This window comes from Aethalodelphis obliquidens, unplaced genomic scaffold (assembly GCF_003676395.1).
Source record: "Aethalodelphis obliquidens isolate GAN/ISIS:26980383/991018 unplaced genomic scaffold, ASM367639v1 scaffold34, whole genome shotgun sequence".
Lineage (NCBI taxonomy): Eukaryota > Metazoa > Chordata > Mammalia > Artiodactyla > Delphinidae > Aethalodelphis > Aethalodelphis obliquidens.
Genome location: NW_020837978.1, coordinates 14,290,589 through 14,434,767, shown reverse-complemented (window position 1 = coordinate 14,434,767; position 144,179 = coordinate 14,290,589). Strand labels below are relative to the sequence as shown.

The 144,179-nt window shown below is 39.4% G+C and overlaps 1 long non-coding RNA gene and 1 pseudogene across 1 annotated transcript; one reads left to right on the top strand and one right to left on the bottom strand.

The window, feature by feature from the left end:
- Positions 1–8,150: 8,150 nt before the first annotated feature.
- On the top strand, positions 8,151–9,423 carry LOC113631790 (dnaJ homolog subfamily A member 1 pseudogene; annotated as a pseudogene).
- Positions 9,424–49,684: 40,261 nt separating this feature from the next.
- LOC113631789 (uncharacterized) lies at positions 49,685–107,659 on the bottom strand. The gene is made up of 3 exons (XR_003437569.1): positions 107,618–107,659; positions 106,009–106,137; positions 49,685–49,906 (listed from the first exon to the last, which is right to left on the bottom strand). It is a non-coding gene; the product is annotated as an uncharacterized LOC113631789 (long non-coding RNA).
- Positions 107,660–144,179: the final 36,520 nt, after the last annotated feature.

Sequence of the window (144,179 nt, the reverse complement as noted above, 5' to 3'; positions counted from 1 at the left end):
TTGTATGTATGTACCACATTTTGCTTATCTGTTCATTTACTGATAAAAGCTTGTGCTGCTTCCACCTTTTGGCAATTGTGAATAATGCTGCTCCGAACATGGGTGTACAAGTATCTGTTCAAGTCCCTGCTTTTGATGTTCTGGGTACATGTCTAGGATGAAATTTCTAGATCATATGGTATTTCTATGTTTAATTGTTTGAGGAACCTGCTGCCTGTTGTAAATAAAGTTTTATTGGAACACAGCCATGCTCATTTGTCTACGTGTTGCCTATGGTTACTTTCAGGCTACAATGGTAGAGTTGAGTGGTTATAACAGAGAGCACATGGCCCACAAAGTCTGAAATACTTACTTTCTTGCCCTTTACAGAAAAAGTTTGCCAACACCTGCATTGTATCTCCAGGCACTTATAAAAATACAGATGCCTGGGCACTCTCAGACACTTTGAATCAGAATCTCCAGGGGAGGGAACTACAAAGCTATATTTTATATATTCTTTCAAAATGATTCTGAGACAGCTAGTCTCTGAGTCAGCACTTGGGGACCCCTGAACTAAAAGGACCTCCAGAAACTGGTAAAAAAAAAAAATCCAATTGCCCTAAATGTTAGCTACTATAGTATTCACTGAATCTCAGCATTTAATAAACTCCTAATGCATACCTAATCCTTGAAAGCATGTATATTGAGGATTCAGCACAAGCTAAGCTTGATTTAAAACTTGTGTCTGGGGCTCCCCTGGTGGCACAGTGGTTAAGAATCCACCTGCCAATGCAGGGGACATGGGTTCGAGCCCTGGTCCGGGAAGATCCCACATGCCGCAGAGCAACTAAGCCCTGTGCCACAACTACTGAGCCTGTGCTCTTGAGCCCGCGAGCCACAACTACCGAGCCCACGTGCAATAGCTACTGAAGCCCGCGCACCTAGAGCCCACAGCAAGAGAAGCCACCGCAAAGAGAAGCCCGCACAGTGCAACGAAGAATAGCTCCGGCTCGCCGCAACTAGAGAAAGCCCGTGCACAGCAACAAAGACCCAACGCAGTCAAAAATAAAATAAATAAAATTTTTTTTTTAAATCTCAAATAAAGGGAAACTTTATTAAAAAAAAAGACTTGTGTCTGAAAGATGAACAGTCTGGGAATTGAAGTGAACCTGATTTTAGACAGATGTATTATAACACATACAAGAGGACGTATTTTAATGGCCTCCCTCTTATTGATCCATGTAATCAGTGAGCAGAATTTCTTCGTCTCAGTAGTCTGTCATATCTCTTTAACTCAGCATCTCTAAACCTCTGACCTATTGACAGCTTTTCTACTTTTTAGTCTGTGCTGTTTTGTTTTGCTCTGCATTTTCTGAGTCAGCTCATCAATTTCACTCTCCTGTCTGGGGATCTCGTGTCTCTCTGTCCATGTTAACATTGGTGTGTGTTCATTTTTGAGATTAAAGAGGTGAAGCCCTAGCTATGCTTTTCTCTCCTTTCAGATGTTCTTTTTCAATTCTTTGCATGAATCCACAGAAAACATTCACACCATTGTGGCCTTGTGAGCCAAATCACACTCAAACCAGACATCACAGTTATAGCACACACCATATCCCACTGAAGCAAATATAATTTAATGATAATCTCTTTGGATTATAAAAGTAAATATTCTAGCACAATCAAAGTCACTCTTATCTCAGGCAATATTCATTATGAATTAATAGTACGAACTAAGAATTTAGATTTTCTTAAGATATCATTAAATAAATGGACTGGAGCTATAATTGATTAGGGCTAAAATCTTGGCAGCAGCATATAACCAAAACCAGTAACAATTATATGAAAAATGCACTTTAATATGCATTTAGTCAAGTTAACAAATCCCTATTAGGCACTGAAGAAGCAGAAATGAACAAAGCATAGTTCAGTGATCCTCAGCCTTATTGAGAACAATTAGAATGTTAGGATTTTTGACAACATACTAAAGGAGCTGAAGCTCATCCACCATACACGTGGTCATCCTTCATAATTATGTAGATGTTTGAGTACATCTATGAACTTCCCTGGCCGTGACTTCGTTTATTATCCTACAGAAATACATGTTCCAGAAATCAAGCCATCTTTCTTGATTTCCACTTGGTGTTGTACTCTATTACCTAATACACCCAGCTGCACCCACTCTGCACTGATTTATATCAGCTAAATCCTCACCCATCAGACCGTACTAAACAGTATGGACCCTCAAAGACAGCAAATATTTTATATCCTTATTAAATGTTGATGGTACAGTTATAAACAGTTTAAATATTTAATAGAAAAAAAGCAAAGTCAGTGTTTAACCTTTTTTTCCCTTCATGACTGAGGCTCATTTTCTTGCACTTCATTTACTATTCTAAAACCCTCAAATGCTTCTCTAGTGCTATAGACTGTTTCCAGTGGCCCTGATTTCCTGCACTTTTAAAAATCTTCTCATTCATTCTCAGGTTAGCTGTTATCTGTCTTTCTTTTTGGATACAGTGATATACTGGAAAATCCACGGGCTTTGAGGTCAACAGACCTGGTTCCAAACTGAGCTCACCACTAATTAGTTGTATAATCCTGTGCAACTTTATTAAATTCTCTGAGCCTCAGTTTCCTCACCCATAAAATGTGAGTATTAAAACTTCATTTGAGAGGGGTCTTTTTAAGATTTAAAAATTAGAATTTAAGGTGTAAAATGCAACATTATGCATAAGGACGTCCTCAAAAAAAAGCAACTATTTCCATTCTTTTTACTAGTCTTGCTCAAATTACATTAGTCTCCCCTCTAATCTTTCTATTCATATCCTGCTGCCTTCTGCATGTAACCCTATTTCAAACCAGTATCAACACTGCTACAGGTGTGGCTTTTCTACAATATGATTCTTCTTCATTTCCTACCCTGCTGAAAGTCATTCAACAGCTCACTAACACTTTATCACAAACTCCACTTGGAGTTCACTAACACTTTATCACAAACTCCACTTGGAGTTCCCTGCAAGGGACTGTATTAGCTTCCTACTGCTGCTGTAACAAATTACCAAGAATTTAGTAGCTTGAAAAACACAGATTTATTACCTCATAGTTATGAAAGTCAGAAGCCTAAAATCAAGGTGTTGGTAGGGCTTCACTCCTTCTGGTGGCTCTTTGGGAAAATCTGATATCTTGCCTTTTTGAGCTTCTCAAGTCCATCTGCATTCCTTGGCTCCTGGCCCCTTTCTCCAGCTTCAAAGCCAGCAGTGTAGCATTTTCATATCTCTCTCTGACTCTGACCTCCTTTCTGTCTCCCTCTTCCACTTTAAAGAATCCTTGTGATTTATCCGATTTATCTGATATACAGATTTATCTGTATAATCCAAGAAAACCTCCTTATTTTAAAGTCAGCTGACTAGTAAACTTAATTTCACCTGCAACTTTAATTTCCCCATGCTATGCAATATAACATGTCCACAAGTTCCAGGGGTTAAGATGTGGCCACCTTTGGGAGTGGCGGGGGGGACATTATTCTGCCTACAAGGGCCATGTTTTTCCTTTGCCCCTATGCCTTCACACATGCTGTTCCATCATATTATTAATGCTCTTCCCCTGCTTTTCCATCTGAGTCAATCTCCTTCCATTGAGACTCAATACAAGTATCAACTCATTCCATAGGCTCTCATAACCCTAGCCCTATCTGTATTATATTCCTCATTTCTATGCTTATCTAACACTCTACTTATTACTCAATAATAGCTCTACTATTGAAGTTATAACTATTGATTTATATACATCAAAATTCTGTATGGTCAGGGCCTGGGTCGTTGTTCCTGAATACCAGTCCTTAGCAGGGTATGAAAACTAAAATAGGTGCACATAAAGTGTCTGATGAAAGAGTAAATGCACCTTTGGGAGAATAAAAAGTATATAGCTGTTGCTGTTATTTTTTTTTAATTTATTTATTTTGGCTGCGTTGGGTCTTCATGGCTGCATGTGGTCTTTCTCTAGTTGTGGTGAGCAGGGGCTACTCTGCATTGCAGTGAGTGGGCTTCTCATTGCAGTGGCTTCACTTGTTGCGGAGCACAGGCTCTAGGTGCGTGGGCTTCAGTAGTTGTGGCACGGGGGCTCAGTAGTTGTGGCTCATGGGCTCTAGAGTACAGGCTCAGTAGTTGTGGTGCACGGGCTTAGTTGTTCCGTGGCATGAGGGATCCTCCCGGACCAGGGCTCGAACCCGTGTCCCCTGCTTTAGCAGGCAGTTCTTAACCATTGCACCACCAGGGAAGTCCTGCTGCTGTTATTTTGTCCTTTGGTTTTATCAGTTTCTTTGTGTGTTTTTGCTTATTTCCTGAGTTTTACCTGAATTATATTTCAGTTCAAGACATCAAATGTGTGACTACAGTGAAAATGTGAGTCTAAAATAGAAATTAAAGTCCCTATAATTCTCAACACTAGCTTCACCTTGAAAATCACCTGAGAAGCTTCAAAAATAACTGATGGGGCTTCCCTGGTGGTGCAGTGGTTGAGAGTCCGCCTGCCGATGCAGGGGACACGGGTCCGTGCCCCGGTCCGGGAGGATCCCACATGCCGTGGAGTGGCTGGGCCCATGAGCCATGGCTGCTGAGCCTGCGCGTCCGGAGCCTGTGCTCCGCAACGAGAGAGGCCGCAATAGTGAGAGGCCCACGTACCGTAAAAAATAAAAAATAAAAAAATAACTGATGACTTCAACCTAGCCCCAGAGGTTCTGACATAATTCTGTAGTAAGACCTGAGCACTGGGATTTTTAAATCTCTCAGGAGGTTCCATCATGCAGCTAAGGCATGAAGATTTGTAGCAATCCTGTGTCAGGCAAGTCTATTGGTACCATTTTTCCAACAGCATTTGTTCATTTCATGTCTGTGTCACATTTTGGTAATTCTCACAAGAGTTCAAACTTTTTCATTATTATTGTATTTGTTATGGTGATCTGTGATCGGCAATCTTTGATGTAACGATTGCAAAAAGATTATGACTCATTGAAAGTTCAGATGAAACTTAGCATTTTTTAGCAATAGAGTAGTATTTAATTAATGTATGTATTTTTTTAGATATAATGCTATTGCACACTTAATAGACTACAGTATAGTGTAAACATAATTTTTATATGCACTGGAAGACCAAAAAATTCATATGACTCACCTTATTGTGATACTTGCTTTATTGTGGTGATCTGAAACTGAACCTGCAATTTTTCCAAGGTATGCCTGTATTCACTGATATGCTGTTTGAAAAGAAGAAACACTCTGTGAATTTGAGTTGTATTCCCTTTTCTGATAAATTCTGTACATTCTCTTGAAGAAAAAATAGAAGCAAGGTTTTATGGGTTCCTATTAAGTGGCTTTGTGCTGTGAAGTAGAAACCATCTCAGACTCCGAGGAGCTGGATCTCCTGTTGTTGCATGACCGGCTCATTAAACTTTAGTACTTGGGCCCCGGCTTCCTATCCCGGGCTTAACCCGGGAGAATATTGGGACTCACCAAGAAGAAAGGCAAGTTCCCACCTATGGAAACTCTTTGAGGCTGTACAAGGGCAATACCTAATTCATGAGGCCTTCAGAGCCCAGACTTTTGCCAATCATCTATTTTTTTGCCAATCTGTTTGTTACCAAACTAAAAGCATCTATAATGATTTCTGGGAGAAAAAATACTAAATAAAACTCAAAATGGTTGAATGCACTATATCTTGCTGAAAGGAAGTTGTCATATGCAATCAGTGTATCACACATCAATGAACATTTCATAACGTCTCCTTTCCCTCCCAACCCCAAATGTTAGTGTAGCAGACTACACACATGGGGTAGAAAACTGTTTTTAAAGTTCACACCTGCTTTGTACATTTAAAGGCTTAGAGCAGGTTTAAGAGCATAGTACTTTAGATGTGGTTTATAATATTTGCTAAGATACTATTACTGCTTTCTTTGCTTCTTATACTAAAAAGAAAGTAACTTGAAAATATTTTTAAATATAGAATACAAATCTATTTTTCCAACTATAAATATATATAGGGAGAGAAAATTGCATAAAATAGAATATCTACTTTATTATATAAATTATCTATTTCTGGGTAACAAATTTCTGCAAACTTAGAGACTGAAAACAATACGTATCATTTTGTCATGTGTTCTGTGGATCACAAGTGCAAGCACAACTTAACTGGGTCCTCAGCTCTGGGCCCCAGAAGGTTGTAATCAAGGTGTCAGCTGGAGCTATCGTCTCATCTGGAAGCTGGACTGGGGAAGAATCCACTTCCAAGCTCACTCAGGCTGTTGGCAGAATTCATTTCCTTACAATAGGACCAAGGGCCCAGGATTCTAATTGTTTGTCAACTGGAAGTCACCCTCAGCTCCTAAAAGCTTCCCCCAGCTTCTTGCTACATGGACCACCCCCCCCCCCCAGTATGGCTGCCAACTTCTTTAAATCCAGTGAGAAAGAGAGAGTCTCAAGAGCTAGTCTACCAGCAAGACAGTATTTTATACTATAACGGGAGTGACATCTATTACCTTTGCCATATTCTATCAGTTAGAAGCAAGTCACAGCTTCCACTCACACTCAAGGGGAGTTGATTACACAAGGATGTGATCATTAGGGGGTCATCCAAGTGTGTGTCTGCTACCCTCCTTTTGCCACAGCATGACCTGTGGTAGTACGCAATGAAGATTAGCTAACTCATTCTACCTATCCAAGATAATGATTCTAAGTAGAGCTTCTCATACCAAGGTTTCCTGAGACTGGGGACATTTCTAAGACATTTATGGGAACTAAGGGGGTGTAACTAAAGGGTAGACTTAGAATTCTGTTTGCCCTTTGCTAATAAAGGTAAAAACAGTACATTAGTTATGAGATATCTGGACATGCTTCAGTAAACTCCTTTTGCATAGTCCCAAGCTAAGTGGGAGATTTTGGGGTCTTATTTTAAGAATTCAGTAAAAACATTTACACAGTATTCAAGATGGCTAATTAACTCAAAGACCACCTGGTAGGATAAAACCTTGACATAAGGTAGAGCTCTGATTTCAGCTATGTTGTGTTAAACAGGCCAGGCATTCTGTGAATACACACTGATTTCAAATGAATCAAGACACTGCATTAGGGTCCCATGGGGGATGAGTGACTTGCACACAGTCACACTGTGAGTAGCTTAGGGTTTTATCTTCACATATTATATGGCAAGAACATTGCCTTTCTGTCATAGCTCTTTCCCTCCTCAATTCCTTACACTGATATATAGATATATACACACATATACCCCATTTGATCTTAAAAATAAACTTTCAGCTCCATTTGAGATATGGCGAAACTGAACTTCATGAAGGTGAAATAATATTCCAAACACTATAAACTGTATCTGATGAAGCCTAAATACAGATTCAAATTTGTCAGATTTAAGCACTGACTTAAAGTAGTGCTCTCTCCATTACACCACGCAAACTTCCCATAGTAGTACAACAAGCTACTTAAAAATTGTCTCTCCAAACATTCATAAAAACTGTTGTAAACATAAAAACAATTACTGCCATTTTCAAGCTTTCTACTGCCAGAGTGAAAGAGAGTATTGGCATGTACCAGTCCTTGGATACTATGGGTATCTTAAACATGCAGTCACTTACCGGATACCAGCACCACTTCACAAAGAAAATGATCTAATGCAATGCCCCAACACAGAGAGCTGGAAAATTTCACTGGCTACTTACAGACAAAAAGAGGAAGTTAGAAGAAAACATACATTTGTCAAGTATTCCATAGCCAGTTTCTTTAGGGACTTTAAGTTATTATTCAGGTTATGAGATGAATGTGTGTGACCCCAAAATTCATGTGTTAAAATCCTAACTTCCAAAGTGATGGCATTGGGAGGCAGGGTCTTTGGGAAGTAATTAGGTTTAAGTTTAGATGAGGTCATGAGGGTAGGATCCTCATGATGGGATTAGTGCCCTTAAAAGAAGAGACTGGAGAGAACGCTCGGTGAAAAGGCGGAGGAGTGGCGGCTGCCCAAGCTGCGCACGGCAACGCGCTCCTTCCCGCTCCCCCACACCGGCATCGGCCCTCTCATCGACTGTAAGAAAGGGTGAAAGAAACCACTTATTATGATGTTTTGGGGGTCAAACCCAATGCCACCCAAGAAGAGCTGAAAAAGGCTTACAGGAAACTGGCCTTGAAGTAACACCCTGATAAGAATCCAAATGAAGGAGAGAAGTTTAAACAGATTTCTCAAGCTTATGAAGTGCTCTCTGATGCAAAGAAAAGGGAATTATATGACAAAGGAGGAGAGCAGGCAATTAAAGAAGGTGGAGCAGGTGGCGGTTTTGGCTCCCCCATGGACATCTTCGATATGTTTTTTGGAGGAGGAGGCAGGATGCAGAGAGAAAGGAGAGGTAAAAATGTTGTGCATCAACTCACAGTAACCTTAGAAGATTTATATAATGGTGCAACAAGAAAACTAGCTCTGCAAAAGAATGTGATTTGTGACAAATGTGAAGGCCGAGGTGGTAAGAAAGGAGCAGTACAGTGCTGTCCCAATTGCCGAGGTACTGGAATGCAAATAAGAATTCATCAGATAGGACCTGGAATGGTTCCGCAGATTCAGTCTGTCTGCATGGAGTGCCAGGGCCATGGGGAGCGGATCAGTCCTAAAGATAGATGTAAAAGCTGCAATGGAAGGAAGACAGTTCAAGAGAAGAAAATTCTAGAAGTTCATATTGACAAAGGCATGAAAGATGGCCAGAAGATAACATTCCATGGTGAAGGAGACCAAGAACCAGGACTGGAGCCAGGAGATATTATCATCGTTTTAGATCAGAAGGACCATGCTGTTTTTACTCGACGAGGAGAAGACCTTCTCATGTGTATGGACATACAGCTGGTTGAGGCATTGTGTGGCTTCCAAAAGCCAATATCTACTCTTGACAACCGCACCACAGTCATCACTTCTCATCCAGGTCAGATTGTCAAGCATGGAGATATCTAGTGTGTGCTAAATGAAGGCATGCCAATTTATCATAGACCATATAAAAAGGGTCGCCTAATCATTGAATTTAAGGTAAACTTTCCTGAGAATGGCTTTCTCTCCCCGGATAAACTCTCTTTGCTGGAAAAACTCCTACCTGAGAGGAAGGAAGTAGAAGAGACTGATGAAATGGACCAGGTAGAACTAGTGGACTTTGATCCAAATCAGGAAAGACGGCGCCACTACAATGGAGAAGCATATGAGGATGATGAACATCATCTCCGGGGTGGTGTTCAGTGTCAGACCTCCTAATGGGGCCAGTGAATAACACTCACTGCTGGCATTTTATTTGCAGTAGTGATTGAGTGAAGGACTATAATCATAACATGCTCACTACTTGCTATTGTTTGTTTTAATATTCAATTATAGTAGTGTTTTAAAAGTTAAATGAAGAATAAACTCGAATATAAAAGCTCTGACTTTGCCCTGTATGTATGATGACTTCAGTGTGCAAGGTAAGTTTAATACTTGTAAAAACTACTTTAAAAATTTTCCCCTAGCAGTTGTTAGGCCATATTTTGTAATTGATTTCAGCTATGTACATGGAATAGCTTAGACTGAAATACCAGGTATATGTATTGGCTTCAGTGTATGACCCTTAATTGTTAAGCTATGAAGTTAAAATTGTATTTAACTGGCAGTCAGACGAAGAATTTGTAGAGAAGTGTTGGTCTGTATAGTGGTATTAAGTGGGATTCATTGTGATGCCTCTGCATTTATTCTATTGCCTCAACTGTTACTTGAAGATGGCATGCTATATAATTTAGCCTGTGGTATCAGTGATAGAAATGACACCTTTCTAAAGAAGGGGTTTATCATATAACATGCTGCTTCTTGAGGGCTTGCGCTTGTAGGATTGCATTCCCTTCTGCTGCGCCATCTTTTTTTAATATATCTAGCTATTGGTCCTGGTTACTTTTTTTTTTCTTCCTTCTCTGTGGACCACAGTAAGCCTTAGTTTAGAGTAGTCACTTCTGGAGCAGGGTAACTTAGAAGTTAGAGTGATGAGAAGTACTTTGCATGTATGAGTTAGGAAGGTGTTTTGCAGGTATGTTACAGGCTTACTTTAAACCATTTAACTTATGCTCCAAAGTAACTGTAATTTAATGTTAGTAGAATAGCAAATTATGAATAGCTTTAATTGTATGTTTAAAGTCATATGTTCACAAGCTTAAATCTGGATATCAGAACTTAAGCAATTCTTGAAATGTATGAATGTCTCCTTAATATACTGATTCAAAAGCAAAAAAAAAAGAAGAGACTGGAGAGCTCTCTCTCAATCTCTTTTCCCTCTCCCTCTCTTCTCTATGAGGATGCAGCAAGAAGGCAGTCATCTGAAAGCCAGGAAGAGAACCCTCACTAGAACTTGACCATGCTGCCCCCTGATCTTGGACTTCCCAGCCTCCAGAACTGTGAGAAATAAATGTTGTTTAAGCCACACAATCTATGCTATTTTTTTTATAGCAGCCTGAATTAACTAAGACAATTCCTTTTTCCATACAATATTCCTGAGAAGCAGGTGGTTTTCTTCCATTTACCAGTGATGAAACTAAAGGCCAGAAGAGTTTAAAAATTTTTATAAGTAATGGGCTGTAGAGATGGATTCCAACCGAAGTCTATGTGACACCAAGATCTGTGTATATTCTATCATACCAGGTTGTCTTCTTTCTACTTTACTACTAACAGTGTGACTATTGGCCAATCACTTGCCTGCCATGAAACTCTAGTTAGACAATCCCTTAGCTCCCTTCCCTTGAATTGTGAGCTTCCATGATTCTGACTCACAGTAACTAGTTAAAAGCATCATAGTGAGTGACGTCAGCAAGATGGTGGAGTAAGAGACCCCAGCCTACATCTCCCCACAAGGATCAACATTTAGACAGATATTTACAAACAAAACATACTTGGAGAGCTCTGGAGTCTACTTAAGACACTTCAAAAACATAATGAAACAAAAAACTTGAGACACTTCAAAAACATATTGAAACAAAAAACTTTCCCGCACAAAAAGGGAAGGAAAATAGTTTCATTTTTACCTGCATCATCCCATCCCCCAACCTGGCCTTGCTCAGTGCCAAGAAGAAACTCCCTGGCTACAAAGAGTTCCCCTCACAGGGAAAGAAAGAGTAGGGTGAACAATCAGCTTCCCCAGCTTTTTGGGGCAACCCAAGAAGACCCTGCCTTGGGATCAAACAAAAATGAAACCACAACATACCAAAACTTACGGGTTGCAGCAAAAGCAGTGCTGAGAGGGACATTTATAGGGATAAATGCCTACATTAAGATAAAAGAAAGATCTCAAATAAACAACCTCACTTTATACCTTAAGGAACTAGAAAAAGAACAAACTGAGCTGAAAGTTAGCAGAAGGAAGGAGATAACAAAAATCAGAGCAGAAATAAATGAAACAAAGAATAGAAAAATAATAGAAAAGATCAATGAAACTAAGAGTTGGGTTTTTGAAAAGATAAACAAAACTGACAAAACTTTAGTTGCACTTACCAAGAAAAAGAGAGCAACAACTCAAATAAATAAAATTACAAATGAAAAAGGAAGCATTACAACTGATACAACAGAAATAGAAAGGATCATAAGAGACTACTATGAACAATTACATACCAACAAATTGGACAACCTTGAAGAAATAGATAAATTCCTAGAAACATAACCTACCAAGTCTTAATCATGAAAAAACAGAAAATCTGATCAGACCAATAACAAGTAAGGATATTGAATCAGTAACCAAAACTTCTCAACAAACAAAAGCCCAGGACCAAAAGGCTTCATGGATAAATTCTACGAAACTCTTTCCCAAAAAATTGAAGAGAAAGTTAACACTTCCAAAGTCATTTTACAAGGCCAGCATTACCCTGATACCAAAGCCAGATAAGGATACTACAAGAAAAGAAAACTACAGGCCAACATCCCTGATAAATACAGACGCAAAAATTCTCAACAAAATACTAGGAAACCAAATTCAAGAGCTCATTAAAAGGATAATACAGCACAATCAACTGGGATTTATCCCTGGGGGGCAAAGATGTTTCAGTATACGCAAATCAGTAAATGTGATACACCATATTACTAGAATGAGAGACAAAAATCATATGACCATCTGAATAGATGCAGAAAAGGCATTTGACAAAATACAACATCCTTTCATGATAAATATTCCCAACACATTGGGTATAGAAGGAATGTACCTCAACATAATAAAGGCCATATACAAAAAACCCATAGCTAACATCATACTCAATGGTGAAAAGTTGAACGCTTTCCCTCTAAGATCAGGAACAAAACAAGGCTGCCTGTGCTAACCACTTCTATTCAATATAATACTGAAAGTCCTAGTCAGAACAATCAAGCAAGAAAAAGAAATAAAAGGCATCCAAATCAAAAAGAAAGGATTAAAATTATCTGTTTGTTGATTACATAATCTTGTATAAAGAAAATTCTAAAGACTCCACAACATAAACAAAACAAAAACCTGCCATACCTAATAAACGTCGTAAAGTTTCAGGATACAAAATGAACATACAAAAATCAATGGATTCTATACACTGACAATGAACTATCTGAAAAGAAATAAAGGAAATAATCCCATTTTACAACAGCATCAAAAATAATAAAATGCTTAGGAATAAATTTAAACATGGAAATGTAAGATCTATACACAGGAAACCATAAGACGTTGAAGAAAGAAACTGAAGAAGACAAAAACACATTGAAAGATAACTCATATTCATGGACTGGAAGAGTTAATATCATTTAAATGTCCATACTACCCAAAGTAATCTACAGATTACATACAACTTCTATCAAAATTCCAATGCCATATTTCACAGAAATAGAAAAAAAAATGCTAAATTTCACATGGAACAAAAAAGACCCCAAATGGCTAAAGCAATCTTTGAGAAAGAACAAAGTTGGAAGCATCACACTTTCTGATTTCAAACTGAAGTACAAAGCAATATTAATCAAAACAGTATCGTACTGGCCTCAAAATAGACATATAGACCAATGGAACAGAATTGAGAGCCCAGAAATAAATACATGCATATATGTTCAACCAATATTTGACAAGGTATGCAAGAATAATACTCAATAAGGAAAAAATAGTTTCTTCAATAAATGGTGCTGAGAAAACTGGATATCCACATTCAAAACAATGAAATTGGACCCTTCTCTTACACCACTCACAAAAATTAACTTGAAATGGATTAAGGATGTAAAACTCCTAGAAGAAACATAAGATGAAAAGCTCCTCAAGGGCTTCCCTGGTGGCTCAGTGATTGAGAGTCCACCTGCCGATGCAGGGGACGCTGGTTCATGCCCCGGTCCGGGAGGATCCCACGTGCCACGGAGCGGCTGGGCCCGTGAGCCATGGCTGCTGAGCCTGAGCGTCCAGAGCCTGTGCTCCGCAACGGGAGAGGCCACAGTAGTGAGAGGCCCGCGTACCGCAAAAAGAAAAAAAAAAAGCTCCTCGACATCGTTCTTAGTAATGCTTTTTTTGGATATGACACCAAAAACACAAGCAATAAAAGTGAAAATTAACAAGTGGGACTACATCAAACTTAGAAGCTCCTGTACACCAAAAGGCAATCAACAAAATGAAAAGGCAACCTGAAAAATGGCAGAAAATACTTGCAAACCATATATACATCTGGTAAAGGGCTAAGATCCAAAATATAAGGAATTCATACAACTCAGTAGCAAAAAAAAAAAAAAAAACCTGCTTTAAAAAATGGGCAGAGGACTTGAATAGACATTTTTCCAAAGAAGACATACAAATGGCCAACAAGTACATGAAAAGGTACATGATTAACCATCAGGGAAATGCAAATCAATACCACAGTGAGATACACCACATACCTGTTAGATTGGCTATTATCAAAAGGACAAGTGGTAACAAATGCTGGCCAGGATGAGGAGAAAATGAAATCCTGGTGCACTGTTGGTAGGAGAGTAAATTGGTACAGCCACTGTGGAAAACATTATGGAGTTTCCTCAAAAAATTAAAAATAGAACTACCATGTGATCCAGCAATCCCACTTTGGGTATATACCCAAAGAAGATGAAATCAGGATTTCTAAGAGATATCTGCACTCCCATTTTCACTGCAGTATTATTTACAATAGCTAAGACATGGAAACAACCTGTGTCCTCTGATAGATGAATGGATAAGGACGATGTGATACACACACACACACACACACACACACACACAGAGGAATATTATTCAGCAATAAAAAGAAGGAAATCCTGCCATTTGCAACAACATGGATGGACCTTGAGAGCATTATGCTACGTGAGATAAGGCAGACAGAGAAAGCCAAATATTGTATGATCTCAGTTATAAATAGAACATAAAAACATTAAATGCACGGAAACAAAGAGTAGAATGATGGTTGCCAGGCGTTTAGGGATGAGGGAAATGGGAAATGTTGGTCAAAGGGTACAAACTTTCAGTTATAAGATGAATAAGCTCTGGGGATCTAATACATGGTGACTATAGTTAACAAAACTGTATTGTGTGCTCGAAAGTTGCTGTGAGAGTACAGCTTTAGTGTTCTCGTCATAACAACAAGTTGTAATTATATGAGGTAAAGGATGCATCAACTAAGTTTACTGTGATAAACATTCACAAAATATACGTCTCAAACCATCACATTGTACACCTTAAACTTACACAATGTTATATGTCAATTTTATCTCAATGAAGCCTAAAATACAATAAAAGTGTCATAGTAATTGAAGCAAGAAAAAAGAACCTCTTTTTCTCTTTCTTTTTAAACTAGAAAAAAAACTACATAACTTTTAAAATATATAAAAAGAAAGTTAAATTAGTTTCCTAGGGCTTCTATAACAAATTAACACAAATTGGGTCACTCAAAAAAACAGAAATTTATTCTCTCATCTCTTGAAGCTAGAGGTCCAAAACCAAGGTGGTGGCCAGGTTCACTCCTTCTAGAGGCTGTAAAGGAAGATATGTCTGTGCCTCTGCATAGCTTCTAGTGGTTGCTGGCAATTCTTGGCATTCTTTGACTTATAGATGCATCACTCCAATCTCTGCCTCTGTCTTTATGTTGTTCTTCCTGTGTGTCTGTGTCCGAATTTCCCTCTGCTTGTAAGGACATCAGTCATTGGACTAGGGCCCATCCTAATCCAGTATGACCTCATTTTAACTTGCTGACATCCACAAAGATGATTTAGAAGTAAGGTCACATTCACAAGTACTGGGATTAGGACTTGAACATATCTTTTGGGGCAACAGAATTCAACCCATAACAGGGAGAAACTACTTACCATGTACTCCTGGACCCTAAAGCCAGAGTTAAGTGAGTCAGAGTCAGGTGAAAGGTTAAGGTAGGACACCATTAGGGATGTAGGGTGGTGCAGAGATCCTGGGAGAGAATGATGAGTCAGCACAGGGAATCATGAATAGTTGCAGAGCATGCTTTCCAAGGCAAGAGTTTTTAATTTTAGGTAAAACTGGGTTGGTTCCCTATCTCCTAAGAAGAGGACAAGGAACTAGAGGTAACAGAAAAAGGAGAGAGAGGTAGAGGAAGGCAGTTATATTAAGGAAACAAAAATTAAAGTTAGACTGACGATTTAAAGGAAATAAGAGGCCAAAGCTTCATAAGCATTAAGTATAAATATTCAAAGCAAAAATAAGTCAATAATGCTATGCCAAACAGTTCACATAGAAAATCAAAACTGCATCACTTAGTAAAAATGTGAATATAGTTTTAATGAGTCACTGAATAAATACATTCTCATGAATTACTCCCATTTTTGAGCACACTATTTGCTGGAAAATCAGTCTCAAGATAATTGTACACAAACAGAAGGGGCCAAGGAAAAACCCCAGGCACTAACTCTCTAAAACTGTGGAAACTATAAATGAGTAAAACTTTGTTCTTGGGATTACTTATACTTGTAATGACTGCTTTATTCAGTCTTTGGTCTCCCTTCATTTCCCTTTGATGTCTCCACAAATCAGTGACAGCTACAGCATTTCTGCTGAGGCAGCACTTTTCCCCCAAGTGATCTCATAATATCTGAGAGAATATTTGGAACTTCATACACTCCTTGATATGCAAAAAAAGACCTTATTTTTAAGTGCCTCAAGCCAAGACAAGGATTGCATAAATCATGTGACACAGAATAGAGAGGACAAATAAAATACTCTATAGGATTAAAGTATAAATATTTGTGCCGGAAAATATTACCATTGATCTTTGGAATCTTGAGAACAAAGATTTAACCGTATATTTACTTGAATCCTTGACACTGTATTTTCTACACTAAGTAAAGCAGCATGAAAGAAAACCATCAGCAATAGCAGAATAAAATGAAAGGCAAAGAGGGAAATGGACATTTGCTCCCTTCAGGATGAAAATAAAAAGTAGAGATTTGTTAAATGAATTCAGAATGTGCAATTCTCTGTTCCATTAAAGTCTTTATTATCTTCTCTTCCTCTTTCCTTCTGACCAAAAGTCTTTACACCATCTTTACAACTGGTTATGTGAGACAATGGATCTGAGGAGTACAAAGCAGAAAGTAAACGAAGTATAGTAAACGAAGGATAGAGGCTTTTGTGGATGCTTTCAAATGGCATTTGGATTCATAATTGGTTTCTTTTCTAAATATAGAAATATAATCATTCCTCTGTCTTGTAAGACAACTATTATCTCACTGATCACAAAACTGAAACTAGTTACCACTTTGAAAAACCCTGAAACGGGCTAAAATAAGGTAGAAGGCAATGGGGTAGCTTTTCCAAAGACACATCATACATAAATTGCTGTACTATTAAAAAATCATGGTGACACCTTTTCCTCCTCAATTGAAAAAAAAGTTTCTTTGACTACTAGAGAGAATATACAATATGCACTCTACTTGTAAGATTTTCAGATCCCTAAAAATACTACTCATTAGAGCAAAGCATTTTTCCCATTATGTCAGGAGTTCAGGCTCACATCAATAGACAAATTTGTGTTGTTTTACCTGGATACTGGAATAGCTCCAAGCAAAAGCAACCATCATACTGGTACATTACTCTTCCCCCCTAAAATTTAGCTGTGAATAAGATGCTTCAGAACTTCCATCAGGACATTCCATGATACAGTCTTAAAATGAACAAATTTTTGCAATAACATGAATAATTTTTGTAAACAAGACGGCAGCAAGCCTGGGGAGATGAGTGAACCTGTTCCTCTGGACCTAATTGCTTGGCTGCAATCTCATTTTCCATCACACTTTATTTAACTTTTCTTTACTTATATCACATAAATTAACTCAGCAGCCATGCAGAATAATTTTGCTTCATTTAGACCTAAATTAATGAGCGTGATCACAAAGCCATGTGTACAATTTCAATGAAGATACACTATAATTATTCTATTGTACGGGTTAGCATTTCAGCCGTGTATTAATGTATTTTGAATGCATAATATATGATGCTCTTGTGGTCTTCTGCCATAACACTCTACTGAAAAACGTCCTCCAGTTAAGAATTCTAAAATAAATTATTAAACACAAAGGAAGGAAAAAGAAAGGGGGAAAAATCTGGAAGAAAAAAGAAATGACAAAGGGAGAAGTACGCTCCCAGGAATTCATTTCCTCATATAAATTTTATTTCCACATCGCTTCATTAAGTAATGCATTAAGTTGTGCAACAATAGATCATATTTTTTTCTCAGCATTTAAGTGAGGGGCTTTGCAGATAGGGAACTCTGGGCATTTGAGCATATGTAAGAAATGGAGAACAGAAATCACAAAAGAACACAGGCACTTATGTCTGCAGTCAGTCATGAGTTATGCCAGTATCAGCTTGAGACCATGAATTATTTTTGCCCACGCCATACAGTTCATGGAGCCGTACTCAGGAAACATTACACCCTTAGGGCAGGCAATTATATGTTTTTAGGATTAATCCCAAACAAGACAACGTTTCAGAAGTAGACACATTCTCTTTTAAAGAGCTTTTAGTTATAAAAAGTCATTTTTTCTTCCCGACCCTTAACGCCTTCTAACCCCCCTCCTTTTCCCCTACTTTATAAAAGGTATAAAATACTGCATCCACCTGCTAACACTCACAGACCAATAACTTTAATTTTTGGCACTTATTTACAGGCTGAATAGACCCATCCACACCTGCTTTCCCCTTAATTAGCTGGCTATCTAAAGGCTGCAGATTGGAGGCTGCCAGCTTCCTCAACTAGAGGAAGATCATTTAGTGGCTGATGTAAGAGAACAGGAGGTGGGGAAAGGAGGAAAAAGGATCTTTCTTTTTTTTTTTTAACATCTTTATTGGCGTATAATTGCTTTACAACGGTGTGTTAGTTTCTGCTTTATAACAAAGTGAATCAGTTATACATATATCCCCATAACTCTTGCATCTCCCTGCCACCCACCCTCCCTATCCCACCCCTCTAGGTGGTCACAAAACACCGAGCTGATCTCCCTATGCTATGTGGCTGCTTCCCACTAGCTATCTATTTTACGTTTCGTAGTGTATATATGTCCATGCCACTCTCTCACTTCGTCCCAGCTTACCCATCCCCCTCCCTGTATCCTCAAGTCCATTCTCTAGTAGGTCTGTGCTTTATTCCTGTCTTGCCCCTAGGTTCTTCATGACCTTTTTTTTGTTTTTTTTTTAGATTCCATATATATGTGTTACCATACAGTATTTGTTTTTCTCTTTCTGACTTACTTCACTCTGTATGACAGACTCTAAGTCCATCTATCTCATTACAAATAACTCAATTTCATTTCTTTTTATGCCTGAGTAATATTCCATTCCATATATGTGCCACAGCTTCTTTATCCACCCAGCTGTTGATGGACACTTAGGTTGCTTCCATGTCCTGGCTATTGTAAATAGAGCTGCAATGAACATTTTGGTACATGACTCTTTGAATTATCGTTTTCTCAGGGCATATGTCCAGTAGTGGGATTCCTGGGTCATATGTTAGTTCTATTTTTAGATTTTTAAGAAAGCTCCATACTGTTCTCCATACTGCCTGTATGAATTTACATTCCCACCAACAGTGGAAGAGGGTTCCCTTTTCTCCACATCCTCTCCAGCATTTACTGTTTGTAGATGTTTTGATGATGGCCATTCTGACCGGTGTGAAATGATACCTCATTGTAGTTTTGATCTGCATTTCCCTAATGATTAATGATGTTGAGTATCCTTTCATGTGTTTGTTGGCAATCTGTATATCTGCTTTGGAGAAATGTCTATTTAGGTCTTCTGCCCATTTTTGGATTAGATTGTTTGTTTTTTTGGTATTGAGCTGCATGAGCTTCTAGTATATTTTGGAGATTAATCCTTTGTCAGTTGCTTCGTTTGCAAATATTTTCTCCCATTCTGAGGATTGTCTTTTCATCTTGTTTATGGTTTCCTTTGCTGTGCAAAAGCTTCTAAGTTTCATTAGGTGCCATTTGTTTATTTTTGTTTTTATTTCCATTTCTCTAGGAGGTGGGTCAAATAGGATCTTGCTGTGATTTATGTCATAGAGTGTTCTGCCTATGTTTTCCTCTAAGAGTTTGATAGTGTCTGGCCTTACATTTAGGTCTTTAATCCATTTTGAGTTTATTTTTGTGTATGGTGTTAGGGAGTGTTTTAATTTCATTCTTTTACATGTAGCTGTCCAGTTTTCCCAGCACCACTTATTGAAGAGGCTGTCTTTTCTCCACTGTATATTCTTCCCTCCTTTATCAAAGATAAGGTGACCATATGTGTGTGGGTTTATCTCTGGGCTTTCTATCCTGATCTATATTTCTGTTTTTGTGCCACTACCATACTGTCTTGATTACTGTAGCTTTGTAGTATAGTCTGAAGTCAGGGAGCCTGATTCCTCCAGCTCCGTTTTTCGTTTCAAGATTGCTTTGGCTATTCGGGGTCTTTTGTGTTTCCATACAAATTGTGAAATTTTTGGCTCTAGTTCTGTGAAAAATGCCACTGATAGTTTCATAGGGATTGCATTGAATCTGTAGATTGCTTTGCGTAGTAGACTCATATTCACAAAATTGATTCTTCCAATCCAAGAACATGGTATATCTCTCCATCTGTTTGTGTCATCTTTAATTCGTTCATCAGTGTCTTATAATTTTCTGCAGATAGGTCTTTTGTCTCCTTAGGTAGGTTTATTCCTAGATATTTTATTCTTTTTGTTGCAGTGGTAAATGGGAGTGTTTTCTGAATTTCACTTTCAGATTTTTCATCATTAGTGTATAGGAATGCCAGAGATTTCTGTGCATTAATTTTGTATCCTGCTACTTTACCAAATTCATTGATTAGCTCTAGTAGTTTTCTGGTAGCATCTTGAGGATTCTCTATGTATAGTATCATGTCATCTGCAAACAGTGACAGCTTTACTTCTTCTTTTCTGATTTGGATTCCTTTTATTTCTTTTTCTTCTATGATTGCTGTGGCTAAAACTTCCAAAACTATGTTGAATAATACTGGTGAGAGTGGGCAACCTTGTCTTCTCCCTGATCTTAGTGGAAATGCTTTCAGTTTTTCACCACTGAGGACGATGTTGGCTGTGGGTTTGTCATATATGGCCTTTATTATGTTGGGGAAAGTTCCCTCTAAGCCTACTTTCTGGAGAGTTTTTATGATAAATGGGTGTTGAATTTTGTCGAAAGCTTTCTCTGCATCTATTGAGATGATCATATGGTTTTTCCCCTTCAATTTGTTAATATGGTGTATCACATTGATTTGCGTATATTGAAGAATCCTTGCATTCCTGGGATAAACCCCACTTGATCTTGGTGTAAGATCCGTTTATCTGTTGTTGGATTCTGTTTGCTAGTATTGTGTTGAGGATTTTTGCATCTATGTTCATCAGTGATATTGGCCTGTAGTTTTCTTCCTTTGTGACATCTTTGTCTGGTTTTGGTATCAGGGTGATGGTGGCCTTGTAGAATGAGTTCGGGAGTGTTCGTCCCTCTGCTATATTTGAGAAGAGTTTGAGAAGGATAGGTATTAGCTCTTCTCTAAATGTTTGACAGAATTCGCCTGTGAAGCCATCTGGTCCTGGGCTTTCGTTTATTGGAAGATTTTTAATCACAGTTTCAATTTCAGTGCTTGTGATTGGTCTGTTCATATTTTCTCTTTCTTCCTGGTTCAGTCTCGGAAACTTGTGCCTTTCTAAGAATTTGTCCCTTTCTTCCAGGTTGTCCATTTTATTGGCATATAGTTGCTTGTAGTAATCTCTCATGATCCTTGGTATTTCTGCAGTGTCAGTTGTTACTTCTCCTTTTTCATTTCTAATTCTATTGATTTCAGTCTTCTCCTGTATTTTCTTGATGAGTCTGGCTAGTGGTTTATTAATTTTGTTTATCTTCTCAAAGGACCAGCTTTTAGTTTTATTGATCTTTGTTATTGTTTCCTTCATTTCTCTTTTATTGATTTCTGATCTGATCTTCATGATTTCTTTCCTTCTGCTACCTTTGGGGTTTCTTTGTTCTTCTTTCTCCAATTGCTTTAGGTGTAAGGTTAGGTGGTTTATTTGAGATGTTTCTTGTTTCTTAAGGTAGGATTGTATTGCTATAAACTTCCCTCTTAGAACTGCTTTTGCTGCAACCAATAGGTTTTGCGTCGTTGCATTTTCATTGTCATTTGTTTCTAAGCATTTTTTGAGTTCCTCTTTCATTTCTTCAGTGATCTCTTGGTTATTAAGTAGTGTACTGTTTAGTCTCCATGTGTTTGTATTTTTTACGATTTTTTCCTGCAATTGATATCTAGTCTCATAGCTCTGTGGTCGGAAAAGATACTTGATATGATTCAATTGTCTTAAATGTACCAAGGCTTGATTTGTGACCCAAGATATGATCTATCCTGGAGAATGTTCCATGAGCACTTGAGAAGAATTTGTATTCTGTGGTTTTTGGATGGAATGTCATACAAATATCAATTAAGTCCATCTTGTTTAATGTATTATTTAAAGCTTGTGTTTCCTTATTTATTTTCATTTTGGATGATCTGTCCATTGGTGAAAGTGGGGTGTTAAAGTCCCCTACTATGATTGTGTTACTGTCGATATCCCCTTTCATGGCTGTTAGTATTTGCCTTATGTATTGAGGTGCTCCTATGTTGGGTGCATAAATATTTACAATTGTTATATCTTCTTCTTGGATTGATCCCTTGATCATTATGTAATGTCCTTCTTTGTCGCTTATAATAGTCTTTGTTTTAAAGTCTATTTTGGCAGATAGGAGAATTGCTACTCCAGTTTTCTTTTGATTTCCATTTGCATGGAGTATCTTTTTCCATCCCCTCACTTTCAGTCTCTATGTGTCCATAGGTCTGAAGTGGGGGTTTTGTAGAGAGCATATATACGGGTCTTGTTTTTGTATCCATTCAGCCAGTCTATGTCTTTTGGTTGGAGCATTTAATCCATTTACATTTAAGGTAATTTTCAGTATGTATGTTTCTATTACCATTTTCTTAATTGTTTTGGGTTTGTTATTGTATGTCTTTTCCTTCTCTTGTGTTTCCTGCCTAGAGAAGTTCCTTTAGCATTTGTTGTAGCATTGGTTTTGTGGTGCTGAATTCTCTTAGCTTTTGCTTGTCTGTAAGGTTTTTAATTTCTCCGTCAAATGTGAATGAGATCCTTGCTGGGTAGAGTAATCTTGGTTGTAGGTTTTTCTCCTTCATCACTTTAAGTATGTTCTGCCACTCCATTCTGGCTTGCAGAGTTTCTGCTGAAAAGATCAGCTGTTAACCTTATGGGGATTCCCTTGTGTGTTATCTGTTGTTTTTCCCTTGCTGCTTTTAATATTTTTTTCTTTGTATTTAATTTTTGATAGTTTGATTAATATGTGTCTTGTCATGTTTCTCCTTGGATTTATCCTGTATGGGACTCTCTGTGCTTCCTCGACTTGATTAACTATTTCCTTTCCCATATTAGGGAAGTTTTCAACTATAATCTCTTCAAATAGTTTCTCAGTCCCTTTCTTTTTCTCTTCTTCTTCTGGGAACCCTGTAATTCGAATGTTGGTGCGTTTAATGTTGTCCCAGAGGTCTCTGAGACTGTCCTCAGCTCTTTTCATTGTTTTTTCTTTATTCTGCTCTGCAGTAGTTATTTCCACTCTTTTACCTTCCAGGTCACTTATCCATTCTTCTGCCTCAGTTATTCTGCTATTGATCCCTTTTAGAGTAGTTTTAATTTCATTTATTGTGTTGTTCATTGTTGCTTGTTTCCTCTTTAGCTCTTCTAGTTCCTTGTTAAATGTTTCTTGCATTTTCTCTATGCTATTTCCAAGATGTTGGATCATCTTTACTATGATTATTCTGAATTCTTTTTCAGGTAGACTGCCTATTTCCTCTTCATTTGTTTGGTCTGGTGGGTTTTTGCCTTGCTCCTTCATCTTCTGTGTGTTTCTCTGTCTTCTCATTTTGCTTAACTTACTGTGTTTGGGGTCTCCTTTTCTCAGGCTGCAGGTTCATAGTTCCCATTGTTTTTGGTGTCTGCTCCCAGTGGCTAAGGTTGGTTCAGTGGGTTGTGTAGGCTTCCTGGTGCAGGGGACTAGTGCCTGTATTCTGGTGGATGATGCTGGATCTTATCTTTCTGGTGTGCAGGTCCACATCTGGTGGTGTGTTTTGGGGTGTCTGTGGCCTTATTATGATTTTAGGCAGCCTCTCTGCTAATGGATGGGGTTGTGTTTCTGTCTTGCTAGTTGTTTGGCATAGGGTGTCCAGCACTGTAGCCTGCTGGTCGTTGAGTGGAGCTGGGTCTTGGCATTGAGATGGATATCTCTGGGAGATTTTCGCCATTTGATATTACGTGGAGCTGGGAGGTGTCTTGTGGACCAGTGTCCTGAACTTGGCTCTCCCACCTCAGATGCACAGCCCTGACGCCTGGCTGGAGCACCAAGAGCCTGTCATCCACACGGCTTTCTCACTCCAACAGCCAGTCACCCTTCAGACCACATCCACACTGCTCCCCAGTGCCCCTGCCCCCAGCACGGGACACCTGGGGGAAACTTTCCCCTTGCCCCTCAATGCAAACTTGGCTGCCCCCCCAGCGCCTGCAAACCGTCCTAAGGATCTTTCTTTTAGAGAAACCAGAGAGGGAAACATTAGTGCAAAAGGGGTAATCATTCATGAAGAATAAGGGAGTAAATATACATATATATATATTATTACATATATTATTATATATACAGAATATATATTATGATATATATATATTTTTTTTTTTAAGCAACTTGAAGCCAGAAAAATAAACAGCAGCCCTTACTTAGCAGTGATACAATCACTTCTACTTAAGAACATCTGAAATCTTCCATGGTATCGAACTTTCTTCCAAATTTATTACCTAAGACAGCACCCTATATATCCTGGAAGAGGTGAAGAAAGTGACCCCTAATAGAGGAAAAATAACTCAGTTGGGGTGAGAAACCCTCAGGGCTCTAGACTTCACTCTGCCACTGACCCATCACTAGAATTTGGATAAGACGCATAACTAGGTTGCCTCAGGGTCCTCATGTGTAACGTGTGGGAATGAATATGATGGTCTCTATTCTTCCTTGACTTGAATATCCTGCTATTATTTCAGCCCCTCTCTTCAACGGAACTACCACTGAAGCTACCCAGAGAGGCAGGGGAAAAACATAAAATAATAGTGTATTGTAAAACTTCGTCACTTTTCACATGACTGGAATGTTTGAAAACTTTCAAACCAAAACAGGTGAATTTTAGAACTTAGAGGAAAATTTAATGATGAACTACTTCAACTTTCTCACAGTACAGATGAGAAAACCAAGGCCTACAGTGATTTCTCCCGGCATCACAGAGCACAGTTAAGACTAGAAATCAAGTTCATCTGCCTACCTGCACAAATAACTGGTGATTTGGTAGTGAAAAAAAATCTGACCGTACACATGTGTCCTTAAGTTTGCACCAAAATAAAACTGCAGTCATTAGAAGAGCATGCTGCATGCTAAAATTTAGGTACAAGTTTATCTTTCCATCACATAGTTTACAATCTTTTATATATGCAGTGGGTGCTCAATATAAATTTGGTGTAAATAAAAATATACTCTCCAAAGGCCCTTCCAGATTCGTACTAGACCAGCATACCTGTATGCTCCAGATATTCTGCAAGCATAGGTTCCATTTCCCTCAAGTTAATTATCAAACTCCTCACCATGACCTAGAAGGCCTTGTTGAGCTGACCACTGCCTCACTTCTGCAGCTTTATCTCTACCTGTTGCTCACCCCCAGAAAACTGTATCTTTCAATCATATTGACCTATTTGCAGTTTCACAGGCACAACCCATTCTCTCTCATTTCTCCACTTCCCCTCACATGTTCACCTGCACTCATTTCCTATTCATCTTTCAAGTTCTGTATTTTACATCACTTCTTCCAAAAAGCCTTATATTTGACCCTCCTATGACCAAGTTAGTTGACACTACCAAGTTAGTGGATGCTGGTGCTTACTTCCACCTAGTAATTACTTCACTATATTGTACTTGCATTTCATTCATCTGTCTCTGCCACCATACAGTAAGCTTGTTAAGAGAAGGAATTTTCTTCTTTTCCATCAAATGCCCCACAGTGCTTAGCACTGTGATAGATGCTCAAAAAATATTTGTCAAATAAATTAATATCAAGACAGCTGAAATTATTATTACTATGAATTCCTTTGTTCATGGGTATTTAAAGAACTGAACATGTGTCCTTACAATTTCCATAACAAAGTGTTAAAAGTCTTTTCCTTTATACTCATCGACCCATTGACCTTCCCAGGATCCTTCGAGCATCCTCAAATTTATGAGATTTACTAACTGAGGTATGAATGCAGGGCTGTTGGCTAGGATCACTCAACCACTGAATATTTTCTATTGCATTTCAGTCTTGTATAATAGTCAGTTCCAATTTTCCCCGGAGTGTACTGAAGAGAGTGCTTAGGAGCTAAATTCTGGAGCCCGACTACCTGAATTGAGTCTGTGCTGTGCCACTTAATGTAACCTCAAGCAAGTTGCTTCACCTCTCACTATGTCTCAATTTCTTCATCTGTAAAATAAGATAATAATATCAGTACCTACTTCACAGAGCCACTGGTGTTAAATTAGTTAATATTTGTAAAAATCTTACCACAAGAGGAATTGTTCAAATGCTTTCTTAACATTTTTGTGATGATAATGATCATCATTATCCCTAAGCATTTTATACAAGTTACCTCATTTAATCTTCACAACAATTTAATGAAGGAGTTATCATCTCAATTACAAATTAATACATGAAAATTTGTAAAGTCTGAACTATTGGATGTTGCAAAAGTTGTATCTGTAAACGTCAAGATTCTACTATATATCTTTTCCCCACCTCACCTCTACCCTCTAAAGATAACTGCTCCTCAAACATCTTTATTCTATTAAAGTTAATATGATTCTCTGAGTTACCCACAAACACAAAGCCTTGGAATTATCTTCAATATACCTCTCAGCCCAACATGCAGCCAATTCTCTTCTTTAATATCTCTTGCTTCCCTCTCACCTTTTCAACCCTACTTCTGCCCTCTTCACTCAGGTCCTCATCATCTCAAAATTAGATGGCTGCACATTTAATAACTCTTCGTTTTAGTTTTAAAAGCACATCAATTTCATAGAAATAGAGCTCTACCTTCAGGTATGAAATTTTTTTAAAAAATTAATCCAATAAAAGTCAACCACAAACTTCTCCTGATTTTTGCATCTCCTCTGCAAACCCAATCAAAAAAAGTAAAATAAACCAGAAAAAAAACACTCCATTCCAATGATTCCTACATCAACCACATCACACAGAAAGAGCTTCTGAAATAACCCAATTTGTCTGATTGGGAATGTAAACTCCACATCAAGTTGACTTCACACTTTCCTAGTAACTTATTTGTGCTTCGTTTTTTAGGATAGTTAAGCAAGAGGAGATGCTTACTTAGTGAAACGAATTAACTTCTCTTCTACAATTTGGTTTCCACTGTACTGATAGCTTTTTTAAGACCAATTATGCTCTGAGATATCAATAAACCTCTTTTCTCTGCAGCTCTTATAAATAAACAAATGAAAAGGAAGATCTATCTCAAGTCTCATTAAGGGTTTGTCAGTCTTCAGTTGGCTACGACTAACCTCCAGTTAGATTTTTCTGATTCTTGTGACCTCTTGGTCATGATAAACTAAGAAAGGAAAACAGTTCTATGGCTCATAAGGTGGAGAGGGTTCTGAAGGGCAATCCAGGGACTCATCTCTGTGAGCTCACAACTCTAGGGCAGCCACAAAGTTTAAATTACCATCATAGCCTGACTGGATGTCCAATCTAGTAGACCAAATCCTATTTTATCTTCTTGGGAAGCATCTCAGAGCCAGAGATGTATTTCTATACTGTTCCCTGGATCAAACAGTACATCTCATGCACAGAGAACATACCCAATGTCTGCAGGCACTCAGTCTACAATTCAAACAGTACCTGTTTACTTTGTTAATTGTAAAATAAAGTGCACATTTTTAGAGGTGAGCGTCTCACTGAGGGTCTTTCTTGGGCCAACCCCTACCATGGCTGAATTCAGAGAATAATGATTCCTTTAGTTAATAACGACACCTTGAATCCACATAACTTCTCTCCACTCTAGACTCAAGATACTTTTTTACAGCTACAGTGTTATTTATACTCAGACTATTATCTGTGATCCAAGAGTAAACTGTGAAAACTTTGAAACCATGGAGTTAATCAAAACCATTTTCCCCAGATTTGAGCTTTAGGGTAAAGGAGAGAAAAGGAATAGAAATTTGATAGGAAATAAAAATGGACATATCTTAGTATTTAAAGAAATCCTTTAAAATATATAAAGATATTTTATTTGAAGATATATGTTTCCTATAAAATTACTGCATTTGGTACAGTGACATATTAAAATTTTAAGATAGTAGAATCACATAATAATTATAAAGTGATTATTGAAATTACTCAGCCTTTCTAAGTTAAGCCAATATTTAAGACATAGAGAAAATCCTACCAGAAGAAATTAATTGCCTAATTTTAAAGAAAGAGAGAGAAGAAAAGTGAAAAAGAGTAAGATGTCTGGGTTTCTGGACTTAGTGTTAACCATTTATAATGTTTCATTTTCATTGAATTTTCTAAGAAAAAAAAAAGACAGGGAATCTTCCTGAATACTCCTTTTTGCCATGAATGTTCTTTAAAATCATCTCTTATTCTGAACTGTCACCCTCAGAGGTCTCTGAGTCTTCTAATGTTCTCTTCTTTACATCTCCACAGTCTTTTGAAAACTGATGATTCTAAGACAAGAGTCTTTCAAAGTGTCCCAATATGTGATATTTCTAAATGCAGACAAATTGCTTTCATGTTGCAAAAGATGAAATAAAAACCAGACTCAAGCAAGCAGGAGACTCAAGACTGGGTGGTGCAGAGCACTTGTTGCAGAAAGCCCTGGCTTGATAAACTCTCAGGCGATCCCTTGACTAAAGGCCTGAATGTGTGTTTTATTCTGTAACAAGACAATGAAACCTTTTGTTTCAAATCTAGTCAAATATGGTAGCAACCTATTTCTCCACTTCTCCTTTTGAAAAGGATACTACTACAGACTGTTCCGGATCTCTTCTGTTAGCCCTATATGAATCCACTGTGCACTTTTCTCCACTGTGTGTCCTGGGAGGCTGACCTGGACGGACCACTCCATCAGCAAGCTTCTCACACTCTGGCTGCTGGTTGGGTTCCCTGGGGAGAACCCATTAGAGTAGACAGGAAATCAGAGGGTAGACAGATATCAATGCAGACTATTCCATGAGCAAGCTTCTTACACTCTCTAACAGGAGAACCCATTAGTGTAGACAGGAAATCAGAAAGAGGAAAAGCTGAAGGTCAGGTACGCATTCACCCAGCTTTCTCTCTGCTGTCACCACAGGATGGATTAGTCCCTAGACTGAAGGTCACAGCTCCTGTCAAGCAGCCCTCTCCACCTACTTCTCTCCCTTTCAGGGCTCTGAGAACCCCTCTAGTCATTCTGGACTGTACCTTGTGGTTTGTCTACAATCTGAACACACTGTTGTAAATCGTCCCCTTATTAAACTCTATTCAAATTACCCAATATCCTGCCAGGACCTTAACTGACACAGATTGTATTCAACTCCCACTCTGAGAACAAATCAAGAGGATGAAGCCATAGCTACAGATCTCAAGTCAAGAAAAGGAAATCCACAGAGAAGATACAGCATCCTAGCTTGCGAAAAATAGTGCTGATCTCTGAAAGCTAGAAAGTGTCCAATTCATCTTTAAATGCTGTACTGCACTGTCTACCTTTAAAACAGAATGAACATATAATGTTTCCTAACAAATAAAGCACAAAATAATTCTGAAAAAATGTCTTTAAAAGTAATTTAGTAGGATTTAAATTCTAGGTAGCAAAATATAAAATACTTATCCTAATAATGGTTTTTATAATTCTAGAGTATTTTTCCCATCGAGTACTATAGTACTTTAAAATATTTCCAGGGGAAACAGAAGAGAAATCTTGAAGTTTTTCCTCCCTCCTTGCCCATTAGTTTTTTTAAAGCTTTTCTGTTTCTAAATAGGTAGACATTTTTAACCTCATTTGAGAACTGGGAAAGCTGAGGCATGGAGAGATGGCACAGCTCACCAGTATTGGGAATAAACTTCCATCAAAGGTCATCCAACTCGTCTTAGAATTCATAACTCTCAGCCTACCTGCTGAAAACATATGAATATCATGACTCAAAGATAATATCAAGTAGTTCCTGCTAGAAGTAATCCTCTGACCCACAGCGCTGATACACTTATTTCACACACACATTTTAATAGTCCATTTGGTCCCAATCCAAGACAGAGCCCAGAGCTATAGCCCTAAATGAATTCCCCTACACTTTTCATTTCTTCTAGGGAATTGGACTAATTATAGTGACTACTTTGGAGAGAGCAATAGTTTGAAAACATTGCCTGAGGGATACAAAAGTTGTTTTATTTCATAATTAGGCATTTCTGTCCCAGGGGCATTCTGTAGTCATGGTTTGAAATAACAGCCATTATTTTATTACAATTTTCTATTTTTTGCACATAAAAATATTTAGAACATGTTTTTAGCTGAGTTTTATTAGTCATAATGCCAGGAAGAGCCTGGTGTTGTGGATGATGAAATTATCTTTGAGGGCTTCCCTTTAGTGTTATTTCTTCCTTATAGTCTCAGTGTTTGGTACTAGAACTGAAATTTAAAGTGGAAATTGAATATTCTATCTGCTTGGGGAAGTGACCTGTACATGAGGATAAAGTGAACCCCACCCCTCTGTCTTCCCAATTCCTTAACCTTAATCAGCACTGTTTCTTCTTTGCCACATGTACAGCTACTTATGCCTTGGGTAATGCTATATTAAGAAGAACTAGAAACATGGAATTGATTCAGTAGGCACAGAAGTAGCAATTTAAAAACAACTGACATTAAATAATGCCCTCATCAGGCAACTGGATTAAATTTCCCTCTTGGGAGATCTAATAACCACAAGGTTGTGTGCATGTACTGGCACACACATATATGTAGAAAACAGAATAATGAAGTCATGGAAACAGAAAGGATTGTCTAATATATCTAGGTAATTCTTTAATACAAAACAGGAGTCACCTCTATAATACCCATCAAGTTTTTGCAGAAATTCTTCTAGGGACAAGGCATAAGTTACCTTACAACACACACCACACTCGTATTCTATGAGAATATTATTCTTTATGTAACGACAAAATCTTGTTTCCCCTTCACTTCTGTACACTGATACCAGTTCTTCTCTTTGGGGATAAATAGCAAAATCCTAAACTTTCTAATACATTATAGCCTTACAAGTGTCTGAAAAATAATTATCAAGTCATTCATAGTGAAGAATATCATTTTTTGCTAGCCAGTACCCTTCCTTCTTCTTACCCTTCTTCTGGCAACAGCATCTAGTTTTCCTTTAGTGCCACACCTTCCTCACTCTTAATCCATGTGGTTTTTTGCAGGGGTTGGAGCTACACACTTCTGGAATGGGCAATAAACATATACAAATTTCCTGTCCCAATGGTCAGTTTATAACTGGGCATTTGACAAAAACTAAATCAATGAGACCCAATTCCACTTATTTTTTTTACAGAACCTTTGAGAAAGAAAAGCTCTCTTTTTGCTTTGGGTTGTTAGTTTTAAAACGATGCAAACTCAAAGTTTCAGGCACCACCTCATGGAGAGGGTTTTCGCCTGAGAAGGAAGCCAAATAAATCAGAGCCAAAGATAGAGGAAAGAGATCAGACGACATGGTTTGAAACCTGGATATCAGCTGAACTCTATGCCAGGCCTAGTCCCGACCTTTTCAGTTATTTACATAAGTCAATCCATTTTACTTTTTGCATAAGTCAGTATGAGTCATCTCTAACCAAAAGAGTTCTGAGTAATATAGAGCTTTTCTGGATTTTATTCTTTCTAAGCACATCGCAGTTCCTCCAACTATTCTTTAAATGACATGTCTTCCTAGCTTCTCACCAACTCAATAAACTCACTGCTTGTGTTCCAGTGAGAATGAGTTTCATAAACTCTTACCCAGAACTAAACCCAAATTATGAGATGTTTACCATTAACTGATCTGAATATGATAACTATCACCTCAACTCAATATTACATGAATAATATTGTGATGGTTAATTTTCTATGTCAATTTGGCTAGGATATGATACCCAGTTGTCTGGTTAAACACCAATCTAGGTGTTGCTGTGAAGGGTAGACTTTGAGTAAAGCAGATTACCCTCCAAAATGTGGGTAAGCCTCATCCAATCCACTGAAGGCCTTAAAGAAAAGATGGAGGTCCCCATAAAATAAAGGAATTCTGACTCCAGACTGCCTTCACACTCAAAACTGCAACACTGTCTCCTGCCAGAATTTCTAGCTTGCCTGATTTCAGACTTACCAGCCATCCACCAATTAATGCATGTATGTCTATGTGTCTATGTGTGTCTGTGTGTGTGTCTGTCTGTGTATACTACTGGTTCTGTTTTCTTCTACTCTGCTGATTCAAATAAGGATATAATACTCTTTCCTTATGTAGAGCTTTCAGACAATAAAGACACTCAATCCTTTTACTTGCATGAAGACTCCCATCTTGTAATTGCTCAATTCATTGTTTTAAACTAAGCTCTTTATACTTTATATGTAGGCCTACTTTCCATCAATTGAGATTCTTTTCTTAAAGATTCCTTCATCTAGCACATTCATTAAGGTTCCCAGATTGGGACCTACACACATTTGGTAAGAAGGCTTTGATCTCTTCATTCTAGTAATTAGAAAAATGTTCATTAAACTATACCTTATATTGGAGCCCTGCTGCACACAACTCAAGGCTCCCATCAATCAGTATCCTAGTGTATGAGCTCTTTAACCAGTTGTTAATCCACCTAACAGGATTATCACCCAGCCCAAACTTCTCCTTCTTGCCTGCAAGAATATAAAAGTTTCCAATGCATGCCCTGTGGAAATAAAATAGCCTATGTTCACAGAACTCTTTCCATCTTTGAATCTAATAACCTATGTAAAAATAGTTACTTTGACATAAATTGTTTGTGGACTCATTCTGGTTTTAAATGGTCAGTTTTTCTTTTGTGAAGAGTCCTGATAAACAATTCATCTAGAATTTTGCCAGAGTGCCATCAAAATACTAGCATAGGGACTTCCCTGCTGGCGCAGTGGTTAAGAATCCGCCTGCCAATGCAGGGGACACAGGTTCAATCCCTGGTCTGGGAAGATCCCACATGCTGCAGAGCAACTAAGCCCATGCACCACAACTACTGAGCCTGCACACCCTAGACCCTACGCGCCACAACTACTGAGCCCACATGCTACAACTACTGAAGCCTGCATGCCTAGAGCCTGTGCTCTGCAACAAAAGAAGCCACCGGAATGAGAAGCCCACACACCGCAATGAAGAGTAGCCCCCACTCACCGCAACTAGAGAAAAGCTCTCGTGCAGCAGCAGCAAAGACCCAACACAGCCAAAATTAAATAAATAAATTTATCAAAAAAAGAAAAAGAAAATGTGCATAGTCTATATAATAACAACCATGTTATACAAATCAGCAAAACTCTTCACTGAAAGAAAAGCCTAAGAAAATACACTGAAAATAATATGGTTGTGACACACTAGATACTAAATTTCTTATAAAGAATGTGAATTACTTTTACAAGTAAAAGAATAAGAACAGGTTCTATTTTAAAGAATGGGTTGAGGGGTTCTGTTTTTTACCAAAACTTACAGGATCTGGGCGTATTTTTATAATAGCCAGTTAAAAAGTCAAGAAAAATGATGAAAAGTGATCCCAATTACAGAATAACATGAGGGAGAAAGATAATGAGTCAGTCAAATTATGTTTTAATCTGTAAAACCTAAGAAATGCTCTCCTTTTTCCACCACCACCACCCCCCAAAAATATATCTTCCTAATTGTGTTCTGCCATACGTTCTTTCCAGCCATACTTAAAGGCATTGTCACTGCTCCGTAAAAGGATTTCAGTCATGAATTAATGGTTAAATCATAGTTAGCTCATAGCAGAGCCCTAAGCATGCAAGACTGATAAATTTTATTAAGGATGAGAGATAGAAGGAGAAGATAATTTGCCGTATGTAAAGCAGCCCCCCTTCACTTCTGAAATGCATCCCTGTGAGTCCTGAACACAGAATTCATGTGAATGTAGGAAATATCAATACACACTTAACACACTGAATTCTTTTTATGAAACCATACTGTCAGAACTAATACCATTCTATGTGTAGCAGCAGTGAGCAAACCCATTCTGATTTGAGTCTTGTAATATATTAGTGATTTCTCCAATAAAAAGTGTCATGAGATGGTAGAAATATATAGTATGAGGTGAGAAAAAAAGTGATTCCCATATAGAAGAAACTAAGATTGTGCTGTGACCCAACATATATTTATTAATAAAACTACACTGACAGTGAGAAAACTAAATCCCAGATATCAGACTTTTAGAAAAAGGCAATTTTCCAGATCCCATATGTAGAGGTAGGATAAGGGGTATAAAAGGCATACGTATGTGAGAAGAGAAGGACAAGTTAATGCAGAAGGTGTTCCCCTGAGAGTTGTCTGAGAGGTGACACATCAATGAAGTATAATAAAATGAGGTTCAAGGACAGGAGAGACTAGATTTGCATTGAACTGATCAGTGGGCTAGAGACAAAATGACTGATAGGCAGTGGGATAAGGAAAACAAAGCGAAGAGCAAAGCAGAGAAGTTAAGATGAAAGTGTTCAGGAAAGCAAGTCCATTAGTCCAAGGATAGAGAAGAAATTCCCTTTTAGTCCTTAAAACTTCCCTACTGAGCTTAGGAGAAATAACTAAAATTTATAATCACATGTTAAAGAAAACATGTTCATTTCATTTTATCTCTCCAAAATTAAGTGATAAGTGACTGCTGACTTGTTTTTTATTAAGAAGAATAAAAGATGAACTTTAAACCAGTAAATTGTCTCCTAGTACCTTCTCTTCTCCAACGCTGCACAATCCTTAATGATCCTTCTATGGAACTCGGCCCCCAGGCTGCACTCTGCTTCTCACTATAGAATACTGACCTCTAATTAAGGATTTTGCTAATGCCAGGGTTAATCAGATGAAATATAGTTTCGGTGTAGTTATAAAACTGCTCTGAATTCAGAGAAAGTTGGATAAATCAATACCTATAAACACAGCCATGAGAGGACATACTGCTCTGAGTGATTCAAAATTGGCTTCTGAGTCTATTTTGACTACATGACTTTTTCTATCACAAATATATAGGATTCTCAGGCTGAGATGATTTTCTTCTTATAGTGTTTTTCATGACCTTTAAGTGTCTCTAAATGTCCATACAGATTTATTTAAAAGAAATGTAAATATTAGTCTCAACAATAATAGAGCCATTTGACAATACATGCCTGTTGGTGTGATGCAACGGGAAGTACATAACATCACCTGTGGAGAGTTCTGGGCTTAAAAATGTTTATCTTGAAGCTAATCATGGAGAAACAACCAGACAAATCCAAATTCAACCAAACAATCGGACTTGACTCTGCAAAACTGTCAGTGTTATAAAAGACTCTAAAGGGGCTTTTATATGGGAAAAGGGAGGGGCTTCCCTGGTGGCGCAGTGGTTGAGAATCTGCCTGCTAATGCAGGGGACACAGGTTCGAGCCTTGGTCTGGGAGGATCCCACATGCCGCGGAGCAACTTGGCCCGTGAGCCACAACTACTGAGCCTGCGCGTCTGGAGCCTGTGCTTCGCAACAAGAAAGGCCGCGATAGTGGGAGGCCCGCGCACCGCGTTGAAGAGTGGCCCCCACTTGCCACAACTAGAGAAAGCCCTCACGCAGAAACGAAGACCCAACACAGCAAAAATTAATTAATTAATTAATAAACTCCTACCCCCAACATAAAAAAAAAAAAAAAGCCTAGCACATTATCGTGGAAATCACTCAGACCCTTTATTAAAAAAATAAATAAATAAACCGATGGGAGAATCATTCCAGATTAGAAGAAACTAAATAGACATGACAACTAAATGCCAAATGTGATCCTTACTTGGATCACTAGATTGAAAAAAGAATAACTAAATGGCATTACAAGGAGAGTTGGGAAATGTGAGTATAGACTGAATGTGATATAATAATAATATTATATCGATGATAAATTGGGATAATTTATTGTGCTTATGTAGAATGCCTTTGTTCTTAGGAAACATGTCCTGAGCTATTTAAGAGTGATGTTCGCAACCTCCTTTCAAACTGTTTAGAAAAAAGAAAAAGAAAGTGTAAAAAGTGTAAAAAAGAAAGATATGCATATGCATATCTTACATATGCATAGAGAGACAGACAGACAGAAACAGAGAAAAACCAATGTGGCAAAATGTTAACAATTGATAAAGAATATACTGGTGTTCATAGTATTTAACATTCTTTCAATTTTTCTATAGGTATTTTATTTTCAAAATAAGATTGGGAAAAACACATGCAAAACAAATAATACATAATCCTGTGATATAATGGGGGAAGCTTAGAAGTCCAAAGACTGGGTTGTGAATACAGCTCAGACAGATGTATCTTGGTGACCCTGGACAAGTAGCCTAACTTCTTGGGGCTTTAGTTTCCTCTTCTATAATGTAAGGTAGATAAACTGAATCATCTCTAAGGCCTCTTCCTATAATATGAGTAGGCACTTGGGAATAAAAATAGTCACGTGTCTATGCACGTGGGTGTATGTTGACATATGCAGATAGCATAATAAAATTGCTATTTCTCTTCATAAAATTACTCCCTGGTAATTTCATAATTTATAAATTATTCCTCCTCAGCACCTTGGCTAATTGTGTGTGTTTAATGATATTACCTCACTTGGCACTAAAATTGTGTTTCTTGTTCCAAGAATCAGAGCTCTTATCTACCTTAAAAAAAAAAGAATTCTACACAAAATAGCAAAGAAAAAGGAAAAAAGGACACAAGAGAGAAAGGGGGAAGGGAGGGAGGAAAGAAGGGAGAAGGGGAAGAGGGAAAGGGAAGGGATGGAGGGAGGAGGGGGAAGCAGGGGAGGAAGAAAGAATTCCAAGCTGAGGGATGCTCCAAAGAAGTGTATATTTAACACCAGAGCTGGATTGCAAAATGGGAACTAAGGTTCCTATTTAGTATCACAAATCCCTCAGGTGATCATCTCCAGTTGAGAGTTGGAATGGGACCATCAGCCATTCTATTAACCCATATATATACCTATCTAACACATATGTGTGTGTGTGTGTGTGTGTGTGTGTGTATATATATATATGTATGTATATATATATATATAAAATACATATGTGTAAAGCTCAACCATGTCGACTAGGAACCAAAACAATGAATGGAAGCAAAAATGGATAGTCCCAAGAAAGAGAGTAGACCAGTTTTTTAAAACTGTACATATAACTTGCCCAAAACTCCACCTGATGCACCACTTTCCAAGATTAGAAAGTTTCTAGGACTATCAAGAAGTAGACCAATTTGACCAATACCCTTAGCTAAAAAATAAAAACAGAACAGAACAAAAGAAGAAGCTTCTGTTTATCTTTTTAAAATGCAGGAGAGCAGCACAAAAACTCTATGTTCAAAAAAGTTAAAATTTTAAAAAATCACTCTAACTTAATTTTTTACTCTATACTTTTTTTTTGAACATTTGTTACTTTTTTTTTATTAATTAATTAATTTATTTATTTTTGGCTGTGTTGGGTCTTCGTTTCTGTGCAAGGGCTTTCTCTAGTTGTGGCAATCGGGGGCCACTCTTCATCGCGGTGCGCGGGCCTCTCACTATCGCGGCCTCTCTTGTTGCGGAGCACAGGCTCCGGACACGCAGGCTCAGTAGTTGTGGCTCACGGGCCTAGTTGCTCCGCGGCATGTGGGATCTTCCCAGACCAGGGCTCGAACCTGTGTCCCCTGCATTAGCAGGCAGATTCTCAACCACTGTGCCACCAGGGAAGCCCCTCTCTATACTTTGTTGTATGTTCTGGTTTTTTAGACAATATGCTTTTGACTACCGCTTATTCTGATTTTTTGCTATGGCTATGGATTATCTTTTAAAAGAAATTTAAAACCTTAAAAGGAAACAAAAACCTCCATGTAAAGTAGCATCATTATTTACCTCTGAGATGAAGAAATTTCTAGAACTATCATAAACTGAGTTGATAAATATATTGACATCCATAAAGTGATTCTGCAATTGGAAATTTTTTGAAACATTAGAAACTAATTTTAACTAATGTGAGAGTGTAGTCACTCTTCCCATCATTGGAAGATGGATTCTCTGTTTACTTTCATTATTCTCGGTGACCTGCTTTGGAGTTGCCATGAACCCACTGAAGAAGTTTTTTTAAAATTCTTTGATTTCCATCATATGGATACTTGACCTCATCATTAGCAAGAAGAGAAATGATTGTGGCAGAATGAAGTCATATTCTATCCAGCTCTCAGTCAAGGGGACTGAAGCCCACCCTCTCTCCCAATCTCACCCTCTTTATTCTGCCCCCATTTTCCTCACCTATGCAATAGCCCAAAAAAAGCCCATAAAAGGATTCTTACCCACCCACCTTGACAGTGTGTCCTTGGCAATATTTCAGATGCAGTCTAGATGAGGATTTATCATAGTGACTGCCCACTTGTGACAGAATTGAGCACACCCACTCAGAAGTTAAACCTGTCATAGCAGCTTTCTATTGGAGCTTCTACTTCTTTGCCTGGGCCACTAAGGGACCCAGAAACTTGCCTGGAATTGTCAAAACGAGTCTACCCAGACCAGGTATTCAACAACACTAAGAGTTTTAGTAAGACAACAAGAGGATACGTTAAAACACACACAATGAAGTAAGACCCACAAGCACACACTTGTATAAACCAATATTAGAGATTACACAACGTCTACTTCTTCAAAACCAGTTCCTCCTCGTCCAGCAAACAGTCTCTTCTCCTTTCCAGCCTGAATTTTTCCAGCGTGTGCTGATCCTCTTCTGCTGGTCCCTATCCTGCTCTGGAACACCTTCAATATGCTTGTCCCTAAGAGTTGTCCCAAAAGCTCAAGCTTTTCATCCATAAAGGCTAAGCAACTCATTTTAAATCATGAGTCTTTATAAACTGATTCCTCCAGGAGATTTTTCTCCCATCAGTATGCTGTGCAACATGTACAAAGTGTGCAAAATGCTGACTGCTGCCTCTACTTATTAACAGAAACGACTGCTTGATTCTGTAGCTCTCTCACTCACTTTTTTACAAATACCACCCTGATTCATCCCTCCTCCACCATGACCAGTATTCTGTGTGGTGTGACAATAAAAGAGCATTTTAACCCCCTTTGGACAGGAAACACAATTTCTTATTCGACCTTCATTGGATAATATCATGACTGTCCTTGGGTAATATTTCCCCCAATGGTAGCAGCAGTCTGGGAATGTTACTGGCGAGCATCACCTAATATATGGGGGCTACACTACACTGGCATGCACCCCAGCCCAAACTGCTGCATGAGCCATTTTTGGTGGCATGCAGGGCGACTGATATTCACATGCATCCTGACCTTCATCCTGCTCTCACGAGCACACCTCCCTTCTCCACAGGCCTTCTTCCCAACAGCTCAGGTACTGGAAGTTTGGCCTCTTGATAGAGAGAGAGACATAACTATATATATGGATATAACTAAAGCACTGATGTGACTTTAAGATCACCAGAACACCCAGTCCAAGTTCTTCCTCGCTCTTAAAATTCTCTATAAAACACATTGCCCTGCCCTACACAGGAAAATACTAGGTACATCTTGTGTAAGTCATCATCCTCATATCATTTCTATATAAAAGGCAAATAAGTTACAGAATGTCTCCCCACCACCCACCAACATCCTCTGGTGGATCTCACTCGTAAGTAGAAGTTAAGGCCAAAATACAGACACTGTTCAAGAAAGAACAAACCTAGTGACCCTTCCTATGCCAAGCAGTCAATCGTAACAGTGGAGCCAACACAAAGAGTGTGGCCCCATGGACAGGGAAGGAGTAACAATCCAAAAGAGAACTATTTTTTACCTGAGCAGTGATACAACAGCTGAGAATTACAAGAGTTCATGTAAACAAAATAGTTGGAGCAGTTTGGGGAAAATTAGCAGTAACTACAACCAACTGCCAAACCAATAGACATATAGTCCTGAATAACTCCTTCATTTACACAGTCAGAGCAGAATCCTAGTCAAAGCTAAGGGGAAGTTTAAGCAAAGCCAGAGCAGAGGCCACTGGCTGAATTGCAACACCATCATTATACCTTCAGGGTTCAACGCACATGGTATAGTATGTCCTGAACTTTTTTCATATATATATGTATGTATATACATATATAACAAAGTCATCTATCTGTAATCAATATTTTGATTGGCTACATTAAATAATCAACCTTGATTAAAGGCTATAGCCAAGTCTCATTAGCTGGGGTGTCTCCCCTTCGATTTTTGTTGGCTTGCTGGACTGTTTGGCCGTTTTCACTAACCTCAATTAAGGAAAGAGAAAGAGGCAGAACTTTTAGAATTACATGAAAACCTTTTGCCCTATTCCTGCAAGTCTTTCTTCCTGTTGAATTGTATTTTCTGGCTTAAAATAAAGTCTCCAATGATTATGCCTGTCATTATTTTAAAAATAATAATTAGTTGTTAAGGAATAAAAAGCACAAAGCATGTATATTTATTTCTCTGCCTTTCCCCTCCACTCAGTGGCTGTAAAAGGTCAATGATAGTCCCACAGGAACAGGGGTTCTTTTAACTGCACCAGAAAATGCATTTAAAAACCTAAACAAGCTGGCTGCGACCATATCTTTGTTTGGCAACCTGAGTCTTCTCTTCACTTAGTCCTGCTCATAGCAACACACAGAGGATTACTCTGCAGCCAGGGATAATAGCTGATCCCATAATCCAGCACTAACACTTGGAAAGGTTAATTACCCTATTAAATCTTAGACATTACTAAGAAAATCTTTGTATAAACCTTTTAACTCACAACAAACGCGGCCTCCTTGGTGCCTTCGGTTTGTTACGCAATAAAGGTCTTCGCTCTCCCACACTTTTCACCATTGTTTCCGGCATCTTCAAGAATGTCCAGATGCACACACACAACGAGGCACACACATCTGCAAACCTGCACCGAGCAACAGAGTCAAAGCTTCTTCCTTATACAAAGGCAGAAAGTGGGAGTGTGGTTGGAACAGATAAAGTAAAAACTCCTCACGTCTATAAACTGGCTGCATCAGAGATTAAGCAGCAGTGACAAAAACACTCAGTGATTCAAAGGCTGTTGCTGTGTCAGAAACCAGAGGTACCTAAAAAGATTCAGGTTGTAATCCCCGCACAAACTATATGCCCAATATGTGAAATGATGAGGAGGGTTGAATTCTTGATGCTTAGTATCAAAGTTTCCCTCTGGAGTATAATACTAGCAATTAGACTTTAGGGACACCTCTGTGCTTTCATTTCCACACTCACTATCAGCCTGTCATAGTTCCCTTTCTTCTGCAGGGTTGCTTCCTTCTCAGATTTCTTATCACACTTTTGAGGAGAACCCATTGATTTCAAGACATAAACATAATCAAACAGAAGAAGCAGAGGCTCAAGAAAGTAGGATATGTCGGGACTTCCTTGGTGGCAAAATGGTTAAAAATCCGCCTGCCAATGCAGGGGACACGGGTTCGAGCCCCGGTCCGGCAAGATCCCACATGCCGCGGAGCAACTAAGCCCGTGCACCACAACTACTGAGCTTGCATTCTAGAGCCCTCGAGTCCAACTACTGAAGTCCGTGTGCCACAACTACTGAAGCCTGTGCACCTAGAGCCCGTGCTCTGCAACGAGAGAAGCCACCGCAGTGAGAAGCCCACGCACCGCAACGAAGAGTAGCCCCCGCTCGCCACAACTAGAGAAAAGCCCATGCGCAGCAATGAAGACCCAACACAGCCAAAAATAAATAAATAAGTTTATAAAAAGAAAGAAAATAGGGTATGTCATTTATAGGACAAACAAAAACACTGGACCCCCTCCATCCCTCTTGTCAATTACGGTATTTCATTGACTGTGTCATCAAACAACCCTTATCAAATGTTGTCCTCAGAAAAATGCTGGAATACTGTTGATAATAAATTGGTTAATAGCATGGCCTGTAGAGTCAACATCCCAGCTCCAGACATATTGGCTGCATGAGCCCATCTGTAACTTGAGTTATCTGACTAGCCTAAGCCTCAGATGCCCCATCCGTAGGATGGGAACGACAGTCATCCCGAACGCATAGGGGCGTTGTGAGACTAACAGAGGAAGTGCATGGTGTGCGTGGCCAAGCACTTAATGCTTAGCCAGTGCTCAGATGTTAGCTGCCCCGTGATTATCACAGTGGGTGATAATCAGCTCTTCAGGGAGTGATTTCATCACACTTGGCCACTCCTGGAGAGCAGGCTGCTGTCCAAATGAGCAGGCACTTTAAGAGCAACCAGTCACTTGCCCCTAAGAGCTAGTGAGTAGGTCAGGTTCCTAAGCAGGTTTCTTCATTCTGTCCAAGGAAAGTTTTGATAAACTTAATGACAGAGACATACAAGGATGCTAACACATGGCGGGAGCGGGGGCGGGGGGTGGGGTGGGGGGCGTGGGTAAGTTTACAAAACTGGTAGAACTAGAAGACTCACTTCCCTAACCTTACTCTATTATCCCTACCACCCAATAACTGGTTTGCTTTATTTCTCCTGCTACTGTCTTTTGGCTCTAGTTTCACCTAGTCTCAAAGAACCACAAAGAGAAAAGACTTTCCTATTTAAAAAAAAAAAAAAAATTGCAAATGAGAAGCTTAAACAAATCTAATTTTAAGGAAAGCCCAAAACTGCTCCAGTAGTACCAGCGCTTCCCAGCAAGAGAGTTCTTTGCATTTCCAGGTTTGTATAAAATTGGTTTTTATAGAACTGCCACAGAAAATATGGACCTATAAATGGTATAAGTAATACAAGCATGGCAATGAAGTTATGATCGAAACTTCAGAAAAAAAAGAACACCTTTGATGTCAGTAGCAAAGGCCTTTCCCTCACAGCTTTCACAGGGAGGAGTCTAGAGTTTTCTACTGGGGCATTCGGTTCTTGATGAATGCAGAACTGCGGACCCAAATCCCTCGCAAAACCTTTATCTCTGGGTCAGTAGAAAGCTAAAACTAGTGCTTTAACCTGTTATGAGTAAGCAAATTCAGTCTATTTTTCATGCATGTAGCAATCTTGCTCTTTAGACTCTGGAAGAAAATTTCCAAGTCGTTGAAATAAGATCCAGTAAGGAAGTAGTCTGGATGTTCAAAATTCTTCCTTCCTCATATTGTCAAAACAGTCACTTTCTCTGGTTCTACAATGCTTAATTTCTCAAGTGTTACTACCTATCAGTCTCAAGTATGCTGATGTATCTATTCGCCAGGACTTCCATGGTCACAGGTGGGTGGACTAGCAGTTTGTTTGCACTTACTTGTCATCGTAGATCTAATTCAACCCTTTCATATTAAAGAAAAGGAAAGAAAATTGAGACCAGGGGCTGAAGGTACTTTTCCAAGATCATGCTGCTAGAGTGGTAGAACTTTCAACTCTAAATCTGGTGGAGTCTAGTGATTGTTCCACTATACTAAGTTATTCACTAGTCATTTGCTTTTTCCATTCTTTAAAACTAGGAACGATTGTGGACAGCGGTCTCCAATGTATCTTGTTGGACAGGCAAATCATCAGTTTTGAAATCCGCATTACAATGCTGCTGTGAAGTTTTGAAGGCTGCATAATAGTACTAACAATTACAATAATAATGCACTCAGTAATGCTTCCTAAGTGTCAGGCCTGGTTCTCATTGTGTCCTATGTATTAACTCATTTAGTCCTCAGAGTACTGCCATTTTACAGATGAGGAAACTGAGGTACAGAGTCTAGGTAAATTTAACAAAGTCAAGCAGAGCCAGGAAGTGGCGGAACCAGGTTTGAACGCATAATGCCTCCAGAATACATGCTCATAACTGCTCTGCTAAACTGGCTCCCTAATCTAAGCTTCAGGGCAGGATTTTATAAAATACACATAAAAATTGCTGGCAGTCAATTAAAATATGATGCTTAACCAAAGAAAATACCATAAGGAGCAACCTCAGTGCCTAAGTTTATTTCTTGCCCATGATCAGTGGATCTGGCCTCTTACATACCCTGCATCTCTCAAGTCATCAGCTTCTGTGATATTTTCCAGCTCTGGCAAACCATTCGTAACCTATGCATAACCTCTTGGCCTGTCCAGAGTAGACTTAACTGCGACGCAAAACAGCCCTGGGTCCACCACCTCCACCACCTTCTTCTTAGGCCCTCAAGCAGAGAAAACAGTGGCCTTGCTTTTGTAACCAGTTTTATTCCTGTGTACAAGAAAGAATGGTAGGGGGCAGGAGGGTAAAAGGTCATGGGAGGGAAGATATTAAAACAGTCATCATAAAAGGAAGTAAGACATGAGCTGCTGATATTTTCGAGACCGACTCCAACCATTACTCCCATCCATTACCTTCACTCAGCTCTGCAGCAACTCTGAACACCAACCACATGACATGCAATATTATCGGGTATTAAGGACAAAATGATGACTAAGGAGATCACATACTAGAGTAGAAGGCAGACAGTGAAGGAAATAGGTAGAAAACACTGTGTCAGGTACAGAGCGAGGTTCACTCACAAATGATTTATGGGAATGTATAGGAAGAGCACCTAAATCATCTCAGTCAAGGGGTGTGGGGCCGGGATGAGGCAGAGAAAACTTCCCTGATTCCCCGAACTCTGCTTCTCCATCAGCCTATGTGTCTCTGCTTTAAGTTGTGTCCAGTCTGGATGCTAAGCAGGGCTGGAAGGCAGAGGAGCCACCGGAGACGGCAGTTTGTTCAGTGTCCCCTTCTGCTGCTGGTTCTCCACATGGGTTTCTTAGATCCAAGTACTGATCCTTTCTCTGCAAGTCAGACCTCCATAATGAAAGACACAGTCTTTGGAGTCAGAGAGGTCTACATTCAAACTTCTGGATCATCTCTTGCTTGCCGCTGACCCTGAATGAGTTGTTTAACCTTCTTCAGCCTCAGGTCTTTATTAAATAAACAAAATGTCTATTTCAAGGGTTATGATAAAGACTGGATGAGATAACAACTTTTTAAGTTATTGACAGGGTTGACAGTACCTGACAAATAAGGGTACTGAGTAAAGGTTAGCTTCCTCCCTTTTCCCATTCCTTATCCCTAGTCTCCTTTCACTATCAAGGTTTCCACGGATCTAAGGCAGCAGGGGAACAGGCTCAGCTCTGAGCAGAGGCACAACCCAGTCCTGCTGGGTCCCACACAAGCTCAGGGCCACCTGACTGTGTCCTCTTCCCATTTTAGCAACACCACCACCATCACTGCTGCCCAGACAGTGATCCTATTCAGGCTCCTCATGACCCATGGGCTCCAAAGTAATTCATCAGCCACTTCGGCTTGGCTCACCGCTATCCTGAGTGTCACTTTCACCGTGCAATAAGATAGTGACGAGAGGTCATACTGTAAAAGAGTCTTCATTCAGCCTGCAAACACAGCAAACATAACTATACCTCAAAACTGAGATTACCAGGAGATAGCATTTATTATGAGATAACAACAGTAAACCTTTGTCGTTCTAACTCTTGACTGTGGCACCATCTAATTTTTTCATTCTAGCGTGGATAAGCTGAGTCCGTGCTTTATGAATCCAGAAACTCATAGTGACAATTGACAATGAATTCAGACCCTGTGCTGTTTACTTTACATGAATTATTTTATTTATTCTCATAACAACTCAGAGTTAGGTACTCTTGTTAGGCCCATTCTACCCATGACAAAAGATAAAATTGAAACCCTAAGAAGCTAATTAACTAACCCCAGGTCACACGGCCAGGAAGTGGTGGGGCTGAGATTTGAACCATGACATCTTGATAACAAAGCTTAGCCACCACGCTGCATCAGATTCCATCTTATAATCCTAGGTTTCACAGCTAGGATTCATCTTTTCCACAGATATTCTCGATCATACACTACGTGCCAGTCACTGCCCTAGCACTGGTAACAATAACACAGAAAGAATGCTGTTTTCATGGAGCTTACTTTCTACTTGGATAAACAGAAAATAGATATACCTATAGTAAAAGACCAGGTAGTGATAAATGCTATGAAAAAAAAACATAGTACACTAAGGGGCTATAGAGGGAAAGTGCTATATAGCTCAGGTGGACAGGTGATCATTTAGTCCTGTGTCTTCAGGTAGGACATGTATTATTATCCCCATCCAGTAATTAGATAAGGAGGAGTTGAAAAGCTAAGTAACTTGCCCAACGTCACAGAGCTTGCAAGAAATAAAGTATCAACTAAAAGCCAAATCTCCTACTTTCTACTGCTTTTTTAGTATGCCATACTTAGTCTGTCTAATAATACTTCAACCTGAAATTGCACTTCCATAAACGTGCATTTCTAAGCACAGATAATCCCTGTGTACTCATTTTTCCTCGTTGGTCCCCCCAAAATGAGATCATCTAATAAAAACCAGAGTGGAAAAGGAAAAAAGGCATTTAAAAAAAGAAAACCCTCTGAACTCATGAATAAGAAACTGAACTGTCCAGAATGAGGTCTCTCACCCTCACTTTTAAATACCTTGACTAATGGCTGATGGGATGTGCTGCAGTAGAATACTCATGGATTTGGCTCTCACAAGCAGAAATATCCTGGATCCAACACCTCAATTACTGAGGGAAAATAAGAGCCCCCCAAATCACTACTAACAGCATTGACATAATTTCCAATCCTGCTCTTTTATTTATTTGGGTAGTAGACAAATGAAGTTTTAGTGATAAATTGATTGCTCTGTTCTGTGCCGTAAGACTATGGGCATACTAATGGGCTGAACTGCAATTATGTGGTTTTGACATGACAAATATTAATCAACTTAAACTCTCTGAAGACTATTTGGAAAACATGACCCAGTAGGGAGAAATAAACCTCATTCTTGTAACTGATTAAATGTTTTATGGTTATATTCTTCCATGCCTATTTTTTTTAATATTGGCAGGAGAACAGATAATTGACAATTGCAAATCTCATCTACAAACTGTATTACTTAAAACAAGCAGGGAAAGACTAAACCTATGAACTGATATAAATCCAAACTTCAGACTGAGCTTTTCCTGGGCTGGGCATTTGGTTAGCGAAAAATCAATTAATCAATCAATCTGAAAGTGTTAACTATTAAACATCTGCCTCTCTAGGGCTTCCCTGGTGGTGCAGTGGTTGACAGTCCGCCTGCCAATGCAGGGGACACGGGTTCATGCCCCGGTCCGGGAGGATCCCACATGCCACGAAGCAGCTGGGCCCATGAGCTGTGGCCACTGAGCCTGCGCGTCCGGAGCCTGTGCTCCGCAACGGAGCGGCCACAGCAGTGAGAGGCCCGCGTACCGCAAAAAAAAAAAAAAAAAAAATCTGCCTCTCTAAAAGTACAAATGTAACACAGATGTCAACTGGGGTGACCCTGCCTTTGAAACTGTGATCTCAAATCTCATTCTAACTACCCTGGACAGTGCAGCATGCCTCTCAACATCTGGGGGTTCTTGGGAAACTTATGTTTTTCCTTGACATCTTTGGTTCCAATTCTCTACTAAAATCCTAACAATATCTCTCTCCTCTCTTCTTCTCCTTTCCTCTCTATGTCAACCCATTTATGGAATATAGCCCTCTCTTCATGATCTTCCAAAAAGAATACTCATACCTGGCGATGGGATGTAGTAGACTCTTTACTGAAAATTCAAGGTAATGCTGGCTGAGGAAGTGGGATGGTTATTTACAATGTGGCACAGATCAACAGAAGAGAGGCTTCTGTTCCTCTTTGGACAAGTTCCGTAGCTGTCTTCCGCCACCATCGCTCCACCACCACTGCTGAATTTTTCCTGCCTTCTGTTAAGACTCTCTGCATTACAACCACGACCTACACACACTTAACCTCCTCCTCCTTCCTTCTCCTCTCTGCTTACTTCACTTGCCCCTATACTCCAAATGCCCTATTCAATTCTCATGCAGAGTTGTTTATATAAGACCTCTCTCATTCATAACAACTGGGCCATGAAGGCCTTCTTTCCTCAACCAAAATTGTCAACACGGATAGCAAGCCAAACAATGGAACTTTCCCATAAAGGAAACTCCATGGTCAGCTCTTAAAGCAAGATTTTTTTGTCCTCTATACGTTGACAGTTAATATTATCTATCCTCTCAGAGGGTGGAGGAAAAGCATTATCTACCTTTCCACCTGCTTTTTACCTGCAGTCAAAGTTTATGACAGTTTTAGTGACTCTTCTTTCATATCCCCCAACCTACTTCCCAACGTTAATTAATATTGCCACTTCACCAGCTGTGGTATTTACATCTGAGTAAGAAAATGCTACCAATAGGAACTGAAGAAAGGCTTATAAACCTCATTTGTTAAGCTGTATTGCCCAAGCTGGCAGGCCTCCAATTCACAGCAGATTATGTGCCTGCACAAGGCACTGGAAGTCAAAATATTGTAAGACAGATCTTATTTACCTTTAGAAACCATGTATTTCATAATAGTGGTATATTCTTGATCAGGAATCTGATTCTCAAACATTATTCAGGTATAGTCAGTCAACCCTTTGACCAGGTGTAAAGGAGACACTTACATCCAGTGTTATCTAAACAAAAAATACTCACTTTATGACTATTTTTCATTATAAAAATATTTTTCTGATTATAGAAATAGTATGTTTTATGAAGAAAGTGTTTTACAGAAAAGAAAAATTACCTTCAAACTCACTGCCAACGGATAACCACTGTTTACATTTTGTTATATTTCCTGTAAGTTTATTTTCTCTGCATAGTTTTACAGATATGAGATCACCACAGTATATAGTTCTGTGTTCTGGTCTTGGTACTTAATATTACATATTCAGTGCTTTCTATTTGTCAACATAATTGTAATGCCTATATATTAATTTACTTATATACACTAATTTACATAACTTCACCTATTGTTCAGTACTCAGATTTTCTAAAATCCAAGTTAACACCTTATTAAATCCGCTGTTTTGTCAACTATGATAAAAATGTGTGTGTATACGTGTAAAATGTGTATACAAAGCCAATTAGGGTACAAAGGGCAACATAGTAAGTAATCACATACCTTTTTTCCAATTTTTTTATTGTGGTAAAATAGGCATAACATAAAATTTACTGCCTTACCCATTTTCAAGTGTACATTCCAGTGGTATTAAATACATTCATAATGTTATGCAACCATCACCACCATTCATCTCCGTAACTCTCTTCATGTTGTAAAACTCGTTCGGGTTTTTCCTTAAGATGTTATGGAAAAACCCAAATGGACTTCTTGGCCCACCCAATATATACCATATTTTACTTGTTGCTTTGTCTGTCAATGGACTCTAGGTTGCGTCCACATCTTAGCTATTGTGAAAACTGCTGCTATGAACATGGGTGTACAAATATCTCTTCAAGACCTTGCTTTCAATTTGGGGGGGTATATACCCAGAAGTGGGAATTGCCAGCTCATATGGTAATCATATTTTTAAATTTTTTGAGGAATCGTCATACTGTTTTCCACAACTGTACCATTTTACATTCCCACCAACTTTGCACAAGGGTTCCAATTTCTTCATATCCTAGCCATCACTTGTTATTTTCCATTTTTGTTGTTGTTGTTGTTGTTGCTATTGTTGTTAGCAGCCATCCTAACGGGTGTGAGGTGGTATCTCACTGTAGTTTTGATTTGCATTTCCTTTATGATTAATGATGTTGAGCATCTTTTCATGTGCTTATTGACCATCTGAGTACGTTCTTAGAGAAATGTCTCTTCAAGATCTTTGCCAATTTTTGAATTGGGTTGTTTGGTTTTTGTTGTTGTTGTTGAGCTTCAGAGTCCTTTATATATGTTGGATATTAATCCCTTATCAGATATATGATTTGCAAATATTTTCTCCCATTCTGTGGGTTGCCTTTTTACTCTGTTGACATTGTCTTTTGATGCACAAAATTTTCTAATTTCCATAAAGACCAATTTGTCTATTTTTTCTTTTGTTTCCTGTGCCTACGGTGTCATGTCCAAGAAATCATTGTCAAACCCAAAGTGGTAAAACTTTGGCTCTATGTTTTCTTCTAAGAGTTTTACACCTGTGGATCTTACATTTAGGCCTTTGATTCATTTTGAGTTAATTTTTGTGTATGGTGTTAGGTAAGGGTCCAATTTCATTCTTTTGCATGAATCACATAACTTTTTATGGAATTTCTTTAGCCTAGATGGAAAACAGAGTTTTGAAGTTACAAAGAACTGAGCCAGCCTCAAAGCAGCCTATATGTGAAGATGGGAAACAGGGAGACAACCACTTCTACCCTCAACCCCATCCCTACTACCCAATACTGAAACCATACATTGCAAGGGCGAGAATGGAGAGGAAGACCTCCATATCTCTCTTCCTCTAAGACGTAGAGGAAGAAAGACAGCCAGCTTTCCAGTGGTGTATGTCAATAGTAGATTGTCCAGGATACAAGGTTTCCATTCTGCCTACTCAAAGAGCCATAAGTGATTCCATGTGTGAGCATATACTAACCAATTCATGATGCACTGGAGCCAGCCATAAGCTACATATGTATATATGATGTCATTTACTCCACTAATTAATCTTTGCCTCTCAAATGCATGATTCTAACTATGTTTCCAAAACTATACTTATTAAAATGCCAACATCCATTGTATTCTCATCTTCCTGAGATTTTCTGTTTGGCTTATCATCTAAGGGAAAAACCAACTGCCTCACAGCTTAACATTTTCCCCGTAAACCATGCCCAGTGTGTCTACAACAGCACCATCCCAGTGACTCTGCTGGAACATACAGAAAATGTTATGGTGTTGATAGTATCTCAAAATGGTATTTCTACACTTTTTCAAATCCCAATTCCACTATCCTGTCAAAATCCTAAGTTCTCCCTTATGGCTGCTGGTAATTTCAAAAACCAGGGCCTACTACTTCACCTCCAGAACTGTGGAAAAGAGACTCAAGTCATATTTTTTTTTCCAGATGTTCTCAATAAAAGGATCAGCTAAGATCTCAATCTCTTATGGCAACGTGTGAGAGACGCTTTTCAAGGGGAATGGTTATTAGCATCACATTTAGACTCATAAACCAAGATAAAAGGATTTGGAGGGAATAAACAGAAGAGTCTAGGGAATGAAAGTTTGTGCCCCCAAAGCCAGGTTTATTTTGTGGTGGCTCTTTATAGAACAAACTGGGATGTGAACATCTCAGCCTCCCAATATTTACCACTCTCAATATTGTCCTGCTCTCTTGTGAAGCAACTGGACAGAAGCCATAATCTAGAGGTGCACCCTGAAAAGACTATGTGGCATTGACCGGCTTTACACATGGGAATCCAAAGGTACGACATAATAGGGAATGCTACGACTGTGTGATGCACAGTTTTATTGGAGCCACAGGCCAATAAAACCAATGCTGTGCTGAATAAAAGGGAATAACAAAATAAAATGGAATAAAAAGCCATTAAATTCTGGGACTCCACAAGGTTTCTCTCCCAGTGAATCACTCCAAGTGTCAACATGGAAAGTCAGCTCTCCAAAAGTCAGCACTATGTTGTAACCAGTCACCTGTCTCCCGAGGGGAACAAAATCAGCCAACAAATCCATTATGCCTTGTCTTCTCCCAGGAGTTTCCTTGGTGCCAGAAGCCAGAAAACTCTACAAAAGACCTACAGAGGATACCAGTGCCTCATGCGAAGTCCCTGAAAATGGCCGGTCTTGGTATTTTCCTGAACCAAGAACAAACGGGCGAATCAAAGCAGGGCATATACTCCTCTCCATAGGTGCCTCACCCACTCTCATGCCCATTTCACCTTGGTTCTAGCACCCCTGGTTTATTTCTAGATTTCCCTGCAAACAAACTGAAACTCCCAGCTAATTCTCACAGTTTGTTGGAAAGTTGGCCTCAATGGGTATTATTTATATTACCATCCAAGAGACTATTCACCCCTAAACCTGGGTATTTATCCAAAGAAGGGGGTAGGGTGGAATCTCTTACAGGAAGCATAAGGGCTGAGGAAGGGGAAAACAGCTTTATTTTCCCTTGATTACTTGAATGCAAGAGATCACCTAACCAATATCTCTAAATGATAAATTTCATAACTCTTCGATTTGGGGATAATTCCACAGAAGACTCTTGTCTCATTGTTTTTTTAATCTAGCTTCATTTTCTACCCTGTTCTTGCTGAATCCCTCACCATACTTTTAAATTCTCCCTCTGGCCTCCCATAAAGAGAACTATCCCAAAGGCCTACCTGGCAGCCTGTCCATTCCCTCTGGGCAGAAGACCAAGAGAGAGACCTGCAGGCTGTAGCTGGTGCATCTCCTGAAGATGAACCAGAAGGAGAGGCTGGCCCTTCTCTTGGTGGCAGCTGGTTCAACCTTAACAGGCAGCTGGCAACAGCCTCCTATTTGAAGCTGGGGCAAAAAGCAATGATTCCATTGATTCCAGCTCCATCTCACCTCTCCTGGCCCACAATGCTCCTGTCCCAGTGACTATGGAGGCAGCAGTTGTGCAGTAATTAGGATCCTCCTGGGCCGGCCAATCTCAGAGAGAGCAGGATGCCAGCTGCTCCATCACCAGAAACAACTCCTTGCATTCCTCCTCAGCATTCTTCCTCTCTCACAGATCCTGTCCTGTCCTTCTAGCCACTGGAATCACTAAGGCAGGCTGAGACCAAGTGGACAAATTCTCTTCTACCCGAAAGCCAAGGTTATTTACTTTCCTGGCTCACTGGAAGCAGCCTTAGCTCAAGACCAGGTGGAAAGGTGCTGGGTAGTCAGTCATTCTCAGTGACCCTTTGGTTAAGGGTGGGTTTCAGAGATTACCTGAGCACTTTTTGCTTCAATTCTCTCCCTCTTGACTGCTCGCATAGTGTCATAGGTTCTTCTGGCCCACTGGACACTTCCAACACGCAATAGTCATGATCCTGGGGTCTTTTTAACTTCAGGACCTGTCAAATTCAGGATCTGGAGAAAATCACCTTCTTAGTGGCAGTGTTCATGGGACAGCCTCATGTGGTAAGGTTCCCTCTAGGGATGCCCAGAGTCACTTCCCCGTCTGATTTCTTACTCCTCCCCTCTTCTCTTTTTAGGATCTTGAAAGAACAATAATAAGTGGGAGATTCCAAAAATTCTCCCACATATGTCTCCTGATAAAAACAGGGGACTCACCTGGCAATGTGGGAAATCATCCCTCTCGCTTCTCTGATTCCAAGAACCAGAAAGGAAAGGCGGTGATAAAATCTGATCATGCTAAGGCAAGCCAGGAGAAACCCCACTGCCTGGAAGACCACACCGATCTAACTGCTGCTCAGAACCTAAGACATCAGTTTTCTTACTACCCCCTTCCATTTTCTCTTCTCATCGGTAGTCAAACTTACTATAATGAACATTTTTATGTTACTAGGGAAAAAGGGTATTTTTAAGCTCCATTCCCCTCCCAATGACTCAAAATAAGTACAATGTAAAAAAAAAAGAAAAAGAAAAAGAAAAAAGCTTCCCCACTCCCTTGAGCCAATCCACCCAGTCCCATGACTACTTCACTCCAGGAAGAAAGCCAGACCAGATGGAAGTGAGGCCTATGAACCCACAAGTACTGGGCAGAGTGGAGAGCGGGGCAACAGGATTTTCAAAAGCCCTCCCCCCGCCCCAACTTTCCTTTAGACTTTGAAGTGCCTAAGGCACCACTTTAATCCCTGATAGATACAGAAAGGAGTCCGGGGGAAGAGAAACAGGAAAAGACCATAAAGAAAGGGCTTGATTGTATTTAAGAAATGGTCATTCTAACAGCTCCCTGCCTGCAGGCTCTGCCATCCTGTCCCTAACTAGGGGAGGAAAGACCAGCCCTTTCCAGTATGCTGAGCAAGCAGCCCAAGGCATCTACACGAGAACAAAGTAGTCATGGGATGCCAGCAGAGCAGACAAGCAGTCACCCTGCAGAAAAATGCCATAGGCCGCACTGGCTCTCAGCTTACCTAATTGACAAGTGGCAAACTGGCAGTATTGGTGGTGACGCCTCGGGAGCTATCATGTCCAGCAAAGAGAGACTTGGCCAGTTACCTCATCAGTACGTGGTCAATCAGCCAGGGTGGTTGAAGAAATAGCTCAGACTCATACAAGAAGGAACCTGTCCCAGCCTAGGGTGATGTGATACACAAACATCCTCAATGGCTAAGGGACGGAAACGTGACAATATGACTTGCAGAAGGCATTTTTATAGCAAGGATAGCACAACTCTTATACCGTGTAATAGAACACTGGGAAAACGTTGGCCCCTATAGCTTGTGAAATAGAAGAGACAAATAATTTAATTCAGGCATGAAAGCCTAAAATACTTTTTTAAAGGTATAAAGACTCAGGCTACAGATGAGACTTGCCTCTAGCTATCCCTGGTTTGAAGACTGTATTGATTCCTAATTAAGTAGGAGTATTATGCCACGATACCTATAATATTTAGACCTAAATTAATCAATTAATTAACAAGTAGAGACTTTACTGCTATCTTTTTTTGAAGGGCTTTCTTGAATAATTATTTTCACTCTTTTCTTTACTGCCAGGTTATAGAAGCACTCTTCACTGCTGCCACCAGCAGCACCACCAATACCATGTATGCCAGTTCAAAACTTTTGTCCAATCTTGGTGCCCAAATGTACAGACTGATGGAGCCAGTTTATCTACAGTTGCACACATGGACCCAAAAGAGGCCACAGCTTTTTTCAGTTTTGTCAAATATCCTAGTCTTAGAAAATAGATCCTAAACAGAATTTATCCTCTTGGGGTCAGCCTGGGGCAAAAAAAAAAAAACCTGACATTGTCATTGACTTTCACTTGGTGTGTAAATAAGAACGAGGCGTGCTATTTCCTCCCTACCTTCTATCCCCCATCCCTTTGCTCCCTCTCTTCCCAGCTTGCTCTTTCTACTGCATTAGGTTAATAGATTGTTATTTTCATGAAAGCAAACCTGCTCAAAGCTTCAAAAATCTTGCAAGAAATTGTTATTGTGATTCAATCTTTCAAACTTTGCCATGCTAATAATTTCTTTAGATTCATAAAGAGCTTATTGGAACCAGCATTGGAATTAATTGAATTTGTACTCTCACCAAACAGAGCCAGCAACTCTATTATTAGTATTAAGATAATTATAGCAGTTTTTTTTTGTTTGTTTGTTTGTTTGCAGTACGCGGGCCTCTCACTGTTGTGGCCTCTCCCGTTGCGGAGCACAGGCTCTGGACGCGCAGGCTCAGCGGCCACGGCTCACGGGCCCAGCCGCTCCGTGGCATGTGGGATCTTCCCTGACCGGGGCACGAACCCGTGTCCCCTGCATCGGCAGGCGGACTCTCAACCACTGCGCCACCAGGTAAGCCCCTATAGCAGGTTTTGATATTTTTGCATTCTTTATATTAAAGGGGCAGTGTCAAATTAAGCACAAAGCAGCCTCAATTCTATCCTTATGTCCTCATTCATAGTTCGTCCTGTGACTCAATCAAAAGCAGGATATAAACCATGTATTTATTTAATGTCTATTATCTTTGTTACTAATAGCTCTAAATTAGTAACAACTAAGTCTTCTCATTCCATAGTTTATTTTTAGGCATTTTTGTTTCCTATTAAAATTACACTCTTTATTGAGGCCTTACTTTTTGTGTCTTGGTTCATTTTTCACTTAGCAATATTTTCCAACTGAGCTTCCTTTCCAGATTCTACGTCTTTACACAGTTTAGCTTCACAATCTGGTAGAAATATTAACTTCTAAATGCTAGGGACAGCTTGCACTGATATTTCTACTGCAGGATATAACAGAATGGGCTCAGAGCCAAGAGACCTGAGTTCTCGTACTTGTGTGATTCCTCAGCATCAGTTTTTCCTTTGTTTCAAAACAACAACAAAAAGAGGAAAGATGATTTTTACTACCACTATCATCTTTAAACTTTTTCCGAGTCTCTACTTTTTTATGTTGTAATTGAATGATGTTATAAAAGACCTATAAATACCTCTCTCACTAGTGAATCATAAATAGTTCTTTTTTTAAATTTATTGTACTCCTTACTATAGCTTTATGAGAATGAGAAAGTCTTTACACAATTGCTTGTTATCTAGCATAATGCCATTTGGTAAAGATTTTTGCCTTAGAATCTGAGAGAGAGAGAGAGAGAGAGTGTGTGTGTGTGTGTGTGTGTGTGTGTGGTGTGTGTGTGTGTTGTATGGAATATGTGTACCTATGACAGGTATAGATTTATAGGTACGTTGGGGAAGATGGTAATAGTGAGGACAACAGGAGTACTATTTCTGACCATTTTGTTTAACCACTACCATCCTGAGTTTCGACAGATTTTAAAAATATCAAGGAGATAAAGTTATATGCCTTGAGAATCAAAACTATGTCCCATTCTTTATGGTGCTCCTAGATGGTAAATAATCATATAAACAAGCCAGTTTTAGCAATCATTTTGATGATGAACTGTTATAGTGAGCATCTGTTAAGGCATCAGCCTTGGCAGTAGGTGTTATATTTAAGTCATAGTTCCTTACCCTTGAGAAGTTAATACTCCAGTTGAGGAGATACAGAATCATAGAATGTTAGGGTTGGGAGGATTAGCAAAGTTACTTTAGTCAAACCTCGATCGCATGAAATCATTATAATCAATTCTTTAACTCAAAAGAGATAATCTTATAAAGGAAAATCCAGGCACACTGCACAAGGCAGGGCAGATTAGAAGAATGGCCATTTATTCCCTCTCTCCATCATTCAACCAGCTCTGTACTAAGCTTATTAGTGAGGTTTATAAAAATAAGAAAATAATATCCAGGACTTCCCTGGTGGTGCAGTGGTTAAGAATCCACCTGCCAATGCAGGGAATACGGGTTCAATCCCTGGTGCGGGAAGATCCCACATGCCACAGTGCAACTAAGCCCGTGCACCACAACTACTGAGCCTGTGCTCTAGAGCCCGCAAGCCGCAACTACTGAGCCCACATGCCACAACTACTGAAGCCCATACTCCCTAGAGCCCGTGCTCCGCAACAAGAGAAGCCACCGCAATGAGAAGCCCGTGCGCCTCAACAAAGAATAGCCCCCGCTCACTGCAACTAGAGAAAACCCGTGCACAGCAACAAAGACCCAACACAGCCAAATAATAATAATAATAATAATATAATAAATTATAAAAAGAAAATAATATCCATACGATAACCCCACTGAATAAAAAAGATGGAGCTGATATGCACTGATAAAACACATCCCCCTACACTTCCATTCTCTCAAAAAGCCAAAGAAAATCAGTTTCTATGATAGATTGATTTGTTATGAAGACCAGGTTGAGGAGGCAAGGGTGACTGTGTCACTTAGAGAAACCACCCCCTTAGCTGAGTAATTCCACGTAGTTGCCCTCCCTCTAGTGGTCAAAGTAGAGATGGCAGCTCTCTGTTTCAGTCTGGATGGAAGAAGGAATAGGGTTACCCAACCCCCAAAGTTTTGACTGTTTCAGAACCTCAGTGCTAAGTTATAGAACAAGTTGCCTTACAAAGATTTCTTCTTAATTAGAACATCTTGCTTGTTTATACTGATCATGGCACTTACAAAAGACCATATGTCTTTGAGATGCTGCTTGGCAAGACTTTTCCAATGTTTACCAAATCTATTTTGTATCCCATGCTAATAATAGTCCAGTGGGTCCCCAGGCAGAGAGATGGAGACTGAGGACTTCTTGTCTCTTCTGTTACTCAGTATTCTGCCTTCGTGATGTGAAAGACCTCTTAGTTCCTGTGAAAGGACTAAAAGAGCTCAAAGTTTCCCAAATGCTGTTATTTTGGGAAACGTTTATTTCAAGAGCTAAATTGTAATCTTTTGACAAATCAACATTGAGCAATGCTCTGTGTTTTGTTACACACACTTTAAATTATTCCTTTTAAAAGAAACTTTCAAATGAGTGGTAAACCATTTTCTATAGTATCCATAGTATAATTCTATCCTCTAGAGCCACAGCATTTTAGTTTAGGAAGGAACAGCAGAGGTACGTTCCAATTTGAGAGGCCGGAGCTGATGCCCAGTGTTGGCAATAACTGGTTCAAGGTCACACGGCTAAATTCTCCCCACTGTAACACCCTGACCATGGTGTGTAATTAAAAATAAACTGAGAGTGAGTGGCTGCACCTACATTATCTATCACCGACATAACAACATCAAACAAGTAATCAATTTGGTTTTTTGTTGCCATAGCAAGAAATAACATGCTCAGTTTATGTCTTCTGATTCTGGTCATCCAGAGACTCAGCTCCTGTTATTAGTCATCTGGCACAAAGCTATATGGCAATTTACACAGGGATCTGGGAACTAACCGGTTAGGTTCAGTACTGCGCATCATCAAGACCTGCTTACTTTACGTGAGTCTTTGAAAGTCCATCACATATCTGTTGTGTGCAGAATACATGTCTGATACTAAACTTTTCTTCCTTTAAATTGTTGTGAACATGTAAGGAAGCCTTAAGATTTTTGTTTTCTTAACTGTGATAGCTCTCAGTGGCATAATCCTTCTTAGTAGCATATTTTATATACTTGGAATGAGTATTACCAGATAGTTCTCCCTGCTTGGGAAATGTGGAAATATAGCAACTATTTGTAAAGAGGTTTGAAATAGCTCACAGAAATGAAAAATGATCATTGAAAATAGCACAAATTGACGGCTTAACATGTGCCAGCCGGTATTCCAAATGCCTTATCTCTATTAACTCATTTATTGCATACAATAACCTTATAATGTAACTACCACTGATATCACCCTTCAAAAGAAATGTTCACTTTCGTTAAGCTATCTCCAAATTTTTTTCACACACGATCTCACTAATTGTGATAACATTCTTTTGAGACTACCAAATGCTTCGTTTTCTATTTTCTTTATAAAGCCTATATTATACTCTTTTTGACACAACACAGGCTTTAATTTTTTTTAATATCTGTTGATGCCTTGAATTCCTTGAGAACAGGGTCTGTGCTTTGTTTCTTTGAATTTTCTTGTTATAAATAACTTTATTACATGCAGTGGGTGGATTTTCTGAATAGAATTTGTTTCTTTATATCTAAATTCCCTACTGAAGTTTCATGAATCAAATGGAAAAGTCTGCAACATAAAGATCCCTTATTTCCCAAAGACGAAAAGCAGAATTTCATAGAAAGTTTATGAAACAGCAATTAAATTTAACTCAGAGTGTAGAACCATTTTCTTCAACTCTAAAAGTACTCTGAAATTAGTCAGCACTAGGCGGAAAGCAGTTGGAGAAAGTTCTTCTCTGATGTGACTATGTATCCCTTGGAGACAAAAAAAGTCACGGAACATGTGCTGGTGCCAGAAAATTTAACAAGAGTGAACAGTGGTGGTGAGTCAGCACATAAGGGGCAGAGTTGTAACTCTAGGAAATCTGAATTGAAGCCAAGCTTAGAGGTGTGATATATGTGTCAGGTTTCAGGGAACACCAAGACAACCTCTCCCAAGACACAAAATACTTTGCATAAAATAACAGGCCACACACACTATGAGGTTATTGTTATTTTTAAATCAGTTCGCCAAAACTTGAACTTATGTTTCCCCCAAAGCACAGGCACATACCTACACACATACTTGTGCTTCTTTATATTCATGATTTCGACAGTTTACATATCATGTTTTGGGAAGGGGGGAAAATTATTTTACATTATACAGCTGGCTGTGTCTATATGATTTCAAAACCCAGTTGAAAATGGGGGAAAACATTCAGTCTAGTAAAAAAATCATTTTATTCCTAAGTATATTTGTGTCTTGCACAAATGAAACTTTTTGAGCAACTTCTTCAAGACAGCCCTTGGTTGGAAACCATCAAGGAAGCAAAGTTCTGCCTCTTAAGATGTTCTGTTTTTTTTTTTTTTTTTGCGGTACGCAGACCTCTCACTGTTGTGGCCTCTCCCGTTGCAGAGCACAGGCTCTGGACGCGCAGGCTCAGTGGCCATGGCTCACGGGCCTAGCCACTCCACGGCATGTGGGATCTTCCTGGACCGGGGCACGAACCCATGTCCCCTGCATCGGCAGGCGGACTCTCAACCACTGCACCGCCAGGGAAGCCCTCTGAAGATGTTTATAGCCTAGGAATACTGGGAGATAAACACCAAGGCACAGTAAGAGTAACTGGCAGTATATGGTGATGGCCTCGAGGAGTCATGGGATAGCTATGGGAGTGAGAAGAAGGGAGACAGTGTCTCCAGCTGCAAGAATCCAGAAGGATTTCATAGAGAGGGTGAACTACTAGCTGATCATTGAAGAATCGTTAGAAATTTAAATAGGCGGAGCTGGGAGAAGACCTTCTAAGTAGAGTTAACCACAGAGCAAAGACAAGGAGAGGAGAATACTCAGGGCATAGACAGGAAAATCATCACACTTGAGAGAGAGTGGTGGGATGTGGGCATGAAAAAGTAACTTTAGAGTCAGGCTAAATTTTTCTATCAATTTTTATGGTGTTCTGTAGCCACAGCTGAAAACTCCTAACAGCAAAGTCACAGTGCAAGGCCAGGCCCAGAAAGGAGCCCACATGCAACAGACGTTCAAATCATTTGGAGAGCGAGAGGCAGAACAAAGAAAAAGGAACCTTTCCAAACAAGTTAAAGCTCTGGGGACGTTAATACAAACAAGGCAATTAGGACAAATGTTGCTTAAGAGCCTTGTCTCTGTCTCTGGAGACATAAAAGAAGACTCAGCTAATGATACCAATGTGAACTTTAAAGAATTGGATGTGGGCATTTTAAATGGTGAAACTTTAACTCTGGAACTATCTCTAAATGACTGTAACTTTATTGGTCCTTAGGGCACAAGGTCAAGACTCAATAATTCTATCTAGTCCTCTACAATTATAAAGAATATGCTTGTTATTTAGTGATGTAGATTAACTTTGAGTGCACACACCCAGTAGCTGACAGACAATGAGAGCATCTTCCACTAATCAAAGAAACACAATATTGGTCAACACAGTTCTGGAAGTTTTAGCCACGGCAATCAGGGAAGAAAAAGGAATAAAGGGAATCCAAATCGGAAAACAGTCACTGTTTGCAGATGACATGATACTATACATAAAGAATCCTAAAGATGCTACCAGAAAACTACTAGAGCAAATCAATGAATTTGGTAAAGTAGCAGGATACAAAATTAATGCACAGAAATCTCTTGCATTCCTATACACTAATGATGAAACATCTGAAAGAGAAATTAAGGAAACACTCCCATTTACCACTGCAACAAAAAGAATAAAATACCTATAGGCAAAGAATAAAAGACCTGTATGCAGAAAACTATAAGACACTGATGAAAGAAATTAAAGATGATACAAACAGATGGAGAGATATACCATGTTCTTGGATTGGAAGAATCAACATTGTGAAAACGACTATAATACCGAAAGCAATCTACAGATTCAATGCAATCCCTATCAAATTACCAATGGCATTTTTTAAGGAACTAGAACAAAAAATCTTTAAATTTGTATGGAGACACAAAAGCCAAAGCAGTCTTGAGGGAAAAAACTGGAGCTGGAGGAATCAGACTCCCCGACTTCAGACTATACTACAAAGCTACAGTAATCAAGACAATATGGTACTGGCACAAAAACAGAAATATAGATCAATGGAACAGGATAGAAAGCCCAGACATAAACCCACGCACATATGGTCACCTTATCTTTGATAAAGGAGGCAAGAATATACAGTGGAGAAAAGACAGCCTCTTCAATAAGTGGTGCTGGGAAAACTGGACAGCTACATGTAAAAGAATGAAATTAGAACACTCCCTAACACCATACACAAAAATAAACTCAAAATGGGTTAAAGATCTAAATGTAAGACAAGACACTATAAAATTCTTAGAGAAAAACATAGGAAGAACACTCTTTGACATAAATCACAGCAAGATCTTTTTTGATCCACCTCCTAGAGTAATGGAAATAAAAACAAAAGCAAACAAATGGGACCTAATGAAACTTAAAAGCTTTGGCACAGCAAAGGAAACCATAAACAAGACAAAAAGACAACCCTCAGAATGGGAGAAAATATTTGCAAATGAATCAATGAACAAAGGATTAATCTCCAAAATATATAAACAGCTCATGCAGCTCAATATTAAAGAAACAAACAACCCAATCCAAAAATGGGCAGAAGACCTAAATAGATATTTCTCCAAAGAAGACATACAGATGGCCAAGAAGCCCATGAAAAGCTGCTCAACATCACTAATTATTAGAGAAATGCAAATCAAAACTAAAATGAGGTATCACCTCACACCAGTCAGAATGGCCATCATCAAAAAATCTACAAACAATAAATGCTGGAGAGGGTGTGGAGAAAAGGGAACCCTCTTGCACTGTTGGTGGGAATGTAAGTTGATACAGCCACTACAGAGAACAGTATGGAGGTTCCTTAACAAACTAAAAATAGGACTACCATATGACCCAGCATATGGCATATGGGCATATACGGCATATATGGGCATATACCCTGAGAAAACCACAATTCAAAAAGAGTCATGTATTACAATGTTCATTACAGCACTATTTGCAATAGCCAGGACATGGAAGCAACCTATGAGTCCACATATATACAATGGAATATTACTCAGCTATAAAAAGAAACAAAATTAAGTTATTTGTAGTGAGGTGGATGGACCTAGAGTCTTTCATACAGAGTGAAGTAAGTCAGAAAGAGAAAAACAAATACCATATGCTAACACATATACATGGAATCTAAAAAGAAAAAAAATGGTTCTGATGAACCTAGGGGCAGGACAGGAATAAAGATGCAGACGTAGGGAATAGACTTGAGGACACAGGGAAGGGGAAGGGTAAGCTGGGATGAAGTGACAGAGTAGCACTGACATATATACACTACCAAATGTAAAACAGATAACTAGTGGGAAGCAGCTGCGTAGCACAGGGAGATCAGCTTGGTGCTTTGCGACTACCTAGAGGGGTGGGATAGGGAGGGTGGGAGGAAATGCAAGAGGGAGGGGATATGGGGATATATGCATACATATCGCTGATTCACTTTGTTATACAGAAGAAACTAAAACAACATTGTAAAGCAATTATACTCCATTAAAAATGTTTAGATAAATAACCACAATATTGGAATGAGGGATTCATTCCTTTCCTAGAAAAAAAAGAAAAGTTTGTTTGTCAGCTGACTTTTAAATGACTTAATTAGAGAAACACACCCTCCACCACCACCAAAAAAATAAACAAACAAACAATAAGCCTATATGCAATGTGTGAGCACAATGAGACAATGGGAAAACTGAGAGGATCCTTAGTTAACATTTTCATTCCAAAGCATTTTTTCTTGAAAATACTACTTTCCCAAACCTCAAGAGTATAAAACATTTAATACAAAGAAGAGTAAAAGTTTGACCAAAATGCATGAACAAGAATTTGAAGCCAATGTGTCATTTGTACAGCTCCAACCATGGCCACTGCTTACTTAAAGCTCCTATCAAGTCCAGTTGGCTCTGCTGTGTTCTGGAAGGTTCTCTCTGACTTTCAGAAGGACAGACTGCATCAACTGGAGATTATTTCCTACATGGGGCATTTTGTCACCTTTATTTCTTTGTACCACGGAGTCGCTCAAATTTGGTCTGCGGGGCTTCCCTGGCGGCGCAGTGGTTGAGAGTCCGCCTGCCGATGCAGGGGACACAGGTTCGTGCCCCCGTCCGACAAGATCCCACATGCCACAGAGCGGCTGGGCCTGTGAGCCATGGCCGCTGGGCTTGCGCGTCCGGAGCCTGTGCTCCGCAACGGGAGAGGCCACAACAGCGAGAGGCCTGCGTACCGCAAAAAAAAAAAAAAAAAAAAATTTGATCTGCGTGTACATTCCCATACTGCTGCCTTTGATTTTGTATCTGTGTGGTCAGCATTCACATTCATTTATAAAGCTCATAGCTTTGATCATCCACTATGTGCCAGGTACTCAATCTATTTGTTTATTATTTCTCTATTATTTTTCAACCCCAAATTCTGCAGATTTTTTTTTTTTTTTCGGTACGCGGGCCTCTCACTGTTGTGGCCTTTCCCATTGCGGAGCACAGGCTCCGGACGCGCAGGCCCAGCGGCCATGGCTCACAGGCCCAGCCGCTCCGCAGCATGTGGGATCTTCCCGGACCGGGGCACGAACCCGTGTCCCCTGCATCGGCAGGCGGACTCTCAACCACTGCGCCACCAGGGAAGCCCTCTGCAGATATTTTTATTGACGTAATCTGCAATTTAATTTTCAGATGATCCAAGATGACACATTTTGATCAAAGAAACACTTGATAGAGGAATGGCTGGAGAATGAGAAGGAGAGGCAGGTATACTAAGATATGAGAAGAATAGCTATGCCACCATTTTATACACAAGGATAGTATTACCTTTTTAACAGAATTGCTCAAAAGCACTGAATTTTGTCCCCTGGATTTTAGCTTTAAACACACAATTATCTCTAGTGAGCATCAGTTAAAGTACTCATCTAATTATGATTTTCTATTCAAGTAATCATTATATTGCCAAGGATAATACTGGGCTAGCCTGAATTATCTGCCGTCAAGAGAGGAAAAAAAGCACTACCTTTCTTGCATCTACACAGAACGCAGTAAAATAGAGATCTAGCACTGAGCTGCTTGGTTGACTGATTAATGTAGGAACCACATAAAAGAAAGGTAAGATGGTTCTCTGCCCAGATAAAATAAACTGATGACTCCCTACCTTTCTCCTTTACAATCTCAGAGCTAATACTCACCCTAGCCAAGTGTGTTAGTAAATACATAATTAATGTGTTAACTATCTTTATAGTCCTGTTCTCATAAAAAGAGAAAACTGATCCAAAAAACTGAACAATCCCAGTTTTTTAATATTTATTTCCAAAAGACAAAATCAAGAATTAGATATAATCAAGGAAAAATGGATAGGTTTCATACGGCCAAAAAAGTGTAGAGCTATAAATGGCCAGTGATTTTTAAATATGTTATTAGTAACTGTTAACAAAAGTTACTGAATGCCTACCATACATGGTATTGGGGAAAAAACATATTTACCTAGTTGTTCAGCAAATGTATATTGACAGTCAATTATATTCCAGACTCTGCTGTGCTAGAGGCTGGGGAGATGGGAGACAATCTTTAATTCTGAAAGGATTTCAAGCTGATTGGAGATGGAATACAGACCCCATCCCAATTAACAGAGGAGAGAGACAGACAATAAAAGCTTTGGGATTTCTGAGGAAGTATTCCAAGGCCCACAGGCTGAGAACAATTTCGTGTGCAAAATGAGACTAGACCTCAATGGGTGGGCGAAAAAGACCTTGCTCTACTCCGACTCCCTCCACCTGCTCTCTACTTCCCCACAAAAATGAAATACGCTCTTCCTTGAATTTTGTTTTCACCATGTGATGGATTTCAAGGTTCTTCTCCAATTGTCCCCACACTCGGTGGCAGGGAGACCTGAGCCATGCTGAAGGAAAAAACAAATGAGAAACTGACCAGTGAGTCAAAAATGGAAGAGAAAGGCTTTTGAGGACTACCATCTGCTCACCCACCCAAACCCAAGAATTTTTGGATGAATATGAAGAAGAAATGAGTAAACAAGCAAACCTAAATGGTTTATAAAGCTACATCTTGAGGGCAAGAATAGGCATCTATGCAATTTGGGATTGCAACAAAAGTCAAAATACAAATTGCAAAACAATTAAAAAATACAAATTGCAAAACATCAGGATAAAGGTTGAAACCCCGGTGCAAACTTTCCAACCACAGCAAAGAAAAAAATAATAAAAGAATTATGAAAGAGACAAAAGAATTTAAGACACAGGCAAAGTAAATGTTAAATGCTAGAGGAAATGGAAAATTTAAGAGGAAGCACAGTGAAATCTATGGGACGATCTAAACACCGACTCATAACCCTCCCAACTTTTCTGAGAAAATCTTAAGAAAAATAATCAACATTCATCAACTCAGAGCCTAGGAAAGCAATGCTTGTGGCCCACCAATAGGCCAAAGAGCAAGAACATTTCGGATTTAAAGGGCCCAAATCCACCATGAAGACTTTGAATAAAAAGCAGAATTCAAATCAAAAGTAGAAGTAAGCAGTGAAACCGGGCCACCACTGTCAACTCAACTATATATTTTCAAGTGTTAAAAATAGCAAGGGGAAGGATATAGTCTCAAAAACTTTTCTTTTAATGGAAGCAAATGCCAACTGAATTCAAAATAACAAATTCCAACAAAAAAAGGAAAACACAATCTGCTGATTCAAATATAATTCATTAGTAAAAATAAGGTTGTTGAGGAGTAGAGTACTCTGGAAACCCCTGAGCAAAAGTGGAGACTAAACAGATAGCAGGCCATTGGAGGGTAATGATTTTCTGATAGTGGTAAAGAGAATTACAGGTACTTAAGGGGGCATACATAGAGTAGAGGGATCTGTAATATATCCTCAGCCTTAGAACTATGATTGTCATGGGGGGATAGTTTTTTCAGGTTGATTCATATTCTCTCTCCCTCTCTAACCCTCTCTCTCTCTCTCTCTCACAAACACACAAACACACACACACACACACACACACACACACACAAACCCTGGTACTCAATCTTCCCCCTTTTTTTTCTTCAACAAATTCACTTGTCTTGCCCATTACCACTTCTATACCAAATGTTTCCTGATAATGACATTGTATTTTAGCAAACCCTAATGTTCCTTGCAAAATTATTTGATTAGTTCCTTAACAAACAGCTAGGTCCAGAGGGTATGACACATGGGACAGATAAGTTCTGTGAGAGAAGGCGAAAAAGAGGAAAATGTGAAGTATTTTCAACACCTACAGTATAGTCCCTGCTTTTCTTAGCCCTGTTCAGTAGAATCACAGAGGTGTGATTGCCCCAGGTTTGACCTTGTTTGGGTCCTGAGCCAGTTCTGACAAGGAGAGGAGGCATATTAGGTGGGGGATCCCTCCGGTAGGGTTACCACTAGAATCGGTTAACCTGCTGTAGAGGATAAACCTAAACAGGCTTCTGATCCACGAGCAATAACAAGGATTTGAAAACAGTGATGTCTGTCTCTCTGAAACACTGTATTCCCACTTGTTCTGAGTCTAACTAAGAACAGCAATACAGAAAACCTTCCCAGACACAATGGACCCTTGCTGCCACAGTGGCTCAAAGTCTTTCCACATTAGGCTTTGAATCCATGTCTCTCTACCTTCCCCCGTGGATTTTCATATATCCCTTCCTACTCCATGCTCCTACCCCTCTCCTTGCATGCTTCAGTACTGCATAACCCTCTCTCAAATGCACATGCCCAGTTAGGTATTTTCCTTTGCCTAACTGCCCCTCCCTCATCTACTTGATGAAGCTCAAATCCCTTGCCCAACACTCTACACTCCTCAATGAAAAGTGAGAGGAAAGAATTCAAATACTCACAAGAATAGAAATACATTAGCTGAAATTCACACAGTCTCATATCAGGTCATCCTCTGAGACCTGGCTGTGGGGAAAGGAAAGTAAGTCGATGAACGTCCTGTGTGCTTAAAGAGTGGGATGGATAATTTGCACATTGCTTACCACAGAATCAGTCACTCCTGCACTTGATCGCAGACATCACCAAGGCAACTTGACAAAAAGGCACAAGACCTGGACTGGCTTGCTTTCTCATCTCAGCTCTGAACTACTATGCAACTTCACATCCATGAGCCTCCATTTCCCAATCTGCGAAATAAGAGCTTAGAAAAGATGATCTCTACCGTCTTTTCCATTATTTAAAAAACCTGCAATTCTAAAAGATGAAGATAGAACACTTCCTAACACCATACACAAAAATAAACTCAAAATGGATTAAAGACCTAAATGTAAGCCCAGACACTATCAAACTCTTAGAGGAAAACACAGGCAGAATACTCTCTGACATAAATCACAGCAAGATCCTTTTTGACCCACCTCCTCGAGAAATGGAAATAAAAACAAAAATAAACAAATGGGACCTAATGAAACTTAAAAGTTTTTGCACAGCAAAGGAAACCATAAACAAGGTGAAAAGACAACCCTCAGAATGGGAGAAAATATTTGCAAATGAAGCAACTGACAAAGGATTAATCTCCAAAATTTACAAGCAGCTCATGCAGCTCAATATCAAAGAAACAAACAACCCAATCCAAAAATGGGCAGAAGACCTAAATAAACATTGCTCCAAAGAAGACATACAGATGGCCAAGAAGCATATGAAAGGATGCTCAACATCACTAATCATTAGAGAAATGCAAATCAAAACTACAATGAGGTATCACCTCACATGGGTCAGAATGGCCATCATCAAAAAATCTACAAACAATAAATGCTGGAGAGGGTGTGGAGAAAAGGGAACCCTCTTGCACTGTTGGTGGGAATGTAAATTGATACAGCCACTATGGAGAACAGTATGGAGGTTCCTTAAAAACCTAAAAAAAGAACTACCATATGACCCAGCAATCCCACTACTGGGCATATACCCTGAAAGAAACATAATTCAAAAAGAGTCATGTACCACCATGTTCACTGCAGCACTATTTCCAATAGCCAGTACATGGAAGCAACCTAAGTGTCCATCAACAGATGAATGGATAAAGAAGATTTGGCACATATATACAATGGAATATTACTCAGCCATAAAAAGAAACTAAATTAAGTTATTTGTAGTGAGGTGGATGGACCTAGAGTCTGTCATACAGAGTGAAGTAAGTCAGAAAGAGAAAACAAATACCGTATGCTGACACATATATATGGAATCTAAATAAATGGTTCTGATGAACCTAGGGGCAGGACAGGAATAAAGATGCAGACATATAGAACGGACTTGAGGACACAGGAAGGAGGAAGGGTAAGCTGGGACGAAGTGAGAGAGTAACATTGACATATATACACTACCAAATGTAAATAGATAACTAGTGGGAAGCAGCTGCATAGCACAGGGAGATCAGCTCTGTGCTTTGCGACCACCTAGAGGGGTGGGATAAGGAGGGTGGGAGGGAGATGCAAGAGGGAGGGGATATGGGGATATATGTATGCATATAGCTGATTCACTTTGTTATACAGCAGAAACTGACACAACACTGTAAAGCAATTATACTCCAATAAAGATGTTAAATAAATTACTTAATTAATGAGTTAAATAAAATTTTTAACATAACAAAAACCTACAATTCTGCTGATTGTTTAGAGGAAGAGACAATAAATTTGCCTAGAGCCTTTGAGGTCACTGTGAAGGAGGAATGCACCATTTAGTACATGAAGATAGCAATTTATCTTATTTTATTTATTATTTATAAATTTATTTTTATTAAAAATGCCCTATTAACATTTCCTGGAAGACCTAAGAGTGCTCTTCAAATATGTGGGAGGCTCTCACATGGGTGCTGTCTTCCTCAAATAGAACTGTTTTATATATAATCCCATAAGGCAGGACTGAAACTGATGGGTAGAAGACAGACTTAAGTTTAATATAGAATAAATGTTTTATTCATTTCGGGATGGTCCAGATACAGAATCAACTAAAAGAATTCCACAAACGCATCACTTTATCCCAAGGAGATCTCTGAGAATGGAGAATGGAGTCCAACACTCTGCAAGTATTATCTGATGATTGCTCTTACACTGACTTTCTTGGATAAAGGATCCTTCCCAATGCTTCTTACTGCTGCCTGCCTCAGCCAACATCCTGTCCAACAGAAGGGCTTTTTAGCTCTCAGATCAAAGCCTCCCTGTGTGCAAAGTGCCCATTGTTCATTAGTGAAATGTGACTTGCACCTGCTCCGCTGAGGTGTACTGCTTTCACTGCATCCCTCTCGGTTTCAGCAGGCTGTAGCAAGATCACAGGGCCAGTCACTTTGGTGACGAAGGAAGCCACGCTCTGCCAGTCAAAAGCTGGACCAGCTGTGCTGGGCCTGTGTGAACCAGGTGCCTCCTGCTTCCCCAGGAACCTGCTGCCAAGCCTTGGCAGCTGGGTGGACCAGCAGCTGCTCCTCTAGCTTCAGTCTTGCTCTCTCTCTCCTCCTCAGTCTGAGAATCCAAGTGCAGTCCCCGGGGAGGCCCATCACAAAGAGGAGGAAAGAGAACTTTGAAAGAGGGAGATACAAGGGCGATGATTACAGCCGGTTGACTGAAGGCATGAAAAGCAGGAAACACAGTCAACATGAGAACTATGACAAACTTCAACCAGTCTAAGCGTCTCATATTCTGAACAGCGTCATCCTTACGATGGGAGAAATACACAACAGAAAGGCAGAGATCACAGTGAGAAAATAAACTGTTTATTAATAACATCATTGACATTACTATTCAGAATAGCTTTTAAATCCATGCCAGTACTGACCCCCAATAAAACAACTGATCATGATAAAAAACTAAGAGCCTCAATTTAGATTATCAAGCAGTGCCCTCTGCCCTGAAAGGATACTCATTTTCAGGATGCTTCATGAAATAATATGGACAACAGCAGCAGGGAATAAGATTTCCATTGGTTCCTGTGAGCTTGCCTTGGTTATAGGTTCACTCCGTGTCATGACTCAGGAAACACTATTAAGCTATAACTAAATTGTATGGATTTGAGTTGTGAATTGCATGTTGTCTGTCCTTTTCTAGAAAGTATTTAAGCACCACCAAACCACTCAGCCAAGGGAGTGACTTCCTCCCCTAAAATGCTCGTCCTTGCACATTGCCCTTGGAGATGTGGCAAAGGGCTCCTTCCTAAGCAGTACATCCCAGTCTGGGGCAGGGAAGCGGGGGGATGGAGGAGAGTGTAAATGACACTGTTGTGCAGTGACTCATCCTTTCACTGACTTCATTCACTTCTGTGTTTGCAGCCAGTTGGACAGCTGTGTTGGCCATGTGAAGTCAGAGAAATTTTTTGTTCCAAAGACAGGAAGATGGGGGGGAGAAAAACAGATAAAACAGTGGATGCGTGTGTGTGGAGCCATAATTGCTGCATGACTTCAGCTTCTCTGACCAGCTAACAGTCACCGCATTAGTCACCAGTCCTCAAAGGATAAGACGGGGCTGGCTGGACCCAACATGAAGTGAGACGGGCCTGGCAACTGCGGCTCAGGTCCAGGAAAATTTTCTCCCTGTGTCACAGGGAGGTGAGGGGCAAATGCTTACAACTAAAGGATAAGATGATTAGCTGAAAACTGAGGGGAATCAAGCTGTTACAATAGTAAGTGAGATAAGAACCTGGCCCTCAAAGTGTCCACAATCTAGGGGGAGAGGCATCTGTGATCAGCCAGAAGTGTAAGCAACACTCTGGGATCACAAAGCAGGAAGTAACAAAGAATTGCTAGACGCTCGCAGAGCAATGCAGGCAGGACCAGCATCCTTTTACATGTCAGTTGGACCCTCAGCTCCACCTGTACGCTCTCCCTGTCACTGATCAACACTTACTCTCATTTCCCACAAAGACTATTCCAAAATTCCAACATTCACTTCAAGCCTCAACCTTCCAATACAAGGGTCAGCAAACTGGCTCGCAGACCAAATTTAGCCCACTACCTCTTTTGTAAATAAAGTTTTGTTGGAACACAGAATTCATTTAAGGTAACGTCTATGGCTACTTTCCCACTAGAATAGCAGGGTTGAGTAGCTGTGGCAAAGACCAGATAGCCTGCAAAGTCTAAACTATTGATTATCTGTCCTTTCAGAAAAAGAGTCTGCTGACCTCTGCCCTGATGCATAGCAGAAAACAATGTCTCTTACTCCATCAGGAAGATGTGAAGGTGAATTCTCTCAACTTTTGACCCAACACCTATAGCTGTTCCTATTCCCATCTGGGCCTGTCCAGACTCAGTGGACAAAGGTGCCTCCTCGGCTATTCAAGACAAATCTGTTCACACTGGCCCTTGATGCCATCCTCCCTCTTTCCTCCAGGTGTTTGCTTTCATGTCTTTAATCTAAAATCGGAGGATTGGTCTTCAGCCCACTTTTCACTCTATTGCCTCTCAGGGTGAGAGTCTGCCTTCTTTGATGGGATTTCCAAATTATCTCTATGCTCTCCCTTCCTGCAGCTTTGACTTGTAGTTCCAATGGATCGCTAACCTCTGCACCCAGATATGTGAGAACCACAAAAACATCATGTCCCAAACTAAATCAACATCTTTGAAAGCTTCTCCTCCCTCAACCTCCCTATCACTGCTGCTGACTCCACCATCCACCTAGGAATCTGCAAGCCAACTCTGACCGCCCCCCTTTCCCTCCACCACACATACAATAAGACAAAGATGCTATTGAATCTACCTTCTAAATCTGCCCACCTTAAGGAAAAACCCAGTGCTCACTGCCCTACTGACTGCCCTAGTCAGCCTCCTCTTCTCTCACCTGAACAACTACAGGAGCCCCTTAATCAGGGATCCTGTTGCCTCCTATCTCATGCTCCACCAGTCCAACCCTCACACTGCTGCTTGAAGGCTCCCATCCATGCAAATCTCACCATATATCATCCCTGTTTAGAATCCTTTACTGATTCTGTATGGCCTATGAGTTATAGATCCCTTAGCCAAGAATTCTCCATGATATGATCTATAGCTCTCTTTCCAGCCTTACCTCCTACATGTTTGCCCTGCCCTAGGCCTGTAACACAACCTGATGCCACCATGGTCCTCTTCTGAACCCACCAGTTCATGAAGGCAAACAATAAATACCCACTAGGTTTTAGAACTCTCACTCTGGGCCTCAGCCCCCTTAATTGATCCATACCTGACTTTGCTCCAATGCCATCTTCTCCTGACTCTACATTTTTGCCTCTGGGATTTCAACTTGGATCCCACTATGGCCTTTTGAGTTTAGCATTTATAGTTAATCTTTCTGGTGAATCTAGACTTTCTTCTAACAGTCTTTGACTTAAGATTGATGTTCCAGTCTTGGAATCTTTGTTTGCTTTGGACATGAACATCATATACCAACACTTAAAAACTCTTTGGATCCAATTCTAAGTTGTAACTCAGCCAACACTTAACAAGACTAACCCCAACACCCAGGAATGAGACATTAAGATACCTCTGTCTTTATATTTGCTTGCTCAGTACCGAATTATTTACAGTTCCCTTAAGACCTCCATGGTGTTTCATGCCCATGCTCTGTTTGGAATGATATTTTAACTCTTGTTCACTTGGATAAATACTAGATACTCCACATTCATCTCAACCTCACCCACATAACCTGCAGCTTAGTGGAAGGTGCTGATCAGAGGAGAAATATGGGAGAAATCCAAGATGTAAGAAGAGGGGAACATCAAGAAGTTAAATTAATAAAATTCGGGAGAAGCTATAGGACAGCCCCATCTTGAGAAGAGAGAAAGAAAATGAGAACAAACAAAAAAAGTTATAACTGTAGAATGACTCACATGTTTTTAACTTTTAAAAACTTAAATTAACAAAATACCAAAAGGATTCTGGCCAAGTAGAGGTAAAGAATGAGCTAAACTAACATTTTCTCTGGCAATAGAAACAAACCTCGTAATAACAGCATTGTAATGAGAAAAATCAAATGTAAATGAATACAGAATAGAGGCAGCATGTTTTCCAATTAGCTCTACCTTACAGGAAGATCTGGAGAGAAATTTGTGGGGTGTTAGGAACACAGACAAAAAATATGGAACTAAATGGAAATAATAAGACAAATAAAGGAGTTAATTCAAGAGTGTATATTCAAGAGAGCTTTAAGACATAGCTAGTTCTCTGGCTGACCTTGGTCTGAGCAGAGCTAAGTAAAAAAAAGTCATGAAGCTGGGTATCCTCAACATCTTATCTGGTCTTTTCAGGCATCACAGCTTGAAAGAAATCCCCAGGCATCATGAACCTGGGCTGAGGGGAAAAAAGGATGCTGGGTCTTTGGTTTCTTGATCACAGTAATCCAGCCACACTGCTGCCTGGCGTAGCCCTCTCTCCCCTGGCATCTCCTTAAGGTTGGACCCAAGGATGGAGAGGAAGGATGGGAAGAAATGGATTAGAACCAGGAAGTCACATCTTCCCTAAATACCCTCCACTCAGAATGAGTTCACTGCCCCTCCTCAAGTCTCTAAAAGCACCCTGTGATTAGTCCGTCATGGCACTCTGCACATTTTATTGGTAGTATCTGTTTCCTCTAAGAATATCATACTATAGTGGTTTAATATAGGATTGGATAAAATGGGATGTAATAAACTCTGATATTTCAGCAGCTTAGTACAAGTTTTTTTTTCTCAATCCTACAAAATCTGATGCAAGGTAGTAGAAATGTTTTCCACCTGGAAATCATGGGCCCAGGCTCCCTCCACTGTGTGACACTGCCAGGTCAACACATCATTTCCTGGGCCACAGCAGCATGGGAAGAGAAACAGAAAGTAGCGTGCTGGCTCTTAAATGCCTCAACCCATGAACTGCGTTCACATCTCAGGATCAGAACTATTTACCTGGCTCAATCTCCAGAGAAGGGCTGAAAAACATCGCCTCCTATGCGTTCAGAAAGGAAAATAATTCAACACAGGGAGCACTGAGAGTTTCTACCTCTCCAATCTCGTTGTCCTTGTGACCCCAATACCTGGAAGATGGGCAAGTGCATACTAAATACTGAATAAAGCCTTGCTGAACTGTATTGACTCTGCCTGGTGAACGTAAGGGAAGTGTGCACAGAAGATGAGACCAGGAAGCAGAGAAAAGGCCCCTTCAAAACCCTAACCCCAAGAAAGGAGTCTGAAACAAGAGAAGAACCAGGAGAAAGCATTTTTGAGGAATCCAAATGAATGAATGAAGATAAGAATAGTCAATAGCATCACATGCCACAGAGGAAATAAATAAGAACATGACTGAAAACAGGCCATTAGATTTGACAATTAGGTCATTAATGGCTTTTCTCTGGTGCAAGCCAAATCTCATTATGGTGAGTTTTAGACGGGATCCAAATCATTTCAGTGAGCTAGAGTTTCATAGCATGAACGTTGCTTGAAACAGATGGCTGTTTGAGATTTGTGGATGTTTTGTTTCTCTGAGATTTTTAACCTTAATAAAATTTCTTGCCATGAAATAGTAAGAATAAGAATAGCTACCATTCATCATCCACTTGCTAAGCACCCAGCACTCTGCTAAGTGTTTTATCACACTATTACTCATATTTAACAACAATCCTAGAAAGAAGGTATTGTTATATTCTGGTCCCATGGTTAGTATATACTACAGTGAGGTTGGGGCCCAGCTCTTCAGTTCCAAAGTTTGTGCTCTTTGAAACACAGTCTGAACAGTGTGATATATTTGAATAATGACATTTTCACAGTAAATTAACAATAAAGCAAATGTAAACTTCTCAGATTTTGTAGGGAAAACAGTGTGAAGTGTATATTGGTTGAATTGCAATTAGATTGAGAGAATATCTCTGGAAAATTCTTTCTGAGTCAGTAGGGAACTGGTAAGGAAGCCTTGGAAATATTATTTTGGCCATATCAATAAGCAAACAATTCAAATTTCATTTAAAGCTCCCAGAGAATTTCATCCTTGGCTAATACAGTCCTACAGTTCTATGGTGTCTGATTTTTTAACCATCTTAAAATGACCAGCCAAGTTGCCTTTTAAATTCATACCTGCTATTGAATACTTACCTGGCTGGCCCATCTAGAGCATGACTTATGAACAGTCTTCCATACACACTTTCATATATGGCTTTTTATTTTATTAAAAAATTCACTGGACTTTCTGGATGAGAGTTATTAAGACACATATTATACCTTGGCTTAAGTCAGAAATGTATAGTTTAGCACTTATAAATTTCATTGTAATTTTTATTCTAAGCTTCACCAGGAATTTCAAGTTTGTATTTTACTATCTCAGAGCCTGAAAATTAAGTGACTATTAAAAGTAAGAATTGGGGCTTCCCTGGTGGCGCAGTGGTTGAGAATCTGCCTGCCAATGCAGGGGACACGGGTTCGAGCCCTGGTCTGGGAAGATCCCACATGCTGCAGAGCAACTGGGCCCATGAGCCACAACTACTGAGCCTGTGCGTCTGGAGCCTGTGCTCCGCAACAAGAGAGGCCACGATAGTGAGAGGCCCTCACACTGCGATGAAGAGTGGCCCCCGCTTGCCACAACTAGAGAAAGCCCTCACACAGAAACGAAGACCCAACACAGCCATAAATTAATTAATTATTTTTTAAAAAAAAGAGATCTTAAAAAATAAATAAATAAAATAAAAGTAAGAATTATTTCATGTGAATCCTTAGGAATGACTGTTAGAAAATAAATATTAGGCAGAACAGAATAATATAGGTGTGTTTCATTTACTAATTTATCAAATCTTATTGAATAAACACCTGAAGAGAGCAGAGTACTGGACTGAGTACAATAGGGAAGATACTCCTTACCCTCAGTGTGTCAAAATATAGTAGAACAATGAAACTAAGTGAATGGATTTGCATAAGAAACAAGCAAAGTAGTATATCTGCAGCTACAAAATTATATAAAAGTCTGTCCTGAACTTCTGTATACTATTCAACATTCAATTTACAGAAAAAATAAATGTAAGCACCTCATGACAAATAGTTCACTTTAACAGACGCATTGTAAGTTTTCCTTAAACAGCAAACTCTTCTTATACATATTTCTACTGTGATTCTTTGGAACCCTGATCTCCCACTCTATCCCAAACAATTTTGTTTTGTTTTTGTTTTTGTTTTCTCTTACAGGACTAAGCTTTATCCCAGTACTAGGCATCTACTTTCAGTGTATGGACTTGAATTTTACTTCACAGAGAACACAGAGACCATCTTCCTGCATCTAATTAGCTTTTCCTTCAACCTTTTGTATAATGGAGAGTATCTCACTTCCAATCAAGGTTCGGCCCCTTCAAAGATACTGTGAGTCCTAACCACCTCCACTGCTTTTAGACTTTACCCCTTGAGTTTCTCCTCTTTTGCTTTGTATTTCAATCTGCAATTAAATACATTTACTGTTCACTGCCAGTCTTTTCACCGAAGTTTCCCCAGCCATGGTTTATTTGGCAGTTCACCCCCTAATCGTTTCCTCAAAATGACATTATATAAATAACATTTCCTGGGTTTTTGCACATTCAAAACTGTTTTCCTGTAGTCTTTAAACTACAGATGAAAGACATCTTGGTCATATATAAGATCTCTGGCCCATTCTTTCTTTTCTTGAATATACAAAATTGTTCCACTGTCTTTTTGGATTAATTTATATCTTTAGAAAAGTCTGATGCCTGCCCAACTTCATTCCCCCATAAGTGAGTTGATGTTTTTACCTGCTTGTCCAAAACTTTCTTTCTTTATTCTAATCACTTTAAGATATGTGTTGATGTTGACTTTTCTAGATCAATTTTCCCTGGTACACAGTAAGCCCTTTAAATATGTAGATTCATGCCTTATATTGTTTTTAGAAAAGTTTCCTTTAATTGTATTTTTAAACATTCATTCTGTTCTTTTGTTTTGGTTTTCTTCTTGGGAGACTCCATATATATAAGTTTGCTTGTGTTTTTTTCCTATAATTTTGCCTCTAATTCTTTTTATTTCTGTATTTCTTGTTCGTTTCATTCACTTTTCCCATACTTTGTCTCCTTCTGTGCTTTCAATGGTGCCTACTCTTCTTGTGTTCTAATTTAGACTTCTGAAAAAAATTTTTCCTTTTTCTTTTGTTTCTTCCATGGTTTCTGCCAAATCCCATTGCACCTCTTCTTTTAATTATTTCATCATCTGTTGTCTGGTCCTGAGTTCTTGTATTTGTGCTTTTTACCCCTTCATTAATAACAGTTATTACTTGCTAAATAATCAAGTAATGTTAAGTTACAATTTTTATCTGCTTCTTAGCAATACTTTTCTGGTGCATTTCATTGTCTATAGGAAAATTTTCCAATTCTTTTCCACAGTTTGATAATATCTCTGTATAGCTGCTTTTCCACCTCCTTTTGCTGTTACTCATATTTGAATGAGTTTAATTTTCCTGGACTAACTTTTTGAAAAGGTTACTAGCGGGTAGAAAGGAAGGACTAAGGAGTTCCAGTCTGCCAAGCTTTACAGCTCATGGGCTCTCTCTGTTCCTGTCTGTTGCAACAGACTATTTCCTTTAAAAATAATGCCAGTTATTATTCAACCACATTCCCTTTGCCCTTAAGGTTCAGAATGGTTTCCATTGATGTGATCTTCCAGTTTCTTCACCAGCCACTGCCACACAGGACATATCTCTTACCTTCCAAGGTAGGATCTCCACTTTTTGTTGGTGCATTCTGATTTGTACTTTCTGTAGTCTGCCACCTGTGTGGACCCCAGACCCTTCCCATCTCTCCAGAATTCCACACCCTGTTCCATCTCATCTAGGGTGAATATATCTCAGTTTGTCCAAGGATTGAAGAAGTTCCTAAGACTGGGGTATTCAATGCTAAAGCTAGGAAAGGTCCAGGCAAACTTGGACCAGTTGGTCACTCTGAATTCATCCTTGCTCATCACTGCAGTTGGCATTCAGGATGGGGCCCGCCTTGTCTGGAAGTAAACACTTACTGTCTTTCCTGAAATTCACCACAGCTAATGCCCTATTCACCATCCTTCTCATTGTCCATCACCATTTACCATGCAGCTCCTTGACTGCTCCTATTGGCTTCAGTTGCTTTGGGCAGTATGTATACATAATGCATAGTTGAAGAGATCTCTGGTTCTCCAGGTTTTACTGAAAATGGAGTTTGTGAAGTTTTTTTCACTCAACTTGCTCTATATAATTTCGAAGAGGAGAAGTGGAAAAATTCAAACTAAGCCTCTCACATGTTTCCTTGGAGCTCAAAAGATATTTTCTGTTGTCTTAATAGAGTTCCAGGTTGAAGAGCTTCACTTCTAATATAATTGAATTTCTTAACCAAGAGAACTCTGCAGTCAAGACTGTGATGCTTAGAATAAGCAGACCATGTAAGCAATACCCCACACAAAATGATGAGCCAGCGAGGTGAACTTCAGGCTGTGTATGCTGCACATTACACAAGCACATCAAGGCACACAAAAGTACAAAAGCACAAGCATCAAGTGCTGTGTGGATACAAAGTAATAAAAACAGTGTGGGAAACTCTGATAACTAAGAAATCATAATGGGAGTTAAATAACAACCTGAAGAGAGGGTAGGTGGAACACAGAACCAGGTTGGTTTTTTTTTTGCAGTACGCGGGCCTCTCACTGTTGTGGCCTCTCCAGTTGCGGAGCACAGGCTCCGGACGCGCAGGCTCAGCGGCCATGGCTCACGGGCCCAGCCGCTCCACGGCATGTGGGATCCTCCCAGACCGGGGCACGAACCCGTGTCCCCTGCACCGGCAGGCGGACACTCAACCACTGCGCCACCAGGGAAGCCCCAGAACCAGGTTTTGAATAAGCCCTCTTTGAATAAAAAGTTGCTGTTTTTTTTATTATAGCCAATTCATAAATACAAATGTAAAAAATAGGCAGAATAAGTGCTCCTATATGCAAATCATTGTGCCACATGCAGAGGCATTGGTTATTTTACTTAAGCCTAACAACTTTTCAAGGTAAGCATAATGAAATTGAGTGTCGGAAAAGTTAAAATAACCAATATCATTCAGCTAGCAAATTCCAAAGCTAGGATTCAAACCTGGGCATCTCTGAGACCAATGCCCATACTCTTCTTGCTACATCACTCTGCCTCTTTTCAATCAAAGGAAGGAATTAATGGAAGCTCAATGCATGGAAGAGAAACCTTGAGGGAGATAGTAACTTAAAACAGGGGCCTGGGGAGGGCAGTCATTGAGTTCTAACCAGATGTGGCAAAAGCTCAAGTGTAAATGGTATAACTGCAGTAGGAACACAGAGGGAGCAAGAAAGGCAGCAACGGTATTTATCAAGATTTTTAATGCAATTGCTTCCACAAGCTAGAGAGACATTTAAGACCTGAACAACTCGGTGCATCTGGTTTCATCCCCTGACAGAAGCCCATTTGGACGAAGTGGGAATTAAATTCACAAATGTAAGAAACTAGAATAGTTTATCAAATTTCTTCCTGCTGTTATGAAAAATAATGTTGTGATAGGGAATGAGATTAAATCTCTCAAAAATCAAATTTAGTTTAAAAAAAGAGAGAGGGTGGCAGGCTAACTGGTCTACCAGAGGAGACAGAGGTATCAGGTTTAATTCTTGGAAAAGGGTTTGCAAAAAGAAAGTCTGACTCTTCATGTCCCTGAAAAGCTATTAAAATTAGATAAGTTCCAAGCATTTATAAAGTGTTAGCTTATAGCCCCTTCCCAAATTACAAACATGATGCATCCAAAGACTCAGGTGATCAGGATGACATCATTGGAATCATCTTCATCTTCAATCAACCCTCACACAGACTCCACTAGGATCAAAGCCCTCTGCATGTTTAACCTTGGCTTCTGCATAGTGCCCCATGAATAGAAAAAAATTGGGGTTTGCAAGCCTTCAGTTGATAGGCAAAAACTGTACCATGCAGGAAGCTAAATGATTTGAAGGGCATATACAGTCTTGACCAGAAACCTCCCTGCAATGCCATAAATCTTAATTTCATTAATTTCCAGCTATTCCAGTAATTTATTCAATAAGAAAATAAAATATTAACCCTTTATCTCCAGATACCAGTGCATTTGAATTCCACTAATCTTTATCTAGCTACTCTAGCCCATATTGACCTCTCCTTTCTCTGAAAATTATTCCAATGGCTCATATAGTTGGATTCTTAATTAGTTTTGTAATTGTTTATATCAGTAAGCTTGGATGCAAACTAGAGGATAAGTTCTTTAAGCATTAGCTCTAAACATTGTGATAATCCAGAGAAAATTCTTGGAGAAAACAGAAACCGTCAGACAGGAACTCCCTGTGCTGCCCAAAGACACAACATACATACTACCTTTCATCCCTCTAGCTGAGGCCAATTCTTCCCTCTGCATTCCAGATTCTATCCTTTCTGATTTTGTCAAGAACTTTGCATTATTTAGTGTGTATCTCTTGTATGGTTAATCTTTTCTTTCCTATTGGTCCCTTTCTATTGTATTCAACCATGCTCAAGTATCTCCAGATTTTCAAACTTTCCCATGTACTTTCTCCCCATTCTCACTAAACATTATTACTCTCTCCTCCCTTCATGGAAAACTTCTCCAAGGATTGTCAAGTGTCAAAGTTCCTCTATCTTCATATCAATATTCTTCACACACTCTAACCTGGCTTCTCTCTCATATGTGCCATTTAATTCCATCCAAACAATTGTATAAGGTGATCAGTGACTTCCATGGTATCAAATTCAATGGAATCTTTTAATTTTATTTGACATCTCAAAATATGCAACACTGTTATTCACGCCCTCTGACCAAAACATCCTCTTTGCTTTCTGACATAAAACTCTTCTAACTTGATTTCCTACTCCATACACTTCATTCCCCTTTCTTGGATACTCCACCTCTACCAACTCTTTAAATGGTAGAGTTCCTAATTGAATTTCCCTGGGCTTTTTCTCACTGGGTCAGTAAGTGGCCTGTTACTCTGCGTTTATTTTTCATGATAGGCTGGGATTCCAAATATGTAAGTGTGCTATTTTTATTTTATGTTGGAAAACTCTTTTCCCCTCTGAGTAGCAGAGCTAACATTAATTTTTTGGCATAGTGTGGAAAAGTATAAAAAATTTTCCAGGACTTCATCTTATCTGTTATTATTTGATTTCGATTTTCAGGTAAAACGGTAGTGGACCAAGGGGTGATGTCAGTGAAAACAGTTGAGTAGGATCATCGAAAATTCTGTCTCTGTGAATGCAATAAGACTACTGGCAAAATTGTCAGAATCAACTTTTTCAGAACTCTGATAATTAACCAAAGGCTTTCAGCAATCCAGGGAGTGTTTATTCAAGAAAAACATATGACTCTCAGTAAGAACAGTGACCTTTGTAGCATTTTTATTCCGATCGCCCCGTCCCCACCTCCATGGTAACTTTGAAAGCCAGCAGCCTGAAATCACAGTGGAAACCAGTAGCCTAGCAGCCACTGGAGGCGGGGGACGGAACTGAAGCTCCATCAAAGCCTCATCTTGTGCCAACAAATCAGATAATCTAAATAAAATGGACAACTCCCTAGAAAGATACATATGACTAAAACTAACTCAAGAGAAATAGGAAATATGAATAGACCTATAACAAATAACATGATGACATTAGTAACCAAAAACTTCCCACAAAGAAAAGCCCAGGACCAGATGGCTCCACCACTCAGTACTACAAAATATTCAAAAAAGAATTCATATGAATACTTCACAAACTCTTCCAAAAACTAGAAGAGGGAAGAGCACTTCCTAACTCCTTCTATGAGTCCAATATTGCCTGGAAACCAAAACCAGACACTCACAATGAGAAAAGGAAAAATACACACGAATATTCCTAATGAATAGTGATGTAAAAATCCTGAACAAAATACTAGCAAACAAAATTCAGCAACACATAAAAAAGATTATATATACCATGTGACCAAGTGGAATTTATCCTACAAATACAAAATTGGTTCAACATAGAAAAATGAATCAATGCAGACACCATATTAGTAAAATAAAGGGTTAAAAGCCACATGATCATCTCAATAGATACAGAAAAAGCAATGGACAAGATCCAAAACCTTGCATGACAAAAACATTCAATAAACTAGGAATAGAAGGAAACTCCTTCAATCTAATAAAGGGCATCTATTTTTTTAAAAACCACAACATATTTAATAGTGAAAGACTAAAAGCTTGAAAGATTAGAAACAATACGAAGATGTCCATCTCACCACTTCCATTCAACATTGTACTGGAGATTCTAGCCATGCCAATTAGGCAAGAAAATAAAAAAAAAAAAGACATCCACATTTTTTAAAAGAAGCAAATTTATGTCTATTTGCAGATGACATAGTCTTCTTGTATACAGAAAATCATAAGGTACCACCAAAAATAAAACTATTAGAAGCAGCAAACACATTTAGCAAGGTTGCAAGATATAAGATCAATGTACAAAATCAATTGTATATCTATACATTAGCAATAAACAATCTGAAAATGAAAATAAGAAAACAATTTTATTTACAATAGCAACAAAAAGAATAAATACTTAGGAATAAATTTAACCAAAAAGTATTAAATGTGTACACTGAAAACTATAAAACATCTTTGAAAGAAATTAAAGAGTATCTGTAAAATGGAGTTTTACGTGTATTGAAGTTCATGTATTGAAGTTCATGTATTGAGTTCATGTATTGAAGGATTAAATATTTTAACCCGAAAATACTCCCCAAATCAATCTACAGATTCAATACAAAGTCCATCAAAATCCAAGCTGCCTTTTTTACACATATTGCCAACCTGATCCTAAACCTCATATGGAAATGCAAGTGAATCAAAATATTCGAAAACAATCTTGAAAAAGAATTACAAAGTTAGAAGACTCACACTTCCTGGTTTCAAAACACACTACAAAACTACATTAATCAAGGCTGTATGGTACTGGAATAAGGACAGAGATATAGAAAAATGGAATAAAATAGAGAGTTCAGAAATAAACCCATAGGCTTTTGACCAATTGATTTTTGACAAGCATGAGAAGACAATTCAATGAAGAATAGTCTTGCCAATAGTACTGGGACAACTGGCTAACACACACAAAAGAATAAAGTTAGATCCCGAACTCACACCACACACCAAAATTAACTCAGAATGAACCAAAGACCTAAATGCTAGAGCTAAACCTATAAACTATTAGAAGAAAACATAGACATAAATCTTCATGACCTTTAGGTTAGTCAATAATTTCTTAGATATGACACCAAAAAAAACCCAGGCAAAACAATAAAAAATAGATAAATTAGACTTCTTCAAAATTAAAAACTTTTGTGCTTCATATGACACTATCAAGAATGTTAATACAACCCCTGGAATAGAAGAAAATATTTGCAAATAATATATCGGATAAGGGACTAATATCCAAAATATATAAAAACCCTTACAACTTATTATTCAGCCTTAAAAGAAATTAAGTACTGCTATATGATAAAACATGGAGGAACCTTGAAAACATGATGCTAAGAAGGAGCCAAACACAAAAGGCCACATATTGTATTGTTCCATTTATATGAAGTGTCCAAGGTACTCTAAGGTAAATCCATAGAGACAGAAAGATTAGTTAGCACGTGCTAGAGGTTGTGGAGAAGGGAGAATGGAGAGTACCTTCCAGTGGGTACTGGATTTCTTAACATAAAATTACTCTAAAATTAGATTGTATCAATGGCTGCACATGCTGAATATACTGAAAACCACTGAACTGTATGCTTTAAGTGTATGCATATTATGGTATGTGAATTATATTTCAATAAAAAATTTTAAAAGGGACTTATGCCACTCAGTAATGCCACACTTAGGTATATATTCTATGGAGAAACCTCACAAGGAGACATGTACAAGAATATTTATTCCTGGGCTTCCCTGGTGGTGCAGTGGTTGAGAGTCTGCCTGCCGATGCAGGGGATGCAGGTTCGTGCCCCGGTCCGGGAAGATCCCACATGCCGCGGACAGGCTAGGCCCCTGAGCCATGGCCACTGAGCCTGCGCGTCCGGAGCCTGTGCTCCACAACGGGAGAGGCCACAACAGTGAGGCGCCCGCGTACCAAAAAAAAAAAAAAGAATATTTATTCCTGCATTGTCTGAGAAAAAATAGAAACAAATAGAAAAAATAGAAACAAAAGAATGGATAAATTATGATTTTTTTATACAGTTGAATACAGCAGTTTAAATGCACCAAAGCATGTGTATTAATGTATATTGAGTGAGAAGTTAAAGAAGCCCAAAACATATCGTTTAATAAGGATGGAAAACAGGCAAAGCAATGTTATAAATTATTTATGGGTACACATATAGTACAGGTATAAAATATTCATAAGAATTAAAACTCCATGTTCAGGATACTTGTTACCTCTGCTGATGGCAGGAAAGAAATGGAATCAGGTTAGCTACAGGGGCTTCAACTATATCTGTAAGATTTCAACTTGGAAAGGAGAAGGGAGGTAGGGAGAAAGATAGATCTGAAGCAAATTTTTAAAATCATTATAGGAATGAGCTGAGTGGTAAATACATGATTTTTTGTTATATTAGTGTCTATACTTTTCTGTGTGTGTGAAATATTTTATAATAAAATGAAAGATATGCTACTATTTAAATATACATTTTATATATCGATGGATATAGATATAACCAAAACATAATCAAATATAATTTGACTTTAACTCACCAGTTCTTCCAAGTGTAGAGACCAGAGAAATTAGAACTTAAAGTGGCTTACTAGTCTACTGATGTATTTTGCTAATTAATTTTCTAAGAGATCTCTATAGAGATCTCCTTTTAATCTTAAGATAATTTTTTTTACTGTTTGAAAAATCAATTCATGATTATTCTCAATATTTAGAAACTAGATAAAGTATAAATAATTCAATATAAAATTACATACATAATCATACTGCTGAGAGATAGCCGCTATTTATATTTATATAAATATATTTATATTTATATCTGGGTACTTTCAGTCTTTTTCTTACGGCAGACATATATCTTTTTATATAAAATTAGGGTCATGTTATTCACATGTAAATTAGACTCTCATTTGTCTGCTGAAAACTTCCAATGCCTTCCTAATACCCTCGTATAAAATCTAAACTCTTTACCTAACCTTTGCCTCAGAGACCCTATAGGATGTAGGCCTGCTTGCCTGGTCTTCTCTCACTCTCCCCCCCACCTATTCTATTTAAACCTCATTAGCCTTCTAATTGGACTAAGCTTGCTACCAACACAGCACTTTTGCACATGTTCTTCTTTCTTCCTAGGATGTTCTTCTCTCATGGAATTGTTTGGATTATTGTTCATCAAATATTCACCTACCTCTCCCACTCTAGATGGAATATGCTTCCCTGTCCCATTGACAGGCTTGTTGGGGTGATGTGCTTTGGAATTTGCAATGGAATGTCAGCAAACATGGTAACAGTTTGCAATATGCTGGGATGGCGAGGTTTGCCCTCTTGTGCCTCTGTCATCACCACGAGAGGAACATACCCCAGCTGACCTGTTAGTCCAAGAAGGATGAGACTCACATGATGCAGGCCTGGGCATAATTTTCACCTTGGTGCCAAGCCATGCCAAGCTCACACTGAATCAGCTAAGCCCTGTCTACCTACCTCAGAGAGAATAAATTATGTGGAGAGAACAAATTATTTTAACTTATCTTAAACCACTGAGTTTTGTGGTGGTTTGTACCCAAGATTATTATGGCAATAGTTCATGGATATATCCTGTATCTTTGCATAACTTATTCTTGCACTTCATTTAAATCTTGATTCATGTGTCACCTTCTTTAAGCCACTTTTTATCCCCTTGACTCTGCTTTATATTTATCCATGATATGATCATAATATGTATTTGTTTGCTTGTTGTCTCCCCACTAGAATGTAAGCTCATGAGAATAGACACTTTATATTGTTTACGGCAGTCTCCGTCATGCCTAGAATGTGCCATGAACATCGTACATACTCAATAAATAATTCTTGAGTGAATGAATATTTGGACTTTTTTTTAAACTTTGTATCATACCCTAGACATCTAGTTTTAGACATTTAATTTACTTCTTACTTTTGCTATTATAAATAACATTAGGATAAATATCCTAGTTCCTAAATCTTTCAGTATATCACTGATTATTTCCATAGAATGTCTAAGTCAAAAGGTTTTGAACAAATTTGGATTCTAAATTATTTGAACAAATTTTTCTCTCTTAAGTTTGCATAGATTTTTACTTTGACCTATAACAAGAGAAAGGTTTTCATCAAAATTTTGCAAAACTTAGTTTTATAATTTTTAATCAGTAAGATTTAAAATGGTACGCCATTCTTTTCATTTGCATCCTCTGCACTGTTGATAGGGTTAAACTTTTTCTACATGAATAACACATTGTTATTAATTCTTTGAGAAATAGGTATTCATGTTCTTTGCCCAGTTTTTCTATTAGTATGTTAAGTTTTTCCTCTTTGATTCTTAAGAACTCCTTTTATCTAAAGGCCGTTAAGTTTTGTGGAGAATCTCAAGCATCGTAAATATTTTCTCCAACTGTTTTTTTTTTCCACTTTAAGCCACTGAAGCATAGCACATATAATATCAGCTTTTCAGACAGGAAGAGCTGAATTTGAACACCAGCTTTGCTTCTTCCTAACAGTATGATTTTGAGCAAATTATTTATCCTCAAAAAGCTTCCGTTTCTCATCTGGAAAATGTGAAGTATAATACCTACCATACAGGACTGGTTTTAAGCAACATTAACTCTGATTAATTTAATCAAAATAATGTACTGGGAAGATACTGAGATAGCTCACCAAACGATGGAAGAGGTAAACCACCAGGCCTTAGGAAGGGAAAGAACCACAAGCAGCCCCAGGTGTCAGCAGCAGGAGCCCTTCTGTGGACCGCCCTGCTAAGGTCCAGCCAGCACATGACCCAGCTCTACTTGCTCTTTGTCCCTGGTGTCTACATTCAATATCCAAATTCCTGGTTGAGAGAATTTGACTCTCCTAATCTAGGTTATATGCCTCCCTCTATAATCAGGAAATGGGGCTTCATTACAGAAAGAAGAGGTGGTAAGTGTGTGAAGCATGCAGCCCCAGCCGAATAACAAAAAAGAGGGGAGGAAGGGAAGGGAGGAAGGAAGAGGAGAGAATGAGGGGGACAGGGAAGGGGAGAGGAAGGGACAAGAAAGACAGAGAGAAGGGAGGGAAGGAGGAGGAAGGGAGAGAGGCAAGCTACTCCCATTAAAGTGCTAAGCTCCTTATCTGCCCCTTTAGTAAACTGGCAGAAACAGTATACTATGCACTATTTTTCTCTGGATTTTACACATATTGAGAAAAATGAGATTCCACTGAAACCAGAATCTTAAATAAGTTTCTCATGGTAAGTTATCTTTTGCTCTTATTGAGCTTATTCCCAAGAGAGTCAGCCCTTGAATCAAACTGCAAATCTTCTCAGCACTCTAAGGGCTTAATGCTTAGTAGTAGCTGTAAAGAAGCAGCAGGGCTTTTCTGTTGACTCTGCTTCCCTAGGATACACTATGCATGTTTAATTGTACTCTTGAATAGAACAGAATCCTGAATGGAACAAGTACCTGAACACAACCTTTCAGAAGATCCAATATTTCAAAGCCAAAATAGAAATGCCAGAATATCAAGTTTTCAAATTTATATAAAATAACCATGATGGAAAATTCTCCAAAAATATTATCCTTGGAATGGACTTAACCCTTCCAGGACTTAATTTCCTGTCTTTAAAATGGGTTTAATGGTATCTACCTCTCATGATTACTCTGAAAATTAAAACAAGATGAAAATAAGATTGAAATTATAAGCACCTTATAATAGAAATCCACATTCCACTATCTCTTTTTCCTTTGAGCCAACTGAAAGCCCTATGAAAACTTTCTTTGCCACAAAGATTTTATATACATATATATTTATATATAAATATATAAGCATATAATATATAATGAATAGGGAGTATAATAATAAAGACCATAATTAAAGTATTTAACAAGAGGCCTATAAAACATCTTACCAGTATCCAAACATGATATTACTCTTCATCGCAACCCTGCAAGTTCCATTTTACAGATGAAGAAAGTAAAGCTCAGAAAGTTTAAGCAAGGGGCAGGTCAAAGTTCAAACTTATCTCTGACTCAAGAGTTCATGCTCTTTCCACTAAGCTACATTATCTCCTAGGAAGATACAATGATTCATAAAGAAATCACTATAGAACTAGACAGCACAGTAATCAACTGCTCAAGATCTCTTCAGCCAGTGTTCTGAAAGAACAGGAAGTAACCACTGAGTGGTTTAATGTATCTAACTTCAGCACCACACTTAGTTCTATATGGGCATATGGGAAAAATCTTGTCTGCAGCTTTGGGAGAAGACTCCATGGAGGAGGAGGGATTCCAAATGCCATGAAACACTTCTAGAAAAGGGTTTGAGAAAACCATCAAATTTTAGGTCAGTAAAATTTTTACTGATCTCCCCCATCCGCGTACCCAGCAATTCAGACTGTTATTTTTGCTAGTAAAGAAAAGGAAGAAAACTAAGAAAGAGGAAGCGAAGGAGGAAAGGGAAGAAGAAAAGGAGGAGGAAGAGGGTGGGGAGAAGACAAGACCAACCAATCTGAACAAGTCTGTTATCAACAGTTTTCATGACTGGTAACCTTTGATCATTTTTTTTCCCTCTGATGGGCCATAGTATTTGAAGTAAATCTTTCAAAGAACCTGATATTTCAAAGACAAAAGGGAAACTCCAGCATGCCAAGTTTTAAAATTTGTAAATATCAAATTATTAGTATGATATAAGCATGTTAGAAAATCCTCCAAGGAAACTGATCCTAAAGTATGTCTTACTTGGATAAAGTCGCAGCCCTAAAAGATATTTCCTCAAATTCTCTGAATTGGAGCTAAAGAAGTATATATTACACATATTAACTTTTTTTTTAGTATTTGGAGATGAATTTTTTTCAACCAATATTAGGAAATAGAGTCAATCAGATTCCTGTAAGGAACACCAAGGGGGCTTCAAAACGCACATAGCAACTCTCCTCTCTTCGAATCACCACCATCCAGCTAGATTCTGAATGAGGGAGTGCTCCAACAGGATTGGCATCAGCCCTACCTATCCCTGGAAGAGTCTTGTTATTAAATTATTTTTCAAAGATTCATCTTCCCCTAGTCTTCGGAGGCAGTACAGCTGGGAGTCATTAGCTGTAATCAGTGGGCAGCCAACAAAAAGAGGAAGCAGTGGGGGAATGCTCTTTCTGTAGAAGCCATCTGGGCAGAGGGAATTTGGTTTTAAACCCTAGAGGGTGGAGGAAGTTATTGGGATCTTGTTATATTTGGACTTGACTTCGGACCCTAAACAAAAGATCTTTTTTTCCCCAGAACTTTGCTTTTTTGAAGTAGGAGTAAAAGATAGCTGTAGTAAGCTAGTGGCCATCTCACAGGACATTATGGTCAAAGCAGACAATCTGAAAACAAAAGCCAAACACTAGTAGGTTGGGAGTCTATTTCTGGTTTAGAGCTTTTGAAAGAAAGGAGGACCTCTTCCTACTGTGAGCAATCTCCCTTTTCTCTTCCCTTCCTACCCACATTCACAAAGAAAAGCATACCTCTTACACTCAAAAAAAAAAAAAAAGATTATGCTTGCCTAAGTTCTCCATACAAGGAGACCACTTTTGACTTGTTTCATAAGAGGGAAAGCACCACATTTTTCATTTCACCCTTTCTCTCTCTTCTCTGAGGATGCTGGTAATATGGTATAATAAATAAAGTGCAAGAACACACTTTGAGGCCAGAAACCTGGGTTTGATCCTGGTTCCACTACTTACTGTGTGGTCTTAGCAAATTAGGTCAGCTCTGGGCCTCAGTTCCCTAATCTATAAAACAGGTTAATAATAGATCTCTCATAAGGTTGCTAAGAGAATTTGTGATGAGGTGTGTCAAGCACCTAGCATACTCCCTGGAACACAGCAGACATCCAACAATTGGTTGCTATTGTTATTTATGTTATTTATACCAAACTTTTAATAAAAGTAGCAAAATTCACCAAATCACTTCATAGGATTTGGGGGGGTGGGTTATGGGGGGAGAAGGTTAACACAGCTAGTTAAACATGGCTCATACCTCCAAATCAGAGGATCTGTGGGACCAAACAGCACCTATAGATGTGTTTTGGCTTCACAGGATTTTAATTTTTTTTTTCATTTATTTTGAGCATCTCAAAATGCAGATTTCCCATTAAAATATATATTTCCAGCTGTGCTTGAAAAACCGAAAGTTGAGCAACCCAGGGCCAGCATTCCTGGTTGGCAACAAAGCGCTAAGGCTGAACAGGGATTACCCCTCTCAGATAGGATGTGTGCTCTTCAGTTTGTCAGTCCTCGCCTTCCCCACCCCTTCCCAGTCTCTTATCCTGCCTGGCCTTTTTAGGCATTTGAATCTGTGATATCTTCTCTAACCCTCTGCCCCAAAGTGTAGATGGCTGAGAATAAGAGAAACATAAAGGTGCTTCATGAAGGATGAGTTAGTAGTCGCAGGGCAGGGAATGAAAAGAAAATATCATGCGGCATCTTAATTAGGGGATTAGTAGGTCAAAGGGCACCAGACCCAGTGACTGCTCCAGGAACTTAGAGACTTGTCATTTAACTTCAACAAGTCTCAAGTTCTAACCTGTAAAAGGCAGCTAGTATTTACTGACACTTTACAAGGGGGATTTGAGGATCAAATTATGTAATGCATGCGAGCAAAGTGAAAAATGTTATGTATAAATAAAAGGTAGATTACCAAACGTAATGGACACAATATTTAAAGGAAGAAAATCATTTTCTAGCCCATTTCTAATATTATATCTTCCACAGAAATCACACAACTGAAAGGATTCTTTAAAATAATTAATCTAGCCCTCAATTTCACAGATGAGCAATTTGAAACACAAGAAGCAGCTCTCACGAAGCTTACAATAGTGAAGTAAGACACAATGTATGAAAAGGGTATGCACTGAAGGGATACCTAAAGTTATGTAAGCCTCTATTAAGTCCAGGGGTGGAAATAGCAAGTCACCTGGAGCAAAAAAAAAAAAAAAAAAAAAAATGTTTTTAGAAAAAAATAACCTAAAAAACAACTTAAACTGCTTCTGCCTTGAATTTTTTTTTTTTTCTTTTCTTTTCCTTTCTTTTCTGCAGTACGCAGGCCTCTCACTGCTGTGGCCTCTCCTGTTGCGGAGCACAGGCTCCGGACGCGCAGGCTCAGCGGCCGTGGTTCACGGGCCCAGCCGCTCCGCGGCATTTGGGATCTTCCCAGACCGGGGCACAAGCCCGTTTCCCCTGCATCGGCAGGCGGACTCTCAACCACTGCGCCACCAGGGAAGCCCCCTGCCTTGAATTTTGAAGGGTAAATTCAAGGTGCCTAAGGGTAACAGGCACCCCTGTGGTCTGAGAAAAGGATATAACAGGACATAAGTATCACAAGCAGACACAGAAGATGTCTCTCCCCTTGACTACTGAGCTCTATGGATAGGCTGAGAAAATTTGTAGAAACTCTGAGTCTTCTGAGGAGGGAAAACTCACCTCAAACTCCCTGAAATCCACAATCAGGACATCTGTCAGGAAGGACCAGAAAGGCTTTTACCCAAGGTCCACTGGCAAGAAAGGGAAGTCCCAAAGTGGAGCTCGCCAGGAAAGAAGGAGCATAAGGTCAAAACAAGGGTCTAAGAGTTCTAGTAAGTATGGGGGAGGCTGGAAACCCTTCAGTGTCATTTTGGATCTTCCTAAAAACATATATCAAGATAGGATGAGATATACAAGAGATTTCTTGGGGGAAATTCTCCTCAAGACTAAAGGGGAAAGGAACAAGAGAAGATTAGGAGAGTCTTCGGATCAGACTGACACTTGTGAAGGGAGAGAAGGAAGCAAGTAGGATTGTGTTCTGAGGAAGTCTCAGCCAAGCCAATGGGGCACCTGTTGCAAGGCTGCCTATTAGCAGCATCTGTGTTGGGCAGAAATGTCCCAGTTCTAGTACCCTCCCTCCTATCTAGGCATCTGGAGCTGCAAGAAGATTTTTTTCTGAATGCAGAAGTATCCACCAGGCTGGACAAAACCAATGTTCAACAGTGGACAAACTGGAATTTTCAGTCCTTTCTCTGCCTTCCTTTTAGAAACAAGATTTGTCCATTTTGGATGGAGTAAACCCCTTGATCTTTAAAAAATTAGAGAAGGGGGCTGCTGGGAAATTCCAAGAGGGAGTTAACAGATTTCCTGCTAATAACAGTAGGTATGGGGTAGGGAGTAGATCAAGCAATGAATTAGAAAAATAACATATGATGTCATTATATTTGTATTGATACCTTGGCTGGTGAAGTGAGTTATACTGATTAAGTATAGATACAGGAGGGCTAAATAACAACAGAGAGTTTTGATAGAGTCAATCAATAATAGAGATCTCTAACAGCAGAAATGATAACTTATACCTGTACAGGACGTTACAGATTACAAGGACTTTTACATATATTACATTTGTTAATCCCCATGACAATCAGGAAGATTCAGAATAGTCTGTCTCCATCTTAGGTATAAAGAAAATGGAAAACAGTGGAGATTAGCAAATTTATCTGAACCACCATTAACTTCAAGAAGAAAAGTTCATACTGGAATCCTTTTTTTTTTTCGTTTTTTTTGCCCAAACCCTACTTTCTATCCTTTCGATCCCCTAGGTTGACTCCCTAGATTGCCAAATCAATGCAACTGCCAATAAATTCATAGGATGTTAAAGGAGGGAAAGATCTCATTTGAATGAAGCCGTCAGAGAAGGCATTCCAGAGCAGGAGAGATGGGCTTTGCTTCTTGAATGATGGGCAGGATTCAGAGATAGGGAGGAGCTGGATGTTCCAGATGGGGAAAACACAGGACACCGGGGAGAGAGCAAATAAGACAGCTTGACAGGGCTTCCCTGGTGGCGCAGTGGTTGAGAGTCCGCCTGCCGATACAGGGGACATGGGTTCGTGCCCCAGTGCGGGAAGATCCCACATGCCGCAGAGCGGCTGGGCCCGTGAGCCATGGCCGCTGAACCTGCGCGTCCGGAGCCTGTGCTCCGCAATAGGAGAGGCCGCAGCAGTGGGGGGCCCTCGTACCGCAAAAAAAAAAAAAAAAAAAAAAAAACCAGCTTGACAGGTACGGGGAATAGTAGAAAATAGGGAACAGTAAGTTGGGACCAAGTTGAAACTTTATCCAGAAGGAAGTGGAAAGTACTAGGTTTTTGAAGGAGGGGTGATGTCATCAAAGCCATTGGGAAGAGCACTGTGACCAGAGCCCTATAGGTGATGGTTCAAAGGAAGAGAGAAGGACCTAATTAAGGAATTAATTTAAACAAAATAACAAAAGGACTGGAAAATGATTATAATACTAGTGAATACAGAAGAGTTAAATGTTAGGGAAGAAAAGACTGAGAAAATTCCCATCACAGAAGTCACAAGGATATATTCCAGAAAGAGGGACTCAAGAGACAGGATCAAATACAGAAAAGAAACCATTCTGAACAGCTTTTATCTTAAGGATTCTTTATTTGAACCAATTCTGCAGCAAATGAGGTTAAGAAATGTTTATGTTAGAAGATTTTCGTGTAGAACACTGTTTTCCTCTTCTTGGTTTCAGGGCAGCCAGACAGAAGAAATTAAGTGTAATTAAATATAAAAAGTATCAATTAGCACTGATTCTCCCATCTACAAAGAGAAATGACCAGTTGGAAGTGAGTGATCTCATCCTCTTTCAAGTCTCAGAAGGAGTTGGAAACAAGACATATTCTGTACATCTAATCACGTGAGAAGACATCATAGGAAAGTAAAGGGTCCCCAATACCAATAGGGGATTTTTTTCCCCAAATTAGCCCTTGTTCAGCGGGTCATTATAATCTCTAAAGTAATAATATTTTATGTCCTATTAACTTACACTAACAGAAATCTGACAGCCTTGGGTGAAATGGAATCTTAATCTTGAATGATATGATACTCCTACCCACCACTGAATATTTAAAACCTTTATATATCTAACAAGAGTAAGCATAATCTGGCAGAAGGAACACATTTAGCGTCAGTTCCCACTTTCATTAGTTTTTACCAAGCAGATTCAAACCAACCATTTCTCCATTCTCAAAATGATTTCACGTATCAGTGTTCAATGGGATATTCCCAGATTACAACGTTCTGCTTTTTCTGCAATCATCCACAATGGGTCCCACCAACACCTTTTGTCAGAGTGCCTTCCCCACTTCTCTCTGCTCCTTGTTCAATGCATCACCAGTCAATGGCTTTATGGCATTACCTAATTGGCATAGTTTTCCTCCACTTTCCCCAATATTTAATATCCACTCTCCCCCTCCAAACATACCCTTATGCATACACAGCCTTTTAGTAATATTCTGAATATAGAGGGCAGATGTTTCAGCAGAGTTAATTGAGTTTAACAACATAAAATAATTCAGTGGTTTGTACAATAAGCTGATAAATTCCCCTCAATCAGGTAAGTACACCCAAACCCTACCCACCCACTGACTCCTGAGCATACCTGATTTTACTCAGGTGCCCAGATAATTCCAGTCGGAATGATTCCCCCCCCCCATTCTTCTGGGATAAATCCTCCTTTTAATAACTAGACAAAACTCGCAAGCCATACATGGCAGGAAGCCTAGAGCCTCCCTCAGGATGTGCCTCTGCCTCTGCTGAATTAGTCACACCACAACCTGCCACCACCTGCTGCTCCATCTCTACTTGCCCACCACACGCACTGGACACCATGGTTTTTCTACATTTCCTAAAGCATCCCTAACGTCCCTAATGCACACAGTATAATTTTACTGGTGGTGAGAGGGTAATAGAGAGCAGCACAGAGCAGGAAACAACTTCCTCTCAGCGCCAGACAACGGTAGATGCGTGCTGCCCATTCTGTACTACAAGAAATGTTCAGAAGCCATATTCCTTCATAGGCCACGCGGCACCTCCCTCCGCGTTCCTGGGAGTCCCTGCTCCTCCTTTGTCCTCCTCACACAGCCCTCTTCCCTCTCCATTCACAGCCCCGTTGATCTAGATTACTCCTCCATATGCTCCAGAAGTCTTGTTTTTCTCAGTCAGAAAGTCTATCAGGGCTTTTTCCAAAGCAACAGAATCATTCCCTTGGGAATAACATATCATGCCATTCTCCTAGAAGGCAGAAACAGTAACAAATTTTTCAAATTTTTGCTTTGTTAATAATTTGTTCCTGCTTCATTTGCAACAGCTGAATATGTGGAAAGTCTTTTATTTAGGGCACATTTTCCTGAAACTCACACTACAGTGTCCTGCACTGTATGCTCTCCTGCATCCTGAAAGATGTGGATCCCAGCGGTAATCAAGGACCCTGCTAGCTATGGGCTGACCTCACTCTGAAACCCATTCACAAGACCACTAATACCACTGATTTCTCCAAGGCAAGGGAAATTTTTTTTTCTGCCAAGCTATCTTTTATTATTCTCCCAGAGGTACCCCTTTCTCTTTGCCAGGCAGTAGAACATCCTTCCCCACTTCCTGTGGTGACCTTGCTCTCCAAACAAACCACACACATCTTTCTTTCAGTCCTCCCCCAGTACCTGGCCATGAGCTTGCTATTTATACCAGTGTGACCCTTATTTACCATGTGAAAGCTTGGAAAGATTTTTGTATCTATACTTTCCAGAAGACCCTCTGGAATGAGATGACCCTCGACATCTGAATTTATCAGTCTTCATTTTCTAGCCTTGTCCACCTCTCTGTCAGTTTCCATCTTTCCTTACCTAGAGCCCTGTAGTTCTTTCCTAGGACTGCCACAACAAATCACCACAAACTTGGTGGCTTCAAACAACAGGAATTTATTCTCTCACAGTTCTGCAGGCAAGAGGATCAAAATCAAGGTGTCAGCAGGACCGCACTCCCACCAAAGCCTCTAGGGGAAGAGCCTTCTTGCCTCTTCCAGCTTCTGAAGGCTTCAGGAGTTCCTTGGTTTATAGCAACATAATTCCAATCTCTGCCTCCATCTTCACGTGGTTTTCCATCTCAAGTCTCCCTCTGCCTTTTCTCTTATAAGGATGCTTATCGTTGGATGTAGTGCCCACCCAAATAACCCAAGATGATCTCATCTCAAGATCCTTAATTTAATTACACCTGCAAAGATCCTATTTCCAAATAAGGCCACCTTCAAAGGTTCAGTATAGACACAGCTCTTGTTGGGGAGGAAGACCACCATCCAGCCCACTACAAGCTCCACACTTCTAAAACCTTTGGCCTGACGCTTGCCTGTGAAGAACATCCTTCCTGCAGACTCCCCAGAGCCCCAAGAACCAGGAAAGAGATTCACTAGGTTTGTCCACTGTGCACCGCATGGGCTCAAGGGAACTCTGTTCCCTTCACCTGAGGGCAGGTAGTAGATACTGTCTCTATGCATAGAGAATTGCTGCCAGAGACCTAATTTCACATGGGAGGATTCTACAGTAGTATAAGGTGGGGAATGTAATCAGTCTCACTTGACTTTTCCACCTCCCTTAGCAGAATGGAAATTTTTACTTTCTCTTCTTTCACCTTCCCTGGAATTTGTACCTAATATCACATGACAACATTTTCCAAACCATGATCTGCAGAACAGGAGATGCTGCTGAGTGTTCTGCAACTAGATGCCCTGAGAGAGTGAGCACGCACACAAGCTTATTAGCAGCTCTGAGAAGGCGCCAGTAAAGTAAGTAGGCTTTAATATTTTACTAAAGAAAGCTGGTTAACCACATTTAACCCAAACTCTCTTGACTTCAAAGACCTTTTTCTTAGAGTATCTTTTGCGATCTCATAAGAATGCTAATGTCCTACAGAATACATATGGGAAATTTTTTTGAAAATTTGAAAAATGAGGAGTGTCGTAAAATTAATATTACATAAGCAACAGTTATTGTCTTCTCATTCCCAACATTAGGATATAAAGCTGTGTTTTAAGTCACCTTGGTACTATAGGTCTAAAATTAAAGTCTTAATCTAATTTTGGTTTTTCTGCATAGAGTTGAGCACCCTGAATTATCTGGCATCTGTAGAGGATGAAGGAACAAAACCAGCACAGAATAACCCTCAAGATTTTTTTTTTTTTTTTTTTTTTGCGGTACGCGGGCCTCTGACTGCTGTGGCCTCTCCCGTTGCAGAGCACAGGCTCCGGACACACAGGCTCAGCGGCCATGGCTCACGGGCCCAGCCGCTCCACGGCATGTGGGATCCTCCCGGACCGGGGCACGAACCCGCGTCCCCTGCATCGGCAGGCGGACTCTCAACCACTGCGCCACCAGGGAAGCCCCCCTCAAGATATTTTTGAAGGCAGTGACCCACCTCCTCTTCATCTTCTCTCTCCAGCCTCCTCCTAATAGTGGTACCTTGCATGTAACAAGCACTGACTGTTCTCTAAGAACAAAGTAGTGAGTTATAATGCTCCCTCTTGCACTAATGTAATCTATATGTGAGAATAAGCCCTAATTATTTTTCCTTTCACAGGCATAGTAGAACAATATTTCAGTGATTATTTGTTTTTAATATAATGAGAAACACTACGAGTTACCAGATAGATAATTTGCAAGAAAGTTTTCAGTGAGTTATTTCAAATTACAGAACTTGATAACTTTAAGCACAGACACCACACATTGTTCAAAAAACGGGCACTATCTGTGTGCTAATGAGCCTGACTGTAGGTTCTCCCTCCACTTCCTGAGCTGCGGATGTTGGAATGGACACTGACCCAGAAGTCAGAAGAGACAGGTTTCAGTTCCACTTGGATGATCACAGACAAATCTTTCTGAAATTGGAGCTCCTTTCTGGAGTTTCCAAATACGCAAAAAGGACATACTAATACTGCCAATCCTTACTACTCAAAGATTCCGTATTTGCAAATTCACCTACTTGCTAACATTTATTTGTAACCCCCAAATCAAAACCCATGGTGCTTTCAGTCATTCACGCACATGCACAGAGTGGCAAAAAATTTGTCACCGAACATGCGTGTTCCCAGCTGAGGTGGGACAAGGCAACACTAAGGCTTCCAGTGTCAACTCTCATACTGCAGACAAATATCCCTTTCGTGATCTGTTTAGTGCAATATTTGCACACTTTTTTGTGTTTTTTTTTTTTTTTTTTTTTTGGTGATTTCACTCTTTAAAATAGTCCCCAACCATATGACCCAGCAATCCCACTACTGGGCATATACCCTGAGAAAACCATAATTCAAAAAGAGTCATGTATCAAAATGTTCATTGCAGCTCTATTTATAATAGCCCAGAGATGGAAACAACCTAAGTGTCTATCATCGGATTAATGGATAAAGAAGATATGGCACATATATACAATGGAATATTATTCAGCCATAAAAAGAAACGAAATTGAGTTATTTGTAATGAGGTGGATAGACCTAGAGTCTGTCATACAGAATGAAGTCAGAAAGAGAAAGACAAATACTGTATACTAACACATATATATGGAATTTAAGGAAAAAAATATCATGAAGAACCTAGGGGTAAGATAGGAATAAAGACACAGACCTACTAGAGAATGGACTTGAGGATATGGGGATGGGGAAGGGTAAGCTGTGACAAAGTGAGAGAGAGGCATGGACATATATACACTACCAAATGTAAGGTAGATAGCTAGTGGGAAGCCACCACATAGCACAGGGAGATCAGCTCGGTGCTTTGTGACCACCTAGAGGGGTGGGATAGGGAGGGTGGGAGGGAGGGAGATGCAAGAGGGAAGAGATATGGGAACATATGTATATGTATAACTGATTCACTTTGTTATAAAGCAGAAACTAACACACCATTGTAAAGCAATTATACTCTACTAAAGATGTAAAAAAAAAAAAAATAGTCCCCAAGTGTAGTAATGAAGTGCTGTCTAGTGTTCTTAAGCACAGAAGGCTGTGATGTGACTTAAATACGTGTTGGATAAGCTTCATTCAGGCATGAGTTATAGTGGTGTTGGCCATGAGTTCAATGTAAATGCATACACAATATATATTAAATAAGTGGCCTTTAAGCAGAAACACACGTAAAGCAAGGCTAGGTACTGATCGGTTAATGACCATGTTGTGACAGAGGCTCACAGGGACTTAACCATGCATTTGCCTGAGGAGCAGTGGTTCAGTATTCACTAATTCAGTGTTTCTGATGACTTTATAGAACATAAGCACCATGAGCAATAAGAATCAACTGGATATCTCAGCCTCATAAAGTAGCTTTGATGCACAAATTAGAAAATATATATTTATATTTTTATTGAAGTTGATCTTCATTTTGAAGATCAACATATTGAAGTTGATCTTCATTTCTTCATTTCAACTTCATTGAAGTTGATGACATTTAGGTTATTTCCATGTCTTAACTATTGTAAATAGTGCTGCTATGAACACTGAGGTGCATGTATCTTTTCAAATTATAGTTTTCTCCAGATATATGCCTAGGAATGGGATTGCTGGATCATAGGGCAACTCTGTTTTTAGGTTTTTGAGGAACTTCCATACTGTTTTCCATAGTGGCTGCACCAATTTACATTCCCACCAACAGTGCAGGAGGGTTCCCTTTTCTCCACACTCTCTCCAGCATTTGTTATTTGTAGACTTCTTAATGATGGCCATTCTGACCAGTGTGAAGTGATACCTCAAGAAAATATATTTTTTAGCAACATATAACAAATTATTTCTGAATACCTGTCACACACCAGGCTCTGTGTAGACACTGTGGACTGAGATACACCAGTCAGAGTCCCTGTCTCACAGAGGAGATTTAGGCGAACACTTAGAAGAAGCTTTAAACAATATGTTATGTTAACATTTTTGTTAATGTTTTCCTAATATTAAGTCTATTTAAAAATCCTTTGTCTTCAAAATGTAGGCTTTGTTCTTTTAGGACCAGAAGTGGATTTGGAAAATTAAATGTCTTCACAAAATTCCCCTAATTTAAGCCATAGAAGTGAAGAAAGAAAACAAACGTAAAACATTTCAAGAAAAATTCAGTATTAGATTTGGGATTATAAAAACTTTGTATTACAATAGTTATTAAGCACAAAATTTACAGAGCGTTTTACAAAGAGAAGATCAAAATTCCCACCAATCTTTAGAAAACTGAATTTACATCAAGGAGAACATAGAGGTACAGCAAAGGAGTACTGGGTTACCAAAGGGTCGTTTGGCCATAGGTGCTCAGAAGGCTAATCAAATACATAAAATAAAGACAATTCTGATCAGAATAGAGAGTAAGTAAAACCAAGGAGGTACAAAAGTAAAACTAAGAGATTCACCTGGATATTAAAGTCCTTCTCCACATGATTCAAATTATAGCCACTGGAGTATGAGAGAAATAGCAGCAGTCAAGGCAGGTCAAAAGATGCAGAAGCAAATGCCAGGAAGGGTGTTTGAACTGCTGCTCCATGTCATTTGGCCAGTTTTACCAATGAGACGGTCAGCTCTATTTTGAAGACGGTGGCTAAAATGTTTCAGGTGTTAGAGTGCCATACTGAATGGTTACGCAGCTTCTCCCAGTTTATTTTCCCCAACTCCACTATCAACTGATTGAAAGGACTTAAGATTTTGAAAATCTAATGTGCCTCACTCCCCTGGGTGGGTATGTTGCTATGTAACAAAGAACATGCCAGTTTATCTTCCCCAGCACTAGGCACAGCTGGAAGGAAAGAAAAGCACACCCATTTTAAACCATTTGAAAGCTACTCTCTATTCCAGACTATGAGGCTGCTCTCTTTAGGGTCTAAAATATGCTTACTTTACCCATCTTTGTTGACACAACCACAAACTTCAGCAAATACTGGAACCAGACTCAACCAGATTCCTTATAAACTTCCATATGTGAGCAAAATTCCCCTTTGATTTTGCCTAATGTTCATCTGCTATAATTTTTACCAAGTTCTAAAAAGGAAATCTAGCATTCTCTATTATGTGTTTTACTGTAAAAGAATAAAATGGCAATTGGACAACACTTACCCATTTCAATCTATAGTAAATTCTGTCTCTTCATCCTCTCAAAAACTTTTTTTCTGGTAGTCATCATTTATCTTTATATCTTATAAGCAGTCCTGCTAACCCATGGAACTCTTTTTTTTTTTTTTTTTTTTTTTTTTTTTTTTCCTGACACCCAAAGCAATGAGGATAATTGGACTTACTCTTGCAGGATAAAAAATAAAAACAGAAGTCAGAGCTTCAGGTTGTGTTGGTAGTTGGGCTACGGGACCATCTTTTTTCTGAAGGAACCCTAAATGTGTTCACAACTGGCTGAGTCTCCACTGGGAGAAATGTGCTGTCCTACATGCAAAACTGAGAGCTCGTGTCCTCTGCCTTCGTCCTCAGATCTTCCTTCAGACTTGGCATCGTGCAGAAAGCCAGGAGCCCTGCCTCGAGAGAGCTGAGCCTCTTCTATCTCAGACAGCAGCTGGCTACGTAATCCTGGACCAATGTCTGGTAACTTCTCTGAGCTTCAAGTTCTATTCAGCCTTCCCTGATTTCCTCTAGTAACAAATTCTTTTTCCCTACTATCCACTCCTTCCTAATGGAACTTTTCACATTTGTGTTGTATTAGAGTTATTTATATACAGCTGCATCTTGTCTATCATATGTAGGCAGAAACCTCAGTTCACACATATTTCTGTCTCCCTCTTCTCTGTACTCCAAGGCCCAGTCAAGAGTCTCAACTTTTAATAGATATCATTAAGTAGTCATTAGATTACTAAATAAAACATATAAATATATTTCACTATGCCAGTCTCTCTTCAAATGTAAGTGGACATAGAAAGCGGGTGATCATAGTTGCTAACAAGCTTGAGACTATCTACCGAAAAAGGAAAGCAAATATTCATTATGAAATTAACAGTGCTATATGATAAAGATAAGCTTATATGATAAGTGTTGTATGATAAGGAATACAGGGATATCAAAAGCTTGATTCTGTTTATAAAAACTTTTGGGAAAAGCAATGTGTGTATCTTGCAGCTGGCCTCCCATGTTGATCCCATAGTGACCCTACTCTTCGGCATGTCCCCTAGGCCAAGTTTAATCAGCACGGAACAAGGTGCTCTCCACCTAGAACAGCTGAGGCAACCTCAGCCTCTTTTGATATCTGGAACTCCAAGCTCTCTCCGGCATTATAATAAAGCACATTCACTACTACTAGTATTAAGAGAAAGGGAAGGGACCTTAAATGTGTGATGAAGTGTCAACCTTGAAATCAGATGGGGGAATTCATGCATTTTAACATGCCTCTTTTGTAAGGTGACACATTCCTACCCAGTAAGGAACAAGGCTGCCAAGGATATAACTTCCTTTCTCAGAATCCAAACACCTTTCATCTTAAAAAGTCACATATGACTCCTCAAGTTTTAAACATCAGCTTCCTTTCACATATGTAATGACATATCCAAGAAGGGCTTCAGAAAGGAGTGGGATCAAAAGACCTGTCTGAAGCCTCAAATGCACAGCATACATTCACATTCACATTCTAGTTATTTGTGCAAAAGGCACAGCCCACAAGGCTTTCTCTGATCTGGCCTAGTTACCCCCACATTCTTGAACACCTGACACATCGAGCAGCTCATCACTATCTGGACATACTGAGCTTCTTCTCAGCTCCTCCTCTTCTCTGCTAGATGAAGCGCTTTAAGCTTCTGCTTTCTGAATCCATTCCAGAGTGAGGTATTTGTCCCTGCATCTGTGCTCACATATGACTTTATTTAGTACTTGGATATCATGTTTGGTTAGTTGTGTATCTGTGTGGCCCTCACCACCCTAGACTTACCCATTTTTCATCTTCAGAAATTAGCATGGTGCCTGACATACAACTGTGTTTATTCATACCTGTCCTCCCACTTCCTTGGTATAGACTTGTCACTTCAAAGTATCTGTGCAGCCCAAGACTAAGAATCTCACAATCCCCTTTTCATCTGGGTAGGGCCATCCAGTCAGCTCTCCCCATGGTATATGAGCAGAAGTGACATTTGCCTCTTTCAGGCCAAGTTGGTTAAGAAATGGCTGTGCCTGGACTTCACTGATGGCGCAGTGGTTAGGAATCTGCCTACCAGTGCAGGGGACATGGGTTTGAGCCCTGGTCCGGGAAGATCCCACATGCCACAGAGCAACTAAGCCCGTGCGCCACAACCACTGAGCCTGCGCTCTAGAGTTCGCAAGCCACAACTACTGAGTCCAAGTGCCACAACTACTGAAGCCCACGCGCCTAGAGCCCGTGCTCTGCAACAAGAGAAGCCACCACAATGAGAAGCCCGGGAACCACAACAAAGAATAGCCCGCGCACAGCAACAAAGACCCAAGGCAGCCAAAAATAAAAATAAATAAATAAATAAAAATTTTAAAAAGAAATGGCTGTGCCTTCTTAACTTTCTGTTTCCCTTTATACCAGCTGGATGTAAAGGATTCCAAGGCCTGGCAGGGTCACAAGATGGAAGGTACCTAAGTTCTTGAGTCACTGCATGGAGGAAAGCCTCCCACCAACTGGAACACCCTCATTAGATTGTTACATGAGCAAGGAATTAACATCTATTGTGTTAAGCTACTGAAATTTGGGGTTTCATTTGTTATAGTAGTTTTAGCCTAAATAATACAGATTAATTCTCAAAATGTGTACTTTATTAAATAATTCTGTGTAACAAACCATGCTTAGTCTCTCTAATGTCTAAATCATATAGCATGGATATAGGAGAGTGAAGGAAAGGGAACTGAGCAGGAGGGAAAGGAGGGAAGGGAGATGGAAGGAAAGAGAAGGGAAGAAAGGAGGGAGGGAGGAAGGAAAAAGAAGCTGTATACAATAAAGAATTGTAGTCAAGCTGCCACCTCAAACGTAAGTTGCCTATATCCTTATCACCAATCAAGTACATTATAACCAGGTCATTTGTTAATTTTGCTGCTGTATCTGCAATGCCTAAAATTTCCTGCGATATAGGAGATGCTCAATAAATATGTGCTGGATTAATGAGTAAATAAAATTATGAATTAATACCATGTTTTTCTTCCTTATAAAATGACCCCAAGAATTCACTCCTCCTTAGGGCTACAGATTATGGTATTCAATCAAGTATAAAATAATTTCTCTCCTCCAAAAGTTTAAAAAACAACACATAAGACTGTAACATTCATCTGAATGCTTATGATGTGCCATGGGCCTTATGGAATCCATGTTCCCTGGAAGCTTTCTTCTAAAATAATAGCACATTGCTTGCTGTTAAAGAGTTGATGCTTAATGGTTGGCTCTGAACTAAATGAAAGAATTGTTCTCCCTTTCTTATCCTAATCTCCAAAATGAGTTACTTATTATTATAAGAATTTTTAGGAAAACTTTCAGAAGATATTTTTGGGGAGAAGAGCAGGGGAAGGAGAATTTTCTAAAACAGAAAAAATAATAATCCTACCTTAATATTGAGTAAAGGGAAAAGATACCACATGTAGTGAAGAGACCAATTTAATCTACATCCTATGGTCCAATGGTCCAATTACTGCAATATATATGATGCTAAATTTTGCCCAGTCCTGCTAATCAGACAGCAGCTCACTGTGTCTGTTTATCTCTAGGCCATTACCCAGTTGTACAGTAAATCTGCATTTCCAGAGATGGTCTAAAATAGAAACCCATGCTGGCTAAATTTGTTTTGGGACATATCAGGCAACAGCTAGAAATTTTTAAATGACCAACTTGTATTCCACCGAGGCACTGAATGAATTGATTAGGGAAAAGCTAAAAATTGAATAGTATTTTCCGGAGTAGGCTAAGGTTAGTGCTGCCAGTGAAAATGTGTAACTACCAAGTGAACGGCTATCAATCAGAGCTGGTTTTCAAATAGAAATATGGAAAAAATGAAATTAAATGGGAAAGGGGAATATCTTATTTTCCTCTCTATATGGCCGTTTCCAACTAGGTAATGATATAATTAATTCCTCAGGAATACATGCAAACTCCCACCACTAAAATTATGATAGAAGTCTTCCCACCAGCCAGAGGTTATTTCTTGGTTGAGACAACCTTTGATCCGAAGATGGACACACACACTCTGAGAGAGCTGACACTCAAAGGACCAATATTGCGTGATTGATTGGTTTCTAATATGGAGAGTGCGGCGCTGCCGTTGAGAAGAAGGGCTCTCTTGAGAGACAAGCCCAACTATTGTTTGGCTGCTCTCATGTTAGCGAGTGCCCTGCGGTAACCCTCATGCTCTGAAATACTCATATTGGTTATTTCAAAGTTGGGTGCGGAATTGTGCTTTCCCATGTCTGTCACTAATGACTTGCAGCTGTTGCTAATCTGTGCCTCTGATTTCCTTTGATTACTATGTGTATTGATGCCTGTGGTAAATAGGCATCTGCCAGGTGCCAGCACAATCAGGGGAAAAATATAAAAAGTTCCCTGTTTCAAATTCAATGTGACATTGTGCAAGTTGAGAGGCAGCCATTTAACTATTCAGAGGAAACAGCTTCCTGGGGCACCTCCGGCCTCCTGGCCAGGGACATTCCTCCCATTCTCCCCACACCCACCCCATGATGCTGATTTTCTTCAGGATGGTTTTCAGCCACGACAGGAGGGCTTCCATTGCCCATGACATCAGCAGAGAGAAATATTTAAGATGGGTGGTTACGACCCAAGTTTCTAGAGAGCATCTCACCCCTCAGCTGATTTAAGCCTTAAAGGACCTCACCTGTTCCATTAACTGCCCAAAAGCTTCTCCACAACAGCTGTCCTGTGTTTTTCCCTCTGATGAACACATCTTTCTCAGCAAAGGCTCTGGGCTGTATCACCTTCTCTTTCAGGAGAACCAGGTGATAATCTGGAAGAAAACAAAGCAAGATGTAGGCTTTCAGTGGAAAAGTGCAAAAGTGATCAGGATCAAAAGCCAACACCTGAGGGTACAATGGCACATAGATTCTTTGGAGCACTTGTGTCTTGCTTTTTTGGTTCTCAGGGAAGCTGCAGACAGAGGTTGAGTTCATCCATTTCTTACTCTAACACAGCAATGTTACACCATAACTTTGAAGAAAAAAAGGAGCCTCTGGTGTCCCCAGGTAGGAGTTTTTCTCCATGGCTTCCTCGACCCTCCTTTACCACAGCGGTAAGAGTGATGATTTTATCATTGCCAGGAAACAGAGCAAGAGGCAGGTCTGCTTTGGAGTTAGTGGTTAGGTTGCGAAGTTAGGCACCTCAAGGAAGGGACCAAAGAATAAAGGCTGGCCAAGTGAAGCCTAGAACATTGAGAGAAAATTTCATGAGATCCCAAGATATACTGACGTTAAATAGGTCATTTGAACCTTACAAAAATCTGATACGAAAATGAGCATCTGATGGACTCTTATCATTCCCACTTGGGCAATTTTAAAACCCAGACTGAGGCTGGGACATTGATTTACAAGCAGAGCTCAGGAATGTCTGGTCTTCTTCCATCAAACTGGAACAAAGTGTCCACTCTAGACATTTAATCCCTGTGGCTTCAAAAATCTGCCAGTAAGACAGTATGCCCCAGCAATAGATAAAAATAGAACATAAATGAAAGAGGACCTCATATCTAAGTCAGAAGAAATAACTAGAAGAATTTAGTAAATGCCCATTAGCCCAGTGATTAAGGGAAACAGATGCATCATAGTAATCATCTGAACATGGATTGTAAGATTCAGAAAGAAACCTCTGAGTTAAGCAAATTACAAGGCTAATAATAAGGGGATATAGCTAATAAATTAGCAAAAGTATGAGTCAACATTCTTAGAAAGAGATATTATATCATTCCCGCGATATTCAGACAACAAATACTTCAAAACTATTTTACTACACTGCATTTATTTAAAGACAGTGGTAAAAAATAAATTTCCCAGATCCAGACTGGAAGCAAGTCAACATCTAAAAGAGTCCTGGGGACGAGGCGAAGATGGCGGAAGAGTAAGACGCGGAGATCACCTTCCTCCCCACAGATACACCAGAAATACATCTACACGTGGAACAACTCCTACAGACCACCTACTGAACGCTGGCAGAAGACCTCAGACCTCCCAAAAGGCAAGAAACTCTCCACGTACCTGGGTAGGGCAAAAGAAAAAAGAATAAACAGAGACAAAACGATAGGGATGGAACCTGCACCCGTGGGAGGGAGCTGTGAAGGAGGAAAGGTCTCCACACACTAGGAAGCCCCTTCGCGGGCGGAGACTGCGGGTGGCGGAGGGGGGAAGCTTCGGAGCCGCGGAGAAGACCGCAGCAACAGGGGTGCGGAGGACAAAGCAGAGGGATTCCCGCACAGAGGATCAGTGCCGACCGGCACTCACCAGTCCGAGAGGCTTGTCTGCTCACCCGCCGGGGCGGGCGGGACTGGAAGCTGAGGCTCGGGCTTCAGTCGGAGCGCAGGGAGAGGACTGGGGTTGGCGGCATGAACGGCTAATGCACCACGGCTAGCCGGGAGGGAGTCCTGGGAAAAGTCTGGACCTGCCGAAGAGGCAAGAGATTTTTTCTTCACTCTTTGTTTCCTGGTGCACGAGGAGAGGGGATTAAGAGCGCTGCTTAAAGGAGCTCCAGAGACGGCGCAAGTCGCGGCTATCAGCGCGGACCCCAGAGACGCGCATGAGACGCTAAGGCTGCTGCTGCCGCCACCAAAAAGCCTGTGTGCGAGCACAGGTCACTATCCACACCCCGCTTCCGGGGAGCCTGTGCAGCCCGCCACTGCCAGGGTCCCGGGATCCAGGGTCAACTCCTCCAGGAGAACGCACGCGCGCCTCACGCTGGTGCAACATCACGCCAGCCTCTGCCGCCGCAGGCCCGCCCCGCACTCCGTGCCCCTCCCTCCCACCGGCCTGAGTGAGCCAGAGCCCCCGAATCAGCGGCTCCTTTAACCCCGTCCTGTCTGAGCGAAGAACAGACGCCCTCCAGCGACCTACACACAGAGGCGGGGCCAAATCCAAAGCTGAGCCCCTGGGAGCTGTGAGAACAAAGAAGAGAAAGGGAAATCTCTCCCAGCAGCCTCAGAAGCAGCGGATTAAAGCTCCACAATCAACTTGATGCACCCTGCATCTGTGGAATACCTGAATAGACAACGAATCATCCCAAATTAAGGAGGTGGACTTTGAGAACACTTATGATTTTTTCCCCTTTTCCTCTTTTTGTGAATGTGTATATGTATGCTTCTGTGTGAGATTTTGTCTGTATAGCTTTGCTTCCACCATTTGTCCTAGGGTTCTATCCGTCCATTTTTTTTGTTTTTTGAGTTTTTTTCTTAAAAAATTTTTTTGTTAATAATTATTTTTTATTTTAATAACTATTTTATTTTATCTTATTTTATTTTATCTTCTTTCTTTCCTTCCTTTCTTCCTCCCTCCCTCCCTCCTTCCTCCCTCCCTCCCTCCTTCCTCCCTCCCTCCTCCCTCCCTCCCCCTCCCCCCTTTCTTTTCTTTCTTTCTTTCTTTCTTTCTTCCTTCCTTTCTTCCTTTCTTCCTTTCTTCCTTTCTTCTTTTTCTCCCTTTTATTCTGAGCCGTGTGGATGAAAGGCTCTTGGTGCTGCAGCCAGGAGTCAGTACTGTGCCTCTGAGGTGGGAGAGCCAACTTCACGACACCAGTCCACAAGAGACCTCCCAGCTCCACATAATATCAAACGGCGAAAATCTCCCAGAGATCTCCATCTCAACACCAGCACCCAGCTTCACTCAATGACCAGCAAGCTACAGTGCTGGACACCCTATGCCAAACAACTAGCAAGACAGAAACACAACCCGACCCATTAGCAGAGAGCTGCCTAAAATCATAATGAGTCCACAGACACTCCAAAATACACCACCAAACGTGGACCTGCCCACCAGAAAGACAAGATCCAGCTTCATCCACCAGAACACAGGCACTAGTCCTATCCACCAGGAAACCTACACAACCCACTGAACCAACTTTAGCCACTGGGGACAGACACCAAAAACAACGGGAACTACGAACTTCCAGCCTGCAAAAAGGAGACCCCAAACATAGTAAGATAAGCAAAACGAGAAGACAGAAAAACACACAGCAGATGAAGGAGCAATATAAAACCCCACCAGACCTAACAAATGAAGAGGAAATAGGCAGTCTACCTGAAAAAGAATTCAGAATAATCATAGTAAAGATAATCCAAAATCTTGGAACTAGAAGAGACAAAATGCAAGAAACATTTAACAAGGACCTAGAAGAACTAAAGATGAAACAAGCAACGATGAACAACGCAATAAATGAAATTAAAAATACTCTAGAAGGAATCAATAGCAGAATAACTGAGGCAGAAGAACGGATAAGTGACCTGGAAGATAAAATAGTGGAAATAACTACTGCAGAGCAGAATAAAGAAAAAAGAATGAAAAGAACTGAGGACAGTCTCAGAGACCTCTGGGACAACATTAAGCACACCAACATTAGAATTATAGGGGTTCCAGAAAAAGAAGAGAAAAAGAAAGGGACTGAGAAACTATTTGAAGAGATTATAGTTGAAAACTTCCCTAATATGGGAAAGGAAATAGTTAATCAAGTCCAGGAAGCACAGAGAGTCCCATACAGGATAAATCCAAGGAGAAACACACCAAGACACATACTAATCAAACTGTCAAAAATTAAATACAAAGAAAACAAAAGCAGCAAGGGAAAAACAACAGATAACACACAAGGGAATCCCCATAAGGTTAACAGCTGATCTTTCAGCAGAAACTCTGCAAGCCAGAAGGGACTGGCAGGACATATTTAAAGTGATGAAGGAGAAAAACCTGCAACCAAGATTACTCTACCCAGCAAGGATCTCATTCAGATTTGATGGAGAAATTAAAACCTTTACAGACAAGCAAAAGCTGAGAGAGTTCAGCACCACCAAACCAGTTTTACAACAAATGCTAAAGGAACTTCTCTAGGCAAGAAACACAAGAGAAGGAAAAGAACTACAATAACGAACCCAAAACAATTAAGAAAATGGGAATAGGAACATACATATCGATAATTACCTTAAAGGTAAACGGACTAAATGCTCCCACCAAAAGACACAGATTGGCTGAATGGATACAAAAACAAGACCCATATATATGCTGTCTACAAGAGACCTACTTCAGACCTAGAGACACATACAGACTGAAAGTGAGGGGATGGAGAAAGATATTCCATGCAAATGGAAATCAAAAGAAAGCTGGAGTAGCATTCTCATATCAGACAAAATAGACTTTAAAATAAAGACTATTAGAAGAGACAAAGAAGGACACTACATAATGATCAAGGGATCGATCCAAGAAGAAGATATAACAATTGTAAATATTCATGCACCCAACATAGGAGCACCTCAATACATAAGGCAAATACTAACAGCCGTAAAAGGGGAAATCGACAGTAACACATTCATAGTAGGGGACTTTAACACCCCACTTTCACCCATGGATAGATCATCCAAAATGAAAATAAATAAGGAAACACAAGCTTTAAATGATACATTAAACAAGATGGACTTAATTGATATTTATAGGACATTCCATCTGAAAAAAACAGAATACACATTTTTGTCAAGTGCTCATGGAACATTCTCCAGGATAGATCATATCTTGGGTCACAAATCAAGCCTTGGTAAATTTAAGAAAATTGAAATTGTATCAAGTATCTTTTCTGACTACAATGCTTTGAGACTAGATATCAATTACAGGAAAAGATCTGTAAAAAATACAAACACATGGAGGCTAAACAATACACTACTTAATAACGAAGTGATCACTGAAGAAATCAAAGAGGAAATAAAAAAATACCTAGAAACAAATGACAGTGGAGACACGACGACCCAAAACCTATGGGATGTAGCAAAAGCAGTTCTAAGAGGGAAATTTATAGGAATACAATCCTACCTTAAGAAACAGGAAACATCTCGAATAAACAACCTAACCTTGCACCTACAGCGATTAGAGAAAGAAGAACAAAAAAATCCCAAAGTTAGCAGAAGGAAAGAAATCATAAATATCAGATCAGAAATAAATGAAAAAGAAATGAAGGAAATGATAGCAAAGATAAATAAAACTAAAAGCTGGTTCTTTGAGAAGATAAACAAAATTGATAAACCATTAGCCAGACTCATCAAGAAAAAAAGGGAGAAGACTCAAATGTATAGAATTAGAAATGAAAAAGGAGAAGTAACAACTGACACTGCAGACATACAAAAGATCATGAGAGATTACTACAAGCAACTCTATGCCAATAAAATGGACAACCTGGAAGAAATGGACAAATTCTTAGAAATGCACAACCTTCTGAGACTGAACCAGGAAGAAAGAGAAAATATGAACAGACCAATCACAAGCACTGAAACTGAAACTGTGATTAAAAATCTTCCAACTAACAAAAGCCCAGGACCAGATGGCTTCACAGGCGAATTCTATCAAACATTTAGAGAAGAGCTAACACCTATCCTTCGCAAACTCTTCCAAAATATAGCAGAGGGAGGAACACTCCCAAACTCATTCTACAAGGCCACCATCACCCTGATACCAAAACCAGACAAGGATGTCACAAAGAAAGAAACCTACAGGCCAATATCACTGATGAACACAGATGCAAAAATCCTCAACAAAATACTAGCAAACAGAATCCAACAGCACATTAAAAGGATTATACACCCTGATCAAGTGGGATTTATTCCAGGAATGCAAGGAGTCTTCAATATACACAAATCAATCAATGTGATACACCATATTAACAAATTGAAGGAGAGAAACCATATGATTATCTCAATAGATGCAGAGAAAGCTTTTGACCTAATTCAACACCCATTTACGATAAAAACCCTGCAGAAAGTAGGCATAGAGAGAACTTTCCTCAACATAATAAAGGCCATATATGACAAACCCACAGCCAACATCATCCTCAATGGTGAAAAACTGAAAGCATTTCCACTAAGATCAGGAACAAGACAAGGTTGCCCACTCTCACCACTCTTATTCAACATAGTTTTGGAAGTTTTAGCCACAGCAATCAGAGAAGAAAAGGAAATAAAAGGAATCCAAATCAGAAAAGAAGAAGTAAAGCTGTCACTGTTTGCAGATGACATGATACTCTACAAAGAGAATCCTAAAGATGCTACCAGAAAACTACTAGAGCTAATCGATGAATTTGGTAAAGTAGCAGGATACAAAATTAATGCACAGAAATCTCTGGCATTCCTATACACTAATGATGAAAAATCTGAAAGTGAAATCATGAAAACACTCCCATTTACCATTGCAACAAAAAGAATAAAATATCTAGGAATAAACCTACCTAAGGAGACAAAAGACCTGTAGGCAGAAAATTATAAGACAGTGATGAAAGAAATTAAAGATGATACCAATAGATGGAGAGATATACCATGTTTTTGGATTGGAAGAATCAACATTGTAAAAATGACTCTACTACCCAAAGCAATCTACAGATTCAATGCAATCCCTATCAAACTACCACTGGCATTTTTCACAGAAGTAGAACAAAAAATTTCACAATTTGTATGGAAACACAAAAGACCCCGAATAGCCAAAGCAATCTTGAGAACGAAAAACGGAGCTGGAGGAATCAGGCTCCCTGACTTCAGACTGTACTACAAAGCTACCGTAATCAAGACAGTATGGTACTGGCACAAAAACAGAAAGCTAGATCAATGGAACACGATAGAAAGCCCAGAGATAAACCCACACACATATGGTCACCTTATCTTTGATAAAGGAGGCAGGAATGTACAGTGGAGAAAGGACAGCCTCTTCAATAAGTGGTGCTAGGAAAACTGGACAGCTACATGTAAAAGTATGAGATTAGATCACTCCCTAACACCATACACAAAAATAAACTCAAAATGGATTAAAGACCTAAATGTAAGACTGGACACTATAAAACTCTTAGAGGAAAACATAGGAAGAACACTCTTTGACATAAATCACAACAAGGTCTTTTTGACCCACCTCCTAGAGTAATGGAAATAAAAACAAAAATAAACAAATGGGACCTAATGAAACTTAAAAGCTTTTGCACAGCAAAGGAAACCATAACAAGACCAAAAGACAACCCTCAGAATGGGAGAAAATATTTGCAAACGAAGCAACTGACAAAGGATTAATCTCCAAAATTTATAAGCAGCTCATGCAGCTCAATAACAAAAAAACAAACAACCCAATCCAAAAATGGGCAGACGTCCTAAATAGACATTTCTCCAAAGAAGATATACAGACTGCCAACAAACACATAAAAGAATGCTCAACATCATTAATCATTAGAGAAATGCAAATCAAAACTACAATGAGATATCATCTCACACCAGTCAGAATGGCCATCATCAAAAAATCTACAAACAATAAATGCTGGAGAGGGTGTGGAGAAAAGGGAACACTCTTGCACTGCTGGTGGGAATGTGAATTGGTACAGCCATTATGGAGAACAGTATGGAGGTTCCTTAAAAAACTACAAATAGAACTACCATATGACCCAGCAATCCCACTACTGGGCATATACCCTGAGAAAACCATAATTCAAAAAGAGTCATGTACCAAAATGTTCATTGCAGCTCTATTTACAATAGCCCAGAGATGGAAATAACCTAAGTGTCCATCATCAGATGAATGGATAAAGAAGATATGGCACATATATACAATGGAATATTACTCAGCCATAAAAAGAAACGAAACTGAGCTATTTGTAATGAGGTGGATGGACCTAGAGTCTGTCATACAGAGTGAAGTAAGTCAGAAAGAGAAAGACAAATACCGTATGCTAACACATATATATGGAATTCAAGAAAAAAAAATGTCATGAAGAACCTAGGGGTAAGACAGGAATAAAGACACAGATCTACTAGAGAATGGACTTGAGGATATGGAGAGGGGGAAGGGTAAGCTGTGACAAAGCGAGAGAGTGGCATGGACGTATATACACTACCAAACGTAAAACAGATAGCTAGTGGGAAGCAGCCGCATAGCACAGGGAGATCAGCTCAGTGCTCTGTGACCACCTAGAGGGGTGGGATAGGGAGGGTGAGAGGGAGGGAGACGCAAGAGGGAAGAGATATGGGAACATATGTATATGTATAACTGATGCACTTTGTTATAGAGCAGAAACTAACACACCATTGTAAAGCAATTATACTCCAATAAAGATGTAAAAAAAATAATAATAAAGAAATAAAAGGGTCTTGATGGATTGGAAAGGGGAAAGACTTTACTGAGATACAGAATATATTGCCAAGGAGACCGACCGAAGGCAAAGACATCAAAGAGATTCGACTCTGCTGCTGCCCTTTTAATCAAAGTTTCGCCAAGTATGCAAAAGCATCTCTCTTCTCATTGATAGTCAGAAAAGAGATAGAATGAGATGAGGTGTAGGGTTGATAATCATCCAGAATACCAGTAGGAAAAGGCTAGCTGGGAACATGTTAGTCTTCTATCGCCAATTCACACGGCCACCTCCCCACCATACCCATTCTCCAAAGGAATGTAATGTCAGGCACAACATACTCTTAGCCTCACAAGCAAACCTGCATGGCAGAGAAATCTTTGGTTTTCCAGCTCCTTGATATGACCTCTTATAATTACCCGTAATCTTAGTAATGGGATTTAAATTGCTATCACACATCTGAACACAATATATTCCAGAAAGACCTGTAAAAGGAAACTTCCTGCTGGAGCTCTGTCAAGGGTCTAGGTCCTGCTCAGACAATGAGGTTGAGCTGAATCCTGCACAGGCAGCAAGAACTAGTTGCAGCCAAGTGAAGTAATCCGCTGGATCTTCTGTCCATCAACCTCCCTGCTCCATCCGCAACAAAACTCTTATTCAGTAACTTGGAGGAATCAGAAATCACAAAAGAAATCCACTAAATGTGAACTCGGTTTTGTCACCATGAGTGTTCCTTTCATTACTGGGTTAAAGTATGAGATATCTAATGTTTAGTGATATCAGTTTCACATTTAATTCAGGTCATTGGAATGGCAGTTGCCCCTTTTCCAAATATTTAAACAGGAGTTTTGTGACTGGTTCCCAAATAGTGATGCAAGGGGAGTATCAATGTGAGCTGCTCTACAAATTAAAATAATTAAAACATAAAAAGAATTTGGAAAAAGTGCTTATTATGTTATGCTCCCTTTTAAGGATTCCTAAAATACACTACCACATAATGGATTCTGGAGGAGTCCTGAAGTTCAATAAAATTTAATCTAGAATTCTGATGGGAAAATTACTTCATACAGACAATACCTGTAAATACATGAGAAAAAGTGTTTCACGTTCATGCTATTTTAATATATTCATTTGTCTACACCAACACAGACATTTTATTACTTACAAATTGGCAAATGTAGGGAGTACTTCTACTATAGATTTTCATCTATATAATTTGGTCCATAAAGTGGCCATGATAATAAACTTTGGCAATAATCAAGATGAGACAAAAATCACTGTTCAAGTGAAATCCTGTAGCAGGATAAGTTAATTTGGGGTCTTTCTTAACTGCCTATTATATGTTTTGTGAAATATTTCATTTGTATTAATGAAAGTGGGAAATGTTATGATTTTTGCCACAAAGAAATGTGATCTCAGGGAAATCCTACAAGCGTTTCATAATAACATTCATCCTCTACGCCCTCAACCCCCAAAATTACTATGTAAGTATAAACAGATGAGTTTTAAAGAAGACCTTCCATGTGAAAAGCACGTGATAGAGACTGACAGTCCTCATTCCTTGTTTGAGAGCTTGTTAAATTCAGTAGATGAGGCACGATAACTCTGCTAATACTTAAAGACATAATACTGTAAATGCTGTAAGGGAATAAAAGAGGGCCAGCTACCAATTACAACTGGGAATATCAGGCAAAGCTTCATGAAGTGGATGTCATTTGAGCAGAGCCCTAAAGAATGTGCTGATCATTAATAAATAGAGACGAGGGAAGGAAGAGAGAAGTATTATAGCATGACCAAAGAGAAAGATCAGAAAATGAAGAGAAAAGTTGCATTCAGATTTTTTTCAGGGTCTTGAATACTAGGTAGGACATTTGAAATGTGAAAATAAATTACATAAACAATAAAGAACCAATGAAGATTTTTAAGAAAAGAAGCAACACTTAAAGAGCTATAACCTGGGAGGAGCATGTGGAATGGATGAGGAGAGCAGTCTAGAGCAATGGTTCTCAAAGTGTGGTCCCCTGGGCAGCAGCAGCATCACCTGGGGCCATGTCAGGAATGCATACTCCTGGGCCCCACCCCAGACTTAGAAATCAGAAACTCTGAAAACAGGACCCAGGAATCTGCGTTTTAACAAGTCTTTCAGGAGATTCTGATACATGCTCAAGTTTCAGAACCACTCATCTAAAGGCAAGAAAATCAACCACAAGATAATTTTATTCATCTAGATGACTGGTAATGAAGATATCTTACCTGGTATCTTAATCCAGGTAAGATAATCGTAGTAAGAAGGAAAAGGATAGAACAGATGGAGGAAAAGCAGCTAATTTCACCAAAAGATCAGTGATCTAAAGGATGCAGATCATCACGTCTCTTCAAATGCTATCCCAAATTTCCCAGACAGAAGACCACAGTTCCCTTTGTTTTTCCCCAGCATGTAAACAATATTGTAGAAGCACAACTGAACAACTTCTGAAGACTAACTATATATAAGGAATGAGGGATACAGAGGATTTAAAATAACTCCAAGTTTTAAGCCTCAGAGATAGGTTGTTGAAAGATGCCTTTAACAAAGACAATTAAGAAAAGCAGGGCTTCCCTGGTGGCGCAGTGGTTGAGAGTCTGCCTGCCGATGCAGGGGACACAGGTTTGTGCCCCGGTCCGGGAGGATCCCACATGCCGCGGAGTGGCTGGACCCATGAGCCATGGCCAGTGGGCCTGCGCGTCTGGAGCCTGTGCTCCACAACGGGAGAGGCCACAATAGTGAGAGGCCCGCGTACCACAAAAAAAAGAAAAGAAAAGCAGGAGGAGCTATAGATGGAAAAATGGAATGAATCCATGTGTTTAGTTTTTACTTATTTATAACCCTCTCCAGTGAATAAAAGGATTCACAGAAGCTTACAAAAATGCATACTCTACAGTAAGGTAAAGTAACATAAAAGAAAAGAAAAAATAAGAAAGAAAAAATGAGGCCGGAGAAAAATAAAGGTAGAAAAGTAAGATGAAGCCACAAGTGAGCCAGAATAGGGCCACGACTATGGCTTTTTGCTTCCTTGTAATCATTACCCCCAAAATATTCACAGGATTCATGAGAGCAAAGCAAATCAGTTACTTAGGAAAAGTCCATTTTTCCTTTGTACTGAAACCAGGGAGGAGTTTCCCCCTTAGACCATCCAAGAGGGGATTTATAATGTAGCAAACAGTCCTGCCAGTACTGCCCTTGGAGATATATAATTTGGTTTGAGACTGCCACATGGAACTATATGTGCATGTCCTTAGAACAATAAAGTTAATATTGTTGCTATTAGGACTTATGCCTATGGTATAGAAAACACTACCTAAATAAGATATAATATTGTCACTAAAATTATATAGCAATAGGTTTCAAACATGAATAAATATTTAATTGAAAATATAAAAATGAACAGCAAAGGAAACTATCAATAAAACAAAAAGGCCACCTACTGAATGAGACAAGATATTTGGTAAAAGGTATTTGCAAACGATATATCTGATATGGGAGAAGATATCTGCAAATGATATATCTGACAAGGAGTTAATATCTAAAATATACAAAGAACTCATACAACTCAACATCAAAAAAACAAACCACCCAATTTAAAAAATGGGCAGAGGGACTGAACAGATATTTTTCCAAAGAAGACATACAGATGGCCAACAAACATAAGAAAAGAAGCTCAAAACCACAATGAGATATCACCTGAAGCCTGTCAGAATGGCTATTATCAAAAAGACAAGAAAAAACAAGAGATGTGGCAAGAATCTGGAGAAAAGGGAACCCTAGTGCACTGTTGGTGGGAATGTAAACTGGTGCAGCCACTGTGGAAAACAGTATGAAGGTTTCTCAAAAAATTAATAATAGGGACTTCCCTGGTGGTGCAGTGGTTAAGAATCCACCTGCCAATTCAGGGGACACAGGTTCGAGCCCTGGTCCGGGAAGATTCAACATGCCACGGAGCAACTAAGCCCATGCGCCACAACTACTGAGCCTGCGCTCTAGACCCCGCGAAACACAACCACAACTACTGAAGCCCACACACCTAGAGCCCATGCTCCGCAACAAGAGAAGCCACTGCAAGGAGAAGCCCATGTGCAGCAACAAAGAGTAGCCCCCGCTCACCACAACTAGAGAAAGCCTGCACACAGCAACAAAGACCCAACGCAGCCAAAAGTAGATAAATAAATAATTTTTTTAAAAAATTAATAATAAAACAACCATATGGTCAAGCAATTCCACTTCTGGTATTTTTCCAAAGAAAATAAAAACTGTAATTAGAAAAGATATATGCACCTCTATGTTCACTGCAGCATAATTTACGATAGCCAAAATATGGAAGCAACCTAAGTGCCCATCAATAGATGAATGGATAAAGAAGATATGGTAAATATATATACAATGGAATATTACTCAGAATATTACCATAACAAAGAAGGAAATTTTGCCATTTGTGACAATATGGATGGACCTAGTGTTTATTATGTTAAGTTAAATAAGTGAGACAGAGAAAGGCAAATACTGTACAATTTCACTTATATGCAAATCTAAAAAACAAATAAACAAACATAACAAAACAGAAACAGACTCATAGATACAAAAAACAAAGGTGGTTGCCAGAAGAGTGGGGGTGAAATATGTGAGAGAGATTAAGAGGTACAAATTCCCACTTACAAAATAAATGAGTCACTGGGATAAAATGTACAGTATGGGTAATATAGTCAGTAACATTGTAATAACTTTGTATGGTGACAGAACTAGACTCATCTTGGTGATCATTTTGTAATGTACAGAAATACTGAATCACTATGTTGTGCACCTAGAACTAACATAGTGTTATATATCAATTATACTTCAACTATATAAATGTATATATATATATGTGTCTGTGTGTGTGTATATATATAAGTGTTTCCCTCTTGGAAAAAAACCTAAATTCATCAAACTTTAAATTTATAAAGCTGATGAATAATAAGCATTCCAAAAGATTCAAAATAAGCTGTCAACATTAATTTTTATTGACTAGCAATTGCCGTTAGTGAAGTCAATTGATAAAATTTCATTTATCACTAGGTTTTCTTTTTCTTTTTTTTTTTTTTTGTTTTTTGGTTTTGGCTGTGCCATGTGGCTTATGGGATTTTTAGTTCCCTGACCAGGGATCGACCCTGTGCCCTCAGCAGTGAGAACACGGAGTCCTAACCATGGGACCGCCAGGGACTTCCCTATCACTAGATTTTCTGGGGTTTTTTGTGGTTTTCTTTTTCATTTTATTTTATTTTGTTTATACAGCAGGTTCTTATTAGTTACCTATTTTATACATCTTAGTGTATATATGTCAATCCCAATCTCCCAATTCATCCCACCACCCCCACCCTCCACCCACTTTCCCCCCTTGGTGTCCATACGTTTGTTCTCCAAATCTGTGTCTCTATTTCTGCCTTGCAAACTGGTTCATCTGTACCATTTTTCTAGATTCCACATATATGCATTAATATATGATATTTGTTTTTCTCTTTCTGACTTACTTCACTCTGTATGACAGTCTCTGGGTCCATCCACATCTCTACAAATGACACAATTTCATTCCTTTTTATAGCTGAGTAATATTCCATTGTGTATATGTACCACATCTTCTTTATCCATTCATCTGTCAATGGGCATTAAGGTTATTTCCTTGACCTGGCTATTGTAAATAGTGCTGCAATGAACACTGGGGTGCATGTGCCTTTTTAAATTATTGTTTTCTCTGGGTATATGCCCAGTAGTGGGATTGCTGACATATGGTAATTCTATTTTTAGTTTTTTAAGGAACCTCCATACTGTTCTCCATAGTGGCTCTATCAATTTACATTCCCACCAACAGTGCAAGAGGGTTCCCTTTTCTCCACATCCTCTCCAGCATTTGTTGTTTGTAGATTTTGTGATGATGCCCATTCTAACTGGTGTGAGGTGATACCTCATTGTAGTTTTGATCTGCATTTCTCTATTACTGATGTTGAGCATCTTTTCATGTGCCTCTTGGCCATCTGTATGTCTTCTTTGAAGAAATGTCTATTTAGGTCTTCTGCCCATTTTTGGATTGGGTTGTTAGTTTTTGTGATATTGAGCTGCATGAGCTGTTTATATATTTTGGAGATTAATCCTTTGTCCATTGATTTGTTTGCAAATATTTTCTCCCAATCTGAGGGTTGTCTTTTGGTCTTGTTTATGGTTTACTTTGCTGTGCAAAAGCTTTTAAGTTTCATTAGGTCCCATTTGTTTATTTTTGTTTTTATTTCCATTACTCTAGGAGGTGGGTCAAAAAGACCTTGTTGTGATTTATGTCAAAGAGTGTTCTTCCTATGTTTTCCTCTAAGAGTTTTATAGTGTCCAGTCTTACATTTAGGTCTTTAATCCATTTTGAGTTTATTTTTGTGTATGGTGTTAGGGAGTGTTCTAATTTCATTTTTTACATGTAGCTGTCCAGTTTTCCCAGCACCACTTATTGAAGAGACTCTCTTTTCTCCATTGTATATCCTTGCCTCCTTTGTCATAGATTAGTTGACCATAGGTGTGTGGGTTTATCTCTGGGCTTTCTATCCTGTTCCATTATCTATATTTCTGTTTTTGTGCCAGTACCATGTTGGCTTGATTACTGTAGCTTTGTAGTATAGTCTGAAGTCAGGGAGTCTGATTCCTCCAGCTCTGTTTTTTTCCCTCAAGATTGCTTTGGCTATTCGAGGTCTTCTGTGTCTCCTACAGATTTTAAGATTTTTTGTTCTGGTTCTGTAAAAAAATGCCATTGGTAATTTGATAGGGATTACATTGAATCTGTAGATTGCTTTGGGTAGTATAGTCATTTTCACAATATTGCTTCTTCCAATCCAAGAACATGGTATATCTCTCCATCTGTTTGCCTATCACTAGTTTTTTGTTTGTTTGTTTGTTTGTTTATTTTTGGCTGTGTTGGATCTTCGTTGCTGCGTGCAGGCTTTCTCTAGTTGCGGCGAGCAGGGGCTACTCTTCTTTGCAGTGTATGGGCTTCTCATTATGGTGGCTTCTCCTGTTGTGGAGCTCGGGCTCTAGGCGTGAGGGCTCCAGTAGTTGTGGCTGTGGCTCATGGACTCTAGAGCGCACACTCAGTAGCTGTGGTGCACAGGCTTAGTTGCTCTGCAACATGTGGCATCTTCCCAGACCAGGGATCGAACCCGTGTTCCCTGCATTGGCAGGCGGATTCTTAACCACTGTGCCACCAGGGAAGTCCCTATCACTAGTTTTTGAAGAATGCATCCATTGCATTAGATGTGGCAAATATATTTTAAAGCTATAATACCAAACATGTTTCACAAAACAGTTTGTACAATAAATGTGGTATTAGATGAACAATAAAAAAACTCTGTTGGGTAGATTAGCTATTCTATTATGTCATGAAACAGTAGAACTTTCTGATAAGGCTATTTTTAAAAAGTAAATATATTCCAAAGATCAGTGTATGACTGAGGACTGTTTTAGTTGCAATTATCAGAAACTGATTCTGACTTTAAAAATTATATATATGTATATATGTACATATACATCTGTATTATTGGAATGATACATGAAGTCACTCACAGATCAAAGGAAATTTTGGAGAGTAAGGACAACAGGATCTAATGGGCAGACTGCTCAGCGGGCACTACTGTTATCAGTATGAATCAAGCCTCCAAGTTTTCTATCCTCTACCACTCAGGTCAAGATTCCCAGTCCTAGAACAGAGAGTATTGCTTCACACGCCCATCTCTTAGCTAGAGAAAGGCAGGGCCTCTTGAACAACAGCCTGTCTCAGGCAGCCTGTCTTACAAAGATGTCAAGGTTGTGCTATGGCAAGAGACAATGGACAGGGGAAAACAAATGTGCCCCACATGGAGTAAGTGTGCATTTCTGACAGGAAGGAAAAAAAAACATGTACATTGACATAAAACATGAATCCAGTCGTCATCCCAGAAAGTGGAATATCTTCACATTCACATCTTTTGAATATCTTAAGAAACCAAGATTTTTCCACAGCTTTTTATCAACTCAAAAGGACTCCTCATCAGATCAGGAGGATTTTTTCTGTCAGTAAGAATGTGACAGAATCATTTTGTCTTATTCTTACATTTCATAAAAATTAAAATAAAATTAAAAGGAACAAAGGGTAGTATTGACCTTATGCTTGAAATAAGCCAAAATTATACTAAAATACTAATGCAACCTTAGACAATGTGAATTGGAAAATTAAGTCCAAATGACAGGAAGTACAGGCTCAGTGCCTTCTGTACTGTTGAGACAGAGCATTGTTTTGAATTCTGAGTTTTATAATTTAGAAAGGATGCAGCAAATTAAGAGTATGCTCAGAGGACATGACAGGATATCAAGGAAACCATCAGAATAACAATGACAGGAAATGGGAACAATTCATATATAGAGAAGAGGACTTGGGAATTAAATGACAATGGTCTTGAATGTACTATACTGTAATGTAAAGAAAAAATGAATGTGCACCCCAAAGATCTAGAATCTAGTTCTCACTCTTTTCCTATTTTGCTGTGTGATCTGGGACAAGTTGCTTACTGTCTCTGGGTCTTGATCATCACATCTATAAAAGGACTGACTACATGTTGTAGCCAGTGGCAGGAATTTTAATCAGGTAGGCCCAGGTTCAAGTCCCATTTTCACTTCTTATTGGTTATAGGATTTTGGTCTGAGCCTCTATAAAATAAAAATAAATAAAGATGAAATCTCCCTCAGAGTTAATTTTAAAGATAAATAAAATAATGCAAATAAGATGCCAGGTACAGTGCCTGATATATACTAGATCATAAATTTAGAGTGTTCAATTACCAAAAAATGGTAATTGTAACTATTCAGTAGTATGAGTCTAGGAAATATTGATATTTGGAGTACCATTACAAGAAATAAACAGGTTTTCTGTCTTGCCATGGGACCAGTTGGTAGAAGCTATAAGTAGGTAGATTTTTCTTTAATTAAAGAAATAACTCTCTAATAACTAAAACTAACAAGAGAAAAAGCTGACTTGTGAAGTAGCAAGATTCCCAACACTGCAAATACTCAAAAAGGGCAAGATGAGTGTCAAGCGGGGAAACTACAAAACAGTTCCTATATTTTATATGAGTATATAAGTATATAAATTCCCTTACTAACCCAAACATCTATGAATTTCAGCTGAGTGCAGTACCAAGCACACTCATAGTTTATAATATTAATGTACCACTGCCCTCTAGTGTGTAACCTAAGAAGATAAAATCATGGACACACACACAAAAAAAAAAGAAAGAAAGAAAAGAAAAAAAAATTGCATAAGCACCACGCAAAATTATTTTTACTTGCAAAAAGTTATCTCACTGATCATTGAGTAAAACCTTCTCATTTTCAGATGCAGAAGCTGAGGAAGAGAAAGCAAAATGATTAGCCCAAAGTCAGCTGCAGTGCTTGGTCTAGAAGGCTGGCCTGATCGCTCTCAGGTCAGGGTTCCTCCCATTACATCACATGCCTGGTCCTGCAGGGCACAACCAGGTAGGTCTTCCCTGTGTAGCATCACTTATTGGAGTCGGGAGTCCTTGGTTCTAGCCATGTAACAAGTAAAAGTTTCCCTTAGCACCATGAGCCCAGTGCGTCCTCAATCACAAGTTCAACCCTTACAACTATTTTTCTGAAAAAACAATGGTTAATGAGGCCTTGTTGACAAGAACAGTCCGTTATCAGCAAGCTAATGACCACTCAGGCCGCAGCAGGGATGCCAGCCTACAATTAGGTCTGCAGTGATGTACACACAGAAAGGGACTCTAGTTATAATTAAACCTGATCCTTTGGTTCAATTGCTCATTAGGAAAGAAAATAAAACAAAACACAGACCCCACAACAAGAAGGCCTAAAACTAATACTTTGGTCAAGGGATGAAATTCCAGGCCACTGATCTATTAGTCCATGTCCAAGTATCTGTCTCTGAGTGAGCACTTAAGCTTATATTCTTATTCAAAATATTTTGTAATGGAGGAGGGGTTGTTTTACATCTTAGTGATTTTAAAAATCATGGCACATAGGATGGTGGGTGACCTTTTATCTTCTTCATTTTGCTTATCAGTACTTTCCAATTGTTTTCACTATAAACTGTATAACTTGTGTAACTAAACATATTTAAAACTTACTAAATCTTGGCAAAATCTCTTTAAGTGACGAAAAAATTCCTAGGTATTAAATACAAGAATACATAAGAAAACAAACCTTTCGTAATTAGAAGGAGGAGAAACAATCTACTGAATGGCAAAGTGATGTTGTAAAAAGCCAGCATGAATTCTGGGTTCTAGAGACAGACCAGAGTTTGCATGACAGCTTTCCTAGTTAATGCCTTTGATACTTTGGACAGATATCTAAAATCTTTAAGGACGGTGATTAAATGAAAGGTCTTATGTAAAGATCCTGGCACATGTAAAAAAAAAAAGTGATTATTAATTATAGACTTCTTCCTCTTCCCCATATTTCCCTGTGTTACCATTTCTTTCTCCCCATAATTCTAAGAATATGTCTAAATCTAGAAGGAAAGATGCTTTATTAAGAAAGAACTACCTACTTAAAGCCTTGGATTGCTGAGGAAAGTAGTAAGAAGAGGTGGAGAAAAGGAGGTAGGTGTTGACAGCAAAGGGGGAACAGCCTGCATTTGAGTTTTAGCTCTCTGGAGCGTTGAGAAGGTGGTGAAGAAAAGGCAAGAGAGATGGAAGCTAATAAGATTACAAGAGACTTGTTTTCTCCACTTCTTCCCATTTAGTCCCCTTCTTTCCTTATTGCCTCTTTTGGATTTTCCTAGGAAATAAATGATGAGGGATTTTCTTATGCCTGCCTGTTCATCTGCAACATCTCCTTGCTCCTTAATAAGCCTGCCCACTGCCCCTGTGCTTTTGAATCAATCTCACCAGCATCCTCTGGAATGGTATGTCATAAATATTCTTTTCATTACGTATACCTTCTCACACATTCCTTCAATCTGTTCATTTCTATAAGTCTCTTATCCATCTGTCTAAAAGCATTCTTAGATTATCTCTATACTTAATATTCAATCCTGTAAGTTTTTAAATTGCCATGTTCTCCTTTCTGGATAATAGAAAGGGAAAGCACTGTGAAGAATATATTATTTTTTTAAAAACTGGTTCCTGTGCTCAAAGGGCTTATAATTTACTTGTGTTGACAAGACTGCTACTTCACTAGAAACAGTGGTGATCAATAAAAGGCAGTACATAATTAAGTCCTAAACTGTATTGTCAGACTCTGAGTTTCTATAGTTTCAGGAATGCAGGAGGAGTTCCCCAAGGTGGTATGGCCAGGGATGACTTGAAGGAAGTACACAACCAGAATACTGCACATGACAACTACTCAATAAATGTTTGTTATTTGATCCTTGAAAATCATTATCATAAGATCGTCAATTCTCCCATCCATTTGACAATTACCCTTACTCATTGAATTGAAGGTGCATATTATTTCACATTTTAACAACTCTGAAACAAGGAAGCATCTTTTCATCACTATCTCAGTAGTATCATAAATTAATTGGTAGTGCTTTTCTTTCTTTGCGTATGTAAAATAATGGTATAGCTTACAACTGATGGCTTCTTAGATTCCATATAATACAGTATTTATTGAGCATCTAGTATATTTCATGCTATTATTCTCGATCTTGGGGATATGTGAACAACAAATGCAAAGTTTCTCTCCTGTGGAGCCTGCATTGTGGTGATGGAGATGTATAATAAACAACTGAACAAATATTTGATGCATCGAAGCTAGGTACTGTGACAGAGACTGAGAGGAGAAACTAGATTTAAACCTAGATCCCAATCTACTGTGTTAGAAAAGAAAAAGTATTCAGAAGCAAATTTTAAAAATCAGATTTCACATAAGGGGAAATTATAATTTGGGAGGAATTTACATATATTTTGAGTATTCATCTTCCCCACTAGACCATGGGCTTCTTGAAAACAGGAATTGTCCTTATCTATCTTTGAATCCTCTGTGCATACAGCATCATGTATACAACTGTGAAAGAAAGTGAGAAAGAGAAAGAGGGAGGGGGAGGAAAGGAGGGAGGGGGGAAGGAAAGAGAGGAAAGAAGGAAGGAAATAGAAAAGGAAGAAAATTAGCATAATATTGTGCAGTTGGCCTTGTTCTGGGTACTGCGATAGGCACTTCATTTATATTAGCTTCTTTTAATCAATAGCTGTTGAATAAGTGAACTTTTGAAAGGGGAGAACTTATAAATAAAAGTCAACAGAATTTCCATGCTAGACTAACTTCACTTTTTTTTATTTGTTTTGCTTTAAGAAAAGTTACCATGTTGCAGATATGGGGATGCTGTCATCTCAAGGTGTTTATTTCTGAAAAGCATTTAATTAGAGAAGTGGTTTATAATATAAATAGTTATGAATTGGATATAATGATCAAAGCAGCTGATTAATGGAAAGACATCAAACTTGGCAACTGTCTTCAAAGCTATGACATGTCCCTACAAAGCCTTGTCTTATTCAGCAGTTTTGTTGGTGATTTGGGCCAATAAGAAATTACATTCGGTAAACTGGTACAACCACTGTGGAAAACAGTATGGAGGTTCCTCAACATAATAAAAAGAGAGTTGTTATATGATCCAGCAATCCCACTCCTGGGCACACACCCAGACAAAACTATAATTTGAAAAGATACATGCACCCGCTATGTTCATAGCAGCACTATTTACAATAGCCAAGACATGGAAACAACCTAAATGTCCATCAACAGATGAATGGATAAGGAAGACAGAGATATATACATATATATATATATATATATATATATATAGTGGATATTACATATATAATGGAATACTACTCAGCCATTAAAAAGAATGAAATAATGCCATTTGCAGCAACATGGATGGACCTAGAGATTATCATAGTAAGCAAAGTAAGTCAGAAAGAGAAAGACAAATGCCATATGATATCACTTACATGTGGAATCTAAAACATGACACAAATGAATATATCTATGAAACAAAAACAGACTTACAGATATAGAGAACAGACTTGTGGTTGTCAAGGGGGAGGAGGGGTGGAAGAGGGAAGGACTGGGAGTTTGTGATTAGCAGATGCAAACTCTTATATGTAGGATGGATAAAAAACAAGGTCCTACTGCATAGCACAGGGAACTATATTCAATATCCTGTGATAAACCATAAAGCAAAAAGAATATGAAAAATAATATATATATAACTGAATCACTTTGTTGTACAGCAGAAATTAAATACAATGTTATAAATCAACTATACCTCAATAAAATTTTTTTGAAAGAGAAATTACATTCATATCTAATTTGCAGATGATAAATCTTGGAAGGATAGCTAATACATCAGATGATGGAGCTAAGATTCAAGAAGATCATGACAGAACAAAACAATGGGGTGAACCTAACTTAATAAAAACCATAAAATCCTGCTTTCAGATTAAAATTTTCATCTGCAAAAGTACAGTATGGAGATATATGGTGGAAGAACACTATATGTAAAAAGATTTGAGGATTTTAGTTTCTGACAAAATCTACATGAGATAAAAGTGCTGAAGCTAAATTTTTTAAGCGCGCCAGGTTTAATACACCTTATTCTACTTGCACTATTAGCTATCTGGAGTGAAAATTGTATTCAGTTTTGGCTGACGTAATTCAGTCAGAGCTTCTTCAGCAAGAATCAACTAAAAAAAGAAAAAGGGGGTTTCCCTGGTGGCGCAGTGGTTGAGAGTCCGCCTGCCGATGCAGGGGACACGGTTCGTGTCCCGGTCCAGGAAGATCCCACGTGCCGCGGAGCGGCTGGGCCGGTGAGCCATGGCCGCTGAGCCTGCGCGTCCAGAGCCTGTGCTCCGCAACGGGAGAGGCCACAACAGTGAGAGGCCCGCGTACTGCAAAAAAAAAAAAAAAGAAAACAAAGCAGCACGGACAATACATGCACAGATGAACATGACTGTGTTCCAATAAAACTTTATTTACAAAAACAGGGCACAGGCTGGACTGGCTCTGTCCTGTAGTTTGCTAATCCCCAGACTAGAAAGCTGCTCCTCAAGACTCCTAGAACTCTAGAATTCTTTGGCTCTGAGGTTTGAACCCAGCGACCGATTTACCCACAACCATACACAATATCCACACGAACCCCAGATTTTTAGGAAGGCTACAAAGAAGAAAAAAGAACAGCAACGTTTATGGTGAATAATGAACAGAGATGAACCAATTTACAAGTTTTTGATCAAAGACGTAATTTAAACTCCTCCCAACACAGTATGGCCTTCTAGATAGATTCAGAGAATCCTGCACTAAAAAGAACAGGCCTTTTAACAGCCACAGGTAAGAGGTGAGCAGGTGATTAGCGAAGTCTGTATCCTCAGCCTTGGCCTGTTCCACTGCGGTCAATTACACAACTGGTTATAAGTGTGTGTTTGCATCTGTTCAAGCCTTCAAATGTGCTGATCTCATATTAATTAAACAACTTCTTAAAAGCAGGTTAAAAACAAATTAGACCCTGCCATCGTGTGCCTGTCCCAGCCATCCCTCAGTGGCCCTTCATCTATAAGGGATCATCTACACAGGTAAGGAGCAGTGTTTCTTTGTAATTAGGGAGGGCTTCATTATCCTCCAACAATTAATGCTGCCACCACTTAGTGAAAACGGTTGTTGCTACACAGCACAGATTAGTGACTAATTAATAAGGGTTGATTAGCTAAGCTCCCTCACAAGGTAGAACAGATAACAGCCACCTTCCACATGGACCACTGATTGATTGATGGAAGCAGTCAATGACATCAACAGTCTAAAATGCCATCAACTGTCTAAAATGAAAGACAGGCATGATGAGGACTCTCATCTTTCTAAATGCCTTAAGAGACAGCAGTTCATAGCTAACCAGTACCTCTTCCAAATGTAACATTTTCAGATGACTTAAGGTGCCAAGGATCTCTGGCTTGCAATCAGTTAAAAAGGGAGGCATCTAGAACCATGATACATAAATATGGGAGGTAAAAATATCGATTATGAATATATAGGATACACAGTATACTACAGAACAAGAATACTTACCTATTTCAATATCCCTACTGATATGTTTCAACGTTATTTTTATTAGGAGTATGGAAGAGTGGGTAAAAACATTGGACTGAGATTTGGGGGGTTTGATCAGTTACAGACCAAGCAAAATGTTCATGTTCTATTACAGTAGTTATTGTGGCATGTCATAATTATCTGTTTATATATACATCACTCAGGCACACAAACAAGGCTTTGCTTCTGAGAGTCAATAAACTGATAACTTGCACACAAGGCACTTTCCTATATGAATAACAACATAAATTACCATGATTAATCTTTCATTTTTGAAACTCTATGATGCTGAAAAGCAGATGGTTTGCAGCAGGTCTGTCATCCATTCTCTCCCTTTATCAGGGGCACTCCCAGAAAATAAAAAGAGAAATATATATTCTCTGACAACCACTATATATCAGCATTGTGCTGGGCAGAGCTTACATAGTAAAGGTAGCATTAAAAAAAAAAAATCCAGACTTTCATGTGTATCGTTGCAAAGAGCAACTGAACTTCGAGTACTCTAAGTACTGAGATTTAAAATTCTCTATTCCGTCAGTCACTCAGGGTTCAATGTGGATTTTTTTCTCTATTAGTTGTCATTATTACCTTTTAATTCTTCTTTTCTTTCTTCATCTTTAATACCTTAGTCACATGTACTTTATTATTCTTTGCTTATATATTTGGGGTTTTTTGATTTATAATATCCAGTGTTAACAAGGGTGTGAGGTTACAGGTATACTAATATGTTGCTGGAGGAGATGTGTAGTAGAGAACAGTTTGAAAATTGTTGAGCCAGCATTTCTACTCTTAGGAATTTAGCCTTCAAAAGCACTCCCATACTATGCAAAGTTTATGAGTAAAAAGGTGTCAACAGCACAAATTTCCTTCAATACAAACATGGCTACAAACCATGGTTTATTCACACAATGGAAAACTATACAACCATTTAACACAATGATATATAATTAGATGTGCTCATATAAAAAGATTCCCAAGAGATAGGGCTAAGTGAAAAAGCAAATTGCAAAAGAGTGTTATTCCACTGTAACACAAATAAGGACAGCAATCATAGCAACAACAACATAAAATATTATTATAGGGCTTCCCTGGTGGCGCAGTGGTTGAGAGTCCGCCTGCCGATGCAGGGGACACGGGTTCGTGCCCCGGTCCGGGAGGATCCCACATGCCGCGGAGCGGCTGGGCCCGTGAGCCACGGCCGCTGAGCCTGCACATCCGGAGCCTGTGCTCCACAACGGGAGAGGCCACAACAGTGAGAGGCCCGCGTACCGCAAAAAAAAAAAAAAAAATAGCAGAACTTATGTCATTTTGCAATTCAGAAGCAATCCTGCAGCCCTTGCGAAGCACAGGGAATCTACCAAAATAGTAACAACTGGACTTTGGCTACAGCTTTTGTGAAAGTATAATAATAATACGGAGGAGGAGGAGAAAAAGAGAAGAGCGGGGAAAGGGACAAGGAAGGAAAGGAGGAGGGCGTGGAAGAGGGGGGACGAGTAAAAGGGGGAGGAAGAGCAGAGGAGAGCAGAAGGGGGCGGGAGGGAAGGAGGAGGCTCTAAAAGTCAAGGACCCCTTCAGGCAAAAACAGCGCTGCTAGACATGCTTTCTCCCTGCATACAGAGACCAAACAAATGCTTTAAGGTTGCAAAATATCATTTTTTAAAAAAAACAGAAAAATTGATGGTACCCACCAACTTGATATAACTCTTCTCCAGTGCTGAGAAATACTAGCTGGAATACTTGGGTAACCCAGAGTATTACAGCAAAATTCCTTAGGTCCATTGCTGAGGGCAAGCCAAGTTAAGGACATCTGTCGACACACCTGCAATCAAGAAATTCTTTCTTTTCCTTCTAGGAAAAGAGATAAAGAGAAGCCAAGAAGTCAAGGGCAGGGCTTCCCTCGTGGCGCAGTGGTTAAGAATCCGCCTGCCAATGCAGGGGACACGGGTTCAAGCCCTGGTCCGGGAAGATCCCACATGCCACGGAGCAACTAAGCCCGTACACCACAACTACTGAGCCTGTGCTCTAGAGCCCGCGAGCCACAACTACTGAGCCCATGTGCCACAGCTACTGAAGCCCGCGCACCTAGAGCCTGTGCTCCACAACGAGAAGCTACCGCAATGAGAAGCCCACACACCACAACACAGAGTAGCCCCCACTCGCCGCAGCTAAAGAAAGCCCACACACAGCAACTAAGACCCAACAGAGCCATAAATAAATAAAAATTAAAAAAAAAAAAGTCAAGGGCAGAGAGCAGAAGAAAAGCTAGCTGGCAGTTTGTAGGACAGATCCCAGAAGGTCTTCCTACCCATTTTCAAATTTAAGTGCCCTTGTTAACAGAGTAAAACATTAGCATAAAAGTCCACTAAAGAAAGCGTTCAGTAGAGCCCTACAGAAGCTGGGACAAAGAAGTGGTGCCCATCACTAAGCTTTTAGGTCCTATGAAGGCAACTGATTTGACTGAGAAGTTTCAGTACATGCTGTATTCTCAGGGGAATTTTATTAAGATTTTTTAATGGTCAAAGCAAATGCTTTGTAACATCTAACGTTTTGCAGGCTGAAATTACGGAAATATGACCTTTGGCAACAGTTCCCAAATTTTTAAAGTGTGAGAACTTCCTAAACATCAAAATACAGTTTTGCAGATCTCCCATGAGTAAGAGTTTTGCTCTGAATGTCCATTTATTTAAAAATATTTGACACACTTTAAGAGAATGATGCGAAATGCATAGATGGTACTCAATAAATATTACTGAATGAATGAAAACTAGCAGCACACAGATACAATATTTCACCTACAGACAGTGCTTGTGGGGATTGGCTCCTGATCTCCAGATTAGACTATTTTCCTTGGAGTGAAAAGTGATGGCCTCCTTTGCCCATCTGTCTCTGTGTTAGAGCAAAACTTAAGCTATTAATCAAAAAGAGTCTTGACCTCGCCTGGGCTCCACCCAATTACAAATGGAAACTGTGGAGCTTTCCACACGGCATGTATCCTAGTAGGCTCCTCAACTTACACAAACTGTCAAACTTCCTCCCTGCTTAGCTGTTAAGCACATTTTCTGCACTCAGCCAGCAACATGACTTACCTGTTCTTCAGCAATTACCGAAAGGATAACGCTGAAGTCACTGCCACTTAATTTTATCAAAACCTAGTTAAGAGATTTAATTTATAAAAGAATGTCAGGCAGTCTATTTTCCTCTAGATGTAAGATTTATGCTCAGATCATTGATCTCACTTATATGTAAAATCTGAAATAGTCAAACTCTTAAAAGCATAGCGTAGAATGGTAGTTGCCAGGAGTTGGGGCAGGGCAGGGAAGGGGATGGGGAGATGTTGGTCAAAGGGCACAGAGTTTCAGTTATGCAAGATGAGTAAGTTCTGGAGAGCTAACATACAGCATGGTGACTAAAGTTAACAATACCATATTGGATACTTGAAATTTGCTAAGGCAGTAGATTTAAGTATTCTTAACACACATACCCACTTAAAAAAAAAAGAAAGAAAGAAAAAGAGAAAAAGATGATGAAGAAAATGGTAACTATGTAAGGTGATGGATGTGTTGTTAATTAGCTTGATTGTGGTGATCATATAGCAAAACATCAAGTTGTTCACCTTAAATATATACAATTCCTATTTGTCAATTATACCTCAATAAAGCTGTTTTTTAAAAAAATTTATGCTCACATCAAACTATTCCGTCAAAATGCAATTTACCTAGTCTGCACACAGTTACTTGGTTCCCCTCCCTCATAGAACTGCTTTCACCAAACTCATTTTACATTTACCCCATTGGCTCACATTATGGAAAGTAAAAAGTTACATGTTAACTTGGAGAACATTGTTCACTGAAGAACACAGGGTTCTCTCTATAAGGGCCAAGGGAGTAGTTTATCTCAGTACCAGGAAAAGTTTTACTTCTCCTAAGCAATTGCTAATTGCTAATTACCAATAAATTTCTGAGTGATGGTATTTTCCTACTGTGTCAAGAAATCGCAGAGCCAATTTTTGTGAATTGAGTTATCTCCAAGAATCTCAAAGAACTAATAGTATATATTTTGTGTACTCACCTGTCCCTAGTTTTTACTGTATTTTTTCTAATCTTCCTAATTAGCTTGAATTTCCCAATGGTGTTAGGTGCTAGACGTGACAGAACTGGTAACTAGATCCACAGCTGAGAACAAGTCTCTAAGCAGAGCACATTCTAAGTTCAGAAGCTCACTAGGTCTTGCAGCCAGCCACTTCCATGAAGAGCTTCCTGAAAGGGACCAGCTTAGAGGAAGAAGCACTGACACCCCCACCTCAACATTCAAAACTGCTCCTACAGTTTGCTCCTGCGCCACCATCCTGCTCCAGCTTCCAGGGGCTTCCTCCCTGCACAGCCTGTGAGCAACAGCCCTTCCCTCGCACCTGACTGGGCCTCTGGGGCGAGGAGGTGCTGCACGAAAGGAAATCCGACGCACAGAGGAGTTAACCGCCTGGTCCAAGATCACAGAACTAAGCTGTGAGACTTGAGTTGGTGTCCTTCATGCATCACATCTTCCCCATCACTTAAGAAGCCATTGACATACGTGCATATTTAGCTGTCTCCTACCTGCCATGTGGCTGACAGGGTCTCGATGCTCTGGCCTGGTGTCAGGCCTGAGCTTCTGAGGTGGGAGAGCCGAGCTCAGGACACTGGACCACCAGAGACCTCCCAGCCCCACATAATATCAATGGGAAAGAGCTCTCCCAGAGATCTCCATCTCAACACAAAGATCCAGCTCCACCCTACGGCCAGCAAACTCCAGTGCTGGACACCCCATGCCAATCAACTAGCAAGACAGGAACACAACCCCACCCACTAGCAGAGAGGCTGTCTAAAATCATACTAAGTTCACAGGCACCCCAAAACACACCACCAAATGTGGTCCTGCCCACCAGAAAGACAAGATCCAACCCTACCCACCAGAACACAGGCAACAGTCCCCCCCACCAGGAAGCCTACACAAGCCATTGAACCAACCTAACCCACTGGGGGGAGACACCAAAACAATGGGAACTACGAACCTGAAGCCTGCAAAAAGGAGACCCCCAAACACAGTAAGTTAAGCAAAATGAGAAGACAGAGAAATATGCAGCAGATGAAGGAGCAAGGTACAAACCCACCAGACCAAACAAATGAAGAGGAAATAGGCAGTCTACCTGAAAAAGAATTCAGAGTAATGACAGTAAAGATGATCAAAAATCTTGGAAATAAAATGGAGAAAATACAAGACATGTTTAACAAGGACCTAGAAGAACTAAAGAGCAAACAAACAATGATGAACAACAAAATAAATGAAATTAAACATTCTCTAGGAGGAACCAGTAGCAGAATAACTGAGGGAGAAGAACGGATAAGTGACCTGGAAGATAAAATAGTGAAATAACTACCACAGAGCAGAATAAAGAAAAAAGAATGAAAAGAATTGAGGACAGTCTCAGAGACCTCTGGGGCAACATCAAACGCACCAACATTCAAATTATAGGGGTCCCAGAAGAAGTGAGAAAAAGGAAGGGTCTGAGAAAATATTTGAAGAGATTATAGTCGAAAACTTCCCTAACATGGGAAAGCAAATAATCAAGTCCAGGAAGCGCATAGAGTCCCATACAGGATAAATCCAAGTAGAAACACGCCAAGATACATACTAATCAAACTATTAAAAATTAAATACAAAGAAAAAATATTAAAAGCAGTAAGGGAAAAGCAACAAATAACATACAAGGGAATCCCCATAAGGTTAACAGCTGATCTTTCAGCAGAAACTCTGCAAGCCTGAAAGGAATGGCAGGACATATTTAAAGTGATGAAAGGGAAAAAACTACAACCAAGATTACTCTACCCAGCAAGGATCTCATTCAGATTTGACAGAGAAATTAAAACGTTTACAGACAAGCAAAAGCTGAGAGAATTCAGCACCACCAAACCAGCTTTACAACAAATGCTCAAGGAACTTCTCTAGGCAGGAAACACCAGAGAAGGAAAAGACCTACAAAAACAAAAACAAAACAATTAAGAAAATGGTAATAGGAACATACATATTGATAATTACCTTAAATGTAAATGGATTAAATGCTCCAACCAAAAGACATAGACTGGCTGAATGGATACAAAAACAAGACCTGTATATATGCTGTCTACAAGACCTACGGACACATACAGACTGAAAGTGAGGGGATGGAAAAAGATGTTCCATGCAAATGGAAATCAAAAGAAAGCTGGAGTAGCAATTCTCATATCAGACAAAATAGACTTTAAAATAAAGACTATTACAAGACACAAAGAAGGACACTACATAACGATCAAGGGATCAATCCAAGAAGAAAATATAACAATTGTAAATAGTTATGCACCCAACATAGGAGCACCTCAATACACAGGCAATTCTAACAGCCATAAAAGGGGAAATCGATAGTAACACAATAGTAGGGGACTTAAACACCCCACTTTCACCAATGGACAGATGATCCAAAATGAAAATAAATAAGGAAACACAAGCTTTAAATGACACGTTAAACAAGATGGACTTAATTGATATTTATAGGATATTCCATCAAAAACAACAGAATACACTTTCTTCTCAAGTGCTCATGGAACAATCTCCAGGATAGATCATATATTGGGTCACAAATCAAGCCTTGGTAAATTTAAGAAAATTGAATCGTATCAAGTATCCTTTCCGACAACAACATTATGAGACTAGATATCAATTACAGGAAAAAAAAACTTTAAAAAATACAAACACATGGAGGTTAAACAGTACGCTACTAAATACCCAAGAGATTACTGAAGAAATCAAAGAGGAAATCAAAAAATACCTAGAAACAAATGACAATGAAAACACGACGACTCAAAACCTATGGAATGCAGCCAAAGCAGTTCTAAGAGGGAAGTTTATAGGAATACAATCCTACCTCAAAAAACAAGAAAAAGCTGAAATAAACAACCTAACCTTACAGCTAAAGCAATTAGAGAAAGAAGAACAAAAACACCCCAACGTTAGTAGAAGGAAAGAAATCATAAATATCAGATCAGAAATAAATGAAAAACAAATGAAGGAAACAATAGCAAAGATCAATAAAACTAAAAGCTGATTCTTTGAGAAGATAAACAAAATTGATAAACCATTAGCCAGACACATCAAGAAAAACAGGGAGAAGACTCAAAACAACAGAATTAGAAATGAAAAAGAAGTAACAGCTGACACTGCCAAAGTACAAAGGATCATGAGAGATTACTACAATCAACTGTATGTCAATAAGATGGACAACGTGGAAGAAATGGACAAATTTTTAGAAAAGCACAACCTTCTGAGACGGAACCAGGAAGAAATAGAAAATATGAACAGACCAATCACAAGCACTGAAATTAAAACTGTGATTAAAAATCTTCCAACAAACAAAAGCCCAGGACCAGATGGCTTCACAGGTGAATTCTATCAAACATTTAGAGAAGAACAAACACCTATCCTTCTCAAACTCTTCCAAAACATAGCAGAGGGAGGAACACTCCCAAACTCATTCTACGAGGCCACCTTCACCCTGATACCAAAACCAGACAAAGATGTCACAAAAAAAGAACTACAGGCCAACATCACTGATGAACATATATGCAAAAATTCTCAACGAAATACTAACAAACAGAATCCAGCAGCACATTAAAAGGATCATGCACCATGACCAAGTGGGGTTTATCCCAGGAATGCAAGGATTCTTCAATATACACAAATCAATCAATGTGATACACCATATTAACAAACTGAAGGATAAAAACCATATGATAATCTCAATAGATGTAGAAAAAGCTTTTGACAAAGTTCAACACCCATTTATGATAAAAACTCTCCAGAAAGTAGGCACAGGGGAACCAACCTCAACATAATAAAGGCCATATATGACAAACCCACAGCCAACATCATTCTCAGTGGTGAAAAACTGAAAACATTTCCTCTAATATCAGGAACAAGACAAGGTTGCCCACTCTCACCACTCTTATTCAACATAGTTTTGGAAGTTTTAGCCACAGCAATCAGAGACAGAAAAGAAATAAAAGGAATCCAAATCGGAAAAGAAGAAGTAAAACTGTCACTGTTTGCAGATGACATGATACTCTACATAGAGAATCCTAAAGATGCTACCAGAAAACTACTAGAGCTAATCGATGAATTTGGTAAAGTAGCAGGATACAAAATTAATGCACAGAAATCTCTTGCATTCCTATACACTAATAATGAAAAATCTGAAAGAGAAATTAAGGAAACGCTCCCATGTACCATTGCAACAAAAAGAATAAAATATCTAGGAATAAACCTACCTAAGGAGAGAAAAGACCTGTATGCAGAAAACTATAAGACACTGATGAAAGAAATTAAAGACGATACAAATAGATGGAGAGATATACCATGTTCTTGGATTGGAAGAATCAACATTGTGAAAATGACTATACTACCCAAAGCAATCTACAGATTCAATGCAATCCCTATCAAACTACCAATGGCATTTTTCACAAAACTAGAACAAAAAATTTCACAATTTTTATGGAACACAAAACACCCCAAATAACCAAAGCAATCTTGAGAAAGAAAAATGGAGCTGGAGGAATCAGGCTTCCTGACTTCAGACTATCCTACAAAGCTAAAGTAATCAAGACACAAATACAGAAATATAGATCAATGGAACAGGATAGAAAGCCCAGATACAAACCCATGTACATATGGTCACCTTATCTTTGATAAAGGAGGCAAGAATATAAAATGTAGAAAAGACAGGCTCTTCAATAAGTTGTGCTGGGAAAACTAGACAGCTACATGTAAAAGAATGAAATTAGAACATGCCCTAACACTATATACAAAAATAAACTCAAATGGATTAAAGACCTAAATGTTAGGCCAGACACTATCAAACTCTTAGAGGAAAACATAGGCAGAACACTCTCTGACATGAATCACAGCAAGATCCTTTTTGACCCACCTCCTTGAGAAATGGAAATAAAAACAAAAATAAACAAATGGGACCTAATGAAACTTAAAAGCTTTGCACAGCAAAGGAAACCATAAACAAGATGAAAAGACAATCCTCAGAATGGGAGAAAATATTTGCAGACGAAGCAACTAACAAAGGATTAATCACCAAAATATACAAGCAGCTCATGCAGCTCAATATCAAAAAAACAAACAACCCAATCCAAAAATGGGCAGAAGACCTAAGTAGACATTTCTCCAAAGAAGATATACAGATTGCCAACAAACATATGAAAGCATGCTCAACATCACTAACCATTAGAGAAATGCAAATCAAAACTACAGTGAGGTATGACCTCACACCAGTCAGAATGGCCATCATCAAAAGATCTACAAAGAATAAATGCTGGAGAGGGTGTGGAGAAAAGGGAATCCTCTTGCACTTTTGGTGGGAATGTAAATTGATATAGCCACTATGGAGAACAGTATGAAGGTTCCTTAAAAAACTAAAAATAGAACTACCATATTACCCAGCAATCCCACTACTGGGCATATACCCTGAGAAAACCATAATTCAAAAAGAGTCATGTAGGGCTTCCCTGTGGCGCAGTGGTTGAGAGTCCACCTGCCGATGCAGGAGACGCGGGTTTGTGCCCCGGTCCAGGAAGATCCCACATGCCGCAGAGCGGCTGGGCCCGTGAGCCATGGCCGCTGAGCCTGCGCGTCCGGAGCCTGTGCTCCGCAACGGGAGAGGCCACAACAGTGAGAGGCCTGCGTATCACAAAAAAAAAAAAAAAAAAGAGTCATGTACCACAATGTCCACTGCAGCTCTATTTACAATAGCCAGGACATGGAAGCCACCTAAGTGTCCATCGACAGATGAATGGATAAAGAAGATGTGGCACATATATACAATGGAATATTACTCAGCCATAAAAAGAAATGAAAATGAACTATTTGTAGTGAGGTGGATGAACCCAGAGTCTGTCATACAGAGTGAAGTAAGTCAGAAAGAGAAAAACAAATACTGTATGGTAATACATATACATGGAATCTAAAAAAAAAAAAAAGGTTCTAATGAACCTAGGGGCAGGACAGGAATAAAGATGTAGACATAGAGAATGGATTTGAGGACATGGGAAGGGGGAAGGATAAGCTGGGATGAGGTGAGAGAGTAGCATTAACATATATACACTACCAAATGTAAAATAGCTAGTGGGAAGCAGCTGCATAGCACAGGGAGATCAGCTTGGTGCTTTGTGACCACCTAGAGGGGTGGGATGGAATGCAAGGGAGGGGAAATGGGGATATATGTATACATATAGCTGATTCACTTTGTTATACAGCAGAAACTAACACACCATTGTAAAGCAATTATACTCCAATAAAGATGTAAGAAAAAAAAAACTGGTCCATATAATAGGAAGACTGCAAGGGAGCTGGAGATCACCTTTTGAGAGAATTCAATATTTGGTTTTAAAAAAAAAAAACTACTTCCTCCATTTAAAAAAAAAAAAAAAAAAAAGGAACGGGTATGTTCCACCCACTCCCAAGCCAAAGGGCAGGCCTGTGCTACCAGGAAAAAAGTCCTTAAATAGAGGATTCCCAGCCTAGCATGAGTGCCAGGAAGGAGAGGAAGGGGAGTGAGAATGAAGAGTCTAGACTGGTGGGAGAAGGTTGAGGTTGGGGGATCGAGATTGGGGCTGGATGATAACGGAGGGGAGCTTGAACAGAATATGAAGTTTAAAAATGAACAGGCGTGGGGCCTCCCTGGTGGCGCAGTGGTTAAAAATCTGCCTGCCAATGCAGGGCCCACAGGTTCAATCTGTGGTCCGGGAAGATCCCACATGCTGCGGAACAACTGAGCCCGTGCACCACAACTACCGAAGCCCACGCGCCTAGAGCCCGTGCTCCACAACAAGAAAAGCCACCGCAATGAGAACCCCGCGCACCGCAACGAAGTGTAGCCCCCGCTCGCCGCAACTAGAGGAAGCCGGTGCACAGCAATGAAGACCCAATGCAGCCCAAAATAAATAAATAAATAAATATTTTTAAAAATGAACAGGAGTGAGTCACCTAAATGTGATTGTTTTAATAGCCAAATAGCTGTGATTCAAATACTTTAAATGGCTCTTGCTGGTGATAGAATTGGGGTGATTTTTATTTTCTCCTTTGTGTTCGCCTAAAGCACCCAAATTTTTACAACAAACTTGTGACACATTATAGTCAGATGAAAAAGAGTTCATTTTGAAAAAAGTAAACTATTTAACATTAATATCTTGAGATGACATCACAAAACCATTCAATCCCATGAGTCAGCCAGAACTTCAGCAGCTACTAACACAAGCTTTGTGATTCTCACAGTAATTAAGTGAACTTGTACTACCAGATAATAAAACATGATGACACTACAATAACGTAATGTTGTACACACGTTAAGAATAGACAGTGGAACCAAATACTCTAAAAATGGAATCTCATACATATCTATTTAAAAAGAATTTAGTATATAGTAAAGGTGGCATTACTAATCATAGGATAAGAGAAAGTATTATTTAATAAATGGTGCTAAAAATAGCAAGTTAACTATTTTAGGAGGAAGATAAATCACTACCTCACAATGTACAACAATACATATTTTGGATGGATTAAAATGCTAAGTGTAAAAACTATACTCAGGAAACCTAGCAGAAATACATGTGAATTTATGATAAGACCTAGAATGACTTTCTAAGCAAAATGCTAAAGGAAGAAAATAAACCAAAGAGAGAGACCAATTTTCTTATGAACGTGGTATATCTCTCCAGTTATTTAGATCCTAATTTTCACTCCCTCTCACAGGTATCTATGGATGTTGGGATTCTCGATGCTTTTATTTTCTTTCTCATATTTTAGTTATGTTCCAAGGTTTCTATAGTGATCATATAATCCTTTCATAATAAAAATTATTTTAAAAATAAATGTTTAATGAAAAGACTAATTTAAAAGATCTTATACGGCTTCCCTGGTGGCGCAGTGGTTGGGAGTCCGCCTGCCGATGCAGGGGGCGCGGGTTCGTGCCCCGTTCCGGGAGGATCCCACGTGCCGCGGAGCGGCTGCACCCATGGGCCGTGGTCGCTGGGCCTGCGCGTCCGGAGCTTGTGCTCCGCAGCGGGAGAGGCCACGGCAGTTAGAGGCCCGCGTACCACAAAAAAAAAAAAAAAAAAAAAAAAATCTTATAAATACTATAAACCCTGTTAAGTATCAAATGCTTGATGAGAGTTGAATACCAAGAGAAAATTTGTGCATGAACATTGACATGGCTCTACAGAAAGATTTCAGAAGAAAACATGCTAGTCCAGAGAAAAGGGAATGAAGGAGAGCTTAGAGAATAATTAATTTTCTGTAATAATGCTCTCAATTCAGTTTTGATATCATCTACCACAAATCCTTGCCTTCTCCTAGTAAGCAGGGAATGGAGGTTAGTCTGTGCACCAGAAAAAATCAAAGCAGCCTCTTGCAGTTTAGCCAAAAAGTCCAGGGTACGGGAGGCGTCAATCAAGCAGCTGCAGTCTTTGTTATCTGTGTACCTTTTTTTGTTTTGTTTTGTTGCGGTACGCGGGCCTCTCACTGCTGTGGCCTCTCCCGTGCGGAGCACAGGCTCCGGATGTGCAGGCTCAGCGGCCATGGCTCACGGGCCCAGCCGCTCCGCGGCATGTGGGATCTTCCCGGACCGGGGCACGAACCCATGCCCCCTGCATCGGCAGGCGGACTCTCAACCACTGCACCACCAGGGAAGCCCTGTGTACCTTTTTGATGCGCACTGAGGGATGGCAAGGACAGTGTGACCTTGAGAGCCATGACAGGCAGGCGCTAAAAGCAAGCAGCAGTGTACTGCTGCTCCACAGCTCTGTGATGCATGAGAAATCTTTGTTAACCTCTTGGAATATCACCCTTTGGAGACATCGCTGCTTTTTTTTTTTTTTTAAATACGTTCACTACCCAAATGTTGCCTGCAGACACAGCACAAACTTAATGGCTCTACAGCAATTTGCCTTTGAAGAGAGTTCTGGCTCCACGAGATGCCACAGACATATCAAGGGGAAAAGAGACACCTTGCAGAAAGGGAAATGTGTGCTTCCCACTTCCGCATGTCCGGACACATAGAGTTTCAGATCCTGAAGCACAGAAGGGGGCTGGGATCGAGTCACAGCCTCTTGGCTCCAGAGAGTCCTGTCATTTATATCTGTGTATTCCGAGCTAACATCCCTATCCAGACATATGTGGGAGAGGTGAGAGCAACATCACTGGCCTCAAGGTAACAAGGCCAATTGGAATTTTGAAGACGCAGAATTCTTTTGTCCTTCAAAGAAACATCCACGTAAAAAGTTAGCCTCACCTCTCAACAAATAGTTTCACCATCCTGAGTTTGTCTTGTGTCTTCCAAAACGGAAAAAAAATTTTGCACCTCACACTGCTAGGAAATCAACATCCCCTCCTACCTCACTCCCACGCCTCACAACTCTAATCTACCAGAATATTCACAAAGCTCACTAGACCAAATGGCAATCAGAGTATCAGCTTCACTAATGGCTGATATTTAATCTTTAAAAACACAAAATAAAGGCAGATCTCTAAGGCCAAGACTGGACTTCCTTTCTGAAATGCAATCTTCTCCTTGAAATGCAAGATCACCCTCACACATCCTGTCAGGTACTGGTGAAGAAGCTGGGCCCAACAGTGAATCTGCTGAAACAGGTCCTGTTCGGTCTGCTTACCTCATGGGGAAAGGCAGTGCTAATCCCTTCTGCCCTTCTTGCAGAATTATAAGACAAGCAGAAAAAGAGTAAAGTCAGATTCTCACTTTGGAGGCATATTAACTACCCACTGTGTTGTACATGACCCTAGATTTACACTCCCCAATTAGTTATTTATCTTCCTTTCAGGAGGGTGAGCAAAAGGTGGGTCAGAGAAACAAGAAATGTTTACTCCAGAACTGCCTAGCACTAAGGTGGAACTACAAATGAATGGATTGGAGGCCTGGCAGAATAGAGTATCCTGAGACTTAAATCTTAAAGACCCAGTTTACTACAAAGCTCAAAGAATACATTTTCAGCAAATGTTAAGAGTGAACATCAAGGTGGGGTGATCCTAGCGGAGGGAGAATTCTCAGGTCTCCTCAGTTTCTGATAGCAGATGGGCTCAGGCTGGTGACAATGGTATTCTACTTGTCCAGCGAGAGATCCTGCCAGTTTGCATGAAGACCGATCACTATGAAATTCTGAACAACTGTTTTATGTGGCTGCAAAAACTAACACTAGTTAGCCACATGAGCTGGCTCTACCATCCAGTTCTAAGTGTACTTAGTTACAACCCCATTGGCACCATCTTGCTTTCTTATCCGAGACATTATAGTAATAGATGGGCAGTCACATGACAATTGTGACATGACCAGGCCATATGCTTGCCCAAACAGGTATCTAAGAAAAACTGAGCACAGCAGACCTAGCCCCTTTTATATTATCTCCATTTTACAGATGAAGAATTTAAGACAGAGGGTGGTTACATAACTGTCCAAAATCACAGCTAGCGTGTTGTAGGGCCAAAAAATTGAACCCGCGTGATCTAGCTCCACA